We start from the raw sequence: 121896 nt of genomic DNA, 5'->3' as shown, positions 1-121896 counted from the left end.
AATTGTTATTATACTGTGAATATTGTATTTTTATTACCTACTCATCTCAGCTCAACCATCCTATAGGCATACCTGTGTATTTGAAACCTGTGTATTTATGTATTACCTGTGTATTGTGTATTCACCTTTACCTGTGTATTTGTGTATTTAAATATGTATCAAATCGTATAATATATGTATTTAAATATATCTACATAAAAATAGTTTTCACAGCGTCAGTCGAGAAGCAACAACTAAAACCGATAGGCCGTTTTACACGTACCGATTTCTAACCGACACGACACGACAGTATGTATGTATTGGCGTATCGACAACCAGCCAATCCGAGATCTTTCTGTCGTGTCGTGTCGGCGAGAAATTGTTTAGTTGAGTGTGAAAACTGGCATTAGCAAGTTCAGAAACATTTTTTCCTAAACACTAGGGACTGGTAATATAGTTTGAAAAATTCTAGATGCCATATATATATATATATATATATATATATATAATATATATATATATATATATATATATATATATATATATATATATATTAAAAAAATATTAATCGTATTTATAAAATAGACTGAGTTGTTGAACAACATTAATTAAATGGAAGACTTGTTAGAAATATAGGCGTATTCAATGATAAAACAAAATTTACTTCTTCAGTCTCGTAACATTCGTAAATTTTAGTTACTGAAAATTACTCTGGACTATAAAGAATGTTTTTTTAAGTACAATTATTTCTGCTCTATGTGCCGGTTAAATTTTAACCGTGATTAATACCACGAGAACAAGTGGAGTTCATTTCAGAGAAGCCGTCTTATCAAAAAGGTCTTCTCTGATTGGTTCTCGTGAAATTAATCACGGTTAAAATTTACCCGGCTTTTGTGCGACCGGGCCTTAGTCTTTCAGAGGACGATTTACACAACGTTTATAATTTACACTTTTATAATAATGATAATTGCACTGGGAATAATAGTACCTACATTTATTGTCTGTTCAACGATTCAGTTTTTTTAAATAAATTTTTCGTAACTTTCATAAATTTACAGTAATTTTACACAAGAAAACAATTGTAAGGTCACTGCAAGAATCCATTGACTTTATGCAGATAGAGTTGAAAGTTCAGGTTTTTAAAAGAAAATGTTAACAGCTTTTTTACTGTTGAACATTTATAGTAGAAACAAGAAGTGAAAGTAGTATCTTTAACACTTCAGTTTTGATGAGCAAATTACAAAGTTCAGTTTTTTAAAATAGAATTTTTACAAGCTTCATACTGTATTACACATTTACAGTAGAAACAAGAAGTGATAGTAGTATCTTCAACACTCATCCAGGCTGAGAAGAACTCAGATCAGTTCAAGAGCAATTTCTGTAAAAATATTCAATAAACTTCCGTTTTCTGTTAGAGAAATTTCTGTTGCTCAGTTTAAACTTGAAATGAAAACACTTTTGACAGAGAATCCGCTTTACTCATTGACTGAATTCCTAAACATGAGTAATGTATCCATTAGTAGCTACTTTTGATTAAATTTGAATATATTTAGAATAAATTTTATATAACTGAACTGTAATATAAACTTTCATGAGTTGAATATTTAAATTGCCTATTATGTCAGTATTATTGAATATACTTTGTGGTCTGTTAGATGTATTACTATTGTAATAATTTTATGTGACGTTTCCGATTGTATAGATATTATACTTAAAGGAATAAGAATCTATTCTATTCTAAGACTCCAGTTTTGATGAGCAAATGACAAAGTTCAGTTTTTTAAAACAGAATTTTTACAAGCTTCATTATTACACATATACAGTAGAAACTCTATTACAAGAAGTCATAGTCGTATCTGCAACAATCCAGTTTTGATAAAACTAATAACAAAGTTCAGTTTTTTGAAACATAATTTTTACAAGCTTCATTATTACACATAGGCTATACAGTAGAAACTCTATTACAAGAAGTCATAGTCATATCTGCAACAATCCAGTTTTGATAAAACTAATAACAAAGTTCAGTTTTTTAAAACAGAATTTTTACAAGCTTCATTATTACACATATACAGTAGAAACTCTATTACAAGAAGTCATAGTCGTATCTGCAACAATCCAGTTTTCATAAAACTAATAACAAAATTCAGTTTTTTAAAATAAAAATTTTGCAAGCGCCATAGTATTACATACACATTTACAGTATGGAAAGAAGTCATAGTAGTATCTGCAACAATCGATTTTCGATTGAGCTAATTACAAAAACACTACTGCAGAATTGAAAGCTGCACATTAGATCAAATAATGTAAATTGATGTAATCACTAAACATGTTTGCCTAGAACTCCGCTTTTGGTAACACTGTAGGGAGATCAAATAATGATGTAATGACTAAACATGTTTGCCCAAAACTCCGCTCTTGGTAATACTGTAGGGACACACGTTGGTTGTGGGTAAGTCAGGTGCGAAAATGACTCTGAAATATCTGTTTGGGGGAACCCTTGTGATCTGGAGGCGTGTGGTCACTAGGTTTGACCATGCTAGACCCAAAGCAGGAACTAAACGGTTGTTCATGGTTGAATTCACCTGAAACAACACAAACATTGAATTAATATTAGGCTACTCTATTTTGTGGAAGTGGAAGATGAATTGAAAATCGATTTAATAAGTTTAATTCATTCAGGTAATTAAAAAAACAATTATTGTAGAGTTCACCTGAAATATACACAGAGTCTAAATGAATATTTCATTCTTATTGACCGAGCGAAGTGAGGTCTAAGATTCAAGTCGACGGTTTGGCATTTCTCTTAATGTTTATATGTTGCGCATTTACGGCGAAACGCGGTAATAGATTTTGATTCCACTTTCCACATCATTTCCTTGTTTCTTCCCACTTCCTCTTCCTCTCTCGATATTCTATCAGTTTTATTTCTCTCTCTTACATTATTTTTCATTAATGTTTATATGTTGCGCATTTACGGCGAAACGCGGTAATAGATTTTGATTCCACTTTCCACATCATTTCCTTGTTTCTTCCCACTTCCTCTTCCTCTCTCGATATTCTATCAGTTTTATTTCTCTCTCTTACATTATTTTCCTCTTTCTGCAAACTGGATTTTAGAAAAATGAACTTCAATAAAATCATCCTACTTGTTCAATAAAGCCTGACCTCTAGACTGTGTATTCCAAATTAAGGTTTAAAGCAGTTTTGGGCGAATGCCTGTTGTTTTTGCCTGCATTGTATTTATTGTCTATGAATAAATGAAATGAAATGAGTGTCACTTCTGAATTTTAACTAGTAGTTCTGTAAACAGTAGACCTCACGCAGTATTCTCATCCACAAGTACCTGATTGAAACTATTATTGACCGAGCGAAGTGAGGTAAGATTTAAGATTCAAGTCGACGGTTTGGCATTTCTCTTAATGTTTAAATGTTTATATGTTTTTATGTTGCGCATTTACGGCGAAACGCGGTAATAGATTTTCATAAAATTTGACAGGTATGTTCCTTTTTAAATTGCGCGTCGACGTATATACAAGGTTTTTGGAAATTTTGCATTTCAAGGAAAATATAAAAGGAAAAAGGAGCCTCCTTCATACGCCAATATTACCGTAAAAATCAGACTATAGAATTATTCATCATAAATCAGCTGTCTAGTGGACTATAATACTACCCGTTCAAAAACATCGAACATCTTGAAAATGTATCTTTCCATTAACGTTACTAGACAGTTGACTATAATAGGCTACTACCCGTTCAAAAACATCGAACATCTTGAAAATGTATCTTTCCATCAACGTTGTAGACAGTTGCAGCCAGACCTGATAACAACGCTCACACTCACATACCGGGACGACACGTCACGGTACGATCGATATAGGACAGAAAGCTCTATGTTTATTTAGGATTTTTCTAGACATTTTTAATTGATAAATTATTTATTAATTTTTGAGAAAACATAACAACAGGTCAATGTAATGTTCATTCAGGTGATTAAAAAACAAGTAGACGGTTCACCTGGAAAACACACAGTCTAAATGAATATTTCATTCTTATTTCATTTATTCATAGACAATAGATATGTATGATATTATTGTATGATAGTTTTAATTTTATTAGAGAATAACTGAAGAAACTCTTCTGAGTGGCGAGAATTGGCAGTGTATTGGTGCATATTCTATACTATTAAACGAGCAATTTCTGTTTATATGTTTTTATGTTTATCGTACGGTATCTGTATGTGACCGGATCTCGAAAACGGCTCTAACGATTCTCACGAAATTTGGAACAAAGTAGGTTTATGATATGAAAATTCGATTGCACTAGGTCTCAACCCTGGGATAACTCGCTGAAGGACATTAAAAGGATAAATACGTCCTTGGAAAAACAGCTGGAAATTTTGTCGTCTGTCGATACCGTAATGGAAGAGAGTGAACGAGTGCATGTGTGTGGGATCATCCAGCTGATCTCAGGAGAAGACAAATTCAGCAAGAAAAACTTAGCTTATTTCTCTTTTTTCTAGAAAACATGTTTACTTCAGAAAGTCCAAAATAGTAACTAGATGCTGTTAGTGTAGAATAGTAGATAGTATATTAACAAATATTGTAGCAAACATAGTATATCATTCTGAATCGAATTCATAGTATATCTATTGTAATATTATGATGTGTTTGTTTTTTGAAGTGTGAATAAATTGTTATTTTAATGAGTGATAGTAGCTTAACCTAGATTTTGATTTGGACTGTAGTATAAATTTGAAAAGGGACAGTTTTGGCATAAGCCTGTTGTGCCTCCTCGTATAACTGTAAAAATAATATTGTACGACTGAGAAAATGAATGAATAAATATAAACTATAAATTCAATCTTTCGTTACAAATTTTCCATGCTTTTACACTCTAGAGCAAAACTCGGTCCCCCGATATTTGCTCTGATGCATGGAGATATAAACACTATCTTACAGCTCAATTCAACCAATACGGTAATAGAAATATCGCACTATGAACACTATAGGACTGTGTAGTATATGTGTATGGAACATTGTAAATAATAATAAACATTCTCAACTCACCTGATGGTCATGACAAAGGGTTAAATGCTTACAGGGATTGGAGTTTCTAATTTGTATGTATATTTTTCTTGATTGATAAAAAAAGCTATTTTATTCTATTCTATAATAACTGACGAAGAGACACTCTTTAAAAGTGGAATTCATCATTGGAACACTAATTATTACTTTCCTTGTTCTATTACATAGATAAGGAGAGAGTATTGCTTTCCGAAAAAAATTAAGGTATCCCAATTTCTATACGTTTCAAGGTCCCCTGAGTCCAAAAAAGTGGTTTTTGGGTATTGGTATGTATGTGTCTGTGTGTGTGTGTGTGTGTGTGTGTGCGTGTTTGTGTGTGTGTACACACAATATCTCATCTCCCAATTAACGGAATGACTTGAAATTGGAACTTAAGGTTCTTATGATATAAGGATACGAAAAGGAACAATTTCGAGCAATTCAAGATGGCGACTAAAATGACGAAAATGTTGTCAAAAACCGGGGTTTTCGCGATTTTCTCGAAAACAGCTCCAACGATTTTTATCAAATTCATACCTGTATTTTGATAAGAACTGATAAGCTCTATCAACTGCCACAAGTCCCATATCTGTAAAAAGTTCAGGAGCTCCACCCTATCTATGCAAAGTTTGATTTTAGATTCCCAATTATCAGGCTTCAGGTACAATTTAAACAAAAAAAATTAAGTGGAGAAGATTGTGCATGAAAATCTCTACAATTAATGTTCAGTAACATTTCCACCTAAAATTGAAAATAAGCTCGAAAATTTGAAAATGTGATTATTCAATTGCAAACTGTTGGCAACTGTTGATTCTATTAAATCATTCACTATGAATAGATTGATTGATTGATTGATTGAGTACTTTATTTATGTAGATTACAATATACTGGCTTATACACTACTTATATACAATAGCTTACAATACAGCAAAATTATAGATGAATTTACATAATATAGACTAAGAAAATAATTTTGAACTGTTTATGATATGAAAAAGTAATTGTAATATAATAACTATAGATATTATATTATTACACATATACAGTAGAAACTCTATTACAAGAAGTCATAGTCGTATCTGCAACAATCCAGTTTTGATAAAACTAATAACAAAGTTCAGTTTTTTGAAACATAATTTTTACAAGCTTCATTATTACACATAGGCTATACAGTAGAAACTCTATTACAAGAAGTCATAGTCATATCTGCAACAATCCAGTTTTGATAAAACTAATAACAAAGTTCAGTTTTTTAAAACAGAATTTTTACAAGCTTCATTATTACACATATACAGTAGAAACTCTATTACAAGAAGTCATAGTCGTATCTGCAACAATCCAGTTTCATAAAACTAATAACAAAATTCAGTTTTTTAAAAGAAAAATTTGCAAGCGCCATAGTATTACATACACATTTACAGTATGGAAAGAAGTCATAGTAGTATCTGCAACAATCGATTTTCGATTGAGCTAATTACAAAAACACTACTGCAGAATTGAAAGCTGCACATTAGATCAAATAATGTAAATTGATGTAATCACTAAACATGTTTGCCTAGAACTCCGCTTTTGGTAACACTGTAGGGAGATCAAATAATGTAAATCGATGTAATGACTAAACATGTTTGCCCAAAACTCCGCTCTTGGTAATACTGTAGGGACACACGTTAGTTGTGGGTAAGTCAGGTGCAAAAATGACTCTGAAATATCTGTTTGGGGGAACCCTTGTGATCTGGAGGCGTGTGGTCACTAGGTTTGACCATGCTAGACCCAAAGCAGGAACTAAACGGTTGTTCATGGTTGAATTCACCTGAAACAACACAAACATTGAATTAATATTAGGCTACTCTATTTTGTGGAAGTGGAAGATGAATTGAAAATCGATTTAATAAGTTTAATTCATTCAGGTAATTAAAAAAACAATTATTGTAGAGTTCACCTGAAATATACACAGAGTCTAAATGAATATTTCATTCTTATTGACAGAGCGAAGTGAGGTCTAAGATTCAAGTCGACGGTTTGGCATTTCTCTTAATGTTTATATGTTGCGCATTTACGGCGAAACGCGGAAATAGATTTTGATTCCACTTTCCACATCATTTCCTTTTTTCTTCCCACTTCCTCTTCCTCTCTCGATATTCTATCAGTTTTATTTCTCTCTCTTACATTATTTTTCCTCTTTCTGCAAACTGGATTTTAGAAAACTGAACTTCAATAAAATCATCCTACTTGTTCAATAAAGCCTGACCTCTAGACTGTGTATTCCAAATTAAGGTTTAAAGCAGTTTTGGGCGAATGCCTGTTGTTTTTGCCTGCATTGTATTTATTGTCTATGAATAAATGAAATGAAATGAGTGTCACTTCTGAATTTTAACTAGTAGTTCTGTAAACAGTAGACCTCACGCAGTATTCTCATCCACTAGTACCTGATTGAAAATATTATTGACCGAGCGAAGTGAGGTAAGATTTAAGTTTCAAGTCGACGGTTTGGCATTTCTCTTAATGTTTAAATGTTTATATGTTTTTATGTTGCGCATTTACGGGAAAATATAAAAGGAAAAAGGAGCCTCCTTCATACGCCAATATTACCGTAAAAATCAGACTATAGAATTATTCATCACAAATCAGCTGTCTAGTGGACTATAATACTACCCGTTCAAAAACATCGAACATCTTGAAAATGTATCTTTCCATTAACGTTACTAGACAGTTGACTATAATAGGCTACTACCCGTTCAAAAACATCGAGCATCTTGAAAATTGTACAGCGCTCACACACACATTCCGGGACGACACGTCACGGTACGATCGATTTAGGACAGAAAGCTCTATGTTTATTTAGGATTTTTTCTAAACATTTTTTAATTGATAAATTATTTATTAATTTTTGAGAAAACATAACAACAGGTCAATGTAATGTTCATTCAGGTGATTAAAAAACAAGTATACGGTTCACCTGGAATACACAAAGAGTCTAAATGAATATTCTTATTTCATTTACTAGCCGTCAGGCTCGCTTTGCTCGCCATATCCTTTATTCGCCATTTCCGACCCCCGACTGGTTCGTCCAAGAATAAGATCAGCAGGCTCGCTTCGCTCGCCTGCATTTTTCATTTGAGCATTTTTATCATATGTTAGAACAATCCAGTCGGGGGTCCAGACTAAACGTCTGGCTAAACGGATATGGCGAGCGGAGCGAGCCTGACGGCTAGTAATATAATATTCCCAGGATTGAAGTAGCAGTGCCCAATCAATTTTTCCGCGATAAATGCATTTAAATCTTCAACTTGGTGCCAACCTAACAAAGTCAACTCAACTTAATGCCAACCTGACAAAATTATTAATTTAGTTGCCAGTTAACAACTGTTTCGAAGAGGTACTCTATCTAGATTATAGTTCTATAGTAACATAATGATATGGAAATTTGAATTATAATTAAGAGATTGGGAGAAGAAGAATATACATGCTAAAAGACGAACTTTAAACCCTTAAAAACAATCCTTAGAGTTAAAATATTGCCAAATAATTTCTTAGTGCGCCTCTAAAGGGCCAACTGAATATACCTACCAAATTTGAACGTTTTTGGTCCGGTAGATTTTTAGTTATGCGAGTGAGTGAGTGAGTGAGTGAGTGAGTCAGTCAGTGAGTGAATGCCATTTCGCTTTTAAATATATAGATTCATAGACAATAGATATGTATGTAAATATTGTATGATAGTTTTAATTTTATCAGAGAATAACTGAAGAAACTCTTCTGAATGGCGAGAATTGGCAGTGTATTGGTGCATATCCTATACTATTAAACGAGCAATTTCTGTTTATATGTTTTTATGTTTATCGTATCTGTATGTGACCGGATCTCGAAAACGGCTCTAACGATTCTCACGAAATTTGGAACAAAGTAGGTTTATGATATGAAAATTCGATTGCACTAGGTCTTAACCCTGGGAAAACTCGCTGAAGGACATTAAAAGGATAAATACGTCCTTGGAAAAACAGCTGGAAATTTTGTCGTCTGTCGTTACCGTAATGGAAGAGAGTGAACGAGTGCATGTGTGTGGGATCATCCAGCTGATCTCAGGAGAAGACAAATTCAGCAAGAGAACCTTAGCTTATTTCTCTTTTTTCTAGAAGACATGTTTACTTCAGAAAGTCCAAAATAGTAACTAGATGCTGTTAGTGTATAATAGTAGATAGAATATTAACAAATATTGTGGCAAACATAGTATATCATTCTGAATCGAATTCGGTAGATTTTTAGTTCTGCGAGTGAGTCAGTCAGTCAGTCAGTCAGTCAGTCAGTCAGTCAGTGAGTGAGTGAGTGCCATTTCACTTTTATACAGATAATTGGAAAACTCAATTTTGAAATTAATTTTATTAGAGAATAACTAAAGGAAAGACTGGAGGATTTGAGGTGAAATTAACAATTGGAACAATCATTTTCTAAAGTATACTTTCATAGCTGAAAAAAGTCCAACCTGGTTGATGCAGAGAATTGCAATGTCATGCTTCCGTGCCAATTTATGCAACTGGTAACCGATGGAACGTATGTGCTGGGCTCTGGTTTTCATGTCTCCTGCCTGGGAGTATTCGCCTCGGAAAACAGCTGTTATCGAGTCTATCACTACTAAGCGGATGGGGTTCTTTCCTTCTTCTTTCTGCGACATTACAACTCGAGGCAGAGTTATTTCGACACAACTCTTCAAACCATCCTGTAGAAATTTTAATTTGAGAAGCAATAAAACATTACCGACCGAGAAAGTTTAGAAGAAGTAATTGTTAAGTTAGGGTTATCGCTTGGTTAAGGGTTGTTAAGAGGCATATTACTCTATTCACAAATTTTAGCAGCGCTAAATGATGCGTTTTAAATGTATTTTCGTGTTCTTTTCAAGTTTCCGTCACTTATCCCCTATCTGCTTGTCAAATGTTTATAAAATGTTATTATAAATTGAATTGAAGGCTTCAGAAACAATGATGTTGTAATGCACCGCAAATCAAATAATTTTTTTTGACATCATACAATTATTACATTCAGGGCCGTTTGCACAGTCAAAGCTTGAACTAAATTTAATCAGCTGTTGGCTTAAACACAAAATGAATCATATTATAACAAACGAGACTTGATACGGATTTAATCCAGTTAAAAATGAAATTTAGTTTAAACTGTCACTGTGCAAACGGCCCTTAATGATACAATTTTTCAGATTATAAAACTTATTGAAACAAAAACTTATAACAACAAACTTATGAAAAAAACTTACAAAACTTATAAAAACAAAATTACACACAATCAAGCCATGTTTACACTGTTGTAAACAGCATGTTTTTCACAAATAATAGTTTTCTCCAAAAAATTTGTCATTTTTTTTTAGAAAACATGTTAAATTTTGCTGTGCATTTTGCGGAATTGGCAACAAATTGCCGAAATTTGTTGAAATATCAGTTGACAACTCTAGTGTATACGTGGCTAGTATAACAATAATTTCTAGGTTTGCTAGAATAACACATTTTTTCATTGTTCATTGTTGACGTATTTTAGAAGAAAACAGATATCAAAAAAATCCAACAATCTGTTCTAGAAGAAAATCAATAATCTGTTTTAGAAGAAAATATAAATTAGAAAATTTTCAACAAATTAATAGCAAAATCAAAACGTTCTCTTAGAAGAAAACGTGATCAAACTCAAAAATCAAACTCTCGACAAATCTTTCATCACAAAGCTAACTCTTGACAAAACTCTCGACAAATTTATACCAAAAGAGTAGCTTTCATCAGAAAGTCAACTCTCGACAAATCAAACTCTCGACAAATTTATACCAAAAGAGTATAAAGTAATACTTTCATCAGTGTGAAATGTTTTCTCTTATGGTGAAATGCTACATAACAGCTACTTACCACATCCGATATATGTTGTATGAGAATATTTTTTCCAAGATCGTCAAGCTTTCCCTTTCGTCTGGCAACTGAGGGAAATGTTTCAAAAAGTTGATGCAACCTTGTTGATGGAAATTTCTCCTCTGTACAGATGTACACAGCACCTGCAATAAATGATAAATTAAGTGATTAGTGAGTAAATGAGGAAAATAAGATTCTAAATTTCACAACCAGAATTAATCAATCAATACTGAAAGATACAAAAAACATACCTTACCATGACGAGCCGATTGAGTTTTACTCACTTCTGAATTGAGTGAAGAAAATTTTACTGTACTGCCAATTTTCTTCTGAGGGTAATGCCCCATATGAACTCTAGGCTAATACGCGTGGGCATTTTTATTCTTTGTTTTCTTTGATGGTTTTTTCAATAGAATTAAATTATCTTTATTTCCAGGGAAAAGATTTCAACATAATACTACACAATGTATTCTACAGTTATATAGGGTCATATAACATTATGATGTTTGGTGTTGAAATGTCTACATACAGACGTTTGATTTTTCTTATCCGTCTGTCTGCATAAGTATGTCAGTTGTTGGTGTGAGAGTTTGTCTTTATCATTCTACACTTGCGCTATTTTCTGGAAATAATTAAATTATGATAATCTTGTTCAAGATTCCACTGTGATCTGTAGACTAACTGGAAGCGATTGAACAGGAAAAGTTACCTCCGTTTAATCCGCCTTCATCTTTTGGTAGCTGTACAGTGATGGTCAGCTGCAGCCCAAACTGCGTTTTACCAGATCCGCTCTCTCCCGACAGTTCTGTGATTCCCCTTTTTGAAATGCCTCCTTGGAGAACTGCATCTAGATGTGGACAGCCTGTTGTCAGTCTTTCCCATTTTTCACCTTCGGAAAGTGACGAACTCGCTGCAATAAAAACATAATTAATACTAAATAAAAAATAAGTAGTCTATTACAGTAGTGATAGTATCAAGTAGTATATACAATTATGTGGGTAAGAAAGGTTCAACAACAGTATCTACAGAATATCATAAAAAGTAAAAATACCACAATTATTGACCGAGCGAAGTGAGGTCTAAGATTCAAGTCGATGGTTTGGCATTTCTCTTAATGTTTAAATGTTTATATGTTGCGCATTTACGGCGAAACGCGGTAATAGATTTTCATGAAATTTGACAAGTATGTTCCTTTTTAAATTGCGCGTCGACGTATATATAAGGTTTTTGAAAATTTTGCATTTCAAGGATAATATAAAAGGAAAAAGGAGCCTCCTTCATACGCCAATATTAGAGTAAAAATCAGACTATAGATATTCATCATAAATCAGCTGTTTAGTGGACTATAATACTACCCGTTCAAAAACATCGAACATCTTGAAAATGTATCTTTCCATCAACGTTAGTAGACAGTTGACTATAATACTACCCGTTCAAAAACATCGAACATCTTGAAAATGTATCTTTCCATCAACGTTGTAAACAGTTTCAGCCATACCTGATAACAGCGCTCACACTCACATTCCGGGAAGACACGTCACGGTACGATAGGACAAAAAGCTCTAAGTTTATTTGGGATTTTTTCTAGACATTTTAAATTGATGAACTATTTATTAATTTTTGAGAAAACATAACAACAGGTCAATGTAACTTACTGAGCGCGAGGTCTACTGTTCACAGAACTACTGGTTTAAATGTTTGATAGCCACATTAAGGAGTACACAACATATTATTTTCATATTTAGTTCATTCTTATAGAGCTTTAATAATCCAAATTCAAAAAATCTAGTAGGAGAAAACACATTGTGTTTTATTACATTATAGAAAAATTCTAGAACATTCTCTTTAATACATTCTGAGAGAAGGTAACAAATGAAGAGGTGTTTCAAAAAGTTGGAGGGAGAGGTTGTCTTTAGAAAGAAATAAAAAAGGGGAGGAGCACAACTACTTGGTCATAATCTTCGACATTAGGGACTAGCAAAAGAATAATCGAGGGGTTAACTGAGGGAAAAAATGCGTGAGGAAGGCAAAGATTGGAGTAGATAGAAAAATTGAAGAAGGATGTGAGATGTGCCAACTAAAGTGGCCTCAAAAAGATGGCGGATGACAGAGAGGCATGGAGAGCTGCTGCCAACCAGCCCAACAAATGTTAAACGTTTTTAATTACACATACAACTATTCAGATGACAGAAACAATGACCACTTTTATTAAAAATTCAAATCATCACACTATATTAAGCCTTGTTACAAAACAGCTTTCTGATGACTCTCTTGAAGGCGGCTTCATCCAACTGCTTCACACCAGGAGGCAGCCTGTTAAAAAATTTCATGGCAGAATCATATAACTGGTCTGCGATCGGTGGAGGCGTCTCCTGAGGGAATCCAACAGCATAATTCCACTTGTCAGATTATTGATTATTGACTATAGTCTGATTGATCCTATCTTCAAAGTAGATTATATATGTAGTGATATCAGAGTATGGAGGAATTCCTTTTCCTTTCATATTATCCTTGAAATGCAAAATTTCAGAAAACCTTGTGTATACATCGACGCGCAGTTGAAAAATGAATATTCCTGCCTAATCTCATCGAATTCTATCAAAGAGTTTGGCCGTAATCGCGTTACATACAGACATACAAAAGAAAATCCGAGTTAAAACATAGACCTTACTACGTTCGTCAATGATCGTCAGTAAACCAAGATGAGCAAAGATGTGATTGCAGTGGGCAAGATGGTCGCTGCCTGTTTTGATTCTCACAGCCATCTTTGCCGAGTGACCCCACAGGAACAATCCATAAGTTATGTGGCAATGGAAGAGCGCGTGATACATCATCAAAAGACACCTCTCAGTCACCAGGCCCCTCCTCTTGAGCAGCAGGAAGCAAATGCGGGAGAGTCGGCTGGTTACCTGCTAAATATGACTGTTCCAGCTAAGTTTGCAGTCCAAGACAAACCCCAGCAGCTCTACTAGATCCTGAGGGTCACGTAAACCCTCAAAGTGTTGTCAGACTCTGACAATGACAATGATCAATTTTTAGAGATTTTATAACAAATATATATTCAAGATAGACAAACTAACAAACATATTCAAGACTAACAAACCTTTATAACTAAAATTACTAATTAAATTTTCTATACATGTTTTAGAAAAGAATAATTATGATCACCCCGACACATATTATTATAGTGGGTTATTATAATTAGAACTAAGTTTAGTATTAGCAATTTTGTATGTATAATATAATAATTATGTATATGTTTTGTCAATAAACTCCTCTGGTTGCAATTCATTGGCAATCAGAGAAATTATCATTATTATTATTATTATATTATTGATGTTTAAAATTTGAAATTGATTCTAACCGAAATAGAGTACCCACCTGTAACAAGCCCAGATTGAATTGATTCCGATGCCAAACTCCTTATCTTCTCTAGATCGTCCAGAAAAATGTTTCCCAGTTTGAGAAAGAAACTGTCAGATAATGACAGAATTTTTATGCAATCTGTCACTTGAGCTGTAAAAACACGAAAATTATAACTTGTTCATTTTATCGATAGTATCCATAGTCATAGAGAAACAATAGCTTAAGTAGATATCCCATGGTATAGAACGTTTATGTCGCAACTTTTACTGTTATCTCAAGCCGATTACTGTCGATTATTACTGTTTTGTTGGGGTGAGCGTGTATGAACGGCACAATATGAGAGACTACGAGCGTCACTCAGCTTCACGGGAAAGAAATACGTGGACTATCGGCTTGATATATAACAGTAAAAGTTGCGACATAAACGTCCTATACCATGGGATATCTACTTACGCTATTGTTTCTCTATGCCATAGTTTTATAAACAATACTGATACAGATTATAATGTAACATAGAATAATTGGTTTCTGTGTAAAGAGGGAGACACTCTAGTCTCTACACTCATTGAAACAACGATGAACATGTTTCCGTTGTTACACCATTATCAAGTCCGAGAGATATTACTATTAACATGAAGAGGAGAAACCGATTTCTCCTTCCACAGTTTGTAGTATGGACAGAGTAGTGGGGAGGAGTAAGCATGCTGCGCACAATTGGGTGCTGACACAAGAGTAGGGAGAATGCTGCGGGAGTAATTAGAGTAGGCAAGTGAATCGGGCCTCTCTCTCCTCGATAGATGAGGATAAATTATCTCTCGGATTATAGTAATTGAATTTTAATGAAATACTGAATAGATATCTTGAATTGGGATAAGATCTCTCCTCTATGAGAAGTTTACTTCTATTCGCTGTTATAATTTGAATTTATATAAAATAGAACTATAGTACCCTTTAAAATTGATAAAATAATAAAACAATAATACAAATTGTAACGTAACAAGAAAGTAGCTCTGAATTCATACATTTTAAAAAATATGGAGCTACCAAGAGTTGTAAAAGTTACTTCACAATTTGTATTATTGTTTTATTAATTTTAAAGGGTACTATAATTCTATTTTATAAATACGAGAAAGTAACCCAGAATTCATACATTTTAAAAATTTGCATTTTATTTGTCTGGCTACATTTTGTTTGTAGCTTTATCGAATTTGCCACCACCCTTTTCATTTTTGATAACTGCATAGTTACCTTTTCAATGTGAGGTTCTAAGCTGTATGATATTTAGTAATTTTTGGGCGACTCTGTATACACTCCAGGTTGAGCAGGGTCTCCTGCTGAGAGGTCTTAAATACAGTGTACCACCTCATTATCTTACACTTAGTTATTTTGGCTTTTTTCAGAACGTGATCTTGTATGGCCTCCCCCTCTGGGGTGGAGCCACAGATGTCGTCCGAGTCCTTCGTCTCCAGAAGAGGGACTTGAGGATTATTTGTGGGGCTAGTGGATTAGCCCTCTGACGCCTGTTCATTATTAAAGAGAGGATGCTCACCGTCTTCTCCCTCTATGTTCTTCATACTCTTTGCAGAACACATGCAAACGTGGGGTTGCTCGTGACCTGACGGCTTCCACCCATATGAGACTAGAGGTAGACTCAGGCTGGATGCACCTTACCAGAGGCTGAGCAGAACCCGGACTGGTCTGTCCCATGTCTATAACAGGCTGCCTCTGTTGGATCACCCTCTGTAATCGCTCCATGAGTTCTATACAATGGAGAGCAGTGTGGTGAGTGCTTATTTTCTTATTAGATTTCTGCCTTGACGTGTCCCAGTGGGCTTTACTTTGGTGATCCTTTTATGGACCTAATTTATTAAATACTAAATACACCCAGATATCAGAAGTTTATTTGTTGAATGATTAAAGGTAGTGAAAATAAATAAATAAATTCTTATGACTTTTATGTTGACAAGGAGTCCTTTACAAGTAGGTCCCACTTGGTCTTAGTTTTATGTTTTGAGCCGTCATTGGGCCCTACGGCAGTCTATACTTCAGCTGGAACAACAGTTTAACGAGCCCATGCGATAAGACAATATACAGTTAATAACTTACCCTTTAAAAGAGCATCAGCAATTCTTGTTTCTAATCGTTGTAAATAAATTTCAGGCATGACAGGTCCTGTAAAAAATAGGTATAGATTATAAAACAAATATTTTTCAGATAAATAAGTATAATGCAATAATATAATGCAAAAGAATAATTTACAGAAAAAAATACAATTTCTGTTTTTTTTCTGAATTCAAATAAAACCGGCACTTTAGTCAAACAGGGATGCCGGTTTATAAAACCAAAAATAATTTTGTTAAATACATTTTATCACAAACAAAAGTAAGCAATAACTAATTCTATATCCAATTTTTACTCAAATCTTGAAATATTTTTAGCCGAGAAATAAAAAGATGATAATTAAAAAGCTAAATTTTTATTTAAATAAAACCTTTGTATTCAAGCAAAATAACCTCCAAAATTGAAGGTTCACGGGAGGATTACTGATTAAGGACTTTAAATTAAAAACCAATAAAAATGTTGTGAGTATCTTTATTACTGTAGCTGGTTTTATTTTATGAATCATTTACAATTTAACATACCAATTTTCTACAAAATCATTATCTACAAAATCAGATTGTTTACAAACATTGTTTTTTAAGTTTATCAGCGTATTTTATACGAAAGAAACTGTATGATAGGAATATTATGTACTGTCTACTCGAAGTATAACAAATTCTGAATGAATAATTCTTTAAAATAGTAATATGTTCTACAATTTATCAATTTAAAAAATTTAAAATACTCACAGCTCACAGGCTCATTTTGTAGGTTAGATTGCAATAAAATCAAAACAACCTGATTGATCAGCTGATTATTGTTTGGGATTTTGACATTTGGCTGTCTGCTGTTCACTGTACGGGTTATGTCAGGTATTTTCCGGCCTATTATTTTGTAATTTTGAGTTCATTTACTCATTCACTTTCTCTTTTTCATCTACAAAAACATTCCTTAAGATTATTACTATAGACTGCTGACTACACTTGCGGATACAGTATTAGTCATAAGTTTCAAGTGACAGCTTATTGGAAAGTTATTCTCCAGGAATTAGTTCAAGGTTTTCCAGACTACCGGAGCGTTGCTTTGTTGTCTAATGTTCTCTATACTGTACCATTTGAATCAACTGTACAGTTATTACTCAGAAGGTACGGTCAATTGCCAAGGTATTGTAAAGTTAATCAATTTTTTCATTCATAACTTTGTTTTTGGAGAATAGCTTGATATTTGTCTTTGAATATTGTCATTTGCAAGTGTTTTCCTTGTGTGACCAATTGCATTGAAAGTGGCTTAATTTTGTGTATCTGCAGGTTTTTTACTCATTTTAAAGTTTTTTAATCAGCTCCTCCCTGTACTTTGTCTTGACATAGTGGGATTCTATATGGAATGCTTTTATTATTCTAGTCAATCACTATAATGTAGTAGGTACGGTAGCCTACCTTACTACGGTACTCTTTTTCTGGATTTTCTCATACAGGTACAAATTTATTCACGCGCATTTAGAGTCAATCTTGTAAATTTTATTTCATTTTCGTTGACAACCCTTTTTTGGAATTACTATGTGGTGGCAAAGTCATAAGTTATTTGACAATTCTTTGTATACGGTGTACAGTATTAAGACTAGGTACCCTATTAATAAATTAATATACAATATGAATGCTAGTTGAAAGCCTAACGCAAGACTATATTGATTAAGCTAGCATCAAAGAAACAGAATATCATAATAAATTAGGGCAGAGACACAAGAGGCGTTTTTCAGACGATTCGGCACGGTACAATAGAACAGGAAGCTCTCCGATTGGCTCTTTCTCGATTCGTCAACCCAATCAGCCAATCGGAGAATTTCCTGTTCTATCAAACTGTGCCGACTCAAAAATTGTCTGAAAAAAGAATCGTTTGTCTCTGCCCTTATTGTTGAAAATATGTTTTCCTACATGTTATATGAGAAACTAATAGAAGAATTCCATGAGAAATATGAATTTTAACTCTCATAACTTATGCTACACTAATGAATGACACTCATCAGACACTACATTATTAAATAAAAACCATCTCTAGAATAATGATGATACTTTATCAATTAGTCAATTATATGGCCAAGCCACATAAAGAGTTTTTTCCGGCGTTTTTGCACTGGCGACAAACGAGTTGGCAAGAAGTTCTCCGATTTGGTGATTATTAACCGATTCCTGAACGCCAAACCAATCACTTGATAGTCAGCCAATCAGAGAGCTTTCATCAACTACCCTTTGTACTCAGTGAGAGATGATGAAACCAGTGGATTTGTGGAACAGTTTGATGTTCTGTTTTTGGCTTTTGTCTGTTTGTACCGCAGTTACAGTCGCAGTTATTATCCGATTCGGATTGAATTTGGTATACAAGTTCTTTGAAACAAGACGCAGAAACGTATGTGTAACGATTTTCGATAAGACCTCGAGTTTTTTTGTAATTTAAAAAACCGCAGACCAACCTCCATCCAGATAGGAATAAGCTGCTAGATGCACTTGAGAGCTATGGTTTGCCAAAGAAGCTTATAATGCTGACAAAAATGACATTTATGAGAAGTCAAGCTAGGGTTCTAGTGGCAGGAAAGTTAAGCCGAAGTCTTGACATTGTCAAGGGCGTCAGACAGGGAGATGCCCTGTCAGCTGTTCTCTTCAACTTGGCTTTGAACAAGGTCATGCGGGAGATGGACCCAAGAGGCACAATAATATATAAATCAAAGCAAATTCATGCCTATGCTGACGATATCTTGTTGGTGACCCGGAATCTGGCTACACTTAAGGACACGTTTTTAAAGATAGAGCAGGAAGGAAAGCCACTAGGACTTAAGGTGAACGAATCTAAGACTAAGTATATGCTAATGTCAAGTGCGCAGGCCCGAAGAAGAAGAAATGAACCAGTTGGGATAGGACAGTTCTTGTTTAAAAATGTGAGCAGTTACGTTTACCTAGGCACAGAGCTGAATGTAGAAAATAAAATGTCTGAAGAAATAAACAAACGAATAATCAGTGGTAATAGAGCATATTTTGCAAATGTTAAAATAATTAAGTCCAAGCTGATAACACGTGACACTAAAATAAAACTCTATAAAACAGTAATCAGGCCAGTAGTTACATATGGCAGCGAAGCATGGACATTCACTGTAGCCGATATATCCGCACTTAGAGTCTTTGAAAGGAACATCATCCGAAGAATTTTTGGACCAGTTCGGCAAGATGAAACTTGGAGAATAAGAAGCAACAGAGAGATAAACAATATCCTCCAAAACCAGGACATAGTTCGTTTCATCAAATCACAAAGAATCAGCTGGCTGGGACACGTCTGGAGAATGGAGCAGAACAGACTCCAGAGACAACTGCTTGAGGGTGAAATTTTCCAAGTAAGAAGAAGAGGGAGACCCAGGAGAAGGTGGCTGCAGGATGTCGAAGGAGATCTGAATAGAATGGGGATTCGTGGATGGAGAAGGATGGCGAATGACCGGAACGAGTGGGGGCGAGTGACGGAGGAAGCCAAGGCCCACCCAGGGCTGTAGTGCTAAGAAACAACAACAACAACCTCCATCCAGAAAGTTACTTTTTCGTATCTAGCGCGAGCCGCGCCTGACATATAGCGAGAACGTCTGTGCCGCTCCAAATCAAACTGTATTTCACTTTTTGTGTAGTTGAGAAGTTGATATTGTGGTAATTATTCATATTGAATGAAAAAGACTAAGAAATTGTCAAAAACCACTGATTTATTGATAATTAGAAAGATTAGTTTATCAGAGATTGACAATGGTGTAATAACCGAAACCGGTCTTTCTAATTATCAATAAATCTGTGGTTTTTTGACAATTTCTTAGTCTTTTTCATTCAAACTGTATTTATTAATTGAAGAAAACTTCTCACTTGATTGCACCATTTCTTCCCTTTTCAACACGAATTTTCCCTGTTTCATAGATGAATATAGTTTCTAGACCTGTGGAGCCGGCCGGAGGTATCACAGCTTAGTTAATTTTGTTTTCCTTTTAGTATGAGATCGGAAACCGACTTGTGAGCATTAACATTCTGCATAGGCATAACAGCCATAACATTGAATCCACTTTTCATGAAATACATCATTAGCAACCTCCTGTCATTGTCACCTACAAACTCATATTATTTAGAATCATTTTCCGTCTCACTATCGTCTGTGAGACGATTCATCGTCTAAATTGCCTACTGCATATTCCATTTTTCTGTCAGTTGACCGATTTCTTATAATTAATTATCAGAAAATTTGTAATATTGTAAATATGAGGACGATATAAAGGTACATCCTTGAGAGACATTTATAAGTCCGGTGTCCCTGGAAACAATTTCTCTAGCACTTTCAATGGAGAAAATAATAGATGACATAGATAAATCTTCACAATATACTGTACTTTCTCAATGGCCCTTCTACTAGTTTAAAAGTTGTAGGCTATTCATGAGCGAGTTCGTTCGCAAAACTACTATTTTAGAATTGCAGTCCATCGACAGAGCCACATGAAACGACCTATCTGCAGCCATCTCAAGCTATTAGTGTTTTCATTATTTTTAACTTTGACGAAGTCTTTCTGGCGACTGCCGATCATGGACTGAATATACTGAATTTGCCCTGCCGACTCACTCGCCGTCAGTGTAAAAACGCCTGAAAACCCGTTACAACATCATCTGAAAAAACAACAACAGGAAAGAACTAAATAAAATTTGGTTGTACATTTCTTGGAGATCATCACCTCAAATATGCATGTATGTGGAATTGTATGTATCAGGCCGTCAAAATCAATAGGCATGATGCTATGTATTATAATGTTTGTTTTATAGTTTTCATGTAATGTTTGTATATTCATGTAAGATCATCGCACTGTAGGGAAACAAATATGTTCTATGTATCCAGGTGGTGGTCAGTAAAGCGTCTTTGTAGTAGAAAATCGATTTCACTTCAATTATTCAGAAGGATGGCTGAATCCAAGACTGGAGGACAAGGTAAGTCTATCATCACTATAAATCACAATATTTAACCACATTCTTATCAATAGAAGTTAAAATTCTAAAAATACCTATTTAATTACAACTTGAAAATATTTTTTCCCAATTAAAATTATTAATCCAGTTTGTTGGACCACATGTAATCGAATAGTGTTGCACAAAGTCATGATTTCCTAATTTATTACTTTGCTAAGATAATGAAATAAAAACGCACATAAAAACATTTTCATAATTGTTCACATTTTATAAATGAAATAGAAACATATATCGTCAAATTCTACAGTTTTACCTTTATAACTAAATCTGTATCCTTTACCCATAATATGGGATCGATGGCGTCAAAACATATAATACACAAACAAATATACATACGGCTTGTTTAGAAAGACAGCATTTCTGATAAATCATCACTCATATATTCACCGACACTGTAGTATGCCTTGCTTTTCAAGTGCTTGGATACAACTCTTTCGAACGCTTTTAAATCCTTTTTTTTCACTTTTTGTGTCGTTGAGAAGTTGATATTGTGGTAATTATTCATATTGAATGAAAAAGACTAAGAAATTGTCAAAAACCACTGATTTATTGATAATTAATTAGAAAGACCGGTTTCGGTTATTACACCATTGTCAATCTCTGATAAACTAAAACTAAATACAAGAGCAGCAGAATTTATACTAGTAGGCGAGTACTGAGACTATTGGTCGAGGGCATGAACGCCTGCCATTGGCCTAGCTAGACAGTCTCCTCCCCCTCAACGGTGTGACAAAATGGCGGCTTAAGCAACAGAATCGCCATGATAATAAAATTTACTTTTAGTACAAAATAAGAACCAAGAAAACAAGTGTGAAAGTTAATAAAACAAATATGTAAATGGAAAAACTATTGACTAATGTATGCTTACAATTTTATGATAAAACTAAATTTGTAGTGTTGTATTGGTTGAAATGAATCTGGTCATTTAAACTATACTGGGAATTTTCCTTAATTACTCTTGTTATTTCTAAAGCCTCTAGAATATTCAAAGATCTGCCTTTGTTATTAACATGCAGAAACTCCTTAACTGTGAACTTGTGATTATTTGTTATCAAATCTTCTGCAAAGTTAGATTCCACATTTTGAATCCTTTTGTTTACAAATCCAATTGTTTTACTCCTGTAGGCAGCCTATTGAAGTATCGCAATGCCGATATTTATTTTATTTGGTACAGGACAAAAAAAAAATGTTTGATGATCACAAAACCATGTTCCTATACCAAATAAAACTGTAGAATTTGACTATATATGTGTGTTTTTATTTCATTATGGAACGGTTCTACAACATCGATAGTGACCCAGTCAAATTGCTAAGATAAGGTTGATTTTGAAGTAGTTCTTCAGTAATGGGGTTTATCATATCAAAAGGTAAGATACATGGTTTTATTCAATTCACTGTTTTGAGGTAGCTCTGCTTTGTGTATTTGTCTTGAAGTGTCTTAGTAGTCGAGACTTGAATTTCCTTCAAATGTATGTGACCTTCTAATATTCAATACTCGGCACTTTCTCCATGTTTTACTGTACTGGAGATTGCACATTCTTCATATTTTTCCAATTGTTGATTTGCATATGAAATGCTCGCTGCACTCACATATTCCTGAAACTACTTTTGATGTAGTAGCCTCTTCACAAGCTTAGTGTTTTCTGATTGATCGAAGTTTCACATAAAAAATAAAATTAATATTATTTTATAAAATTAATATTAATATTATCATTATACACTTCTTCTTTATTCTTGGCCTTTCCTCCTTCCGTTCCTTTATTTTTAGTATCCTCTTTATTATTAAGTACTAGTTTTTATTCTGTATTTTTTTCAAGAAATTTGTTTTGGATCATTTCTGTTAAATATTTTCGAAAAACATTTATACTGCAACTCACATCTGCGCACAGGGTTTCTTTGCAGGTGTAGATTCTTATATATATATTTTTTTTTTGTCTTGAAAGTGTTGTTTATTTTTTTGAGAATCAATAAATTTGAATTGAATTTGAATTGACACTGTGTCCCACGAAGAGGTTTACACGTTTAATTTTATATTACGTGCCCATCAATGCACTAAACGTTTTCAAAATTTACACAGTTTACAAAGTAGGTTCTAAAAATATTCTGGGAAAATTTCAGCTCCCTAATTTTCGTAGGAACAAAATGGCGGCATATTGAAAATTTTACCTTTTCGCTTCCTGGAAAAACTACTGCCGCCATTTTGTTTCTACGAAGGTTAGGGAGCTGAAATTTTCCCAGAATATTTTTAGAACCTACTTTGTAAACTGGGTAAAATTTGAAAAAGTTTGGTGCATGAATGGGCACGTAATATGCAATTAAACGTATAAACCTCTTCCATGGACACCGTCTCTAAGAAAATTATGTGGATCACTAACTCACTAATTGTGAATAACTCACTTATACATTTTTGCAATTTAATGAGCTTCAAAAATCCTAAAACCACTAGAATAAAAATTTGTATAACTCTGAAATGTGAATAAGTTATGTAGTTACCTTATTTCTACTACATACTATATTGATGTCAAATCAAATTTGTCTTATTTATTAATTATTCTTTATTGATTTATTATCACAAATTACTGCAATGTATTGCCAGGTCTTGTATACTAACTCTAAATTCTTCATTAAAACAAATGAAAACTCTTAGGAAATGATTATTACTATTCCACGATTTTTAAATTAAAAATGAAGGTAATTATACTCCCAGTTTTTCTGTCACATATTAATAGGTTGTTGAATTATGAGAGAGATTCCAAGATTCCTACCTTTGAACATCAGAAGAAGCTAATATTTTATCATTCATAAAGCTTTATTATGTTCTAGTCTATGTCCTATATAAATCAATATGAACCACCTACTTTCCAGTCATCAGTATTGATTCTTAATTTATATTTCATTGTCATCTATTTCCTTTATACAACACGGAACTCTTTTCTGCTTCCACTCCACCTTTTGTAACTGGATTTCTGAATTTGAATGCGGATAATCTATCTTCATACGCGACCACTCAATGATGATATCGATTTAAAAATCTTTGGCTGTCGATTAAACAGATTTACATCATCATAGGATGAAAATCCTGCATGTAACGAGAATCACTTTCAGTTTCTTTTAATATATTCAATTTAATGAGGAATGATAATGTATTACTGTAATTTAATGTCAAAGTACTCGATTTACCAATTGCATATACAATCAACTACATATTTATTCAATTTTAGTTGTCAGTCTGATTCTCGTCTTTATACATTTCACAGGTCCTAAAGAAAATGTCATCGAAGAGGTCGTATGTCAGAGCTCTGATATCAGAGAAAATGAGTAAGTAATATACTTTTAACTCTTTTTAACTTTGAAGTCCTCATTAAATTTCGTATTTTCTTATTTAACTTTTACAGGGTCATTGTTCATTTAATTGACCGAGCGAAGTGAGCTCCAAGATTCAAGTCGACGGTTTGGCATTTCTCATAATGTTTAAATGTTTGTATGTTTATATGTAAACGCGGTAATAGATTTCCATGAAATTTGACAGGTATGTTCCTTTTTAAATTGCGCGTCGACGTATATACAAGGTTTTTGGAAATTTTGAATTTCAAGGATAATATAGAAGAAAAAAGGAGCCTCCTTCATACGCCAATATTAGAGTAAAAATCAGACTATAGAATAATTCATCATAAATCAGCTGTCGAGTGGATTAAAAAACGCATGCCATGACGCATGCAATTCAATATCTCAATGTAACTTGGTAAAAAATCAGCACCTGTGTAGACTATAAATTGCATGCCTCATTGAATGCAATTTTTATGCACTATTAAATAGGATGCAAAGGACTTATAACAGCTTGTCTGGGCGCCTAGATGTCTTCTGATTTTCTCGCTCTAAATTCCGGAAAGCGTTATATGATAATTAAATCTTGTGTAAGCATGATCTGATCAAATAAAAAGTTGGTGTATCAGTTGGTGCTTTTTTGAACCATACAAATTGCCAGAATATAATAAAAGGAAGCATATTTGGGGAAACCCGTTGTCTCCATTGTGAATAGATAAATGAACTATATTGATTGCGTGCAATAACTAAAATAACATAGCATTGTCTCTCGAACTTTCTCTGCTTTGAACTCAGGCTGTCCTCTTGAAGGAGATTAGCTTTTGATGTTAGCATTTTTGATACACCAACCCCAACAGCCATTAGCCGTTTTCACACCGATATCTCGCCGACACGACATACAGACAGGATTTACAGTATACGAGAATAGTATAAGAGGAGGCTGCGGTTTATAACTGCGCGAGGTCTACTGTTTACAGAACTACTAGTAATATTTTATTGTCCTTCTTCATGCTAATGACGATGTCAATGTATTTGTTCAACATTTTCATAACAATTAAAAATGATTTATTATAATGAATATGACGTGCCATATACTGCAGGATCGCTGCTTCCTTGTTGCGTTTCCAGATGACTAATAATAATAATAATAATAATAATAATAAAAAGGTGGCAAGAATCATAAATCAGAGTTTAGCATGGCTGCACAATCTGTTGCCAAGCTCAGTGCCATATTACCAATATACACCTAGTGCAGTTTTGAAGAATGCTACTCACAAGCTGTACTGGGATCGGTCAATTCTCTCAGACAAAATAATAGCTCATAATAGACCGGGCATCATACTATTAGATAAGCAAAAACAGTTCACCTTCGTCATAGACATCGGCATTCCCAATATACACAATTTAAAATAGTACAGTGAAGAGAAATTTGTCAAATACCTGCCTTTGGCAGATGAGATAGAGCAGCTGTGGAGGAAGGAAAATGTTACAATTGTGGCATTATTGAAGTCAGAAACAGGGTGGTACCTAAGGATTTGGGTGATAGTTTGAAAAAGTTAGGATTGTCAGCATGGGTGTTGAATCTAATGCAAAAAGCAATCATACTGTGCACAACATCAATTGTTAGAAGCTTTTTAATATTCCATAATAGAAGTGAAGGTGTAATTTTGCTTAGTAGCAAATGCCACCTTCTTACCCAGTAGAATAGGCTGCATAATAGTAGTCGTTAGGTCATGTCAGAGGCCCTGAAATTGATCAGGTGCGACCTGAAAACTCTGACATCAGACCTGAGCCTGCCAGGTCACTCGATAGTATTATTATACTCGATATTATTTATTCTTGATGTACATTGAATGTTTTGCATTTGTCAATTAAAATGAAAATATTTTAAAATAGGATCATAGAGAAATAATAGCATAAGTAGATATCCCATGGTATGGGGTGTTTATGTCGTAACTTTTACTGTTATCTCAAGCCGATAGTCCACTTAGTTCTTTCCCATAAAGCTATGTGACGCTGGCAGTCTCTCATATTGTGCCGTTCATACACTCTCACCCCAACAAAACAGTTAAAATCGACAGTGATCGGCTTGAAATAACAGTAAAAGTTGCGACATAAAAGCCCTATACCATGGGATATCTACTTACGCTATTATTTCTCTATGATAGGATATAATCTCGTTAAACTTTCAAATAAGGAAAGAACAAAAGAAAGAATAGCAATAAAATGATTTAACTAATCTTCTGTTGTTTTTTTATCAGGATGAAAGTATTCGAATTCGGCAAAGAGGGCGACCAGATTCTGCTAGTAAAACAGGAGGGCCGCCTCTACGCCCTAGGCAACAAATGCACCCACTACGGCGCGCCCCTAGTGAACGGCGCCCTGGGCAAGGGACGTGTCCGTTGCCCGTGGCACGGCGCCTGTTTCAGCCTGGAGACGGGGGACATCGAGGACTTTCCGGGTCTCGACTGTTTGCCCAAGTTTGGAGTCGAAGTGGTGCCTGGGGGCGGAGTCAAGGTCACCGCCAACAAACAGCTGTTGAAGAGCAACAAGCGGGCGCGCACCGTATGTGCGGCGCGTGCGCCCAAAGGCTTCACGGCGGAGTCGGTGTTTGTGATTATCGGCGCCGGCGCGGCGGGGAATAATTGCGCCGAGACACTGCGTCAGCTGGGGTTCCCTGGGCGTGTGGTGATGGTGTCCAAGGAGAACTACTATCCCTATGATCGCATCAAACTTAGCAAGGTTAGTTCTCTATACTATTAAAATCAATCAATCATTTCCATATCAATACAAATATCGGGGGACCGAGCTTTGATCTGGAGTACAAAAGCATACAAATTTTATAACGAAAGAAGAAATTATAATATATTAATAGTGTATAGAATGATATACCATGTTTGCTACAATATTTGTTAATTTATCATTCACTATTCTACACTAATAGCATCTAGTTACTATTTTGGACTTTTTAGAGTCCAAATTCAACCCAAAATTCACAACTATATGATGAAGTTTTTACTTGAGATTACTTCTAATTCTACTATCGAAAATAGAAATGTTATTCATACACTATGAACACTGAAAATAGTCTTTGCTTATACTATGTTTATGTACTATGTCTCATCATTTTATATTGTCTCATCATTGCTCATACAATGTAAAGTTGTTCTGGCAATAAAGAATCTTGAATAAACAAAATACTACACATGCAAAGGCCAACCAACAGTTGTGTGCATCTGCTAAAAAAAGCAGTGTTGAAGAATTGAAAGGCGAATTTAACTATTTGATGAATTTTGGAAACACTGAAAATATGTTTCTATTTTGAATGATTATTATTTTTGATTAATTATAATTAATTTCACCTTTCAAACCCTCAAGAGTGTTAAATCTTGATTACTTTTATCATTGCAAAGTCGGATTCACTTCGCTGCGAAAGACATCGGGCTATATGAATAAAGTTGAGCATTTGCTTATACTTCTAAAATATGGAGCATTTGCTTCATTTTCTATGAATAAACGTGAGCAAAACCTTTTGCTCATGCTCATCAAAAAAATAGTTTGAGCATTTGCTCAAAATTGTATGAATAAACTAGAGCATTTGCTCAACTTTTGAAGCAAATGCTTCAAAAAAGGTGAGTCTAGTCTTGAGCAGCTTATCACCTTTTGCTCATAGTAAAATGGCTCAACTAATCTGTATGAGGAAGAGGAAACTATACCAGCTACGATCACAACCAATAGTTGAGAACTTTAAAACTCTTATTAGATTCAACCATGATATATATCAAGATATATCAGATATATCAGATATATATCTGTTATAAAGATAGCCATCACAAAGTAGGAGATAGGCATTTAAGAATATGAGAGTGTGGACGATTATAAGAAGGCTATTGATATTATAAGAATATGCTGAAGATTATTATAGAGATGACATTTTTTCATGCTATTATTTCAAAATTCTAAACTCAACTAACCTAAAACTCTATTCATAAATAGAAAACAGAGCAGACGACGCAAACACAAGTGGTGCCCCCTACTTGCATATTTAGTGCTTCCGTGAGCTATAAAAACAAAACAAGGCTACAACAGCGAATCAGCTGCTAAAATACGTGAGCATTTGCTCCAGAGCTCAGGAGCATAAGGTAAGAGTATAAGGTAAAGCTTATTCATATAAAAATGAGTAAATGCTTTTGCTTCTACCTTTTGCTCATGAGCAAAACCTTATGCTCCATGCTCTTGCTCATGAGCATTTGCTCTGGTTTTATTCATATGGGCCATCAACTTTTTCAATCCGATTTCAGGCATTCAACGTGGACATCAAGCAGATCCAGCTGCGACCCAAGGAGTTCTACAAGGAGAAAGACATCGAAGTGCTCAAAGACAAGTACGCCGTCAAGGTGATGTCCGATGATCACGTGGTCATACTGAACGACACCTCCAAACTCAACTACAGCAAACTGTTCATTGCTACTGGCGCCAGGTGACGTATTAAATCATTGAACTATCATTTAACTCCAAACGTTAAACTGTCTGTCCCGGCTGAAGTATGACAGTTGTGAGGCTTATTGACGGCTTGAATTATACAGAGTGAGTCATATGTATGGGAACCCTTCAATAAATTGGAGACTGCTGTAGATTGTTCATTGCTGCTGGCACCAGGTGACGTATTGAATCATTGAACTGTCATTATTCATTGATTATTGAACTGTCATCTAACTTAATTAAATTACTTAGGGTCCTTTACTTTGCCTATGTTCAATCGGTGCTGCAATATGGGTTAGTGGTATGGGGAGGAGCGTATGATGTTTTCATGAATAAAATTTTTACATTTCAAAAAATGATAATAAAAGCAGTTCTTAATAAGCCAAGGGCTTTTTCTAGTAGTGAAACATTTGCCGAATTTAAAGTGATGACAGTGCGTCAAATTTATATAAAGAAACTTCTCTACTATGCATAGATGAGGAAGGATGAATTTACAGTGAATAATAACGTTTCTATGTATAACCTGAGAGTTACATCTCATAACATTTATAATATTAACTATTCAGATTTGACAATAGTGCGAAGACAATTGGGGTATCTTAGCTCAAAAATAATAAATATCATGCCAAATGCATTGTCAGAATCTCTTTCTAATAGGGGTAGACAGAGGATGGAACAGATAAATAAGTGGGTGATACAAAAATTTTTCTTCGACATCAGTCAAAAATTATAATTACTAGTAATTTGTTGTTGAACTTCAATTTTTTTGTAGCTTTGATTATTAGTAAATAAATTTTTATATTGTCTAAACAGCTGATACTCTTACTCAGCGGTCAGGGTTTTGCCCTTGCTGGGTGGTGCCATGTAATTTTAATTTATTTGTAAAATATCATAATATTATAATCTAGAATATTTCTTTTGTAAGTTTTTATTTTGTATTTTGTTTTTATGGGCAATAATTTTTTATAATATTTTGTTTTAATGGGCCAAACGTTAAACTGTCTGTCCCGGCTGAAGTATGACAGTTGTGAGGCTCATTGACGACTTGAATCAGTTATTCAGGCGACGTGGGACCTTCCCGCAAGGGACTCCCCGCCAACAAAAGTCAAACGAATTTACTTTAATTCAAGCCGCCAATATGCCTCATAACAATCATAATATTGTTATAGTGAGGTCCACGTTATAATGGCAGTGTACGATTGACAATACTGTTGCTGTCCTTTTCTATCATACAACAAAACAGATAGCGCTATCTCTCTCTAGCTTTGCAATGTTGTCTGTTTGCCAGAATATTTTATTTTTACTTTTGACAGTGACTGTACAAAACTACGGTAAACAAACATTTCTCAGTCGCTATTTTTTGTTCATTCTATCAAAATACTTGAGTACACAAGTCTTATAATTAATTTAAAATGTATTTTTGAAACAATAAAATAATGTTTAGACATTACCATATGAGAAACACAAATTAAAATACCTTAAATTTAATGACATTTTAAAAGTTGATAACTAACCATCCTAGACTTCATCAACAATTCTATAGGTTAGACCTACTCGTACCGGTATAAAATAATATTGAAATGTTATTTCAGAATTATTTCCATTGAAATTACTTACTTTAAATAGGATTTCTATTTTTATATTATTTTAAAAATAAATTGGAATAGAATACCTACCAAATATCTTAATTTCTGTTGTTTTAAAATTCAGATTGTGCATCACAACTTTTTAAATTAGCCGCCATTCCAGGTTTGTATTAAAATAAAAATCTGATCTCAGTTATGAAAGCAAATTATGAAAAATATATTTTCTTGATTAATTTGATTATTTTATCAAGGAAATGATAATTATTAAATTACTAGATCAAATTTAATGGGATGAATTGAGTAACAGCTGTGTACACTCAGTGAGAAAATGGAGAGACTTGGCAACGTTTTTCTCCTATCTTTCTTCACTGCCATTATAACGTGGACCTCACTATAGATTCTATTCAGTTACTGTCAGTATTGGTTGAATGGCAATTATTGATTATTTATTTATATATTATATTATTTTATATATTATTTTATATATTATTTTATATATTATTTATATTATGGCAATTATTTATGAAAAGAATGATGAAGTAGGTATGTTTGAAGTAGATCTCACAACATTAAAAGCAATATGAAGTTTGAATTAAAAATACTTTGGAAGTGGAAACACTTACTTTTTAGTTTCAGAATACTGTACTTTTCATTCACCAAATTTTTATTTTTTATTTATTTATTCTTTGATATAATTACAAATCATATGAATATGATCGGGATAGAACAACAGGCATAGCCCAAAACTATTCTGTTCCCAAATTTTGATAAATAATGAAATGTCCGAAAAAATAGGTTATGTTCTTACTGAGGAAATTTAAAGTTCAAAGTTCTGTCCAAGAATATATATTAGCTACAAATTTTGAATTTAGAATGATTAAAATACCAAATTATAGTAAAATTTTTCACTTAATATCACCGCACTTTGAATAAATTAAGTTATTTCAGAAAAATTTGAAGCCAAAAATATACACACAACTTTCAACTAGGCACAGCTCATGATGTGATTACTATGATGACTATTTTGTTATTTTATTTACAGAGGACGAGTTATAAAAATGCCGGGAAGTAATTTGAATAATATTTTCACAATAAGAAACATCGATGATGCGAAAACAATAGCATCTATATTACGCTCTAATCTGCATATTGTTGTCTGCGGATCGTCTTTCATCGGTGAGATTTATTTATTTATCTCTTTACTTATTCACTAACCTGTTTGTTACTTTCCTTGCCCTATTACCATAGGTAAGGAAAGTATTGCTTTCCGAAAAAATTAAGGCACACCAATTTCCAAATTTCTATACGTTTCAAGGTCCCCTGAGTCCTAAAAAGTGGTTTTCGGGTATTGGTCTGTATGTGTGAGTGTGTGTGTGTATGAGTGTATGTGCGTCTGTGTACACGATATCTCATTTCCCAATTAACGGAATGACTTGAAATTTGGAACTTAAGGTCCTTACACTGTAAGAAACCGACACGAACAATTTCGATCAAATGCGATTCAAGATGGCGGCTAAAATGGCTTTTCGCGATTTTCTCGAAAACGTCTTCAACGATTTTGATCAAATTCATACCTAGAAAAGTCATTGACAAGCTCTATCAACTGCCACAAGTCTCATATCTGTAAAAATTTCAGGAGCACTGCACCATCTATGCAAAGTTTGATTGTAAATTCTCAATTATCAGGCTTCAGATACAATTTAAACAAAAAAATTCAAGTGGAAAAGATTGAGCATAAAAATCTCTACAATTGATGTTCAGTAGCATTTTCACCTGAAATTGAAAATTAGATTAGAAAGCTCGAAATTAGATAAAATAAGATTATTCAATTGCAAACTGTTGATTCTATTAAATCATTCACTATGATAGATAGCAGACTTCATGTGTCTGCAGCGCTCTTGTCCTGTCACCAGCTGGCTCAGATCTTAGAAAAGTAGACTTGAGATGCGCGGGAACACTAGCGTCAGTTGATCAATTTTCATAACGGCAAGGAAAGTTGTGTGAGTGCACCACACCAGATTTTTTGGTTATAAGTTTAATAATGAATTAGTAAGACTTAGCTCATCAAGTTCTCATTTCATAAAATTTTCAGTACGTCATGTTTTCAGTTTGTCAAGTTTTCAATTCGTCAAGTTTAGATAATAGTATAATTCGCTACGCTCGCTCACTTGTGTCTTAAGGCTAGGGCCACACGAGCGCACAAAATGCGTCCGTTGCAACTTACTTTTGACGGCCGTCGCCAATGACACCACACGAGCGTTGAGTGTGGTGCTTCAACGTCAGTTGGCTTTACGCAATGGAACCAGACGAAGCAATAACTTTTGCATGTCTCGACGTGCGTTGTAGCATTTCTGCGCAGTTCAAAAATCACCGTCCGTTACGACTTCCGTTACTTGGTACGCACGTACCTCGTATGTTGCCACCAATTCACTTCAATGTATTTCTACAATGGATGTCAAAGAGTAAGTTGCAACGGACGCACTTTGTGCGCTCATGTGGCCCTAGCCTCACTCGTGCTTTCAAAACCCTTATTGAACGAGCGTTAGCGAGTTTCACTTTTGACTTACTAGGGGTATTCACAATGTTGTTTTAGCCAGCTAAAGTGCTATTTGATAAGTCTGGATTGTGAGCGCCACATTTATTCATTTCATTTTTTTTTAAACATCTTTATTGCCCATAAAAACAAAATACAAAATAAAAACTTACAAAAGAAATATTCTAGATTATAATATTATGCTATTTTACAAATAAAACAATGCAAATGACACTAATGCAATAACATTATAGGAGATGAAATAATAAGGTAGTCCTTGTGCTATTTTTATTCCAAATTTATAGGTGACAAAGTCCAAAATAAGGTTAGAATTTCACTTGTACAATTTTTATAAAATTTTAATCCAAAATAAACATGAAAACTATAAATTTTGAATTTAGATGACTTGAATTGATAAATTGATTTAAAACCAACTGTTATAAGCTAACTGCAATAGCACTCCAAGCGGATAATTTGTGTAACTCAAAGTTTATAACCTCACTTTTGCTACCAAATATGACCAAAACAAATATGGCTGCCGTTTTAACAGAGTTGCTATAGTGAGGTCCACGTTATAATGGCAGTAGATGAAGATAGGATAGATGAAGAATAGCGATGCCGATTCTATGCATTAATTAATTATATTTCCACACTGTCAAAAACATAATTGGCATCGTTGTGGACCTAGAAATGAATGATAGACACCGGCTATGTCGAATGATAGACAAGGATAGTAAAACCAAAGTTGATAAAATACTGTCATTATAACGTGGACCTCACTATAGAGTTAGCGGACTCAAACATGCGATATCTGCTATTCGTCTGCTAATTTTTTTCTAACGTACTACTATAGCATTGAGTTAACACAGACTTACTATTAAAATTTCTGGTAAGAAACTATCCCCAATATTCACACAAAATTTGCCCAAAATTTCATGCCGTTCTGTCAAGTAGTTTTCAAGTCTATAGGGAACAAACAAACACACAAAGACAGACATTCATTTTTATATACAGATTATCCCACGAAAGGTGTGACAGCCGAAAACCATAGATTCTACATGAAATTTGCAACAAAAAATGTTCAGTAAAATTTTCTTATATCGACCTTAGTGTTCGAGATATATCGATTATTTGATATTTCAATTTCAATTTCAATTTCAATTTCAATTTATTAAAAACACACAAAACAAGACAAAACAAAATTACAAAGATTTACGAAACAAATAAAACACAATAAAATGTTACAAATATAAAAAACCATGGGCTTAGTGTTTGGGTGTGTTGGAGAAGAGAAAAAAAGAGAGGAAGATACCTAGCCAACTATGGTTTCCCATGTAATAGGCAGGCAAAGAAGAGAAGAGAAGTAATGAGGAAAAAAGGAAGGGAGAAATGGGGGGAAGGAAGAAAACAGAGGAATAGGTACTTAAAATAAAGGTAAGCGAGTCCACTGAAAAATGAAAAAAACTAATGAAAAAAAAAAATGCTGGAGCAGAAATCTCGAGTCATATATCTAAATGGAAGAAGAAATTACTGTATGTCCAGTTTTTTATATCCAGTTTAATTTTTCCGCTGATCTTATTGTCCATGAGAAAGTGATTTGGAATGAGGTTTATTATTTTAGTACCTATGTAAATTAATTGCCTCCTTATACATTCAATATTAGTGTTATAGGTTACATATTTGTTAGCAGTGGCCCTTAGATTATAATAATTAAGAGTAGAGTTTATTGTGAGAGGAAAATCGGATCTATATTTTATTAAGTACTCAATTACGGTTTTTATGTATAATTGACGTATAGTCATGACCTCAAAATCACTAAAAACCATATCCGTTGGATAGAGCCTGGGTTTGTTTAATATAGTTTTAATTATCAGTTTTTGTGCTACAAATAATTCAGCAATATGACAGTTGAAACAGCCTCCCCAAACAACTATGCCATACTGCAGAATTGACTTGACTAGAGCATGATACATCATTTTCAGGTGGTTCTTATTAAGAATTCTGTTAACTTGGTAAAATTTAAAGGATAAATATCTAATTTTTCTACATATGTATTTAATATGAACATCCCATTTAAGGTTTTCATCAATTATAATTCCCAAATACTTAGTATTATTGACTTTTTTAATGGTGGGACAATCACAATTACCCAAGTTTAAATTGCACTGAGAATGGAGTCTCAAATCTTGATTCTCGTTAGGCTGCCCTACTCTATTTGCAGAGAAAGTAATGTAATTAGTTTTTTCAATATTTAAACTTAAGGTATTCTTATCTAACCACTTCTTAATTAAAAGCATATTATTTTCAGCTATAGTATGAACTTCATTCCATGAATTTCCGTGAAAAATAGCTGCAGTATCATCTGCAAAGGATATCACAGTTGAGTTTAGAAGTCTTAAATTTAAAAAGTCATTTACATAGAGTATGAAAAGGATGGGAGAAAGTACAGTACCTTGAGGAAGACCATAAGAAGTTAAGTTAGTTACACTAGATTGATCATTTATGGTTAGGGACTGGGTTCTATTACTCAGATAGCTTTTGAACAATTTAAGCGAGACTCCTCTGAAACCATAGGACTCCAGTTTATTGAACAAAGTATTATGAGGTATTGTATCAAAAGCTTTGCGTATATCCAGGAAGACCGCAATAGTTTTCTTATTGGAGTTATTTTATCAGATAAAGTATTGATGAATTTTATTAGAGCGTCAGATGTACTTTTACTATTTTGGAAACCGAATTGGTTCTTGTTGATTATTTTGTTAAGATTCAAGAAAGAAACAACTCTTGACTTTATTAGTTTCTCCATTATTTTAGCAAGGTTGCTGATAAGACTAATCGGTCTATAATACAGGGATTAGTCGGGTCACCTTGTTTGAATAGAGGTTTTATTTTGGCTGATTTGAGGTGCTCGGGAAAATATCCCTCCTCAAAGCATCTATTAAAAATGAAAGCGAGAGGTTGAGATATAAAATTGGCTATTTTCTTCAGCGTAATATTACCTAGACCATCAATACCAGGACTGCAGTTGTTCTTTAGATTTTTAATAGTTGCCTCAACTTCAACTGGGCACGTTGGTCTCATAAAAAACGTATTATCGATCTGTATTGCAGGAAATCGATCACCAGTATTATCAGGGATATTGATAGTTTGAGCTTGTAATTTACCCACATTTGTGAAATAATTGTTGAGGGAGTGAGCATCAAGTTCAGTACTCTTTTCCTTGATACTGGCCTCACCTATAACTCGTTTATGCACTTCCACAACTTCATGCTGTTGTTATTACAATTTTCAATTTTCCCTTTATAGTAGACTTCCTTTGCATGATTTATGATCTTATTCAAACCATTACGATAAGCCTTATATTCATTCTTTAAGATATTGTTATTAGGATCTCTTCTGAGTCTAGAATGCATTTTGTCCCGCGTGATTATTGATCTTATGATGCCTTCAGATATCCAGGGCTTCAGGGGACGAAGTCTGTTAGGTATCACTTTTACCTTCTTGCATTGATTGATGAGACTGGTCAAACGATCGACAAATTTATCCATAATAGTGTCAATGCTTCCATTCACGGTATAGATTTCTCCCCAATCCTCATTCCTTATGCGTTCCAATAGTGCATGATAGTTGGTTCTAGTTAATGTGTTTATCAATACGTTTCTATTATCCTTATTGATAGGGACCTTCACCAAGTTCAGTACAACCGCGTAGTGGTCAGTTATGGTTGTCCTAAATATAACTCCTTTAGTGGACATAGAATGGTTGCCTGAATTTTTATAAAAAATGTGGTCAATGCAAGAATTGTTGTGGTTGTTACTCGGGTATCACCATTTATGTAAGACTTATAGCCATTACTATTGAAAATATGCAGATAATCTTGAACAGGAACACTAGTTGAATGTGTATTTATATTCATGTCTCCCGCCACACATACATTTATTCCATTAGGAATTTTACTGATTTCATTACTCAGACTATTAAGAAAATTATCAATATTTTGATTACTTGGTGATCTATAAACCCCAATCACCTTCACAATAAAATCATCAATTCTTAAGTCAGCACTAACTACATTAGCATCAGAGATATCGAGTGAAACTTCATTGAATCCTATGCAATCTTTTATGTACATGCATAATCCATCATTTATTCTGTTTAGTGTACTTATTTATTGCCGTATATCCAGGAATGTTGAAAATGAACGGCATATCTGCAGTCAACCAGGTCTCAGTTAATATATAATGTGAATATCAGTTTTCAATTCATTGAGGCAGCAAATAAACTGATCGAAATTAGCATTCAAACTACGTATATTCATAGACATAATATTGAAACACTCAGCATCTTTATTTCTGTCCTCGTGAAAGTGATAGTTCAAATAATCGTCGATTACATCTGTTTCATTTTCTGTTTCTAAAATATTAAGAACCCTTCAGTGTCACTCATAAATTATATCATCAGGTCCACTTCTCTTTTCCTTGTTCCATTCAACAAGCCCCTCACTATCTATGAATTTAAGTTTTTTAATTAGTTTGTCCACAGCATCATCTACCAGACTGGTTGTTAAATACCTGAAAGTTTCAGTGTGTCTAGACAAGGCAACAATCGCATGGGGCATGCTGTTATAGATTTCATTCTCCTTGTACTTAATTCTGATTAGAATAACATTTTTATGAGTTAGCCCTTGTGCTTCGTGGATTGTGTGAAGTGCAACATCCTCTCTCCACTTTATAGTATCACCCACCATAAGTTTTTCTTCTTGGGTGAATGTTAATATCAAAGTGTCGGGTTGTATCAGATGGTATTCCCATTTCTGTAAGTAGGCAGAATTGAGGTAGCTCTTTCATTAAGTGTCGTAATATTTTCATAGACAGTGGAAAGGACAAAACAAACATCGATAGGACATCTACGAGTTACCGTTTGTTTTGTAAAAGGTTCGCAGAATTCTGAAATTTTATGCCATCTTGTGGCATAATTACTTCTCTCAATGTAGGGTATTTGGTTTGCGTCACCAACTACAATTATTTCTGAGGCCTTACTCAAGTTAGCAATAAAACCGATGTAACCCGCATGCATAAGTAGAGCTTCATCAATAAAAACTCTATTGTATGTTTTATTCTGATTATGATTTATTATATATGAGCCAACTGTCCTGTAATCAAGCTTAAGACGATTACAATGTTTTCGACCATACCTTTCAATGACAGTTTCACGGATTGCTTTAATACCTGCCCGTGTTTGAGTGAGTACTAGATCCTTGCCAGGCTCATGATGCGAGACTATAAAGTAAGATTTACCACAGCCGGGAACACCGTCATACCATTTTATTTTGGAAGTTTACACTCATGAAGAGTTATTCTATTTATAGTTTTTATTAATTCGCTATTCAGCATAAGTGTAGTATTACGTGTGACTAAAACATATCGTTCTTTAGTAGAGAATTTTAAAGTATCCTCTTGAAATTCTACGTAACTTCCACCCTGCTCCAAGCAATATCCCATTCGGTATTTAGAGTTTGTTTTGAATAGGAATCTTTTCAAATTATTATCATAGATGTTCATATTGTTATTCAGGACGCTTATTAGTTCATCACCTGATATTGACATGTTTCTTGCGTGACCCTAAGAAGAATATTTTTATATATTTTAGCATTTTCGTTATCAGTGTTTTGAAGTAGGGTCCGTAATTCAATCATAGAGTTTATGAAAGCTTCACGTTTATTATTACCTTCAAAGAATCCCACAGGGTACTCAACTCCCGGACTATCAGACAGCTTAGGTATATTAAGAAAATTAATTTCACAATAACCTCGATAATAAAAAATAAACTTCAAATCTCTAGCTCCTATGACAGTACTCAAGAGTTCAGTGGCAGGAATATCAAAATAAGTTTCACCCAGATTGTTAAAAGAATCAATTCCTATAATCAAAGGGTAATTGAATTTACTCCAATCATTTATTCTATTCAAAAGATCAATAAGTACCCCATTTTCACCATCATTTAATATGAAAATATATTTGAAACGTCAATAACTAGAAAACTATTAGTCAAAATCGAATTCCAAGGTCATGGTTGGAAAGAGGAAGAAATTTCCAATGAGATTCATATAATTTGTTCTTTTGTTTGACGTTTTCAAACTTTTTATGAGTTTTCAAATTGTATGAAATTTGGCTTTGAATTCGACGAATGTACATTTTTCTACAACTGCGCGTAAAAAAAGAATTTACATACTCAATTCTCATCGTAAAACAGCTTATTTCTGAGGAGAATCTACTTTATCGCTCGCTAACCATCCGCGCATGCGCAGTAGATTTTCTTTACGCTCGCTTATCATTCGCGCATGCGCAGAAGAGTTTCTTTACGCTCGCTGATCAGATGATGGTAAGCTGTTGGAAAAATGACCATATTATTCGGGACTGAAGCTTTTCAATTGTCTACCTGAAAGAATACGGTTATGTGGTAGTCATAGGCTTTTCTTGTCTTCAATTACTAATTTACTTGTGGAAGCGTGTCCCTATACAATGGAGGAATGTTGTGGTGCCTTCATACTTTGAGTTTATACAGATGCATACACTTTGCATAGAAAAATATTCATGACATGTTACATGCCACTTGAGCTCTGCTCAGATTTGTGGCTTCACGTAACAAATGACAATAATAATAATAATAATAATAATAATAATAATAATAATATAATAATAAGCAGCTCGACAAAAAGTCAGATCTTAACCTAAAAAGTCGGTAATTGTAACTCCGCCGATATAAGTAATTTAACAGGTTTGGGCAGTTGTAGAAAAAATTTGTATGTAATTCGCGCGTAATGCTTCTTTATCGCTCTTGCAAAATTATCACGCTCCGCTTCGCGTCGCGTGATAACTGTTTTGCGCGAGCCATAAAGTCGCGCATTACGCTCTTGATACATAAATAGCTATTCTCAACTTCGAACGCTCATAAAAGTTCAAAAACGTCAAACAAATATATGAATCTTATTGGAAATTCCTTCCTCTTTCCAACCATGTCCTTGGAATTCGATTTTGACTGATAGTTTTCTAGTTATTGACGTTTTTCAAAAATATCGAATAATCGATATATCTCGAACACTAAGGTCGATATAAGAAAATTTTACTGAACATTTTTTGTTACAAATTCAATGTAGAATCTATGATCTTCGGCTGTTACACCTTTCGTGGGACACTCTGCATATAGATTAATCTTATTTTGCATGATAATTATGTATCTTCAATATATGAATTATGAATTTTTTTGTGTAGGTATGGAAACCGCCGCCTTCTGTGTGTCAAAAGTGAAATCGGTGACAGTGGTCGGCACATCGGCGGTGCCTTTCGAGAACATTCTCGGTCGGGCGGTCGGCGAACGCATCACGGCCCTCTTCAAGGAGAAGGGCGTCCATTTTGTGATGAAGACGTCGGTGAAGGCGTACAACGGAGATTCCGACAACAATGTGGCGTCGGTTACGCTGGCCAACGACCAGGAGTTGAAGGCCGATCTGTGTGTACTGGGAATCGGGTCAGAGTTCAACACCGAGTTCCTGAAAGGCGGCGAGGTGCTCATGAATATGGACGGATCTGTACCGGTCGATAAGGTAATATACCTCTCATTTTCAACAATTTCTGTGTGTTTTTATAGAATAGTACTGGGATTATTGCTCTTATTAATGCCCTAACTACTTGATATCAGTTCGAATGCGATTTAATAGCTGGTGGTTTAAATTTGGAATGTTACCAAACCGTGCACTGGAACCGTATTCAACCGATCCGTTCGGCCGTTGGATCGGACGAATCTGCTGGCCGTTAATTCGGCCGAATATGGTCGTCCATTGGAACCGTTCACGTCAGTCTAGTTCAGTAGTTGGCTGAACCATTGAATATTGAATTAACTACTATCATTGCCACCAAAATTTTTCATAAACAATGATTATATTGAGATTTTGAAAATTGAATAAACAAATATCTACCAAATTAGTTCTACATTACAATAATCTTACCTTCCGATCTTATTTGTTCAGCAATCTTTGTCCACAGATTCCTTTGAACGATGATGATATCTTTTGTCTCGCATATCCCACAATGGAACATGCTCTTGAACCAAACTTATCAACTTTTCATTGTCCACAGTTACAACTTTATAAAACAGAACAACTTCAAAAAACAAAAACAAACAAGACTGTGAAACAATTTTAGGTTAGGAACAGTTTGTTGTCTCAGCTCGACTAGTTAGTTCGGCCGGACAGAGCCGGAAAATCCCATTCAATTAGGATCGAAAAATTGATGAGCCGTGCACGGCCGTATGAACCTATTGCAATGGACGAGCATCTATTCCTTTCTTTGTTGGGGGATCGTTCGGACGAGTTCGGTAGTTTTCGGCCGATGCTAGTTCGGACGAAAACGGTTCTAGTGGACGGCCAACCTAAGGGTATGATCTCATTGGATGCAAGTTCACCCAAATAATTTGGTGGCGCATACATGACCACGCGTGGAGATAGAAACAAAATGTGGAATGACCCATAGAAGCACGTCGTGACTTGTCTCTCGCAACATGCTTCTATGGCACTTTCCTCCACGTTTCTATCTCCACGCGTGGTATTGTATGCGCCACCAAATTATTTGGGTGAACTTGCATCCAATCAGATCATACCCTTATGCTGAGTTTCATTCCGAGTTGAAACCACTGGTAACCAGCAGCGTGGTGGTTTAAACCACTACGAGCTAAACTTAGGGCCGTTTGCACAGTGTAAGTTTAAGCTAAAGCTTAAACCAAATCTGGATTTTGTTTTGTTTAAACTAAAATTCCGTTTGCACAGTATCAGTTAATAATAATAATAATATCGAGTGACCTGGCTGGCTCAGGTCTGGTGTCAGAGTTTTCAGGTCGCAGCTGATCAATTTCAGGGCCTCTGACATGACCTAACGACTGCTTTTTAGGCAGCCGGGACCGACGGCTTAACGTGTCCATCCGAAACACGGGAGTGGCCCGAGATAAATATCTTGCCCGGGTATCAGTTTAAACTCTGTATTGAGTTTAAACTCTTGGAAAGTTTAAACCTTCAAAGCAGGAAGTTTAAACCAAATAATTTGGATTAACTTGACATCTGTAAAGATGGGGAAACAGCTCTGATAGTAAATTATTTTTCAACGGTTGTTTTTAATGCTTCTGTAGACGATAATAATTATTATTTAGGTTATTAGTGAATAATTATTTGAATGTAAATATAATTATAACGGAAGAATTGATAGAAGTTTTTATTGCGATTGATAAAGATGACTGTGAAGAAATTATGAAACTGAGAAAAATTAAGCAAAAAAGGAATCATATAAATTTCTGGGATGATTTTTTTAAACGGTTTTGCTTGAGTAAAGCAACTGCCAATTCAGTATCTGATAAAATTCAGTACTTGATAGAAAATAAGACAACTTTTAACAGTAGTATTTGATTAGAAAACATGTTCTTAAAACACATAACAGAGATATTTTGCTTTCGAAAGATTTCTAATAAACAAGCAACAAGGAAGACCCTAGTAGATTTAAGCGTGACAAAATAACTTTCTTACATTCTAAAATATATTTTTTGGTGCCAACTAAATATAAATTGTATATAATAGTAATATAGCATTCCATAATTTTATGAAGAACTTCTTGATCGCTTTTCACTTTTATTACCGTACAGCTTCCAGCACTGTGGATTTGGTACGAGGAAATAGCTACATAACCTCAATCTACTGATGGTTTTTAAACAAATTTCCTGTAAAAATCAGCCTTCCTGATATTATAAACAATGACATTCTATTAACGCTAAACTAGTTTAACTTAAACTGGATTAGTAAATGCTGTGAGAAAACCGATTCAAGTTTAAACTTTCAGATTAACTTAAACTAGTTTTAACGCTAAACTAGTTTAACTTAAACTGGATTAGTAAATGCTGTGAGAAAACCGATTCAAGTTTAAACTTTCAGATTAACTTAAACTCGATTAACTTAATCAAGTTTAGCAATATATACTGTGCAAATGGCCCCTAATAGCACAAACGTACATGCAATGTGATCATATCCTTAGTATAATGTTGTGTTACATTCAGAGTTTAAACCACCATCATACTTTCATGTAATCTTAGATGATCGTTAAACTTGGACTGCACATGATATGGCACTTAGGTTCGTATTCTTAAATCGCAGTTTCATCAAATTTCATGTTCAAACCATCAAATGGTCCAATTTAATTGTAATATGGTTTGTATAAATACAATTTATAACATAGTTTTATAATACTAATTTGAAAAGATAACACGATACAGTTAGGTGAAAAACACTTGAAAACTTACATTATTTTCAGAAATTTTCGGTGGCTGAGCCACCTGTGTCTACGGTCTAGTTGTATTTATAACATAGTGGTGCACCAAAAAATTATTCAGCCGATGGTTATTGAGATATTAGAACAATTTCTGGGATCTACAGCATATTCCATGACTAGTACCATAGAGAAACGATAGCATAAGTAGATATCCCATGGTATAGGGCGTTCATGTCGCAACTTTTACTGTTATCCCAAGCCGATAGTTCACGTAGTTCTTTCCCATGCAGCTGTGTGACGCTGGTAGTCTCTCAAATTGTGCCGTTCATACACTCTCACCCCAACAAAACAGTAAAAATTGACAATAATCGACAGTAATCGGCTTGAGATAACAGTAAAAGTTGCGACATAGATTCCCTATACCATGGGATATCTACTTAAGCTATTGTTTCTCTATGCTAGTACTGAATTGTGTACCCCTGACGACCAATCGATTGCATGTAAATCGACCAATGAAAATAGTATTTTTCGCAGTTTTGATCATAAAATATTGTACTTTTTTCGATTTTTTATCATTAAAGGATATTATTATCGAAGAAATATATAATAAAGATCGTGTTTCCTCGCTTGACATTTTCATTTTTTTGACTCATGACTTTTTAATTCTATTGTTCGCAGTTCCTAGAGACAAATGTGAAAGGCATTTTCGCCGGTGGCGATATAGCGTTCGCGCCTGTGATGGTGAGCAACGACAAACAAATGAGCATAGGGCATTGGCAGCTGGCTCATTACCATGGATACATTGCGGCGCACAATATGCTTGGAACCCCCATGCCACTGAAATCTGTTCCTTTCTTCTGGACTGTTCTGTTTGGACTTAGTTTTCGGTATGCCGGTGAGTAGATTGGATTATTATCAATCAAGTCAGGAATAAGTTAACTTCCAAATCCTCTTCCAAACTTTAAGTGTATTTGTATACTTGATGAATAAAGACAAGTACAAAAGTATTCAAAAGGATTCAATGGCGAGATTGAATCCGAACGTACGGTAGTAGTGTTACCAGATACAAGACGATGTGAAAGAAGAAATAAATTCTTCAATGAGTAGCATTGCAAAAATCCAAAATTGCAAGCTAGATGCGAGATCCAAAACATAAGATGAATTTGGATTGAACACTGAATGAATGAAGAGGTCTCAACACTGAAGAAAAAGTTCATGTACATTGCAAGGTTGTGATGCACATGAAAACTTGGAATGGAGATAAATCAAAAACTAATGAATCAATTTTGAATCGGTGAACGGCGAGATGTACAGCGCAGATTGATTTGTCAAAATGTGACCATACTTCATAGAAATACTTGAAGTTTTGAAGAAACATTTGGGACTTCGAAAAGTTAATGCACACGAGACAGGAAAAGCCGGAAGAACGAAGTAACGTTTTGGCTCGGAAACAAAGAAGCAAAAAAAAGGAAATGACTATGTGACTCAAAATACTGTCAACACATAACTGACGATAACACTAATATAATGAGAGACAATCTATTTGTAAAATATAATTGAAAATGATTACAATAAGTGAATATAGATTATTTATCTATAAGAATATCTAAAAGACAAAATTGAGACAAAAACGAAACTACAAGCAGCCATGAATTCTCAACTGCAATACAAAAGGCAGTGAGTTGCAGACACTAAAACAAAATGACAGCTGATAGAGATCAACATCGTCAATTAACCTAAAAACAAAATAAATAAGTAACCTAAAAAGTGGAAAACGGTAAGTGAGATTTAACAATAGATTGTATTATCATTATTATTGAATGAAAATCCCAAATAAATGCTGCAAATCACCCCGAAGACCTCTGCTACTGCAGACATTGACAACAGGGCTAACAGCTAGATGGAAATTCGATGAGAACTACTATCCAAAAATTAGTTGCCAGCCCGGGAATCGAACCCGGTACCTCCCAATTGCTAGTCAGGAATGCTTGCCCTTACACCAAACTGACAATCTCTGGATAGCTGTTAGCCCTGTTGTCAATGTCTGCAGTAGCAGAGGTCTTCGGGGTGATTTACAGCATTTATTTGGGATTTTCGTTCAATAATAATTATATATTAATTAGCATTTGAATAAATGCATTCTCTATTTAATTCCATCTGATTGTATTATCATTAAAGGATATTATTATCATGTAAGAAATATATAATAAAGATCGTGTTTCCTCGCTTGACGTTTTAATTTTTTTGACTCATGACTTTTTAATTCTATTGTTTGCAGTTCCTAGAGACAAATGTGAAAGGCATTTTCGCCGGTGGCGATATAGCGTTCGCGCCTGTGATGGTGAGCAACGACAAACAAATGAGCATAGGGCATTGGCAGCTGGCTCATTACCATGGATACATTGCGGCGCACAATATGCTTGGAACCCCCATGCCACTGAAATCTGTTCCTTTCTTCTGGACTGTTCTGTTTGGACTTAGTTTTCGGTATGCCGGTGAGTAGATTGAATTATTATCAATCAAGTCAGGAATAAGTTAACTTCCAAATCCTCTTCCAAACTTTAAGTGTATTTGTATACTTGATGAATAAAGACAAGTACAAAAGTATTCAAAAGGATTCAATGGCGAGATTGAATCCGAACGTACGGTAGTAGTGTTACCAGATACAAGACGATGTGAAAGAAGAAATAAATTCTTCAATGAGTAGCATTGCAAAAATCCAAAATTGCAAGCTAGATGCGAGATCCAAAACATAAGATGAATTTGGATTGAACACTGAATGAATGAAGAGGTCTCAACACTGAAGAAAAAGTTCATGTACATTGCAAGGTTGTGATGCACATGAAAACTTGGAATGGAGATAAATCAAAAACTAATGAATCAATTTTGAATCGGTGAACGGCGAGATGTACAGCGCAGATTGATTTGTCAAAATGTGACCATACTTCATAGAAATACTTGAAGTTTTGAAGAAACATTTGGGACTTCGAAAAGTTAATGCACACGAGACAGGAAAAGCCGGAAGAACGAAGTAACGTTTTGGCTCGGAAACAAAGAAGCAAAAAAAAGGAAATGACTATGTGACTCAAAATACTGTCAACACATAACTGACGATAACACTAATATAATGAGAGACAATCTATTTGTAAAATATAATTGAAAATGATTACAATAAGTGAATATAGATTATTTATCTATAAGAATATCTAAAAGACAAAATTGAGACAAAAACGAAACTACAAGCAGCCATGAATTCTCAACTGCAATACAAAAGGCAGTGAGTTGCAGACACTAAAACAAAATGACAGCTGATAGAGATCAACATCGTCAATTAACCTAAAAACAAAATAAATAAGTAACCTAAAAAGTGGAAAACGGTAAGTGAGATTTAACAATAGATTGTATTATCATTATTATTGAATGAAAATCCCAAATAAATGCTGCAAATCACCCCGAAGACCTCTGCTACTGCAGACATTGACAACAGGGCTAACAGCTAGATGGAAATTCGATGAGAACTACTATCCAAAAATTAGTTGCCAGCCCGGGAATCGAACCCGGTACCTCCCAATTGCTAGTCAGGAATGCTTGCCCTTACACCAAACTGACAATCTCTGGATAGCTGTTAGCCCTGTTGTCAATGTCTGCAGTAGCAGAGGTCTTCGGGGTGATTTACAGCATTTATTTGGGATTTTCGTTCAATAATAATTATATATTAATTAGCATTTGAATAAATGCATTCTCTATTTAATTCCATCTGATTGTATTATCATTCACATATTATTCAAAATTCAAGTCAGAAGTAGGTTTACTTTCAAAACTTTCTAAAATTACATGAGTGCTGCAACATCTACTTGGCATGCTAATTATGTTTTCAGTTCAAGGCGTGTGCATGAAACTGCTTTGATTCACTTTAAAAATGACTTGGCGAGAACATCTTGGGATGCAGTATTTCAGAACCCAGGTGACTCTGGTTTACTTGGGAACTTCTTCAAATTCTTTCAGGAGAAATTTGATAAATTTTTTCCAGAAATTCTCAAGACATACAGCTCTCGGCGACCACAGAAGAGACAGGGCCGTATGAAGAGTCATCAGGAGTGGTATAATGATGATCTTGCTGCGATCAAGGAAGTTATGTTGGCTCTAAAGAATAGGTGTGAAGGTGGTGATGATGGTGACAGGAGGAGATATAGACGTGCTAAATCCATCTACAAGAAGCAAGTTGAGTTGGCTAGGAAGGTAGCAACAGCAGCCAAAATTGACAATGCTCCAAACCGCTGTAAGGCAGCCTGGGATGTTATAAATTCTCATCGTTCCTTGCCAGTGAGAAAATTGGAGTTTGCGAGTCCGGATGCATTCAATGATTTCTTCATTGAATCAGTGAATAGCATTGTAGGTGAACTGCCCACTGCTGCTGCAGACCCTGCTGAACTACTGGCTGCACGAGTTCCAGCGGTGCATGCACGCCTCTCTTTCTTCCGCCCCATCACTTCATTGGCCCTGAGGAAGATTGTCAAATCATTCAAGCCATCGAAAAGTCCTGATGTGTATGGAATGTCTGCATTCATGCTTCGTGAGGTGATTGAGGAAATTGTTGATCCACTTGCTGTGGCAGTTAATGATTGCCTGAGGACTGCCATCTTTCCAAACTTCTTGAAAACATCTAGAACCACTCCGGTTTACAAGAAGGGTGACCACCAGAGCCTAAACAGCTACAGGCCTATATCCATCACTCCAATCTTTGGTAAGGTGGTTGAAGCAGTCATCAAGCCCCAACTTGAGGACTTCTTTGAGAGGAATAACCTTTTTTCAAACATGCAATTCGGTTTTCGCAGAGGGAGGTCTACTTTTGATGCGGTAAATCGGGTTGCTGAACGGATTGGTTCAGCATTTGAGGATGGTGAATCCCTAGCACTGACTCTTTGTGACCTAAGCAGAGCATTTGACTGCGTTGACCATGGAATTTTGTCTGATAAGCTCCATTACTATGGGATTGTGGACTCAGCTTTGTCTCTATTGAATTCCTACCTGACTGGGAGGGCACAAGTGGTGTCTCTTGGAGGAGCTTCTTCCAGCCCACTTCCTGTGAATTTTGGAGTGCCACAGGGTTCAATACTGGGACTAATCCTGTTTATCATAATAATAAATGACTTGGACAACAACGGCTCGACTCTGCTATTTGCTGATGATACGTCCTTATTGTCATCTGGAGTGGACCTACAGCATGTGCTAGAACTGTCAGCAGAACATCTCCAATCTTCAACCTCATGGTTCCAGGCAAATCGCTTTCAGTTGAATGAGAACAAAACACAAAACATAATCTGCAGTTTGTCTCGCAGCCTGCCAGCTGAACAGGACCCTGTAAAGCTGTTAGGGTTTGTCTTGGACTCAAAACTGAACTGGGCTAGCCACATCCAACAAGTGACCAGGCTGTCGCGAATTTGTTTCTTGTTGCTGAAGCTGAGGGGACATGTGACAGAGGCATATCTGGTAATGACTTACCATGCACTTTTCCACTGCCATATCTCCTATGGTCTGCTCATGTGGGGTCATTCAGCAAGGTTGGTGGAAGTACTTAAGCTGCAGAAACGGGCTGCACGGATTATAACTGCTAGTGAACATCGAGCACACTGCAAGCCCCTTTTTGTAAGACTGGGTATTATGACAGTTGTCAGCCACTTCCTTCTTCTCTGCCTGCTGCATGTCAAGAAGAATCAGCATGGTTTGTTGACTCGGAATGATGTGCACCATCACAACACTAGGCATCGAGAGCTGCTTGACATCCCGAGGGTACGTCTTCAGAGGTCGCAGGTGTGTTATGGGAGTGCAGCATTACGCTACTTCAATAGACTGCCTGCAGGAGTGAAGCAGTTGGATTTGCGTGATTTTGAGAGAGTGGTGACCGGATTTATGAGAGTCAGAGCTTACTATGAAGTGCGTGAATACATGAGTGATGATCTGACTCAAATTTTAACTACTTAGTCACTTTCTGCCATCTTGATCTTGACTTGAGTATGAAAGTGTTGTTTTTATTGTGTAATGACGCCATCGATCCCACAGATGTGGGTAATGGATGAAGAAGGAGGTATATAAGGTATATAAGGTATAATTATAAAGCCCGGGCCACACTTATCATGTATCGTTCCGATCCGATAATGTATGACAACCACAATGTGGTCCACGTTTTAAAGGCAGTATTTGATTGACATGGGTATTGCCATTCTTGTCTATCATTCGTCAAAGTAATTAGTGCTATCCTTTCCTAGCTCCGCAACATTGCCATAGCGTTTTTTTACAATGTAGAAATATAATTGATTATCAATATATTCAATCTCGATCATGAAAATTTTTCAATAATTGAAAAAGTTATTTTTTGGCTAATAAAATATAATTGATTATTTCAAACAAGAATGAACCGTTGATATTACATGAGATATACCAGTATCAGCTATCCTCTATAGCAATGGTCGCCAAACAGTCGATCGCAAGCTACCGGTAGCTCATGGGGTAGTTTTTGGTAGCTCACAGAATTGCTTGGGTTGTCAACCATGCATTGAGAAACATGGCTACAGAATTTTGCATTTCTCACAGATAAATAACTGAGAAGTTGAATGATTTAAATTTGCAGTTTCAAGTCCTTTGTCCTTATAATCATATAAGGACATCGGTGGAATGATTTGAACTGTAAAATCGTTTTCCAAGGAGCTTGAGATGTGGGAAAAGAATGTCGTCCAGTTTGAATATAAACACTTTTCAATTGAAGAAAATCAATGACGAGAAAAATCCTTCACAGCACCTCAGCAATAACCAAGAATACGTTACAATTCAGACTTGAGACAACAGTTTGATCAACGATTTCAAGATTTTAAAAGCATATCGAATATGGTACAATTCTTTAACTCTCCTTTTGTAGAGATCGATGCAGAAGATTTTGCAGTTTGTGTTGTAAAACATTTTGGTGGAGATCAGGCTTCAGTTGGAATGGAATTTGTGGATTTTTAAAATGATCTTGTCTCTCAGATCACTTTCAACAACTGGAAATATTTGGCCTCTAGTCCCCAAAGAAAAATATTCAATTATTATTCAAGTTGCATTGAGGTTGAAATCTATTGAAAGCTATGCTCAGCTCTACCTACTTGTGTGAATCATCTTTTTCAAGTACCTATGAAATTCATAAAAAATCGATATAGGAATATTTTTTGGACAACTGCATCAGAGTGGCGGCTTCAAGAAAATACTTGATGGCCAAAAAGAGTTCCACTGCTCTCATTGAAATGTACATTTCAACTTTTGTTATACTTTTTGCTATGAGATAAGTAGATTTCAACACTAGAAATGTATCTTTATAGGCGATGAAAGATACTTTCTTTATTCTAATATTGCTTGGTAGCTCACTAGAAGATTTATAAATTCTATTCTAGCTCACAGGCTCATCAGTTTGGCGACCACTGCTCTATAGAATCGGCAACGTTGTTCTCCTGTATTTCTCCACTGCCATTATAACGTGAACTTCACTGTAGTTTTGGGATAACTCTATTATTGTTTATTATTAATTGTAATTGTATATATTAATTATAATTGTATATTATAAACTCTATTATTGTATAATATACTGTTATTTGATTGCCAGTAATAGTATTTAAATTAATCGGAAATCTGAGAGTTGACTTTATTATCTTTTTTCGCAGGTGTTGGCGGCAAATTCGACGACGTTGTTATCGTTGGCGATGTCGCCAACCTGAAGTTTGTCGCTTATTACTGCGAAGGCGACAATGTGAACGCCGTGCTAACAGTCGGCTCCGATCCGGTCGCGGCCAAGTTTGCCGAACGACTCACCAACGGCAAAAAGTTGAAGAAATCTCAAGTCACCGGGAAGAAGATCGAGTGGGTCGATGAGCGTCTCTACTAGCAAGTATACGGTTGTCAAAGGTTGGTATTATTGACCGAACGTAGTGAGGTCTATGTTTTAAATCGGATTTGCTTTTGTCTGTCTGCATGTAACGCGATTACGGCCAAATGCGTTGATAGAATCAGATGAGATTTGGCAGGAATATTCCTTTTTCAACTGCGCGTCGATGTATACTCAAGGTTTTTTGAAATTTTTCATTTTAAGGATAATATGAAAAGAAAAGGAATTCCTCCATACTCTGATATCACTACATATATCATCTACTTTGAAGATAGGATCAATCAGACTATAGAATTATTCATAATCAATCAGCTGATAAGTGGATTATTCATTGCATGCATTACTCAGATGTGTCTGGCCGTGTCTATTTCTATCTTAGACCAGATATAGAATTAGAATATAATTAGATATAGAATTCTATATGTGGTCTAAGATTTATATTAGGTAGGGTTTCAATATTTTTTATGATGCGTGCCCATCAGTATCAATATTCTCACATTTGAAAAACAAATTTAATAGGTGATTGGAAATAAAATAAAAAAATGATTAAATGGACTAAATAATGCTAAAGAAATTATAATATTCTTGATTGAAAAAAATTAATTTTAAAATAGTTGAGAAATATTTTTATTAGATGGAAAGATTATCACGGAACTGGATGAATGATCAGATTCATTTCAACCAATACAACACTACGAATTTAGTTTTATCATAAAATTGTAAGCATACATTAGTCAATAGTTTTTCCATTTACATATCTGTTTTATTATCTTTCACACTTGTTTTCTTGGTTCTTATTTTGTACTGAAAGTAAATTTTATTATCATGGCGATTCTGTTGCTTAAGCCGCCATTTTGTCACACCGTTGAGTGGGAGAAGACTGTCTGGCTAGGCCAATGGCAGGCGTTCATGCCCTCGACCAATAGCAGTACTCGCCTAATAGTATAAATTCTGCTGCTCTTGTATTTAGTTTTAGTTTATCAGAGATTGACAATGGTGTAATAACCGAAACCGGTCTTTCTAATTATCAATAAATCAGTGGTTTTTTGACAATTTCTTAGTCTTTTTCATTCAATTCAGTATAATATACTGCTAATTGATTGTCAGTAGTAGTATTTAAATTAATCGGAAATGTGAGAGTTGACATTATTATCTTTTTTTGCAGGTGTTGGCGGCAAATTCGACGACGTTGTTATCGTGGGCGATGTCGCCAACCTGAAGTTTGTCGCTTATTACTGCGAAGGCGACAATGTGAACGCCGTGCTAACAGTCGGCTCCGATCCGGTCGCGGCCAAGTTTGCCGAACGACTCACCAACGGCAAAAAGTTGAAGAAATCTCAAGTCACCGGGAAGAAGATTGAGTGGGTCGATGAACGTCTCTACTAGCAAGTATACGGTTGTCAAAGGTTGGTATTATTGACCGAACGTAGTGAGGTCTATGTTTTAACTCGGATTGTCTGTCTGTATGTAACGCGATTACGGCCAAATGCGTTGATAGAATTAGATGAGATTTGGCAGGAATATTCTTTTTTCAACTGCGCGTCGATGTATACACAAGGTTTTTTGATTTTTTCATTTTAAGGATAATATGAAAAGAAAAGGAATTCTCCATACTCGGATATCACTACATATATCATCTACTTTGAAGATAGGATCAATCAGACTATAGAATTATTCATAATCAATCAGCTGACAAGTGGATTAATCATTGCATGCATTACTCAGATGTCTGGCCGTGTCTATTTCTATCTTAGACCAGATATAGAATTAGAATATAATTAGATACTATAGAATTCTATATCTGGTCTAAGATTTATATAAGGTAGGGTTTCAATATTTTTATGATGCGTGCCCATCAGTATCAATATTCTCACATTTGAAAAACAAATTTAATAGGTGATTGGAAATAAAATAAAAAAATGATTAAATGAACTAAATAATGCTAAATAAATTATAATATCCGTGATTGAAAAAAATTAATTTTAAAATAGTTGAGAAATATTTTTATCAGATGGAAAGATTATCACGGAACTGGATAAATTATCATATGTGATACAAATTCAAACGTGAACTGAGTTTATTAACACATTATGTGAGTTTTTGATATTGGAGAGACAGTTTTTAAGAGTAAAGATTCAACTGTGAATTATATGATTCAACTGAATCAACTAGAACTGGTGACATCAGATACTTGTGGATGAGAAAACTGCGTGAGGTTTACTGTTCACAGAACTACTAGAAAATTTGGTATGATTTCATGAAGATGTTGGTATGTAGGTTTTTGATTAAGTTTGTGAACCTATCTGTAGGTGTATTCATATGTCATTATTATCCTTCCCATCACTCACGTACAAGTACGGAATTCATCTCCAATTTTAATAGAGGATAAAAATAAATCGGAAAAAAGATGAGAGTACTATAGGGTTCATGTTAGAGTAGTTGTATTCACACTGAAAATAAATTTTACTTATTAAATATACATTTGAAAAATAATAATAGACATATTGTTTGACTGACTCAGTGACAAACTGTATCAAAAATGAGGACAAACAATGTTTGCTATCATAGTGACAACTGTTTATCCAATCACATAGGTTAATCAAATTTTCCCAGAGTGTTTAATCGAAAATGTTTGTCATTTCTCAATCATTACTGTTTTTGTGAAAATCTCTCCCAGGATTCTATGACTGAATGCATATTTTAATGATCTTTGATGTATTTTATGATACTAACGTAATTGGATAACAATAATTTTATTTTTTTCCTCTGTATAGGGCTACTTGTAATATAAATATAAAGAAAATAAAAATCTCAATACCCTTTTTTGAAATATTTTATCACAACATATTTCGGACATTTATGCCATTTTCCAGTGATATTGTGCAATATCACTCCACTTGAAAATGGCATAAATGTCCGAAACATGTTGTGATAAAATATTTCAAAAAAGGGGTATTGAGATTCTTATTTTCTTTATAAATAAAATTTCATATAATTATATATAAATTTCTTCATAATTCATTATGATTGAATCTGATTCAACTTTTGTTGTTTCTTTTTCAGATAATCCTGAGATCTACCTACATACCAACTGCCTGAACGGTTCTAAAGTATTAAACTCACTGCTTTATATGGGTTCACGAACATAGTTCACTATAGTAATGTAACATAGGTCATTGTTTCCAGTTATTACTTTTTTCCCCCATATTTCATAATCATGAATGGGAGTTGTGATGAAATAGTTGACCCACTACTACTATAGTGGTGCGACTTGCGGTTTTGTAGATTGTCTCTAGAAATGGGTCAAATACAGTAAGTTCAATGAATTTATTAGTCAAATAATTGTCTCAATAAATATGTTATTAATCAATGAACGACCTCATCATAATTATATTGAATTATTGCTAACATAAAGTTCTATTACTTTCCGATGAACTGTGCCTATGTTAAGCTGCGTACACATATTCGCGCTTCCAACCCGCACCGAGCACGCTCCTCCCTCGTACCGCCCTCGTACCGCCCTTGTACCACCATCGAACCACAGTCGCTCCTCCCCCGCACCCATCATGAACGTTACGGAAGATGTTAGATCTTCTCGCGTTCCCCGGTCGAACCACTGTTGCTCCCCGGTCGATCATCAATCGCTCTGCTGGAGTGACGTTCGGTTGCGGAGCAGAGCGAAAGTCTGTACGCACCTTAAGCTATCACCAATACAATCTGTACCAATAAAGAATATTGTAGAAGTATGATAATTTAAAAGGTTATCTCTAAATATTAGATTATAAATAATCAACATGGTTTTGTAGATTGTCTCTAGAAATGGGTCAAATACAGTAAGTTCAATGAATTTATTAGTCAAATAATTGGAAATTTACTTAATAGTATGAGTATATAATTCGATGTATTTAGTTATGAAGGTCTGTTCAGAAGTACTTACCTATTGCATTTTCTTACTTTGCTAATATTTATGATTATTATTAAAGGAAAATCCAAATTAAATGCCGTAAATCACCCCGAAGACTTCTGCTACTGCAAATTTTGATCTGTAAAATTATTTATATTGTTATATTTGAATATACAATCAGTGTTCTCAATCATTATCAACTATTTCTTTAAGACAGGCCATGGTAGAGACAGATCAGGCTAAATCATTACCAAAGTAGTTTTCAACGTAACCTTGGCATTTATATGAGGATCAAATGTGATTACCATTTTTTGTGCATTTTAATTTCATTTTCATAATTGGCATGATGTAATTGAGTGATACAGCATTACACACATGCATAATATTATTCAAATTCGTTTGTTTTCACCTCATGCAATGTGAGATAACTAATGTATTGATATCGTATTTGTGCTATTGTTATCATATTACTGTTGAGAATAAAATAGTGTATCTGGCATATAGATTATATCAAATAGAAGATATGATGCTTAGATATAACTGAGAATTCACATCAAAAGTGTGCTACACTGTGTACCAATGTATCATAATATATGTATCACTGAATTTAGGTAGGCTCATTTTATGAGTGGTTATGGGGTTGAAAAAACGTGCACAGCACTCTAACTTGTTAAAATATCATCTAAATTATTTTTAAGTGACTTTTAATGGATCTAGAAGCTGATGACTTAAATTCATAATAAGAAAGCCACTATATATTTTAATCCATTGATTTGAAAAATCTGTTGGATTGAAGCTTTTTATCAATTACCTAGTTATGTATTTGTTTTTACTACTTATTTTATATTTTATGCAATTATATTGTTAATTATTATGTAATCTTTATGGATATTTTACAGTATTATATTTTTATTTACATATATCTTGTTTGATATATCTTCTTCATAATGATTATAATATCCTTTTCATGTTCAGTTACCGTATCTTGAGGAACTAAGAGTTTGGAAGAGTTTCAATCAAATAAGAATAGCTTAGCAAATAATCCAATCTCTAATCAAATAGAAATAACAGGAACAAAAGATTCATGTCACATAATTTTGACAACTGAAGCTCCCTTGGTCCGGTTGCAGAATTCCTATGAAATTTTAATCTTGATTAAATGGTACAAGAACCAATCGGACAAGGTTGTTCCGAAAAAAGTATTCTCTGATTGGTTCTCGTGGCATTTAATCACGATTAAAATTAAACAGGTTTTTGTGCAAGCAGGACTTAATTTCCTTATTGATGTTATTCTATCCTATATAATATGCAATACACAATACTGGCGCTCAGATTTGTGCTAACATTTAAATAGTAGATAAAAATTCATAAAATTATGTATTCTACCAATAGATGTAAAAGATGATAGGCTACAGTATCATATTTGACAGAATAACTTACCTTCTACCGTTGAGTAAAGTTAGCATAAGGTTATGCTATCTTTTCTCTATCCTCTATAATGCCTCTACTTAGACAGTCGGCTTAAACTCATCAAATTTAAATATATTGTCAACGCAATTTAAAAACTTATTTCTCTATGCATAATGCTGAAGTAACTTTGTCAAGGAATAAAATTGATGCATATAGGACGGGTCTATCTGATAGTACAATTGTCATATATGATTAGAAATTTCCATCTATGATTATCATCAAATCATCATAAACTATGATAATAGTATTATTGCCCAATTCGATAACTCGTCTACTCCCAAATTTGAATTTCGCGCGTGTATAATATGACATCTAGTTTGATGGAAAAGAGAAACGGAAAATGGAACCAATCATATGACGCGTTTGTGTTTTGTTGCAATTTACTTAACCATAGAAGTGGAATTTGGAATGTTTACCTGCTAAGCTGAACTTGGAATGCTGACAACATGGCCAGCTTGATTTGTTCTGTAATTTCAAATTGAAGATATTAATATTTTATAATGAAAAATTGTTCAAATCTATGATTGATGAGTCTATTCAGATTAAAAAAAACATTTATTAGTAGATTAACTACTTATTCTTCTCTATTTTGAAATTTTTCAAACACTATTATCAAGTTGGCTTAACCGGCAAATTCAAATTCAAGTTATCAACCGGCAAATTCAAATACTGTATGCTAACCATGAACTAAAGAAAACTAAATGATATAGGCTACCAACTATGGCAACTATAATAATATTGAAAATAATATAGAAAAGGGATATTTGCTTGTTTCAGCTTTGAATCTTAGTAGAATAACCAACATCATAAATGTGTCCAGGCTACTTGATGAATCCATCGAATTATCATAGACTACCCGTACCGGTAATGAGATTTGTGCGTTGGCGGTCAACAAAGAATATAAGCAATTTTATTGAAAACATGAAGAATAGAGGATTTTACTTTAGTAAACATATCTGATAATCTTGTTAGTAATTCGTACCGTAGGCTTATAAATTATTAGCATACGAGTAGGCCTACTGAAGATCTACTATAGAGTAGATGGCTTGGCTGTATGAACAAGTTTAATGTTGCCGGTTATTTATCAACACTACAAGGGCCAGACCATATTAAGCGTTTTTGGAGTCGGCGAAGCAGGAAACTCTTGGATTGGTAAAAGAAATGCTTAATATTGTTCTCGTAATAAATTGAATATAATCTGGCCCTAACGTAGAAGAATGAGAACTTTCTTGAAATAGACTGAATACAATTTTTGAAGCTTCAATTAGAAACTCTATTTAGTTCAACAAAAACGTTATTTTGTCTGAGAGCTTGTTGATGGATATATTTATTTATTGAATGTCCAATGGTATATCTCAAGAAGAAAAACCATCACTGTCCTTCAACTTCCCATGAATGTTGAGAGATCTAAATTTCTTATTGAAAATACCTAATATATAGATATAGGCCTACGGTATTGTATTGTAATTCATATTTGAATCCAAGATCCTGGTGACTTGTTTAAAATAATCAATCATACTTTATTCGTCAAGAAGAATAGTTTAATGATGATTCGAATAATGTATTTTCATAATTGATATTAATGCCTGAATATAGAAATCAAGTAATAGTTGGCCTACCATTAACTTTCATAGGTATTCTTATTTTGTAAAATCTTTATTCATCAATAGACTAATAATTATTATTTGTTACCGTACTGAGTCATAGCCACCTCTAATACATGTATAAGAGGTGGCTATGACTGAGTTCATAGATATAATAGCCTTTCTATTCTCCTGTGACAGCTAACCATCAATTTAATATAATAATAATATGTTAACTTATTGGAATTAATGTAATATATCATTATGGAATTGAAGATTATATATTGCATATGAATGAAGAAAAAATAAATTTGAGATTTTGCAAAAAATAAAATTAGAAATACAGGCGTAGGCATACCCAAAGTGACTAAAAATAACGACATTGCCTATTCTGTCGAAAATGCTTATTTTTTAAAATGATTTCAAAGTATTATAGCTATTATTTGTTTCAGATTAGAATTATTATAGCAAGCCTTGTGTCACACCTGACAATTAAAACAATGCTTTTATAGCTTCTATCAAAACAGTGACACTCAATTTTTCATTACCGTACCTACCTTTTTTTATTCCATTACAAATTTATTTTTTGGTACCTGCGCATTTGTCTCAGTAGCCCGAATGAATTGTTGACATGTTCAAACTTTTGAAGCTAGTGGAATTCTACTAGCCAGCTATATACTGTTGATAGTTGTTACTATTTCGCTCGCAGCCAATGGAATAGCCAGGTGCGACATAGGGTAATTAAAAATGAAGAGTATACTCAAGTACAACAATATAATTTTATGGATAAGGATAAATGCTGAAGCTGCTGCATTTAAACCAAAGTTGTCAACAAAAAAATTTGTCCACAAATAGTTTTCTACATAAAGTTACTGTTCTTTTGTAGAGCAACAAAAAAGAGAACTTGTTGCCAAAGAATTGGTCTAATAGCGATTGTATAGTTTGCGAGGACTTGTAGAGGTAGAAGACTTTGTTCACAACTTTTTCAGTGTTTCTCATATTGGTTGGGAAACTAAACTTTTTGTTTAAAACAAGGATTTCCAGAAACTGCCTAAATTTGTTGAGAACTCAGTTAGTAGACAACTCTGGTGTGAATGTGGCCTAACTTTAACATTGAAATAAGTAAACTCTTCATTTGTAGAGCTTTAATCAAATAAAATTGAACATGACTTTCTACTAGTAACGGATCAACAACATTTGATTTTTATGAATGAATCAATGACAACGAAAACATATGGTTTATCATATCATTCTACCCGGCTAGATTTTCGTGTTATCTTAGGGGCAAGATGACGGAGCGACACAGTGGACTCTTGTCCATCAGGGCGACGAATGTGAGCATACTCTGGGTTTGCCTCAATCAATTCAACTTCTTCTACTGATGAATCTTGCTTTGAATTTCGGTTCATTTTCTTCAGCCAAACTGGTCCTGGGCTCATTAGCTGAAGTTGAATTGATTGAGGCAAACCCAGAGTATGCTCACATTCGTCACCCTGATGGACAAGAGTCCACTGTGTCGCTCCGTCATCTTGCCCCTAAGATAACACGAAAATCTAGCCGGGTAGAATGATATGATAAACCATATGTTTTCGTTGTCATTGATTCATTCATAAAAATCAAATGTTGTTGATCCGTTACTAGTAGAAAGTCATGTTCAATTTTATTTGATTAAATTGAAATAAGTAAACTCTTCATTTGTAGAGCTTTAATCAAATAAAATTGAACATGACTTTCTACTAGTAACGGATCAACAACATTTGATTTTTATGAATGAATCAATGACAACGAAAACATATGGTTTATCATATCAAACAGCAAATTAAACAACTTAATTATTGAGTAATTCTAGTTTATTGCAGAAAAGCTACATAACCGACATGAATTTTGCATTTAGTAATGAGGCATCTGATCATAACTAGTTTATTGAAAACCAAATGAATAATAGAAAAAATTATAACAGCTTATTTCGATTCAGTAAAGAATGACCATCATGCTACCATGCCTCTTTATGCATAGCTAACCATGATATTAGTTTTTTGCAATAATATTTACATCAAAGAACATTGAAAATTCACATCTTTGACAACCTCGGCAATATATTGATTTCTTGTGTATTATACAATTAGTAAAATATTGAAAAATTATACTATGAGGGAAGCTTTTTAATTAATGTGATATCAAAATTAACTAGATGATATAATATAGTGCAGTCAAGGAAAGGTTATAGAGGGAGAAGTTTGGAAGACAATTTTTGACCTCGCAGTTCTGTTTAGGGTAATAAGGGGGTAAACATATCAAAATTCCCCCCCCCCAACCCCTTGTGCTAAGTAAGGGGGTGGGGGTGGTTCAAAGGTAACATTTTTTGGTTTCTCACATATAACTCGAAAACTAAGTATCTGATGTGTTTGGTATGAGGGACTTCAAGTGGACTGTATACTAAGTTGAATGAAATGTCTGTTAAATAATAAATATAATTTAAAAGATGGCTGATGTTGTTCATCAATACCTTAACCCAAACTCACCATAAAACTTATAAGAGTATAACTACTAAATACCTGGTAGCAAGGTAGACGCCAAGAAATTGTAAGACAATGTAACAATAACAAATGATTGCATTTATTATAAGTGGCACTTTACAAATGGCCTTAAAAGTTATGATGACTGCACTAAGTAGGAAAAAGGACGTTTAATGAAAATCAAAAATAACAAATAGTAAATTTGAATAAGCAGTAAAAAAGGAATTGTCAATTGATTCAAGTTGGTTACAACAATACAAAGTATTCATATAATAGTTGTGTGATGTAACAAATGATCAAAAATGATAGTGCAATGTAGCAACATTTTCAATATTGCAACTAGTGTCAACTCAGTGGTTCCAAACCTTCAACAGAGGGGATAAAGATGTGAACTTTTGCTATGTTAATCTACTAACTAGTCAAAATTAAGCTGCAACGTCAAAAATTGTGTCACAGACACCAGCTTCAAATTTCATTGCCAAATGAACAATTGTTGCAGCATTGGAAATTTCATCCCCTACATTAAAGTTGCTATAAACAATGAAACATAAACTTTGAATAGTGAAATAATACACTATTTTAAAGAGAATTTAATGCTCTACAAACCTACGATAAGCATTGATTTTTACGATGCATTGTTGGAGAGTTATAAGCCCTGAAAGAGCAAAAAATTGCATAAAATCCTGTTATTTCGACAATTGCACACCTTCAAGAGCGAATATCTCGATAACTGTTGGAAATATCACAATTCCACTGATCAAAAAGTGTAGAGAATTTATCAAACTTAATTTTTTAATAGTTAGTTATGTCGGTTGAACGCATTGTTCTCAAGATATGAGCGCGGAAGCAAAAAGCTGAAAAATTCAACTTTCGAACCACCCTCATCCCCTCTCACTCAACACTAAAGCTATTGCAACAGTTGTAGGGAAGTGCGTAAAAGTGATAAATTATACATAAAATTGAATAGAATTTATTGCTCTATGAGATCATAATCTGCATTGATTTTTCCTATCAATTTTTAAAAGAGTAGAAATAGAGAAAAATTGGAGGCGAACGTGTTTTTTTCAAAAATGTCACACATTTAAGAGCGGATATCTCGAAAACAAGAACAGTTGTGAGATGAATATTGTAGGAAATTATATAAGCTTTACCTTTGTATTTAACAGTTATGTCCGTAAGATATAGTTTATAGGTATAGTTTTCGAGTTATATGCGAGAAACCAAAAAATGGTACCTTTGAACCACCCCACCCCCTTAGCACAAGGGGTAGGGGTGTGGATTTTTTATATTTTTACCTCCTTAATACCCAAAACAAAATTGCGGGGTCAAATATAGTCTTCCGAACTTTTCTCTCTATACCCTCTTTTGAGCATTCATTGCCTGGACTAATATAATAATAAAGTTATGATGTTGGATGCTTGGTTCCTATTGTTAGATGCAGAATGGAAACTGGGTAACACACACGATGGCTTTTGATGTTCACGCTTTCTATCCGTCCATCTATATACACTGTGTAATATGTTTTGGTATCTGAAAGAGAAAAAAACAAACGAATTATTGATTGATCGAATGATAAAAAATAAGTTGATGAAATTTAAAAATAATTTTAAAATTTTCAAGTTCTAGTGATAGGTAGGAGTGGTAGAATAAATATTTTGTAATATACTTCTACTTACAGTTCACTAAGCATTAGACCCAATTCACACCAAAGTGGCGTAGAGGATTCTCACACCTCTATAATTATAGAAATATGGTCCAATGGAAACAGAATGGACTTGGTGCTACATCTCTTCTGTTTGTATTGGACTATATTATAGGCGTTTTGCGCTAAGACTGATTTGCTTGAACAAAGTGAGGTAGAAACATGGTGTAGTGGGTAGACGGGGAGATTTCCAGTGCTATTTTTGGGGGTAGTAATGTAAGTCGGGAATATTCCCATTGGGAAGGAACTTATGATTGGGTAATATTTCTCTGCCCAAGAAACCATGGGAATAAATTGCATTAAAATAATTTATATTTAACCTATCAATTTCAATCACATTTGACAATCATAATCAATAAATCATCCATTCAAAAAAACAGTGTAAATAGCTCACAAATTACATCAATTTTTATATAATTTGGTTAGACTTTACTTTGAGTGAACCATTGATCACCTATATCGATGAATTAAGTTGGGTTACTTAGATAGTATTAATTAAATACTATCGATTTTACTGATTCAATTAAAGTAAAGCGTCCCCTTCTTTATTCTTTATCATAATAAGTATATCATCAAAATGATAAGGAGAGGAAAAATAAGGTAACCCTGTGCTGTTCCTCTCCCAAATTTAGATAAAGTTAAACATAATCCGAAATATGTCAAGTCTTGTAGTTCTTCACTTCACAAAATTTTCAGCCCTTAAATATTTTCAAATTTAGATGCTTTAAAACCAAGCCTTCGTAGAAAGAATATTACACATTTATATCACTGGTGACGCCCTTTAGCATATTTAGATTAAGTCTAGTTTTAAATTAGTTTTAAGTCTCGCGGTAGTTGTAGTGGCGAGGCCGGCAGCTGCTGCGCCCTAGCGGATAATTTAGTATTTAGATTATTCTATCGCATAATCGCCAGTCGCCACTCGCCAGCTCGTGTCGGACGGTGAAAAACAGGATTGTGGCTGTTTTTTTTCGATTGTTGCCGTTGAAATTAAATTTTACACGTTCGTCGTTGTGTTAAAATTATTATCGATATATTAACTGTCCCAAGTTGGGGAAAAGTACAGTTTTTCCTTGTTATTTGTGAATATAATTATATATATTGAAATATTCAACTAGTGCGATCGGACTTAGAATTGTACAGCAGTGTAAAGTAATAGTCAATATAGTAAAGTTATCTTCCAAGCAATTTTCGGACTGATCAGTAATTGAATTGATGCCAGAATTAACATACATCGGATAGGGGTAGCAGATGTACAAGAGAAGCCAACACCTTTTCCCGACTCCGTCTTGTCCTGCCACAAACCTAATTCCAATTCCTGGAGTAAGTTGGTATTTAGTATTTGAAGAAAACTACTTGCTGGTGAGTAACCAAATAAGTCACTTCTGGTATAAATTTAATGCTGAATATAATACTTACTACATTCAATCTATTAATTATTGCTCTCTTTATTCTAGCATATTATCATTCAATATTTTGCTCTTTTAAATTTATCGACAGTCCTCTGCTCTCGTTTGTAATTTGGGCTATCCAATCACAAAAAATGAAATATTCATATACTAATGAAATTTTGAAGGAGCAAACATTCTAGTATGTTCTTTATTATTTTATTTTTGGGTGAAAATTATTGTGAGCTTCTTTGCAAAGTAATAGATGATTTATCATAATTAAATTTCTTGAGCGATACAAGACGAAGTAAACCCAAAATTCAACTTCTTGAGCAATTCAAGACGAAGTAAACCCAATATTTTGTTGACTAAGCTTACTTGACTGTTAGGAATATGAGTATAACAGATTTAATTTACAAGACATAAAATGAAAGTAGCATCATAATGGTGGTACCGTATACAATAATCAAGGATGTGCATCACGCTTTTTGATTCTTTTTACTGGTAAATTATCAAAGTATTACGAATTGTATACTATCAATTTATTTAGATTTGACTAATATCAAGAAAACACTTTTATCATTTATACTTTTTGATATATTGGGCGCTTTGAAAGCGCCAAAAGTTCAAATCTTGGGGCAGATCCATTACATAAATGATAGCAAATAAATTCATACATTTTGAGGATGGATCTTCCCCAATATTTGAACTTTATGCGCTTTTAAAGCGCCTAATATATCAAAATGAAAAATGATGAAAATATTTTTTCCTTGGAAATACCATCTATTTAAGTATCTTGATAGAATTCAAATCAAAGTACCTTCGAGATGGAACCAATAATAAGTTTCCAAAAGCGTGGCGCGGAGCCTTAAATGATTAGAAAATGAATGCTTATTCCTCCTCACACTCATCAAGAAGTGATAAATAAACGAATTCGAATTACTGAATTCTTTGAACTTAATATTATAGTTTCAAAGTTATTTATTCTAATCATTTAAATATAACTTGTTTATAGCTGTTTATATGATTATCACTAAGTTTAATTAAAAAGGCGTTGTTTACGTTTCTTATACAAAATAATCATAAACTCCCGGGCATTTATGAATTTTGGGAATCAACTACCTGGAAATAAATGTTTCTAATCTTGAATTTCAGGGAATTTTGCATCATAAGTTGAGAGATGTTTGATTTGAAATTTAGTTCTTAGTCAATTACCAACTCAATTTAAAATCATACACCCTCTTAAACATAATCATTGACAAAACAATTTATAGGTTTAATGGTCGAGTTAGATTTAATAAGTGGTGTCCAAGATACAATTGTTCATTAGATTTAATAAATGGCCTAGAAACTGGGCATAAGAGTAATATAATCTGACAGTTTCAAATTGGCAGGCAAGTGAAACAAGTTTGAATGTTCTTGTTTGGGAATGAGACTCGTTTAATGGATTCTAGATATTTTCAAATAATAATTGTTCATCTCTAAGACCAATGATCAAAACTAGTAACGCATTACTCACCGTCGAAGGACGTTGTGTCTTCATGAACAGGCCTCTCTACACTGACATGGGGGTAGATTACAGACTGCATGTTTTCTAAAAAATAAGAAAGTGTTGGATATGAATGGGAAGAAAAAAACTAAAATTGTAAAAAAGTTAAGAGTTTAAGCTAGGGACTTGCTCCATTCAGGATGGATTAGGAACTTATGCCACAAACCTCCTGCAATCATTATTTTTTTTCATGAGGAATAAAACATAATTAGTTATTTTAAACAAGAATGAACAGTTAATATTACATCAGATATCCTTTATAGAAGACAGTGGACAGAGAATCTGTCCACTCTGGTAACTCTGTTCTTCCATCTCTCTCCACTGTTATCATAACGGTAATAAAAGCATATTATATTATAATATATTAATATTTGTAAAGTGTCTATAATATGTAGACAAGTATGCACAATAGAAGTGCATTAAAAACTTGTGAGTCTATAAAGATCTAGATAGATAACAATCATTTTTACAGACGCCATTTAGTAAAAATTCTAACACAAAATAAATGTTTAATGTCAAATGCATTATACGAATATTTACATGCAATTTAAAATGCATTATAAGAATACATGTAATTTGCAGGGCTACTGCATATTTTCCAGTAGCAATGTTTGTTGGTTTTACAAAAAGTTAGGCTACTGGTTAAGGGAATGAATAATTATTGATAATCCTGAAAAGCTAACCATATCATAACATAATAAAAAGGCAAAAAATTCATTATTTATTGAATAATAAATTGGACCTGTTTATTTTTGAAAGTTTGATTTTTAATCAAATTTGTTTGTCTTACCTGGAACCTGGTACAGTAAAGAATAACATCACTCTTCATCATTATTTTATGTTATCATACAGCTATATAGTCTAGCTCAAATCGATTTTGAAAAATAATTTTATTTTGAAACTATGGCTTTTGTAGCTGAAGTATTCATGTAACTTGAAAACTAATAATTATTAATTATAAGTAAACACAACCATTATTTTCCGCTAAAATAACATAACCTACAAAGAATAAAATCATGTCTCGTATCTCTCGTAGTTGACAAAACGCCCACTGGAGCGCTGTCAGCATTCCAAGTTCACTGTGAAGGTCGGCCGCCATCTTGGTAAACATTCCAAATTTCACTTCTATCGTTAAGACGACTCGTTTTGTTGTGACGTTGCTTACGGAACTACAAGGCTAGAACACTCAGGTGATCAGCTGTTCAAAAGCGTACACTTCAACCCGTGTTTACATTGAAAACCCTATGTTAAATGGAATTTTTCGTGAATAAACGTTAATAATTCAACTGATATCACTTTTTTGAAATAATGACTTGTTATTTTATTTTTCCAATTCAAATTTTAACCTACATCATAAATTCCAAGGGTAGTAATCATTGAATTATATTAATATTTTTAGTTATTGGTTAACGAATTTTGTAGGTTACATGTTTCAAGATAGCTTATTCAAATTCAAACTTACTTCTTTTACAAAAGTATTAAGTTTAGCCGAGTCATGGTTTATAAATAAGATTTATCATGTTATTGATCAACAATAAATTATAAAAACATTGTTGATAATCTAAATTAGTTTCTTTTAAACGAATTTAAGTACGATGTATTTACGGGTGCGCTCAACTCTATTCTGGAGTTTAAGACTAAATTCATTATTTTTTCAAAACTTTCAAGTAAAAAAGTGTTGATTTTGAATCGTGTAGGATAAATATTACATATATTATATTATCAAAGCTTTTTTAGACTTAATATGATTCATAGCTGGCGTACATTTAATAGAGAATGAGTTATAGAGAATGAATTTAATAGAGAATGAATTATAAAATAGCGAACCCTGGTAGGTCTACAAAATTAACTGTATAGTTTACACCGTAATTTTTTTATTGACATTATGACATTTACAATCATGAATAATATTTCAATTGAACTACTGTATATACCTATACTTTCTTCAAAGTTTAGAATCATTAAAACTGCTAGTAGTGTTTTGAATTACGGTATGGTTTCCTCTGATCCCACAACCGTGGCTAATTAATAAAGCAGAAGTTATTAAAGATCGTGCTGTAATTCGAATAGCAGAGCTTCAAAACTGAATGAAGTATAAACATATCAGTTTTTGACATTATATTTTATATTAATATGTATTAGGTAGAAGTAAAATGACACGCATTCTTTTACCCATTAATCTATTTACTAATAGATAAGTAAGAAAATCGTATTTCAGTTGATTCGTTGTTGATTATCCATATTTTTTACCAATATTATTACAAAGTATATTGTATTTTGATAACTTTAAACTGAAAAAACACATTCTTTTGGTGTAACGACGACCGTTTAGTGCTGGTGTGTTGTACATTCTCAAGCCGAACAGAAACTCGAAACGGTACCTAGTCGCCACACCAAAAGAATATGAGTGTTTTTTCACTTTAAAGTTATCAAAATGAAATATAGTTAATGTTCAACCTTCTAGAGGCGCACTAAGACACCACCTCCGTAAACACGGAGGTTTAGTGACTGAGACCGTAATTGGAAAAAAATTCAAAGATGGCCAATATGGTATGCGCTTTTTCAAGAATTGACAGAAAAATGTTGAATACAAGTTCAGTTATAGGGTCTAGAAATTCAAAATAGCTAAACCTTATTGACTTCTATATCGCCCAGAATAGGCGATTTTTTTTGCTCTTACCAGCGTTTTCTTAGCTTTTAGAGAATTCTTACGTTTGGTACAAAATTTCAGGTAATTTGAGGTGTATTAGTTATGTAGGCTATTGCAGGGCCTAGAAGGTGTGCTAGATATTGGCGTTTCCCGTGTTTATCTGTGTTTCATCAGCATTTTCAAAACCTAATGAGCAGAAAATGTTCAAATTTTATACAATTTTTTAGCATAATATGAAATAACAGTTCAAGGAATGAAATGACAAATTTATAGCAACACTGAATTGGATTATTAATTGCGCTATAGGGCCTAATGATACCCCTGCCATTTAGCTGATAATCTTAACTCAGCTGGGGGACTCTAGCCTTTGCATGTTAGAAGAGACCATCATGAATATTAATATAATTTGTGCAAGAGCGCGCTTAATTATGCATAACCAAGCGTGCAGACAAGAAACGTACAATATCTGAAAAGAGCAAAAGGAACACTAGCTCACACTGAAAGCGTGCTTGGTTGCGTTCAGTGTAAACAACGTGTTTCAATAGCACTTTTCAAATTTTGTTTTCTGGGTCATGCATGATTCTACGTAAATTTGCACATATCCATTCAATGTGATCATACAATTATTCTCATGTATCAGGATATTATTCATATTATTACTACTGTTATGACCAAGAATAAATCTTTCAAGTAGTATCCTACCAGAGCGTCAATAGACATGTGATTGGTTCATTAGCGCTATTGAAGAATATGCATAGATTTTTCATGATATGACATGGTCTTACATATGATATAAATATAAAAACTCTGATATCTCACTCTGCAATAAATTATTATTTACACTGTATCGATCAGCCATAACCCATAAAGAACACTTTACTTACTTACCGGTACAGTACTTACTTCCGATGAGTAAGATGTACTGTATTCCTCACGGTCCTGGATCGGGGAATCGTCAAATTTTCAAATTGTGTCAAACTCACTTTGTTAAGAGTAGAAACAGATTAGATAAAAATGATTCATGTAAGTTACTGGATCAGGCTGAATATTGAAATCCTTTACTGAGTAAGCTAGCAGTATTATCATTGATCACATATATTTGTTTATAATAATATTGTTAGAGATACCGTAATGTATGTTCTGTTTTAATACTAAAGATAACCTACACTGCAAAATTTTTCTATTTCAAGCCATTTTTGTTATGATTTGATAAGAATTCTTATTCCAATAGTGACTTATATAATAAAATGAGTGATAGCCTACCAATTTACCTTTTCAAAAAAATTATGTTTAATCTAAAAATTCCTTAAATCTAATAAAGCTATAAATATTAGCATACTACAAAAGCCCTCTCGTAGAAATTGAGCAATACTGTAATCAAAATTGAAAAAAACAATAGGTAGGCCTAATTCAAAGCTCAAGCAACTCAACTTTACACTATATTACTATATTTTTTACAATAATTGAAATACGTGTTTGAATTTGAAAAAGCTAATTTAAAACATGGGTAACCTACAAATTGGTTAACCAATAACTAAGAATATTAAGAGAACTCAATGATTACTACCTTGAAATTCATGATGAGAGATAAAAATTGTATTGGTAAAATAAAATAGCAACCCTTTATTCGAAAAAGTAGTTATCAGTTGAATTATTAACGTTTATTCATGAAAAATTCCATTCGACATAGGGATTTCAATGTAAACACGGGTTGAAGTGTACGCTTTTGAACAGCTGATCGGCTGTATGTACTGGCCATGAGTTGAGTAGGCCATGGTTGTGATTCTGATTTTGTGAAGCAGACGAGCATGCATGTAAATCAGCTGTCGTTAATTATTCTATTTTAATTGATTGAAAATTGGTAATTTTCTAGAAGTTTTATTTTGAATACGATGTGTTTAGCTATTATAACCTGTAGAAAAAATGAAAACGTAAAATTTACTTGTTTATAGTTATTTCTAACCCAAAAATGTACACTGAGTTTGGAGAGCTTGTTGAAAACTAACCTTTTAGGTGCCAATCTTTGATATTATTTTTAAAAAATGGCTAATGACAGGGAAGTTTTACGTGAAATTTGGGAGGGAAAGCTTCCTGTTTCCTTCCAATTAAATTCTGAAGAAGTAATTGATCTACAATCACCTGAACCGTACTACCTGATGGTGCCTCGTTTGAGTTATTTTCCTATAGTTACTGATAAGGTAAGTAATCTGTCTTTTACTCAGTATACATTTGAATAATCTGGCCCCACTATACTTTTACTTATTTATATCAACATTACAAAAATGTATATTCAATGTTAAAAGTTTCAAGCTTATTTTATGTTTATTCTTTATTCTTTATAAAATAACGGCTAGGCTACATTTTTTACTGAGCAGATTTTTGTGATGGTATGGTTCTTGAGAATAAATAACATTGAAAATTTGAATCAAAAGTACAAAACATGGCAAATTTTAATAGGTAGGTACCAGTAAACTTATAATCCAAAAAAATGTGAACGTCAAATTAGCTACTTATACTAAAAACTTCCTCCAGTAGCCCTAATATAAATTTACAAAATGTGTCTATAATATTATTTTCTTTAACCTGTTTTTCATAAAATTGTGCAATAGGTATTGTTTTTCTGTGTAAGTGATTGTCATAATTTTGTTCAAGCACAAGCACAGCCTTTAGCTTTCTCCACCGTATTGAAAGATGACATTTTTAAAAATAAGCTCTAATATTAAATCATCTTTTTTTATTCTATCCGGCTCTACAGCCCTGGGTGGACTTTGGCCTTCTCAACATAGCGCCTCCATTCGTCTCTATCCTGTGCACTCTCTTTCTCGTTCCAAGCAGTCTTGATAGTACCCTCTCATCACTCATTCTTGCTAAGTGTCCAAGCCATTCAATCCTTCTGGCTTTTATGAATCGTACCATATTTCCTGCTCCAATGGCCTGGTTTATCTTACTATTAAATCTGGCTCTCCACACTCCTCCGTCAATTTTTGGTTCCCAGATTCTTCTGTATATTTTTCTATGAAGGGTCTAATATTAATATTATACAAATTTTAGTCTGTGTTATAAACAGCTCACAGTTGATGTTGAAAAAGGGCGCACTTTAATACTGGTATATGACCTGCGGTATCCAGTATTGAGACTTATATACATCGATAGAGGAGGTGCTTTTTATGACTAAACAGGGTTGGGTAGAAGCCTCCGCGCTCCGGCAGCAAGGCGGGCTTCACCCGCCCAATTGTATTTTACGACTGTATGGGTGAGGGTGGGTTAGGCTCAACTCACACTTACGCGACTCAGGTCGATAAGAGACTCGACTCTAGTCGAGAGCATGTATTTCCAAATGGTGACACTCAGACCAGTCGATTCTAGTCTCCGCGACTGTCATCATTTGAAAACACATGCTCTCGACTAGAGTCGAGTCTCTTCTCGACCTGAGTCGCGTAAGTGTGAGTTGAGCCTTAGGGGTGTTTCGGGTAGGTCAGGTGGGGTAGGTTATTTTAGGTAGGTAAGGTATCTTAGGTAGTATTGAGACCTATATACATCAATAGAGGAAGTGCCTAAAATCTAAATACTTTTTTCTTCATCCTTTACCCACACTTCTGGGATCAATGTCGTCATAATACAAAGGACAGATTAAGACAAATCAGGAAAGGACAGCTCAAGCTCATGTCGATCCTTGTGGCACTCCATAATCACCTCTTTGGACTGATTCCACACCATTCACCGATGTCACTTGCATTCTATTGGAGAAGGTATCCTTCATGGTTTTCAGGGACCATGACTCCACGTCTCCCATACCTCTTCTTCTTACCCATTTGTATGTCATGCGGGACAGTCGAACGCTTTGGTAAAATCCCACAAATCAACATGTAGATATGGTCTGTTATCGACTCTCCAAGGTCATCTACCAGATGCGGAAGTTGAAAAACATTGTACCTAAGAGTTATCTGTCATATCATGCATTTTTCCACAGTAAAGTCAATTATGGAATAGTACTCTGGGGTCACAAACAGTTGTGAGAGGATTCTCCTTCTTCAAAAAAAGTAGTGCGCATCATGACGACATCTCCACCCCTGGAACAATGCCGGCCACTTATTGTAAGATTGGGAATTCTTACTGTCCTCAGCCAATACTTATTCAGCACCTTGACACTCCTGAAGGGTCAGATTCATACGTTGCAAGCAAGAAGCCAATTCCATGATCACAACACCAGGAGACGAAATGACATCAACTTACCCTACTCAAGACTGACTCAATCACACAGCAGTTATCCCATTTGCACACTGAAGATATTCAAATTCACTGGAGATCAAAAGTTTTATCCACCTATTTGGCATGTCATCTTGATAAAGTGTAATTGGTGTGGACTTTTGTGTTTTTCGAGTTTTCAAATTTTCAATGACGAAATCTCTAGCTGGTCATGGTATTATGAAGAATTGAATTTAATTGAACGGAGATCGACTGCCTGCCCTCCACCGCTCCAAGTACCGACTCCATTAGATAACGCACTGCTCATTTGGTTGATCTCCCCTAACGGAACCCATACTGATGATGTTGGAAGATGGAATTACTCTCAATATACCTTGACAGCTGATGAACATACATCACTGATTCCAAATATCGGAATTATTGAGACTGGCCTGAAATTTGCTAACTCGTCAGGATCACCTTTTTTGAAGGGTGGAATTGTCCTTGATGTCTTCAGCTCCTTGGGGGATCAGATTACACAGTGGTACAGCTAAAACTTCAATTATTGTCTTCATCAGTCATCACCACTGTTTCCATAAATGTTAGGACTTGTTGAATTCTTATATCCCTTGACTAGTTTTATCAGGCCCACTGGTTAAATCCTCTCCCACTTCACAAAACTGCAATTCTGACAGGAGCATGATTCAGGTGAACCGGTGAAAGCATCAACTATTCCAGTCACCGAGTGAATAAAAAATTGTTGGAAACATCAGGACTTGCAACTCCTGTCACAACAACTTTCTTGTTTTTGGAGCTGTAGCTGATCCCTTCCTTATTAAAATAATTTCAACAATATTAGGGTTTGAAAAAATATTACATTGGTATTGTAAATATAACATAAAATATCGGGGTACCGAGCTTCGCTTGTTATTTTTATTTATTGATAAACAGAACACAATTCTCTAAAATGATCGTGTTTATGTTTTACAGCTGGCTATACGTCTGCTCATAAATTTCGGGGATGTGATATTTTGATTTTCCACAGAATCACTCGCTCACTTTTTACTATCCACAGACGACGAAAGTCTCAGCTGTTCCAGCCGAGGATGAATTATCCTTTTAATGTCGTTCAGCGAGTTTTCCCAAGGATGAGACCTAGCTAGTGCAATCGAATTTTTATATCATAAACCTACTATGTTCAAAATTTCATGAAAATCATTAGAGAAGTTTTCGAGATCTGTTGAACATAAATAACCAGATATTTAGTATTTAGTATTTATTTAAATAGGTCCATAAAAGGGATCACTAAAGTGAAGCCCACTGGGACACGTCAAAAAAGTAAAAGAAAAACAACTGCCCGGAGGCAGAAATCAAATAAGTATAAACAAGTATAAATAAAAGTATAAACATATATACAGAAATTGCTCGCTTAATATAATAAGATATAAACTTCCCAATGCTAAATCAATTAAGTTACTCAACAATATTAGGGTTTGAAAAAATATTCAATTTATCATGTTAATATAAATATAAACTTCCCAATGCTAAATCAATCAAGTTGCTAATTATTATTTAACAACAACTATTTACTTATGCATCACTGTTTTTGATCATTCACTGTACAGTGTTCTATCTCATTGCTATTAAAAACTATTATTTATTTAGGTTACTATTATTAACTATCTTAGTTTTGTAGTCTCGTAAATAGGCCTATAATATAAACTTCTCAATGCTAAATCAATTAAGTTACTCAACAATATTAGGGTTTGAAAAAATATTCAATTTATCATGTTAATATAAATATAAACTTCCCAATGATAAATCAGTTAAGATTCTCAACAATATTAGGGTTTGAAAAAATATTCAATTTATCATGTTAATATAAATATAAACTTCCCAATGATAAATCAGTTAAGATTCTCAACAATATTAGGGTTTGAAAAAATATTCAATTTATCATGTTAATATAAATATGAACTTCTCAATGCTAAATCAATCAAGTTGCTAATTATTATTTAACAACAACTATTTACTTATGCATCACTGTTTTTGATCATTCACTGTACAGTGTTCTATCTCATTGCTATTAAAAACTATTATTTATTTAGGTTACTATTATTAACTATCTTAGTTTTGTAGTCTCGTAAATAGGCCTATAATATAAACTTCTCAATGCTAAATCAATTAAGTTACTCAACAATATTAGGGTTTGAAAAAATATTCAATTTATCATGTTAATATAAATATAAACTTCCCAATGATAAATCAGTTAAGATTCTCAACAATATTAGGGTTTGAAAAAATATTCAATTTATCATGTTAATATAAATATGAACTTCTCAATGCTAAATCAATTAAGTTACTCAACAATATTAGGGTTTGAAAAAATATTCAATTTATCATGTTAATATAAATATGAACTTCTCAATGCTAAATCAACAAGTTGCTAATTAGCCTATTACTAACAACAATTATTTACTTATGCATCACTGTTTTTGATCATTCACTGTACAGTGTTCTATCTCATTGCTATTAAAAACTATTATTTATTTAGGTTACTATTATTAACTATCTTAGTTTTGTAGTCTCGTAAATAGGCCTATAATATAAACTTCTCAATGCTAAATCAATCAAGTTGCTAATTATTATTTAACAACAACTATTTACTTATGCATCACTGTTTTTGATCATTCACTGTACAGTGTTCTATCTCATTGCTATTAAAAACTATTATTTATTTAGGTTACTATTATTAACTATCTTAGTTTTGTAGTCTCGTAAATAGGCCTATAATATAAACTTCTCAATGCTAAATCAACAAGTTGCTAATTAGCCTATTACTAACAACAATTATTTACTTATGCATCACTGTTCAGTGTTTTATCTCATTTCTACCAAAAACCATTATTTATTTAGACATCCTTATCACCATTTTTGATGATACAGCGTACAATTTTTATCTCGAAATTTTTCGTCCTATTTTTGTAGTCTGCAATATAAAAACTGAATAATATTGTTAATGCCCATGCAATGCCTCTTCTTTGTTGGTTTCAAGTTCAACTCTGATTAATCAAAGATAAGTTTGAAGAGACAACTCATCAATTATTATTTTCTTTCCAAGTGTAGCCATATATTCCCTACGTTTCAATAATACATTCTTTTCCAAATTATACTTGTGGAAACTTCTTTATCTATGTTTGCTTTAACATCAAATTTCGTATTAGTGATTACCAGTTTATGATATTGATTATATTATTATACTTGACTAAGTAGTTTGTCTTCTATTTAATTGTTAATAATAACTCAATAACTCATCAGTTGCTTTCTCATTATCAATACTTTGTATGATACTCTTCAATGGTTTTTTTATAACGAACTGCTTGTTAATAATCACTTTTGAACAACTAAATTACGACATATAGCAGTCAGGTATTCATAAATGAAAGCTATTAGCTTCTACTCACATTAGTGGAGCGCTTTCGGACACTAGGCCCTTCATCAACACTAAGTGTTGAGCAGTGTTGATTAAGGGCCTAGTGTCCGAAAGCACTCCACTAATGTGAGTAGAAGCTAATAGCTTTCATTTATGAATACCTGACTGCTATATGTAGTAATTTAGTTGTTCAAAAGTGACTTTGTATGAATTGTTTTTATAATTCGAATGAATAAACCATGTTTTAATTTCATGTATATTTCAGGTTAGAAAGCATTTTTCTCGCTATATTCATCAAGATAAGCAAGACTCGGAAATGTGGCTGGATTATAATGGCTTAGCATTAAAATGGTGAGTGTTTATCATGGCCAACTATAATATAATTCAATCAATAAATTTATTTATTTATTTATTCAATCATTCAGAATTACACAACTTACAGAAAAGTACCACAGGCTAAATCGCCCAAAACGGTTCCAAAATTAATAAAAATTGTTGACCAGTCTCAAGCTGGATGGATTTCGTCAATAAAAAAACTAATACATTTAAAACTCAAAGTTCATCAAGAAATGAACTTTAATATCACTTGAAGAACTACATGACTTGATCTATTTCGGACTATTTGTTATCTAAATTTGGGAGAGGAATAGCACAAGGTTACCTTATTTTTCCTCTCCCTATCATTTTGATGATGTACTTATTGTATAAATGAATAAAGAATGAATGAATAAAGTTGATCAAGATGGCACAAGAAGATGTGAGGATCAAAATAACTCGAAGAAACTGGCCATCCCACCATCACAGAATAGGTACAGAATGGAAACTGTTAATAAAACGCCTATCTAACCAATGCTTTTTACATGGCGCAAATACTAGACACGTCACGTGACCTTGGGAAGTTCCAATCCTGGTCTTCTGATTGGCTCGTGGCAGTGAATGAGATCAATTGATCTGGATCATTAGAGTGATCCGAACCTACCATCAATACTTTTACAATGCGGCGCTTCCTAACAAGATGGCGGATTTTTGCGACAGGGTACTACCCAAGTTTCCATACTGTGCTACCATCACCAATACCATACAATAGCAGGTTATCAAGTTTCTCGCGTAACAACCTCTTAAAACCACTCAACTGGAGGCTGCGGACATTTAGAGGAAGTCTATTGTAAATTTTAAAGGTTTTTATGGAGTAGCTGCTATGAAAACGTGACAGTTTGGAGTATGACTGGTTGATTTATTATTATTATTAGCGTATGGCTTTGAATGGTGGGGAGACCCAAGGGTAGTTCCACCTCGCCGTATATAGTCCAAAGTTCCCTGATGGGAAACCGGACACTAAGGTTATAGTCAGCACAATACTTCAAATTTACACTTTTCACTTCGGAATAAAGTTCATAAGAATAAAGTGCGCCTTCTGGTTTTGTGCTGTTGCATTTATAACACCACCTGATAATATTTGAAATCAACCACCTTGAAATTACCATACTTGAAATAATAAGGCTACCTAAAAGGTACGTTTAGACTTGTACCCAAGTGTAAAGTATTTGCTTCCTAAAAGCTACGTTCAGTGCCGGTTGCACAACTGCCGGTTAAATTTTAACCGTGATTAATTTTTACAGAATTAATCAGTTAACAAACCATGGCATCATAAGGAATATCTACTTAGCATATGCACATGTTCTATTCAGATATTGTTTGGAGGTGTGGGGTGGCGCATATGATACTCATTTAAAGAAAGTTTTCATTTTGCAGAAATTTTTAGTCAAAGCAGCCTTGGGCAAACCAAGGATCGATCCTAGTAGGGACGTTTTCCAAGAAATGAATGTTCTCACCATAAGACAGCAATATATAAAAAACTTAATCCTTTCTATTAATAAAACTAAACATTTACCAACAATCCGTGCTCTCAATTACAACACTCGTCCATCGATTACAATGAAATTCATGGTCAGATTCTCCAGACTTTCAGTAAGTAGAAGACAGTATGAACACAACTGCAATATGCTGATTAATATGATTCCCTTAAACTTATTCACCCATAAAATAAACAAAACACTTACAAAAGATATTGATAAATGGGTAAAAACTAGAATATTTTTCAAAATAGACTTTAAATCATAAAATTACACATAATAGATTGATTTGGTGAATACCTAAAATAAAATTGTGATTTTGTGAATTTCAACAAAGTTCTTTTTTTGTGTTTCAATCAAGAAGAAAAAGTAAGAAAAAAATCTTTCAATGATTTGAACTGAACTCATTGCTAGCGATCAGACACGTGTCTCTGCTAGCAATTACTGCCGGTAAAATGAGTACAACTGGGATTTCAGTGATGTTATATGTAATTTATTTTTATTATTCCTAGAATAGAGTATATTCTGAATTTCTGTATGATGTACCCAATTATTATGTGAATTTGTAATTGTAAAAATCTTGTATATATGGCAAATAAATTGAATTGAATTGAATTAATTCCACGAGAACCAATCAGAGTTGAGGTTGAGTGGTAGAGAGGACTTAAAAGTCCTAACTCCGCCTAATAAAGAATTTTTTCATTTCATTTTTTTCATTTCAGAGAAGCCGTCTTTTCAAAAACGCCTTGTCTGATTGGTTCTCGTGAAAATAATCACGGTTAAAATTTAACCGGCTGTTGTGCAACCGGGCTTTAGACTTCTACCCAAGTGTGAAGGATTTGTATGATATAAAAGTATGATTAGACAAAACATGTTCTTATCAATTTAAAATGATTGAGCCCAAAAATTGGTTCACACATTATTGTGTATTATTATGACGAGATTCCTCATACTTGTCAGATTTTGTTTAATAAGTTTGAAAGCCATCAGTTCAAAAGACAAACGCACTCAACAACAGACGGACTTATGCAAACAAACAGGGAAAATTTCTCCCCAGGTGTTCTCATGTTGCAACGTAAACAATCGTCCGTCTGTCTGCATATGTCAGTATGCTTGCTGCCGTGTGTGTTTGTCTTAAAAGCTAGCAGCTGAGGGATGAAATGAAATGAAATGAAAAAATTCTTTATTAGGCGGAGTTAGGATGGAAATGTTAGGACAACGAATATAACTATTATTAAGCTAGATTCGCATACTGTAGTGACAGTAAAAATATAATTATTACTAGCCGTCAGGCTCGCTTCGCTTGCCATATCCGTCTAGCCAGGGGGCTCCGCCCCCTGGACCCCCGACTGGATCGTCCAAGGATGAGATCAGCAGGCTCGCTTCGCTCGCCTGCATTTTTCATTTGAGTATTTTTATCATATGTTAGGACGATCCAGTCGGGGGTCCAGACTAAACGTCTGGCTAAACGGATATAGCGAGCGAAGCGAGCCTGGCGGCTAGTAATATAATATTCCCAGGAATAGCTCTGATTGAAGTAGCAGTGCCCAATCAATTTTTCCGCGATAAATGCATTTCAATCTTCAACTTGGTGCCAACCTAACAAAGTCAACTCAACTTAATGCCAACCTGACAAAATTATTAATTTAGTTACCAGTTAACAACTGTTTCGAAGAGGTATTCTCTCTAGATTATAGTTCCATATTAACATATGGTATGGCCTTATTTCAATTATAATTAAGAGAATAAGGAGAATATACATGCTAAAAGACGAACGTTAAACCCTTACAAACCACCCTTAGAGTTAAAATATTGATAAAAGATTTCTTAGTGCGCCTCTAAAGGGCCAACTGAACACACCTACCTAATTTGAACGTTTTTGGTCCGGTAGATTTTTAGTTCTGCGAGTGAGTGAGTCAGTCAGTCAGTCAATCAGTGATTGAGTGCCATTTCGCTTTTATATATTAATTATTATAAGTTCTGATAGTATTATTCATACTCACTCGGCAGGGCTGGGTAGGAATAGTCCAGTTATATCGAGTAATTATACTAGTAGCTCTGTGAACAGTAGACCTCGCGCTCAGTAAGTTACATTGACCTTTTGTTATGTTTTCTCAAAATATATAAATAAATAAAATTAATAAATAATTTATAAATTTAAAATGTATAGAAAAAATCCTAAATAAACGTAGAGCTTTCTGTCCTATCGTACCGTGACGTGTCGTCCCGGAATGTGAGTGTGAGCGCTGTTATCAGGTCTGGCTGCCGTCAATACGCCAATCCAATCAACCCATCAGAGAATATTCTGTGTTGACGTGTTGGCGAAAAATCGGTGTGTTGAAATTAACAAAATAAACTACCATAATGCTGATTTCCTACAAACTTCATTTCTCACTTTTCATGATTTTAGAAATCAATTTCTTTTCAATAATATTTGTTGCAATTTTAATCATCAGATTAAAAAAGAAAAATGTAAAAAGAAAATGTTTTCTATCAATAACTCCAAACTCGAATCATGGCCTCAGCTTAATATGGAAAGACAAAGTTAGTAGACAAATGTCTACTAACGTTGATGGAAAGATACACTTTTAAGACGTTCGATGTTTTTGAACGGATAGTATTATCATAGAGAAGCAATAGCGTAAGTAGATATCCCATGGAATAGGGCGTTTATGTCGCAACTTTTACTGTTATCCCAAGCCGATTACTGTCGATTATTGTTGAAACATAAAGAGAAATGCAAAACCGTCGACTTCAATCTTAGACCTCACTTTGCTCGGTCAATAACTCGTGGGGATTATATTTTCACTGTCACCATAGTGTGCGAATCCAGCTTTACTCTAAAGGAGCGATATACGTGCCTCCAACACGCTCCGCACTCGCTCTGCAATCGCTCCACGCATACTCCGCACTCGCTCCGCGATCGCTCCGATCATGAACGTTACGGGAGATGTTAGCTCTTCTCGCGTTCCACTCTTGCTCCCCGGTCGATCATCAATCGATCTGCTCGAGTGACGTTCGATTGCGGAGTGGTGCGAAAGTCTGTACGCAGCTTCACAGACACCTAATATGCCATTATCTAATTATAGGTTTCATTTATTTACAGGCATTATCCTATAGGTCTACTGTACGATTTGAACAAGGCTGACATTGAACTACCATGGGCAGTCACTGTACATTTCGAGAAGTTCCCTGAGTCAGAGATACTACATTGTCCCAATAGGTGAGTAATTCTTACCTGCTTATCTACAGTATCTACCTATCCAGCTAGATGATTTTAAAATAATCTTGAAAACTATTCTATGGCACTTGGCTATCTGTAGGAAATTAGATCATTTTAGATAACTCCCGTGTTATTGGATGTGCACGTTAAACTGTCGGTCCCGGCTGAAGTATGACAGTCGCAATACCCATAACAGTATGCCAGTCCCAGGACCTTCCCGCAATGGACTCCCCACCAACAAAAGCCATACGAATTCACTTTTACTTTCTAGATCATTTTTAAACGTTGATTCACAGAGTAAAGTGAATTGACAGTTGAACTATTGCATGAAATGCAATCTATCCAGCTGAAACTAGACCTAGTATCACAGATTTGTTAGCTCGTTTAAAATAATCAATTATATTTTATTTTTCAATAATTTTATAATTAAGATGATATATTTTGTTAATTAATTATTAATTCTACATTGAATCTGGAAACGATTGGAATTGGACGATCTGGCAACAGAGCAAAGCGAGAAAGAGATAGTGCTATCCGCTTTGTGGAATGATAGACAAGGATAGCAATACCATTGCTAATCAAACACTGCCATTATAACGTGGACCTCACTATAGACTAGTAGTTCTGTGAACAGTAGACCTCGCGCAGTTATAACGACGTCCCAAACCATAAGCACATCCACACTGATACACTAACTATTTATTTGATCAGATCATGCTTACACAAGATTTAATTATCATATAACGCTTTCCGGAATTTAGCGCGAGAAAACCAGAAGATATCTAGACGCCCAGACGAGCTGTTATAAGTTCTTTGCATCCTATTCAATAGTGCATAAAAATTGCATTCAATGAGGCATGCAACTTGTAGTCTACACAGCTGTTTTGCGCCCAGACGAGCTGTTATAAGTTCTTTGCATCCTATTCAATAGTGCATAAAAATTGCATTCAATGAGGCATGCAATTTATAGTCTACACAGCTGTTAATTTTTTACCAAGTTACATTTTTGAATTGCGTGCGTCATGGCATACAATTTATAGTCAACTCGACAGCTGATTTATGATGGATAATATCATAGCCACCTCTAATACAGAGGTGGCTATGATAATATTCTATAGTCTTATTTTTACTCTAATATTGACGTATGAAGGAGGCTCCTTTTTCCTTTTATATTATCCTTGAAATGCAAAATTTCCAAAAACCTTGTATATACGTCGAAGCGCAATTTAAAAAGGAACATACCAGTCAAATTTCATGAAAATCTATTAACCACATTTCGCCGTAAATGCGCAACATATAAACATTAAGAGAAATGCCAAACCGTCGACTTGAATCTTAGACCTCACTTCGCTTGGTCAATAAGATTGAGTCAGCGTCAGAAATATTGAAAGTGTTGCTTATTTTTACAGAGAAGTGGTTCAAATGCACTTGAATGCAGTTTAAAGTTAATATCACTGTTGAATAATGTTCAGAAATATTGAAATTGTTGCGTATTTTTGCAGGGAAGTGGTTGAGACGTACTTCATGTCCTGTTTGAAAGAAGCAGATGTGCTGAAGCACAGGAGCCTCGTAGTTTCTAGTATGCAGCGCAAGGATCATAATCAACTTTGGCTTGGACTGCAAAACGGTATTTTCCATTTTTCTACTATTTGATTCAATTCAACACTATTTTTCTAACTTTGAATTGGGGTTTGGGATTCAACGGAGTGTCGTAATGCATGTAACGTATCGTTTTTACTTTCCTTGCCCTATTACCATAGGTAAGGAAAGTATTGCTTTCCAAAAAAATTTAAGGTACCCCAATTTCATGTTTTCTATATGTTTTAAGGTCCCCTGAGTCCAAAAACATGATTTTTGGGTGTTGGTCTCTCTCGCTGTGTGTGTGTGTGTGTGTGTGTGTGTGTGTGTGTATGAGTGCATGTGCGTCTGTATACACGATATCTCATCTCCCAATTAACGGAATGACTTGAAATTTGGAACTTAAGGTCCTTACACTATAAGGATCCGACACGAGCAATTTCGATCAAATACAATTCAAGATGGCGTCTAAAATGGCGAAAATGTTGTCATAAACAGGGGTTTTCGAGATTTTCTCGAAAACGGCTCCAACGATTTTGATCAAATTCATACCTGAAAAATTCATTGATAAGCTCTATCAACTGCCACAAGTCCCATATCTGTAAAAATTTCATGGGGGCGGAGCCCATCTATGCAAAGTTTGATTTTAGATTCTCAATTATCAGGCTTCAGATACAATTTAAACAAAAAATTTCGAGTGGAAAAGATTGAGCATGAGAATCTCTACAATTAATGTTCAGTAACATTTTCACCTAAAATTGAAAATAAGCTCGAAATTCGAGAAAATGTGATTATCCAATTGCAAACTGTTGGCAACTGTTGACTCTATTAAATGATTCACTATGAAGAGATAGCAGACCTCGTGTGTCTCCAACGTTATTGTCCTGTCACCAGCTGGCTCAAATCTTTGAATGAGATGCGCGGGAACACGAGCGTCAGGTGATCAATTTTCATAACGGCAAGGAAAGTTGTGTGAGTGCGCCACACCAGATTTTTCTAACTTTGAATTGAGGTTTGGGATTCAACGGAGTGTCGTAATGCATGTAACGTATCGGTTTTTTTAGTGCGTATCTCTGAAAGGCTTAAAGTAAGGCTTAAAGCTGGGGTTTCGTTTGTGCGTAAATGCCGTCGACGACCACGACAGTGAGAGAATCTCAGATTGGGTAGATTTCAATTTGTCTACATAACCTAAAAAGATTATGTTCAATTATGTTTTAATGGGGCAGGTTGAGCTTATATCACTTGAGCTTGAATCATTTTCTGGGGAAACTCAACTCAAGTAATAGACATCTTTCGAATCCAGAAGTGGGCAATAAGAGTGATGGTTGGAGAGACAATACGATCAAGCTGTAGACCACACTTCAAACAGATGAGAATTCTCCCTCTTCCCAGTTTGTATATTCTAGAGGCTTTATGTTTTATTGATCAAAATAAGGACAAATTTAAAACTGGTGCACGTTTCCACAGTTACGGAACTAGACATCGTGAAGATTTAAGAGATGATACCCACAGAACAACTTTATATGAGAGAGGAGTTAAAAGTGCTGGGATTCGACTCTATAACAAATTACCTGCCAGCCTTAAAGCAACGACAGGCCGTAAATTCAGGGCCTTGATGAAAAATGAATTACTGAATATATGTGCATATTCAATTGAAGAATTCTTTACCTATTATGAGGTACAAAATAATTAGTTTGTAATGTTTTATGTAAGTTAAATGATTTTTTTTTTATTCTTCTGAATAATATTGATTGACAAATCCGAATACCCCTTCTATAGGTGGTCAGTGGATGATTAATGATAATAATAATAATAATAATAATAATAATAATAATAATAATAATATTATTCGCAGTAATCAAGCCAACAATGTTGTATGCCAGCGAGACCCTAACACTTAGCAGAAAAACAGATACTGAAAATTTGAAAAAAGAAGAAAGGAAGATAATTAGAAAAATACTTGGACCAAGAAAGACCGAAGATGGTTATAGACTACAGAAAACAGCCAAAGTTGAAGAATACTCTAACATAGAAGCAGACATCAGGAAAAGGCGCCTTAAATTTTATGGTCACATAATGAGGCTTCCAGATCACAGACTTACAAAAAGAATAGTAACATATGTAGCAACCCTTAGTAATGGAGGTGCATGGATGAAAAACGTCAAGAAGGACTTAATACTTGCTAACATTAACAATGATGAAATATACAACAGGAACAGTTTCAGAGAAAAGGTTGAAAAATGGGAAGTTAAACCAGAGATGACTGTGCCAAGAGTGGGAACAAAATGGAGTGAAGCAAGGAAAGCGGAGTTCTCACTGAAAATGAAAAACTGGTGGATTGATAAAAAGAACAAGAAAAACAAAAAATGAACCAAATTTTGCTCAGCGTCTTCCATCTGGGAGCTTGACGGCTAATAATAATAATAATAATAATAATAATAATAATAATATACTTTTTATACTTTTGAATGGCAATATGTTGATATTATCAGAAATGTTTAATTCTTTAATAATAAAGACAAATAATGAAAAGTTATTAGACCAGCTGTTTTAGCACACTTGAAATTTGGACAATATGAATGTCAACAATGCTTGTCGTCGTCGACTGCGGAAATTTACGCACAAATGAAAATGCACCTTAAGCTGGATTCCCAAATATCAGTATCAGTGAACATGACCGGCACAGTGAAATTATAATTTCTGTGAGTTTTTATGGGACTATTCATACTCGTCTGGCCTGGCTGAGTGGGAATGGTTCCATTAGAATTCATAGGAATAATATTCTCACTGTATTGAACACGTTCACTGATACTGATATGTCGGAATACCGCTTGAACCATTGACTCAAGATAACAACAAAGAAATAACTCTAGTAAGGTAATAGAGAAGTCGTACAGAACGAAATGAAAAATCAGAGCTATATTAGAGTACGCGCATAGTGAAGAGGTAGAGGGAAGAGGTCGAAGCGAGATAGAAGTACCTCACTGTAACACAAATATATTTCATGTTATGGGGCGCCCGCAGGGTGAAGAGATTGAGGTAGAGGTACACCTCTTTCATAACACGGAATGGATGATTCCCTCTCCTCTTCTCTCCTCACTATGTCAATCAATCAATCAATCTCCTCACTAATCAATCAATCAATCACTATGCGCGCACCCTTAGGGTCATTTCACATTTAGGTGGGCCGTCCACTAGAACCGTTCTCGTCCGAACTAGCATCGGCCGAAAACTACCGAACTCGTCCAAACGATCCCCCAACAAAGAAAGGAATAGATTTCAACAGTCCATTGCAACAGGTTCATACGGCCGGCTCCGGCCGATCAATTTTTCGATCCGAATTGAATGGGATTTTCCGGCTCTATCCGACCGAACTAACTAGTCGAGCTGAGACAACAACTAATGTTCCTAACCTAAAATTGTTCAACAGTCTTGTTTGTTTTTTGAAGTTGTTCTGGGTCATAGTTTTACAAGCATTGTACTATTTCAATGACTGCTGAAAATTCAACACATTATAATCTATAATTGTGTCATAGCGTTCATCATCAAATAACCTCCAAAGTCATCAAACAATATCATTTTAAGTTTTCAAAATAAAATACTTCTACTTTTGTTGATATTTAGTTGATAAATAAATTTTCAATTATGATTTTTTTATTGTGATATGAATAAATGAATAAATATCTGTGTATTTAAACAGTTATTTTAATGTGTTAGGGAAATTATGAGTTAATCTATTTTCTTTCTAACAACAAAAAACTAAGAGAAAAGAAACTGAATTCAAGTGGAAAAATGTAGAAAATTCTATTGATGTGGAATTAGAAAGTAGAAATAATTGTGTTATAATATATTGATACAGTGATTGTGGAATGTAATAAATAATTGATAATTAGTAGGCACTTTCAAGTAGTAGCATAATCTCATCGGAATTCATTCGATGTATGAAATCTTACAGACTTTGTAAGTAAACACACAAAGAAGAATCATTTTCACCACTAACTATCTTGCCACTTCAATTTCTGGCAACCAGCCAACTACTGAACTGGACTGACGAAAACGGTTCCAATGGACGACCGTATTCGGCCGAGTTGACGGCCGGCAGATTCGACCGATCCAACGGCCGAACGGATCGGTCGAATACGGTTCCAGTGGACGGTTACCCTTAGTCAAGCTTCGCTGAAATACGTCCTATGTCCCAATTTTAAATCCAAGCCACGAATTTGTCTCGTTCATATTCGTAGCTTGAATTTAACATTTGAGATAGGACGTATTTCAGCGTAGCGTAGTTAAGTGTGAAGAGACCATATAACTTGTTTCATCATTATTTTGTGTAACAGCTACAACTATGAAATGTTTAATGTGGTTTGTGCGACTTTTTATCACTTTACAGATTAAGGGCCGAATTCACCAAAAAGAAAACTTGGGTTGAGCGCCAGTTGATTCTAAATAAACAAAAAAATCTGGTGTGGTGCACTCACACAACTTTCCTTGCCGTTATGAAAATTGATCAACTGACGCTAGTGTTCCCGCGCATCTCAAGTCCACTTTTCTATGAGCCAGATGGTGATAGGACAATAACGATGGAGACACACGAAGTCTACTATCTCTTCATAGTGAATCATTCAATAGAATCAACAGTTGCCAACAGTTTGCAATATTGGATAATCACATTTTCTCGAATTTCGAGCTTATTTTCAATTTTAGGTGAAAATGTTACTGAACATCAATTGTAGAGATTCTCATGCTCAATCTTTTCCACTCGGAATTTTTTGTTTAAATTGTATCTGAAGCCTGATAATTGAGAATCTAAAATCAAACTTTGCATTGATGGGGCGGAGCTCCTGAAATTTTTACAGATATGGGATTAGTGGCAGTTGATAGAGCTTATCGATGACTATTTCAGGTATAACTTTAATCAAAATCGTTGGAGCCATATCGCGAAAATCGCGAAAAACACTTTTTTTGACAACATTTTAGCCGCCATCTTGAATCGCATTTGATCGAAATTGTTCGTGTCGGATCCTTATAGTGTAAGGACCTTAAGTTCCAAATTTCAAGTCATTCCGTTAATTGGGAGATGAGATATCGTGTACACAGACGCACATACACTCATATACACACACACACACACTCACACACACATACAGACCAATACCCAAAAACCACTTTTTTGGACTCAGGGGACCTTGAAACGTATAGAAATTTAGAAATTGGGGTACCTTAATTTTTTTCGGTAAGCAATACTTTCCGTACCTATGGTAATAGGGCATGGAAAGTAAAAACATATTACAAAGCCAATTTAAAAATCATCTGACTAAAGCTGCGTTCACGCCTAAGTTAATAACAAAATGTTAATAACTTAATCCTTATAGATTCTATCAGATTGGACATATTTTATTGGACATTTTCTCAATAACTTTGGTGTAAACCCAGCTTAAGAACCAACTGTCGCTTAAACCTAGTTTTCTTTTTTGGTGAATTTGGGCCTAAGGTGTTTGAGGATAGGGAAAGGCTATTAATAATAATAAATCTCTAGTTAGGATCAATAAATATATTATTTACATGTATATAAAAATATATAGTTTGTCAGGTATATTTCAAAGTTAATTATATACAGTAAAACTTTCCTTGGAAAGTTGATAAAAGTTAGAAGATGGTGAGGTTCAGGTTCATTAACTTTTCCTTCTCAAATAAAAAGTCTGTGCTAAATATTTATTTATAACGAAATATCTGTCTTAATTTCAAGTAAATAATGGTAAAAACTTGCACTCTCAATGTGGGAAGCGCTTTCGGAAATAACATCCATCCATAGTTGTTATAGATTGCTTTTACTATCATTTTTATTCACTGAAAATTAAAACTGATATGTCGTTCAAAATGATTCATTAACTAACAGCTCGTAGTGGAAAGTGGATTTGAAGCTAAATATTTATTTTCAAAACTGACAAATATTTATTTTTGTCTGGTTTAGTTGTAGTAATTGAGCCTTATCACACCGAGATGACTAGCACTTGAAATTGGAATCATTAAATGTAAAATGATAATTCCTTTACAAGGAATTCAAACTATTTCTGAATTGAATTATGGTATAATCGAACAAAATTTCAAATTAAATGCTGTCAACAACAGCGAAGACTTCTGCTGCGGTACTGCAAATATCTGGAATCGAATTTCCTCCTAGCTGTTCACTCAGTTGTCAATATTTATAATAGTTGAAGTCTTCGGGGTGATTGACAGCATTTAATTTGGAATTTAGTTATATAATTATTTAATATTCGTTAGCATTTGGACAAATGCAATTTCTCATTTATTGCCATCTGTTAAATTAAATTATCAATTTATTTATTCCATAGAAAGGCTCACAGACAAACTCCAGTACGAGCCTTAATGACATATTTGATAGTATAACATTGCAATTAACTTACAAAATAGAGACCAAAAGAAAATAATATCGCACTTCATTAAATATTCACGATTCAGTATAACTAATAAGATTAGAAGAGAACGATATGGATCTCTTTCCTGTATAGGGCTACTTGTAATATAAATATAAAGAAAATAATTAAAAATCTCAGTACCCTTTTTTAAAAATATTTTATCACGACATGTTTCGGTCAATTATGCCATTTTCAAGTGATCTGAATTAAATAAATAAATACTAATGGAAGATTCTTATTTTGATCATATGTTCTAGTTCATAAAAACATATGAATTCACTAACATATGATCAAAATAAGAATCTTCCATTAGTATTTATTTATTTAATTCAGATCACTTGAAAATGGCATAATTGACCGAAACATGTCGTGATAAAATATTTTTAAAAAAGGGTACTGAGATTTTTAATTATTTTCTTTATATTTAACGATATGGATTTATACCGGGTCCGGCATAAAAACCTGACGATTTTTGAGAGCTGATAACTAAAGTGAGTTTCGTACAATTAATAAATGTAATATATCAAATTGAAGATCAAATTTTGCAATTTACAGTGAATCACATAGATTACTCGCAACCTTTTTTTCAATTTGGAGATTATGTCATCCAAATTATTTCCGTTACTTTTCACGCTCTCACCTAATTCTAAAATATGCCATTGATCGCTCAATCATCACTTGTGGAATTTCTTCAATTTCTCGTTGAATGACTTCCTTTAGTTGTGTGGATTATTGGCTGCCCTATAACGGTAATTTTGTTTATTCACAAATCCCGAAAAATGAAAATGTGCCTCGGCACTTGAAAGAATAACAGCATCCTGGTGAACATTTTCGAGAATGATCTCGCAAGCGGCTTTGCAATGTGCACAATTATTACTTTCCTTGTCCTATTACCATAGGTAAGGAAAGTATTGCTTTCCGAAAAAAATTAAGGTACCCCAATTTCTATATTTCTATACGTTTCAAGGTCCCCTGAGTCCAAAAAACTGGTTTTTGGGTATTGGTCTGTATGTGTGTGTGTGTGTGTGTGTGTGGTGTGTGTGTGTGTGTGTGTGTGTATGAGTGTATGTGCGTCTGTGTACACGATATCTCATCTCCCAATTAACGGAATGACTTGAAATTTGGAACTTAAGGTCCTTTCACTATAAGGATCCGACACGAACAATTTCGATCAAATGCAATCCAAGATGGCGGCGAAAATGTTGTCAAAAACAGGGTTTTTCGTGATTTTCTCGGAAACGGCTCCAACGATTTTGATCAAATTCACTCCTAAAATAGTCATCGATAAGCCCTATCAATTGCCACAAGTCCCATATCTGTAAAAATTTTAGGAGCTCCGCCCCATCAATGCAGATAGATTCCCAATTATCAGGCTTCAGATACAATTGAAACAAAAAAATCAAGTGGAGAAGATTGAGCATGAAAATCTCTACAATTAATGTTCAGTAACATTTTCACCTAAAATTGAAAATAAGCTTTAAATTCGAGAAAATGTGATTATTCAATTGCAAATTATTGTTGATTCTATTGAATCATTCACTATGAAGAGATAGCAGACCTCATGTGTGTCTCCAGCGTTATTGCCCTGTCACCAGCTGGCTCAAATATTTGAATAGTAGATTTGAGATGCGCGGGAACACTAGCGTCAGTGATCAATTTTCATAACGGCAAGGAAAGTTGTGTGAGTGCGCCACACCAGATTTTTTGCATTAGGTTGTTGCACTAACATTATCTTATACGGAATGAATTATCTTAACATTATCTTATATGGAATGAAGATGGAATTTCAGGTCGGAATGAAGATTTGACGAATGGATGGAATTTCAGGTCGGAATGAAGATTTCGTCGTACACTTCGATCAGAAATGGCTAGCGCAACATCATGTTTCGCTGCTCAACGTTCATGGAGTACAGCCTAACAGCTACTCTTACCGCGTTAATGTTTTCAGGCGTTCTGAGAGTCCGTTTTCGTCCTGTTGGGTTTTAAAGCAGACGACGTGTTCCTAAAATTCTTTACCCACAACAAGATCGTATTCCTACTGGGAACAGGCGCGTGTTGATTTAAATTATTCAAATGCCTGCGAAATAAACGCTGTGTTAAAATAATTGAGTCATTATTTTTAAAATAAGCTTCAATCACAAACGCTCGATGTTCACTTGACCACGACATACTGGCTACTGAAATGGCAAGAATAGACATGTCGATGTACAACATTCCCACCTTTTCAATAATAATGGTGCCAACATAACAATTACTACAAAATCGTCAGATTAATATGCCGGTCCCTGTATTTAAATGATAGATTCCCATAAGAATCATATCTAATGAAATAGCAAAGTTGTAATTGTATGGTAAAGATTCATGTGATATTTCTGTTGTTGGAGGAACATCGTTTAGATTTTTCTGTTAGTATATCATCCACAGTATTCAACATTATTTTCTTGAACTTTCGCAGTTCATGATCGTCCATCTGCATGAGATCTGGTAGCATGCTGAGAAGGAACATCCTGGAAGCTTCTCTCCTTGTCTGTACATTGTCTAGTTCTTCCTTTACCACCGATGAAGCCGTCATATCAAAATTCAAATACTCGTTCAAATCCGGGTCTGAATTGTTGTCGATTCGACGCTTCCTTTTTGCTGAATGTTTTGCGGATTTTGGTTGTGGTAAGGAAGGCGATGACGGCTGTATGTCGGTGGGGATCTCTGATAGAATTTCGTCAGGTTCGGCGTCAGCGTAGATGAACACTTCTTCCTCTTCTAGATCCTGGACCGGCTCGTAGGTTTTCCTGAGGAAAGGAACTATGAACTGCAGTCTTTCCGACAAATAGTAGGACCTCTTTGTTTTGTTGGCTAAGTGTCGGCAGAACGCTGTTCTCAAGTTCTTCCATCGGTCTTTGCATTCTGATACTGAAATAGGATTGAAAAGTTGGTTAGAATCTTTATCAAGTTACTGAACATTTTTGGTTTGTATATTTTGGTTTGTATAGGACTAAAAAAATAAACTGAAATTATAGCAGTTTGAATAGCCGCATAGAATAAATTGTGAATGGATGAACTGGAGAAAAATGAGTGGTGTTCTTTGTGATAGGAGAGTGAATTGTCAAATGAAGGGAAAAGTGTATAGATCAGTTGTGAGGCCAGCTATGCTGTATGGAACAGAAACATGGCCCATTTCAAAGAAACAGGAACGAAAGATGGAAGTGACTGAGATGAGAATGTTAAGATGGATGTGTGGGGTTACAAGATGAGATAAAATAAGAAATGAATTGATCAGAGGCACTGTAAAAGTTGGACCACTGGGAAAGAAAATGCAGGAGACAAGGATGAGGTGGTTTGCAGCGACGGGAGGAGGATTATGTTGGACTTTTGAGAGTGCAGGATTTGGTTTTGGATGGTGTGAGAGGACGAGGTAGACTTAGGATGAGGTGGGGAGATAGAATAGCGGCTGACTTGCGGGAGAGTGGTTGGAGGAAAGAGGAAGCACTGGATAGGGCTTTGTGGAGAGGCAGACTAAGAGAAAGGAATGCCGACCCCATTCAAATGGGATAAGGTACAGCCAAAGAAGAAGAAGATAGCAGTTTAAATAGCTGAACAACAGATTTTAGCACAAATTAAATACCGGTAATGTATCAATTAAAATTAATTGAGTCTAAGGTATGATCACATTGGATGCACGGCTGTTTTAATGCACGCTTGGTCACGCATGACCAAGCGCGCAAATGAGATAAAAATCTGGAAAGAGCCATAGGAACACTCACCGATTAGTCAAGACAAGACTAGTCACGTTTAGTCACAATACTTTACATAGTTGCTTATGGAGTCATGTCTAATTGCAATGACTAATCACTAATGACTAGTCACGTTTAGTCACAATACTTTACATAGTTGCTTATGGAGTCATGTCTAATTGCAATGACTAGTCACGTTTAGTCACAATACTTTACATAGTTGCTTATGGAGTCATGTCTAATTGCAATGACTAATCAGTGTGTGCGTCATAAGCAGCAATGTGAAGTATTGTGACTAAACGTGACTAGTCTCGTCTTGACTGATCGGTGTGTGACCAGCCTGAACGCGTGCACTTGCTGGTGGAGTTCAGTAGGAGCAGCTACAGGCAACGTGTTTCAATGGTTCTTTCCATATTTTGTTTCTCGGCTCACGAGAAACAAGCAGAGATGTGCAGGATGTGCACCTGCACATCCAATGTGATCATACCCTAATGAACTACAATTCCCATAAAAAATTCGTTGAGCCTCCAGTCGACTAAATATCATCATTGTCAGATTGTGTAAGATAATGAATATATCGGCCAACCGGTTACAGATGGAATTAGATAGAGAATGCATTTATTCAAATGCTAATTAATATATAATTATTATTTAACGAAAATACCAAATAAATGCTGTTATTTGATACATTTGATACATTTGATACATTTAGTTACAGATGGAATTAAATAGAGAATGCATTTATTCAAATGCTAATTAATATATAATTATTATTTATTTAATTATTATTTGAATAAATGCATTCTCTATTTAATTCCATCTGTAACTGGTTGGCCGCTATGATTTCGTATAAATGAGCGCTGCTATCCAGAGATTGTCAGTTTGGTGTAAGGGTAAGCATTCCTGACTAGCAATTGGGATGTACCGGGTTCGATTCCCGGGCTGGCAACTAATTTTTGGATAGTAGTTCTCGTCGAATTTCCATCTAGCTGTTAACCCTGTTGTCAATGTCTGTAGTAGCAGAGGTCTTCGGGGTGATTTACAACACTTATTTGGTATTTTCGTTAAATAATAATTAATGAATATATCATATTTCTTATTTAGCTACATATCTATGTAGACCCCCGATATTCTAGTTTTTTTCAAAATGTTTAGGGGTTGAAGGAAATTTTTTGAAAAAAATTCAATTTAAATAATACATTTTTTTAATAAATTCTTAGTAAATTATGTTTCCAGGTTTATGTCCATTCAAAGATCGTGGCCCGGTTGCACAAAAGACTTAAATTTTAATCATGATTAAATGCTACGAGAACCAATCAGAGGAGGTTTCAATAATGACAAAATCCCAAGTAGCCCTACATCAACTTAAATGGTCTTCTCTTGAATGAAATTTCTCTCAATATTTTGGAATATTCAGTACAGTACCAATTTTCTTTCTACTAGTTTTTGCGATACATAATTATTAACCAGTTTAAATGTATTTTTTACCAACAAACAATTAATTTTGCCAGTGCTAAATAAATTAGGCTAAAAAACATGGAATTTTTTATAAATGCTAATAACGTCTTTGTATCATAGGATAACGATAAGTAACCAGTGAAAGCGAGAACGTTGTTAAAAAATATGCCAATTTTAAATTATTTTTCAATGTCAAAAGTTGTGAATTAGATGAGAATGAAGTTTAAATCGTTCAAGCAAAACGTTCGTTCAAGACTTGCATCAAGGCAAATCACTGTTCCTTGAGACACTTTGGAACAATCCTCCAATAACTTTTGAAAAGCTTATCAGTAACTCAAGTTGCTGTACAGGATTGATAACGTAAGACAACCTAACCTCACTTATTAGACTCACCTGTTAAATTAACTTTCTTTCCGATATCTTCCCACACTTTATCTTTCTCACGTAAGTTATTATATTCAGGATCAATGTTATTAAATAGAATTGGATACTTTTTAATCTCCTCTACAAACGTAATGTTGGTCAGTTGGTCAACCATTTTTGAGAATCTAGCAACAGAAATCACTTTGCAACCCGATAACAATATTGATTTGCAACTTGCAATCTGTGTCATAGCAGACAAGTCTAGAAAGCGACTCAACCTCGAAGCTGATTTTCAACATCCAACATCTCTTATCAGCTGTTGCTGTTCTCATTTCCGAACTAGGGAACAGTTGCCACGCATGGAAAGCTTCACGGAAGCCCCTTCTATTTGGCCTCTCAAAGTGAAGATACGATTTTCCGTCGACAAATTGTTTAAACGTCGATGTGATTGACATAAGGTCCACGTTATAATGACAGTATTTGATCAACTTTGGTTTTTCTATCCTTGTCTATCATTCGACAAAGCCGGTGGTACTATCCTTTTCCAGGTCCACAACGATGCCAAGTATGTTTTTGACAGTGTAGAAATATAATTAATTAATGCAGAGAATCGGCATCGCTATTCTTTTATCTTTATCCACTGCCATTATAACGTGGACCGCACTATAGTATTGTTCATAGGAATGCAATCAATGAATTAACAAGATAATTATGTAGTATGAAGTCAGTATTTTCCAATATCCTTCAATTTTACTTTCTATATCAAGCTGCCAGTAATAAATCAATATAAACATGTTTGTGATGACAGGGGATAGCTTGTTAATTTGATCAATAAAGCAATGTTTTTTTTAAATGTATCGACTTTTATTTTACGTTAAGCTGCGTTCACACCAAAGTTATTAACAAAATGTTTATTTTTTCGTCCTTATAGATTTTATTAGATGAAACGGAGCTTGACTAACACATATGCGCATCATGTGTATGATAAGTTATGTTCAATCTAATAGAATCTATAAGGACGGAAAAATAAACATTTTGTTAATAACTTTGGTGTAAACGTAGCTTTAGAATAATCATTCATAAAATGACCCCAAATTTCAGAATCCAGTTTTGAAATAAAACAAAACAACACAAATAGCAATACTGTAATGAAATATCTGTTTGATTGAATTGATAAATACCGTTTTTTTTATAAATTCATAACCAGTTGTCAAGTTTATATACCCACGGTTCAAATATGTGGCCAAGTTGAACAAAAGCCTGTTAAATTTTAATCATGATTAAATGCCACTAGAACCAATCAGAGTCATCAGAAGAGGCTTCTCTAATTAGCTCTTGAGACATTTAATGAAGTGGAGAAAACATAACCTATTTTCTGGACTATTTTAATGAATCAAAATTCGGGGGAGGAACCGTTTTGGGCTGTGCCTGTTGATCCTCCACCAAATTATTAAAAAAAAAATAATTGTATACCATTGAATCAACAAAGAATTGAAGCTCAACAGGTTGTTATTATTTGTAGATTATAATTTTCCATATTCCCAGTTGATTGTGACTAGGATTTTTGTTCACTTAATTGTGATTTGTTTTTGTTTTGCAGATAAATTTGACCAGTTCTGGGCGGTAAACCGTAAGTTGATGGAGATGGGTCCGAGTAGCGAAGAGTCTTTCAAATACATTCCATTTAGGTGTTATCATGGCGAGAGGCCAGTTCGACAGAAGCTTGTGAAACCTGTTACTGAGGATGGCAAGCGGAAAACACTTCAAAACTTTCTCGAAGAAGTTTATCCAACGGAACACGAAAAAGGTAAGTACATTATACAAAAGACGTTTATAAAAATGCGTTTTTTTTTGTCCAATAACAATATTGCATGAGACGTTGTAATTTCTAAGGGTGGTGACTAATGACAGGACAAGTGTGTTGAACATGTGTGTACACACATGGTCGCCATGCATGTTGTGTCATCGCGAGAGGTTTCCAACAAAAACAACTGTTCGACAGCAGCTTCCAAAGAAAAATAGATAAACAAACACATTAACTACTAGTAGTTCTGTGAACAGTAGACCTCACGCAGTATTCTCATCCACAAGTGCCTGATGTCACTTGTTTTAAATGTTAACAAACTCAGTTCAAGTTTGAATTTGTATTCCATATGATATAATTCATCCAGTTCCGTGATAATCTTTCTATCTGATGAAAATTAATTTTTACAATAAAAATATTATAATTTCTCCAGCATTGTTTAGTTCATTTGTTTATTTTTAATAAGTTGACAAACACACATCTTCATCATGTGTATGATAATTAAATTTATGTTCAATCTAATATAATCTATAAGGATTCAGTGATTTAACATTTTGTTAATAACTTGGTCTAATCGCAGCTTTAAGGTCTTTGGTTTCAATATTTGTTTTGCAGTCATGGTATTATTATGCGTGCCCATTAGTATCAATATTCTCACATTCGAGAAATCTAATTTAATAAGTAGATTTATTCTAATTTAATAAATCTAATTTAATTAGATTTCTAGAATGTGAGAATATTGATACTAATGGGCACGAATGGATACTAATCTAATTAAATTAGATTTATTAAATTAGAATAAATCTACTTATTAAATTAGATTTCTCGAATGTGAGAATATTGATACTAATGGGCACGCATAATAATACCATGACTGCAAAACAAAATATTGAAACCAAAGACCTTAAAGCTGCGATTAGACCAAAGTTATTAACAAAATGTTAATCACTGAATCCTTATAGATTATATTAGATTGAACATAACTTATCATACACATGATGAAGATGTGTGTTTGTCAACTTCCGTTCAATCTAATAGAATCTATAAGGATTGAGTTATTAATATTTTGTTAATAACTTTGGTGTAAACCCAGCTTAAAGATGCATACCTCTTCAAGGTATTTGATTGAAACTATAGACCTTATACAAATACAGTAATAGACTGGCTTCTCCACACATCTGTGTAATCACTTGTCAGCTGATTCATGATGAATAATTCTATAGTCTGATTTTTACTCTAATATTGGCGTATGAAGGAGGCTCCTTTTTCCTTTTATATCCTTGAGATGCAAAATTTCCAAAAACCTTTTATATACGTCGACACGCAATTTAAAAAGGAACATACCTGTCAAATATCATGAAAATCTATCACCGCGTTTCGCCGTAAATGCGCAACATATAAACATTAGAGAAATGCCAAACCGTCGACTTGAATCTTAGACCTCACTTCGCTCGGTCAACTAGGAAATTACAAATTATAATGATACAAAACTAATTTAATCACTAATAGAGCAGTGAAGAAAAAATGAACAACAAAAATCTTCTTCTCTTAGTACCGTCTCCATTGCGGAGGTTGGCAATCATCATGACAATGTTTACGTTGTTCACCGCCGCTCTAAATAGGTCATTGGTTGTGCAATTAAATGCTTCCCTCAGGTTTCTCAACCAAGACATTAACAAGACCTCTCAACAAAAATCAAAGATACAAAAACCTAGCCTCAAAAAATGTTGTTGGAAGTCTTTCGCTGTGATGACTCAACAATGTATGACGACATTTGTGTACACATATGTTTAACATACTTTTCCTATCGTTAGTGGCCACCCCAACATTACAGTCCCGGGTCCTGTAGCTTTGCCTATTGGCGGAGAGCAACTAGACCGCAATACTACCCGTTCAAAAACATCGAACAACTGTAGGGAGCTTCCTCCATCTACGGATCTAGGCACTCGTGAGCGTATGTTTTTTGAAAAGTAGGAATATCACCTTGCCAATATGCAGTTTCAAAGTCACGGAGGCAAAGCTACGGGACGCGTACTATACATGAAAAAGGTGGATACCTGAAATAATTTACATATCTCAATAACCATTGGCCATTAACCATTTGTTAGTCGCATCAATATGATCGAAAATATTTTGGTTTGCAGATGGAATTAAATAGAGAATGCATTTATTCAAATGCTAATTAATATATAATTATTATTCAACGAAAATCCTAAATAAATGCTGTAAATCACCCCGATTAAATAATAATTATATATTAATTAGCATTTGAATAAATACATTCTCTATTTAATTCCATCTGTAACCTGGTTGGCCGCTATGGCTTCGTATAAAATGAGCGCTGCTATCCAGAGATTGTCAGTTTGGTGTAAGGGTAAGCATTCCTGACTGGCAATTGGGAGGTACCGGGTTCGATTCCCGGGCTGGCAACTAATTTTTGGATAGTAGGTCTCATCGAATTTCCATCTAGCTGTTAACCCTGTTGTCAAATGTCTGCAGTAGCAGAAGTATTCGGGGTGATTTACAGCATTTATTTAGGATTTTCGTTAAATAATAATTATGTTTTAGTTTGTATATTTCTGGACTCGGAATTTTATTCAAAGTGAAGCAACATAACTTACCTTTTAGACATTGGGCTTACTACTATCAAAATTCGGAAAGGGAACAGTACAGGCTAGGCCTGTTGGTCCTTTTCTAATCATGTATTTGATTTGTGCATTGGTTAATGTATAAATTAATAAATGAAAATGGTCAAATCTTATGTGAAATTAAATTTGGAGTCCAATGCAACCGGCCCCAAGTTCATATTTTCAATGGTTACTGAGATATTTCAAAAAAAATGTGCACATTTCATGAAATATTTCAGAAATATATACGGAAGATCTTGATAATAATAGGCCTACATGTTATTTGTCCAAGATCAATTATATGATTGCATTGAGACATTGGCATTTCTATCGTGCTGAATAAACTGGGTGGAACAATCTATTTATCCAATACAGCTTATCATATAATAAACAGATTCTTATTGTCTTGAATGGTAGACAAGGATAGCAACATCAATATCAATCAAATACTGCCATTATATCGTAGACCACATTAAAGCTCTATAAGTAGAACAATTATCATAATGAAGTGGAAATGACCATACTGTTACGGGTTTCTACACTAATAAAATCGTCTCAAGTGTTTTATTAGTGTAGAAACCCGTAACAATATCTTCAGGCCTATATACACAATCTCGGTTTCAACGGAAATAAATCAGCTGTTAGTTTAAACCCGGAATTAACCACATTATAATGAATACGAACTTACCGTCATGTAATCGTAGATTAGCGCTAAACCACAGAGAAAATATAGCATAAGAAAATATCTCAAGGTATCGGGCATTTATGTTCCAAATTTCACTGTCAACTCAAGCCGTTAGTCCTAGTAGTTCTTCTTCGTGAAGCTATGTGACGCTGGTAGTCTCTCATACTGTGCCGTTCTTACTCTCAACCGGCCAAAACAGTAATAATAGACAGTAGTCGACAGTAACCGGTTTGAGTTAACAAGAAATCGGCTTGAAATTTGGAACATAAACGACCTATAACATGGTATATCTTCTTATGCTATATTTTCTCTATGGTTGAATGTAGATAGTGTATATGGTCCTTATTGTTTCTCAATCACTCCATATTATAAGATACTAGCCGTCAGGCTCGCTTTGCTCGCCATATCCGTCTAGCTGGACCCTCGACTGGATCGTCCAAAAATGAGATCAGTGGGCTCGCTTCGCTCGCCAAAAACGCTGGTAAAAACACCTGTTACTATATCGGCGTATCTTTGAAGAACAAAATTCTTCCACCTCAGCTAAACCTGTGCACTGAATTTTTTAAAATATATTTCCATCAATTATTGAAAAAGGTGAAAAAACGCAGAAAAGCTGAGAAAACCGTTGGAAAAACGCTGATTTTGGGCGTATCTTTGATGAAATATTCATCAGTCACCTCATCACAAAATTTTTAGACCCTAGCTAAACCTCTTTACCAAATTTGAACATTTTCTGTTTATTATTTGATAAAAGAACTGAGAAAACGCAAAAAACTGCTAATTTTGGTCGTATCTTTGACGTTATTGCAAATTCCTTCTAACACAACATTATTACACCCTAGCTGAGCTTCTGTACTAAATTTGAACATTTTCTGTTCATTTGTTCTCGATAAATCTGAGAAAAAGCTAAAAAACGCAGACTTTTGGCGTATCTTTGCAAATTTTTCCAAATCTTAGTGCGCCTCTAAAGGGCCAACTGAACATACCTACCAAATTTGAACGTTTTTGGTCCGGTAGATTTTTTGTTCTGCGAGTGAGTGAGTGAGTCAGTCAGTCAGCGATTGCCATTTCGCTTTTATTTTATATAGATATGATCATTATTGTTTTTCAATAAATATACATCTTGCAAAAATTGAAATCGATATTTTTTGTTTCAGTGAAAGTAGTAATCCACGGCGTAGAACCTCCGAGAGAGACACCCCTGCAGTGGATGAGCGAACACCTCAGTTATCCCGACAATTTTTTACATTTGTGCATTTTTATCGACGAAGCCACTGCGACGTGATACGCTTGACTCATTTTGTAACAAAAATGGACAGAAATGCCAAGATGTTGTGAAGCACACAAAATTGGTTATATTACCACAATAATATTTTGAATTATTGATCGTCTGTGTGAAATTGACTGGGTGCATCATTGCATTTTATATTACTCAAACCGCTTTGATCTCACCTATCATTCAACTGTACATCACTCGATTAGCATTTCATTGTATGTTTTTATTCTAAATGATAATAGTGACCGTTTTTTATTATAAATTATATTATTAGTCAAAGAATATCTATTGAACCGAGAGTAAACTATAGTGTATTTCATGGCTGAATACCTCTGGTTAACATGTAATTACCAGCAAGCCAGAGGTATTCACCCATGAAAGCTACTCAAGTTAAATTTATCTAGCTTTTATATAATTTTAATTACAGTTAAAACTGAGATCCTTTTAAGAGTGTAACTCAAAATTACCTATGGCTCATGTAATATTAAATAACTCGAAAAATGAAACTATGTTCACTTCAAGTTTATTGGCTCATTTGCTATAAGTTTTATATATAATAAAATAAATAGAAAATATAGAAATAAATCACTTTCTATATAAGCTTGTGGTTTATTTGGTTTCGCGTCAACCCATTATTACCTCAGAGTGTGCTAGTCTTACAAAATATAATCAGCCGTATAATAATAATTTTTATTACAAGATAAATTGTAATTGAATTGAATACAAAATGACGAAATCTTGTTGAAATACAGGGCATTGAATAAGGGTTTTTATACGAGTATGTTTCTAAAGTCGTGGTGAATAACTTTCATAGAGCTGGAATATGAAGAGGAATCTCTCGATTCTCAACTGTAGAAACCTTTACCGATGTTCACTGTTAAAATATTAACGAGGTTTCTGGAAAGGTCAAGTAGTTTGTTGAATCCTTAGGGAACGCACAATCATGAATCATACATTCAGTTTTATTTATATTTGAAGAGGTTTCTAATCTTTCAGATCATAATATCTTGGATGAAAGTGATATTGATTATTATAACTCAATTTCTGATCATTGTTTGCCCTGAATGTTGTTCATAGAAAATTGGGAGATTAAATTCCGATTAGAAACAATCTGATAGTCAATGTAGAGAAATAACTCTATTTTTATCAACAGTTAAACTTTGAAATCAGTACAATAAACATTTCTTTTTAAACTAAATTTATATTGGTTTTATGCTATTGTTTTGATTGACAGCCATCACAATTTTTTTAAACTTTATGTATTACTTTAAGAAAAACAAACAAAATAAATGGACAAACTTTATCCAACTTTATCTTAATAGACAAACTTTATCTATTTCTTTCAAACGTTATGTTAATAAAAGGTAAAACTTTGTAAACATAAACTATGTACAACTCAATTTTTGAGTCATGGCTTGTTTTGTTGATAAATAATTGCATTTTTAGTGAAGCATTCTGCTGTGTATAATAAAGGACGAATATAATAATTTTATTCTATTAACATTTATTCCTCTATCTGCAATAAACAACTCCACTAACTGATAGTCTTATTTAAACACTGTATTAATGATTTATACATAATGTATAAGTTAGCTAGTGAAGAATAAATACTATGAAGAATGTATCATTTTTTGACTCTGGTATTATTAATATTGTATCGAAGGTTCATCAACGTATTTTTTATGGATAATTGAGCTGATATTTCTCTAGAATTTCAAATTACATATATTATGAAGAAAAAATTCTACTGTTTATGATATAAAACTCATATTATTAATGTCATAGCTTATACAAAGAAATATATAATGTTCATGAATCATATGCTGATAATAAAACATAATGGCAGCTGTGCCTGTTGTATTTTGATAAAATTTGTATTTGAACGCTTCTTTGAGGTAAAATAATTGGATATTATATGGACTAGAATACTCAGAAGTTAAGAAAACTTTTCGAAATCTAGCTAATCATTAATAGGGTATCATTTTGGCGATGTATTTTTTTATTAAAATCTTTTCGAATTAGATGTTTGTATTTCAATCAATTTGTGTAAATTGTTCATCATTTTATTTATTTATACAATATGTTGGAGCAGTAATTGCTCTGTTTACTTATATAATTGTTGGAGCAGTTGTTACAATATAATTTTACTTTTGTTAAACGCTTTATATTTCAGTAGATTGTTTTCGTATTTGCTGAAATAATTCAAGCTCTTATTGGTATCAGAAAGTATAAATACGGTACCTGGTGTCTTAAAAACAGTAAATATATCTATATATCTTTTATTCTATTTCTTATATCTGTGGTGAAATGCTGAAATTCAACAATGAATTGTACTCCAACCTCTCTCAGACTAAATATTGTTGATTAGTTCCTTGACAACCAGTTTAATTTGTAAATTAGAGTACGCCAGTAGACCTATATTCTTTCTATCTTAACTTTAATAAATAATCAACTACTGAATATAAAGTATCCAGTATGTACTACACAGACAATAGGTCAATAGTTAGTACTAAATAAAAGAGTTTACAAGGATAAAGATGAAAATAGATCTGAGAACCAGAAGATGACAGTACAACATGGTGAGATGGTCGTTACTCCTATATTAACACAAGTTCTAATACTTTTTCTTAAAATTCTGTATAATAGGCCTATTCTACAATAAGGAAAAGATATACTATTTAATAATACGAACGTTCCTGTTTAATTTTTGTAATAATACTGTAGTGGTATTTTAACACCATACCAGTAAAAACTTGTAAGTAGATACTGAATAATTTTAATTTCAGATAATTTATCAATCCAACGTTGAAGGTAAACTTAAATCAGTGAGTTTATTGTCGATTAAATTAGGGTTTATTTAGAAAATAATTCAATTTGATTTGAGTACCATACCGGTAGTAATTCTGTAAAATGATTTTTAGCCCCTTGCAAAAACCGTCATAAATTTAGTTAATTGATTTGTCTGTGATTATTTTAACTTCATTTAACGTATATATTTATACATCTTTATTGCAATACTCACGAAAACATTCAATTCACTGATTTGAATACCATACCGGTAGTAATTCTGTAAAATGATTTATAATAGCCCCTTGCAAAAACCGTCATTAATTTAGTCAATTAATTTGTCTGTAACTATTTTAACTTCATTTAACGTATATATTTATACATCTTTATTGAAATACTCACGAAAACCTGTAAAGTTCTTTCATATTTTATGTTCTTTGCGCTTTTTTTTGAGAGAATGATCAGAATCAACACACGTTCCTCTTTGCTGTACATTTGAATTTCCCTCGCTATGTGACAAGTGAGTCAAGTTTGAGTCTGATTGATAACGCTTTACAATTTAATAATTGATTGAGAGTATAAATTAGATAGAATCCGTTGGTTTATTAATAGAAATATAATTTGGAAAATGTTTTTCAATAATTTGTTTCTGAATGGTTATTATTTAACAGTATTTTGGTAAGTCAGTGCTCATGACCTGTCAAACGATTGTACGGGATTCAAGTTCACGTCTGGTTCTGGAGACTAGACTGGTTCTCAGTTCTCATCTCAGTCGCCATCTTATCTCCGTTATGTACTGATGGCAGTGTTAGCTCTTGTGTCAATATTTCCAGTGTAAAGTTTACTCAACAGTTATTGTTTTACATGTTTGTGCGGTAGATCAAATGTTTTAATTGTAAAGTAGTCGGGAAATATACAAGTGCAAAAATGGCGGGGCAAACTATGACAGATAGACTTTTGGCAGCTCGACACAGTATCGCCGGGCAAGGATTAGCCAAATCAGTTTGTAAAGCAACGACAGAAGAATTGATAGGACCAAAAAAGAAACATTTAGATTGTGAGTACCCTATTTACATATTTACAGTATTTACTTATTGCTACAGTTACTCTCATAATCATTGTTCATTCACATACTGATCGTTCCCATTACACAAAGTCTTATCTTTGTCATGAATCAGGTAAATCACGTGAATAAACCAGCCCTTTAAAGCTGGTTTGACTGATAATCCATTATTGTTTATGATGTTTTAATTGCCGAATTAAATTCTTGATATTCTAACCAAACTTTTATTTGACTTTTCCAAGATGAAACGAGTAGGACAAGAGATCAATGTATGGAGACCAGTCGTGTCAAGTTTCATCATGATCTAAAATCAACGTGAATTATCATGAAACTACCACATAGGCTACCTGTAAAAAACTACTGCAGTTACAAGTATACGTTTTATATATTTTAAGCTCCCACTAAACGATAAGGATCAACTTTAAATGACTGGTTATGTTAGACACGTTTGCAATTTTTGTGTACGGTACTAACAAAATTAATCTTGAAATCAATTATCCAATACTGCATTAATGTACAAAAATACTTGACCACTGTTCGTACTTTTGGTATATTTTTCGTACATTCGTGTTATCTACTCAATTGACTTGAAAGTTGATACTCTGATAAGATTCTAACCTACCTAGGTCGAACCCCTTATATTCTTATTTCTATTGTAATTGATCAACCATGCCAATCCAATTCATTTGAAATATCTGTATAGCGCCTATTTATCCATTTATTAATGAATAATTTAATTTAACTCAAGTAGCATTTCCTTCTAAAATAAAATTCAATTTCTCTCTTGTGATATTATAGCATCCAAGTTAGACACATTTTCTTTTCAATTTTAAGCATTCCAAAGCTTGATTTTAGACTGCAGCGGTTCAGATAATAGGACATTTGCTATAATTCATAATATAAAACTCAAGTTGATACACTTAATCAGGGGTGCCCTCCCCTAGCTCATGGACGCACCCCCTCAGGCTGCTACCCCCCCCTTTTATTGGAAACCCCAAAAATGGTATCGACATTTTTTGGGACCTTTCCCAAGATTTAATTTTTGATTTAATGAAAGCATTAGTGAAAGTAAAACTTCACCTTCAGAGGATATTCAATCTAATTAAATTGAAGACTGAATAGGTTTATTTGAATACTAATATTTGATTATTTTAGATTTGAGTTACTAACTTATATTCTTTTTTTCTCCTCTAACCTTCGATAGATAAGGCCATGTTGCACTAATCTCTCATAGCCTTGACACATTTTTATAATATGATCCAGGTTTGAATGTAGAATGCACGATTCTGAGGAAAAATCTCTGCTACTGCATGATAGTTTGTGATCCAAGAAGTGAGTGATTTAGAAAAAAACTCCGTTTAAATAATTTCTCAATTGAGTTATTTTCAACATTAGGACTAATTGTTTTCTAGTCTCTTAAAAACCCTTGCTTATTCAAGTTATTTTAAGATCATTTTACCAAAGTCAAAAGAACACTAGGCTATATTAATTACATTATTATTATTATTATTATTATTATTATTATTATTATTATTATTATTATTATTATTATTATTATTATTATTCTATCTTCTCTGGTTTTAATTGATAGCTTATGTTCAATTTGTGTGATGAATTATTGAAATATTGGCTACATAACATTCAGTAGGCCTAATTATTTCTGATCTATAGATTCTTATTCTAAAATTTGCTGTCAAATGAATCTGAATACAATTATTGTTTATTTGCTTGACATATACTACATTTACTACTATTATTGCAACAAATATTCAGCAAGTTCGGCTATTAGATTATTGAACGAGCATAGTGAACTCCTACTTATGACTGGAGGTTCGAGTAGTTGTCGGCTTGTTTGTATGTTCGACGATAGCTTCGATAGTGTTTCGAATGCTTCCACCAATCAGTTTCAAATTAATTAAAACATATTCTTTGACCCATTATACATTTTTTAGAATAATATTGACTAATTTGTTTATCCTTTGTGGCGAGAAAGGATACATCATCAATGAATATCACTGTAATTGTTAAGCTGCGTACACATATTCGCGCTTCCAACCAGCACCGAGCATGCTCCTCCCTCGTACCACCATCGAACCACAGTCGCACCGCCCACGCACCCATCATGAACGTTATGGAAGATGTTAGATCTTCTTGCGTTCCCCGGTCGAACCACTGTTGCTCCCTGGTCGATCATCAATCGCTCTGCTGGAGTGACGTTCGGTTGCGGAGCAGAGCGAAAGTCTGTACGCACCTTAATACAGTATCATGTATGTTATCTTTAGATAAAATCTATAATCACGAGAGGAAAAATTATGAAAGTCATAGTGCCGGTTGCACAAAAGCCGGTTAAATTTTAATCCTGATTAAATACCACGAGATCCATTCAGAGAATCCTTCTTCTCTGAGATCCATTAAGAGAATCCTTCTTCTCAGAAGAATTTTCTCTGATTGGTTCAATTGGAATTTATTCATGTTTATGGAAATCTATCCAGTGTAAAGACTGGTCAAGGATTGAATGAAAATTGAATTGAATTGAATTAAAATTTATAGTGCAACCGGGCCTATCTATTGTAAATCGATTCCAACCAAATATTTCATTAGCAGCACAGATGACAGAATATCCTATACTGTTAAACGAGCAATTTCTGTTTATATGTTTGGATGTTTATATATATTTGTATTTCACCGGATCTCGAAAACGGCTCTAACGATTCTCACAAAATTCAGATCTTAGTAGGTTTATAATATAAAAATTCGATTGCACTAGGTCTCATCCCTGGAAAAACTTGCTGAAGGACATTAAAAGGATAATTATTATTCATCCTTGGAAAAACAGCTGATAATAAATTATTTCAACGTCTGTTGATGGAAGTGAGTGAGCGAGTTCATGTGTGTGGGACTGTGTCAAAATTATGACTCAGCTGTTGAACTTTTGTAATCATTCAGTTACTTAGTGCCGGTTGCATAAAAGCCGGGTTATTTTCAATCCTGATTAATTCCAGTAGATCCATCTTTTTGAAATTGTCTTCTCTGATTTGGTTTACGTGAATTTAATCAGGATTAAAATTTAACCGGCTTTTGTGCTACGGGGCTTTTGTGAGGGAAATTTTCACATTCCTCTGGGAATTAATCTCAATTTACTGTGATTAGATAGAAGATTTCTGTATGAACTATGAATGTCATTATAATTTCTTCTCTCGTAATAAATATTTTATTCTTTTGTACTCCAGAGCAAAGCTCGGTCCTCGATATTTAACTCATATTAACGGCATTTTGTGCGAGCTCTTCAGCCCGGGGACTCACTAGTGTAGCTCTTTTCAAAAATTAAATCTTGATTAACCAATAATATATTCATTAAAGTAACCTTGAATCGTTTTTACCTTTTAATTAGTGAATTATTGGAGCTTGAGAGTGAATCAATAATGTAATTAATTACCCATTACAGCGCGCTTATAAGTGGGGCTTCGTGGTATGCCTATTATTAATTAACAATAACCTAATTTTCGCCGTTGATCGAAATTCGCTCCCTGATTTCATTAATCTGAAGCACTGAGCATATTAATTTATGCGCATGAATAATTCTCTCATCACAGGAAAAATTGAATAATGTTAAACGGAAGATATTGTTTTGTTTTTGTTATTTGATTTGTAATAAAGTTCTGATACCGATCCAATTAATGATTCCCATAATTTATGAACAATTTATTATCTTTTGAATTATTTTTATTTCATTATCATCCGTAGGAGAAGGCTTTCTATCATCCGTCCTAAATCTGTGTAATTGATGTGAATAGTTGAGGTATGAATGAATAATTGGACACTTTTTTACATTGTGTATTGAATTAATGAGATTATGGCAATATTGACAATGAAATCTACGATGACACTCAATCACTTGTACAGTGACATAATAATGTACTTATTACTTTCCTTGCCCTATTACCATAGGTAAGGAAAGTATTGCTTTCCGAAAAAAATTAAGGTACCCCAATTTCTAAATTTCTATACGTTTCAAGGTCCCCTGAGTCCAAAACAGTGGTTTTTGGGTATTGGTCTGTATGTGTGTGTGGGTGTGTGTGTGTGTGTGTGTGTGTGTGTGTGTGTGTGTGTGTGTGTGTATATGACTGTATGTGCGTCTGTGTACACGATATCTCATCTCTCAATTAACGGAATGACTTGAAATTTGGAACTTGAGGTCCTTACACTATAAGGATCCGACACGAACAATTTCGATAAAATGCAATTCAAGATGGCGGCTAAAATGGCGAAAATGTTGTCAAAAACAGGTTTTTTTCGATTTACTTGAAAACGGCTCCAACGATTTCGATCAAATTTATATCTTAAATGGTCATTGATAAGCTCTATCAACTGCCACAAGTCCCATATCTGTAAAAAATTCAGGAGTTCCGCCTCATCTTTGCAAAGTTTGATTTTAGATTCCCAATTATCTGGCTTCAGATACAATTTAAACAAAAAATTTCGAGTGGAAAATAATGAGCATGAAAATCTCATCTAAACAATTAATGTTCAGTGACATTTTCACCTAAAATTGAAAATAAGCTCGAAATTCAATTGCAAACTGTTGATTCTATTAGATAGCAGACCTCGTGTGTCTCCAGCGTTATTGCCCTGGCACCAGCTGGCTCAGATATTTGAATAGTAGACTTGAGATGCGCGTGAACACTAGCGTCAGGTGATCAATTTTCATAACGGCAAGGAAAGTTGTGTGAGTGCGCCATATCAGATTTTTTGTGATTGTATTAGTGATTAGATTACAGTGCTATATCACTTGTAAAGTATTTCTTGTAATATTCTAAAGTTGCGTTTACATCAAAGTTATTAACAAAATGTTAATAACAAAATCCTTATCGATTCTATTAGATTGAACGGAACTTGTCAACACAAATGATCATCATATGTATGATAAGTTATATTCAATCTAATAGAATCTATAAGGATCAAGTTATTAACATTTTGTTGACATCTTTGGTGTAAACGCAGCTCAAGTTGTGTGATCTCGAAAACACAACAATTTGTATAGGAATTTGCTTTTTGTATGACAATATTTTTTAATGTAGGTAAAATCGGTACCATAGATGAAGGATAAGTAAGATAAATACTATATTATTCTTGTCTCTGTCGGTACCTAGCTATTGCAAAGTTTTTCAGTTATCGTATATGATATTTTGACACCTTGTAAGACCGGGCTCCAGTTTTGATTACTGATTATCTTATTTTTGGTTGCTTTTCACCATGAATTCATTTTATGTATGAACCTATATTTATGTGTGATGCTTTTCCAAAAGCATGTGTCTATGCTTTCCTAGGCCACTTGGAAAGTCAGCCATCATTAATGAAATTAGGTGGTAATTGAAAAAAAACAATGTTATTTTTTATGAAATTTGTAGAAGACCTTATGTAGAGCAACTTATATGTTAGTACCCAATGAAGAGGAATTGACTATAGTCAATGTTCTCTATTTTATTTTCATCAATCACTTATGATTGATCAATTCCCATTTCTCTGACATTACTAATTGATTTACTGAATCTTGGATATTAGTCACTCTATTTTTCTTTAAACAGACCGAACCTTTCATTAGACGAAAACCTACTATGCCAAGAATAAAACAAGTGTTGAGAATTTGGTTTCAATTTTTTTATAGATTACCAAATATCTAGGTACGTTACCGGAATGTGCAAAATTGCTAACTTCTCATGCTATTATGACTGAATTTATTCTATGAAACATCCCTCATTGACTATATTATCATATTCAACCATCATTATTAAACGAAGACTGTGTTGTCAAATTCAACCATAAATATTGTGAAACCAATCATTTATCCAATAATCCAATCAATAATTTTATAATTTATCCAATCTACCATATGAGCTTGCTTTAGAAGGTCGCAATCCATTTGTACAAAATCACTTATCATTAAAATGATATTGGATGAGGAAAAACAGGCGAACCCTTTGATATTCCTTCAATTTCGCACAATCTGGCAACGCGGATATTAGGTCATTCAACCATATGGTTCGCTTGAGGTCACAATTTGCGCTGGGCGCTAGTTACAGATTCCCATGGTTCGCTTGAGGTCACAATTTCGCACAACCTGGCAACGTGGTGGATATTTGGCTATCTAGATGCTATAGCCCAAGTCTCAATTTGTTTTAAGCAGTGCATCACTGATTATATAAAGCCGTGTTCACACTGAACTAATGTTCGACAAACATGTTTGTTGAAACAGTTTGGGCAAATTTTATTATGTTAGACAAACAATGTTTGCCCGTGACCAGTGTTTACGGGTCACCAAACAAAATATTTGTAAGTGGGAAGAACAGGTTTTATGTTTTACAGCTGTCAACACTGAAAGTGTTTGGAAAAACAGTAATTTTTTGTTTGACAAACAATGATTGTCAAAAGTTTTTAAAATGTTTGTCCCTGAGCTCCTCAACAAACATGTTTGCCGAACATGTATGTCGAACATTTGTTCAGTGTGGACACGGCTTCAGTGAGGAGTACAGGTTTTTATGTTTTACAGCAAACACTAAAAATGTTTGGAAGAACAGTACTTTTTTGACAAGCAATGTTTGTCCAAACTGATTGTCCTGAGTACCTCAACAAACATGTTTGCCGAACATGAATGTCGAACATTTCACAGTGTGAACAGTAATCACATTCTACCAATTAGGGCCGTTTGCAAAGTCAAAGCTTAAACTGAATTTAATCAGCTGGTGGCTTGAACCATAGAGAAACAATAGCGTAAGTAGATATCCCATGGTATAGGGCGTTTATGTAGCAACATTTACTGTTATCTCAAGCCGATTACTGACGATTATTGGCGATTTTTACTGTTTTGACCGGGTAAAAGTGTATGAACGGCACAATATACAAGGATGCAGGTTTGATGCCTAGTGAGATCGGACTCCCAAGAGAGACTACCAGCGTCATAAAGCTTCACGGGAAAGAACTATGTGGACTATCAGCTTAGGATAACAGTAAAAGTTATTGTTTCTTTTTTAAAGTTATTGTTTATGCTATTGTTTCTCTATGCTTGAACTCAAAATGAACCACATTTCAACGAACGAGACTTGATATGTAGACTATTTAATTCAGTTAAAAATTGAATTTAGTTTAAAATGTCACTGCAAACGGCATTTAGAAGCGTATTTATTGACAGAACGAGTATTCATTTATGGTGGTTTCCCTAGGCTAGGCAATTGGCAAGCAACGTCGACTGTGACTGCTTTTCCACTTATTGTTGCGATGATGGGGGGTGAGGTGGAAATTCATGACGTCACGGCTTGGCCGCGTGGTTTAGATGGCCGTGGGGGTGGCGAGAAGGGGTTCAGTAAGAGGACCCCCGATCGATGCCCCAGAAATATAACGTGCCTCCATTTCTCCTAAACCTCTCTTGTAATGTCGGGTGAGGGGGTGTTAGTAGTAGGGGTGGCTCTCCCCCCCCAGACCACTAATCCGGCCCCGAGGAATATCTACCCCGTTGGACTCTTGTCCTCGTCTTATTTTATTCGTCGTTATCTTCGGATGTCAGATCTTTCTCAAAATGAAAAGAGATACCGCATTTCTTTCATAATATACTTGTCTCAATTCGATTTTCCCAAGGTGGTAATTGAAAAAAAACAATGTTATTTTTTATGAAATTTGTAGAAGACCTTATGTAGAGCAACTTATATGTTAGTACCCAATGAAGAGGAATTGACTATAGTCAATGTTCTCTATTTTATTTTCATCAATCACTTATGATTGATCAATTCCCATTTCTCTGACATTACTAATTGATTTACTGAATCTTGGATATTAGTCACTCTATTTTTCTTTAAACAGACCGAACCTTTCATTAGACGAAAACCTACTATGCCAAGAATAAAACAAGTGTTGAGAATTTGGTTTCAATTTTTTTATAGATTACCAAATATCTAGGTACGTTACCGGAATGTGCAAAATTGCTAACTTCTCATGCTATTATGACTGAATTTATTCTATGAAACATCCCTCATTGACTATATTATCATATTCAACCATCATTATTAAACGAAGACTGTGTTGTCAAATTCAACCATAAATATTGTGAAACCAATCATTTATCCAATAATCCAATCAATAATTTTATAATTTATCCAATCTACCATATGAGCTTGCTTTAGAAGGTCGCAATCCATTTGTACAAAATCACTTATCATTAAAATGATATTGGATGAGGAAAAACAGGCGAACCCTTTGATATTCCTTCAATTTCGCACAATCTGGCAACGCGGATATTAGGTCATTCAACCATATGGTTCGCTTGAGGTCACAATTTGCGCTGGGCGCTAGTTACAGATTCCCATGGTTCGCTTGAGGTCACAATTTCGCACAACCTGGCAACGTGGTGGATATTTGGCTATCTAGATGCTATAGCCCAAGTCTCAATTTGTTTTAAGCAGTGCATCACTGATTATATAAAGCCGTGTTCACACTGAACTAATGTTCGACAAACATGTTTGTTGAAACAGTTTGGGCAAATTTTATTATGTTAGACAAACAATGTTTGCCCGTGACCAGTGTTTACGGGTCACCAAACAAAATATTTGTAAGTGGGAAGAACAGGTTTTATGTTTTACAGCTGTCAACACTGAAAGTGTTTGGAAAAACAGTAATTTTTTGTTTGACAAACAATGATTGTCAAAAGTTTTTAAAATGTTTGTCCCTGAGCTCCTCAACAAACATGTTTGCCGAACATGTATGTCGAACATTTGTTCAGTGTGGACACGGCTTCAGTGAGGAGTACAGGTTTTTATGTTTTACAGCAAACACTAAAAATGTTTGGAAGAACAGTACTTTTTTGACAAGCAATGTTTGTCCAAACTGATTGTCCTGAGTACCTCAACAAACATGTTTGCCGAACATGAATGTCGAACATTTCACAGTGTGAACAGTAATCACATTCTACCAATTAGGGCCGTTTGCAAAGTCAAAGCTTAAACTGAATTTAATCAGCTGGTGGCTTGAACCATAGAGAAACAATAGCGTAAGTAGATATCCCATGGTATAGGGCGTTTATGTAGCAACATTTACTGTTATCTCAAGCCGATTACTGACGATTATTGGCGATTTTTACTGTTTTGACCGGGTAAAAGTGTATGAACGGCACAATATACAAGGATGCAGGTTTGATGCCTAGTGAGATCGGACTCCCAAGAGAGACTACCAGCGTCATAAAGCTTCACGGGAAAGAACTATGTGGACTATCAGCTTAGGATAACAGTAAAAGTTATTGTTTCTTTTTTAAAGTTATTGTTTATGCTATTGTTTCTCTATGCTTGAACTCAAAATGAACCACATTTCAACGAACGAGACTTGATATGTAGACTATTTAATTCAGTTAAAAATTGAATTTAGTTTAAAATGTCACTGCAAACGGCATTTAGAAGCGTATTTATTGACAGAACGAGTATTCATTTATGGTGGTTTCCCTAGGCTAGGCAATTGGCAAGCAACGTCGACTGTGACTGCTTTTCCACTTATTGTTGCGATGATGGGGGGTGAGGTGGAAATTCATGACGTCACGGCTTGGCCGCGTGGTTTAGATGGCCGTGGGGGTGGCGAGAAGGGGTTCAGTAAGAGGACCCCCGATCGATGCCCCAGAAATATAACGTGCCTCCATTTCTCCTAAACCTCTCTTGTAATGTCGGGTGAGGGGGTGTTAGTAGTAGGGGTGGCTCTCCCCCCCCAGACCACTAATCCGGCCCCGAGGAATATCTACCCCGTTGGACTCTTGTCCTCGTCTTATTTTATTCGTCGTTATCTTCGGATGTCAGATCTTTCTCAAAATGAAAAGAGATACCGCATTTCTTTCATAATATACTTGTCTCAATTCGATTTTCCCAAGGTAGAAAGTGAAGATTTTGATGTTCGAGTAGAAGGTAGCTTGCTAATGAGAAACTCAGATGGCATGAAATTTCAATTAAAACTTTGGAATAGGTAGATGTGTAGCAAGGTGTAGCAGGTTTCTGTCTGATGAAATTCAGACTGCGTTCACTGTGGATAAGTTCACGACAAATCTGTGTTACGTTAATATTCTCTAGTCAAAATAGAAACCATTCAAAGAAGGATAAAAATATCAAATAAATAGATTAAATGCAAGAGACGTACGATGTTGAATGGAGATGAGTACGATAAGTTTTGTGGTTTTATATTGTTCATTTTTTTGACAAATGAAATTTGTTGAAACTTTGAACCAAAGTATGAATAATTCACTACGGATAATTGTTATAAGATCTAAATGCCACAAGATGCACTTTATTTGAGATATAATTCATTCATTACAGTCATTAATTCAGTCATAATAATTTTCACCGTACTTCTTTTTTATTGTTACTTCTCATCCTCCGCTTATTCCTTAGTGATCAGAAGTTTATTCCCAATAACTTTTTTATAGTCAATAGTGACTGCTTCTTGAAGTTTACAATTTTAGTATTGTACTTGATGTTAACACTCAATTATTGTTAGGAACGAGCTAAAATTTATTTGATAACTGTGAATAGTAAAACATTTTACAAAAGAAAAATAGTGCAATGGCTATTCAACATTGGCAGGGATGCTTCGGAGGCCCTTGTCAATGCACCCTACACCTAGGTTTCGTCTTAGATATTCGTCTACAAATATTCCCATTTTTCATTTTGTTATAAGCCATTAGTTTTTCCGTGTTACGTTATTTTTTCTTTTTTTCTCTCGTTTTTGGTAGAGAGTTAGTGGGGAGGATATTTTTAATATTCTTTCCGAAGAATGGACATTGATATGTCCAAAGCTCCGCCAATGTATGTAGATGCATAACAATATAATTATTATCTATAGTTATTATATTACAAATTGCTTTTTCATATCATATACAGTTCAATAATTATTTTCTTAGTCTATATTATGTAAATTCATCTATAATTTTGCTGTATTGTAAGCCATTGCAGTCTATATAAGTGTATAAGCCAGAATATATTGTAATCTACATAAATAAAGTACTCAATCAATCAATCAATCTTCTTGCTTGTGTTTAGTTTCTTGTTTTTGATGCAGCGCTCTGTTAACTCTTTCGACCTTATAGCACCAACCTATATCAGTAATAGATTTAACCTATTTTATTTTCTACATTTGAAGTTATTGTTTAATTAAAGTTTATTTTTTGTTTAAAAAAAGTACAATTTAAAAGTTTTTCAAGATATAATTTTGATTATCCTTTATTTCTTAAGGCTTTTCTAGATAGGAATTCTTTCCCCACACACGGATTTATAGTCTAAGTGGGGAAATATATTTCCTTGATTTGTTTTTTTATAACTATTATTGTTATTAGTTATTTTGTATAACTGATATGTATATGATTTTTTGTGGAAATACAAAATTGAATTGAAAAAAAACAAAGTTACTCAGCCTCTTCTGTTATAATCATGTGTTAGTTTAAATACAACTATCGGGCTATAAATAATTTATTACGTAATAGTTAATTCAACTTTATGAACATTTGAAATGAAAATACTGTCTAGACTATATCATCTACACATATTATAGAACAGTTTTATATATTTTTTTCAAGTTGATTGATGGATATTGAGGTCAATCTGTTATGAAATTCAAATATTCTTTAATTGGCGGAGGAGTTTTAGGACTTCTACCACTCAACCTCGCATAATCAACCATTCAACCGGTATGACTATGTTGTGGAGAATAATTGATCAAAGAACATATGCTGTATGTTGATTCCACGGATACTAGAATACTAGTATTTATTTAAATACTAGTATTTATAGAATATATGTATTCTAGTATGCGTGGTTGATCCCATGCTGAAATAAATCTTGATTAAGAAATGTATTCACATTCTAGCTGATTAAAAAATGTATTCACATTCTAGCTGATTAAGAAATGTATTCACATTCTAGCTCATTAAAAAATGTATTCACATTCTAGCTGATTAAGAAATGTATTCACATTCTAGCTGATTAAGAAAGATTAAGAAATGTATTCACATTCTAGCTGATTAAGAAATGTATTCACATTCTAGCTGATTAAGAAATGTATTCACATTCTAGCTGATTAAAAAATGTATTCACATTCTAGCTGATTAAAAAATATATTCACATTCTAGCTGATTAAGAAATGTATTCACATTCTAGCTGATTAAAAAATGTATTCACCTTCTAGCTGTTACGTTGTTAGATTAGGTCTATGATCGTTTCACAAGCTCCAGCTTGTTCTTTGGAGAAGAAGTTCCTATTATTTAATTCTTTACATTAATTTATGTAATTATTGCAGAGTATATTTATAGTTTATTGATTTATTTTGTAATTTATGAGGAATGAATAAATGAAATAATTGATGGTCCGTTTGTTCTTGAGAGTTAGAGGATGCACCTTTTTGGAACAATAGTCCAGTGCACAGGTAGCGCTGCCCCATCTCCTTTCTTTTACCCAAATCGACGATAATCCATAGTAATCGACTTGAGATAACAGTAAAAGTTGCGACATAAACGCCCTATACCATGGGATATCTACTTATGCTATTGTTTCTCTATTGTAATACTGTCAGTTAAGTGTAAATATCACTCAAGCTGTGGGTGTTTATAGACTGGTCAGCATTGGTTAGAATGGGTAGCATTGTAGTTATTATATACAAAACTGTCAGTTGAAAGTGAATTTCACTAAATATGTGGGCGAAGTTATACTGGTCAGCATTGGTTAAAATGGGTAGCAATGTAGTTTTCCTACATTTACGTTGAAAAGTGGCCATTGCTGCACTGATTACAGAACGCAAAGAATCACTTTTCCGCTCTAGTGCGGGAAAAATTTTTCTGCACTCCAGATTTGCAACATGGCAACGCAAAATACTTAGTAGGTTATATGGAGCAACAGTGCAGCAAAATCAAAATGAAGTTGGTAACAGTGACTGGGCTGCTATAGTGAGCAGAGGTGCAACGAAGCACAACGCGCTAATTATTATTCATTATATATTATAACCAAGGACAACGAGGACTTCAGGATTTTAGGATTAAGGTTTTTATCAATAATAAAATTACACAGAAAAACATTTGATGCATTTCAGGCAATTTTACCCATAATTACCCACTTTTCATATTCAATGGTAACTGTAGGAAAAACTTATACGTGCGCAAAGTTCTCCTGCTGCACTCAAGAAACCATTCCGCCCTCGCCTTTCTTTCGGTGCAGCAAACTGTCACTTTGCGCACTAGTTGCACAAATAACTATATTTATATACAACACTGTCAGTTGTAAGTGAATTTAACTAGAGTTGTGGGCGACAACTTAGTTCAAGTGACAAGTAAATCAAGTCAGAGCCAGTTGACAGGCAAGAGGCAACACAACTTGTGTGATTGAATAGCTTCCGTTCCCTGTGGGACCGTTTTGTGATCCATGAGAAGTACTGAGAACAACAACACTCAGACAAGAAAGTACTGTACTGTATCTCCAGTTGCATCATTGTGGGAAACAATTTGTTTTAATGAGAATCAATTGCAATCGTTTTTATTTATATTTTCTGATTGGGTTTTCTTTCATCTCTTAATTTTTTTGGTAGAGAGTTAGTGGGGAGGATATTTTTAATATTCTTTCCGAAGAATGGACATTGATATGTCCAAAGCTCCGCCAATTTATGTAGATGCATAACAATATAATTATTATCTATAGTTATTATATTACAAATTGCTTTTTCATATCATATACAGTTCAATAATTATTTTCTTAGTCTATATTATGTAAATTCATCTATAATTTTGCTGTATTGTAAGCTATTGTATATAAGTGTATAAGCCAGTTTATATTGTAATCTACATAAATAAAGTACTCAATCAATCAATCAATCTTCAATCCCCTTCTTATTGCGGCATATTATTTTTCTTCTTCATCATCTTCCTTAATCTTCTCCTTCTTCGACAAGTTTCTTCTCATTCTTCTCTCTTATTATTCTTCTCATTTCTTCATCATCATCTTCTTCTTCGAAAAGTTTCTTCTCCTTGTTCTTTCTTACTATTCTTCTCATTTCATCATCATCATCTTCTTCTTCCTCATCGTCTTTTTCTTCTCCACTTCTTTTTCTTCTTCATCGTCTTTTTCTTCTCCAACTTCTTCTTCTTCTTCATCGTCCTCAGTCTTCTTCTTCAAGTTTCTTCTCCTTCTTCTTTCTTACTAATTAATCAATCAATCAATCTCTCTCTCTCTCTCTTGTATATTATCTTGTATAGTTATTCCAAATTGATTTTTTTATATCATTGTACAGTTCAATAATTATTTTCTTAGTTTATGTTATGTCCTATCCTGGAAGGACAGTGTTTTTATTCGATTCAGGATTTTTTCAGTTGTTTAGGTCACAATGATTTTTCGTAGAACTTTGAGAGTATATATGTAACAATCTGTTTTATCAATGCACAATTCAAGTTAAATAATTTAAATGATTGACAAGTCCATATACCTCTTAGAGAGGAGGTCAGTGGCTGCTGTATTATCTATCTATCTCACTCCATAGAAGAGATGACAAGACAGAGGATCGGCAACGTTGTTCTCCTAACTTTCTCCACTGCCATTATAACGTGGACCTCACTATACAGTGCATAGGCGTGGGGTGGTTGATGTCGATTTGAAACTTCATCAAAATAATAAGTTGAGATGAAATTCCATCAAAATTATAAGACAAATTATTTGATTGTAGGAAAAAGTCGAAGCAACGAAAATAGACGTTGAATTCTTCAGTGAGACTTATAATTTGAACTGCCAGCATTTTGTTTGAATAGGTAGCTTTGGTGGTATTAATGAGGAAATCTGATAGTTTAAATTGAATCTCACTTCTGTGCAAAGGCAGTGGGTGGTTGATGTTGAAATGTACTGTCATGAAAATAAATCTTCTTATTGGATTGTTGGGAAAAGTCAAAGCAACGAAAACAGACTGATTTTCTTCAGTACGATTTATTTTGAACTGCCAACATTTTGTTTGAATGGGGGGTAGCGTTGGTGGTAATTGTAACGAATGCTAATGGTTTAAAGTGAATCTCAGTATGGTGGGTAGTTCCAGACATTGCTCGCTCTCTCTCTTTACAGAGTACAGAATATCGGGGACCGAGCTTCGCTCTGGAGTACAAAAGTATAACAAATTTATTACGAAAGAAGAAATTATAATAACATTCATACAGAAATGTTCTATCTGATCACAGTAAAATGAGATTAATTCCCAGAGGAATGCAAAATTTCCCTCACAAAGACCCAGTCGCACAAAAGCCGGTTAAATTTGAATCCTGATTAACTTCACGTGAACCAAATCAGAGAAGACCATTTCAAAATGATGGATCTACTGGAATTAATCAGTATTGAAAATAACCCGTTTTTTTTGCAACCGGCACTAAGTACCTAATTGAATGATTACAAAAGTTCAACAGTGGAGTCATAATTTTTACACAGTCCCATACACATGAACTCGCTCACTCACTTCCATCACCAACAGACGACGAAATAATTATTATCAGCTGTTTTTCCAAGGATGAATAATAATTATCCGTTTAATGTCCTTCAGCAAGTTTTACCAGGGATGAGACCTAGTGCAATCGAATCCTTATATTATAAACCTACTATGTTCTGAATTTCGTGAGAATCGTTAGAGCCGTTTTCGAGATCCGGTGAAATACAAACATAAACATCCAAACATCTAAACATATAAACAGAAGTTGCTCGTTTAATAGTATAGGTATATCGGGGCACCGAGCTTCGCTCGTTATTTATTTATTGACTTTTGATAAACCGAACACAATTCTTTAAAATGATTGGGGAAGTACTAACAGGCACAGCCCAAAACTTTTTTCCCGAATTTTGATTTATACACTATAAATAGTCCAGAAAGTAGGTTATGTTCCATACACTTGAATTCAGGTTCAATTTTCTGTTCAAACATTCGAAAACAAAAAAATGATAATTTAGATTATATACAAACTAAATTGAATAACAATAACACTCACTAATCACTTGAAATTGTCAAATAATGATCAACTTTGAAAATTATTATATCCTCCAGTTTAGGATTATCATGTCATGTCAACAAATCAGATTATGTTGATCAAATCGATTAAAAATTGTCTAGCTAGATAAAATTTCTCACTGATTGATTATGATTACACAGCTGGAAATAATTCTGTCTCTCTCCCACACAGGCACACGCATCTTGTGTTATCGAGAGACGACGAAATTTCATCTGTTTTCCAAAGATGAATTATCCTTTTAATGTCGTTCAGTGAGTTTTCCAAAGAATGAGACCTAGTGCAATCGATACATATCTTAACCTACTATGTTCCAAATTTCGAGAAAAACGATAGAGCAGTTTTCGAGATCCGTAAAGCATAAATAACCAGATATAGAAATAGCCAGATATAAAAATAACCAGATATAAAAATAGCCAGATATGAAAATAACCATAATATAAAAATAGCCAGTTATGAAAATAACCATATATAAAAATAACCAGCTATATACAGAAATTACTCGTTTAATAGTATAGGATTACAGTAGTACCTTAACTTTCGCATATTTCATCATTTTTCTAGCTTAAAATTATTGTATAACTCCTCAGTTTAATATGATTCACCATGTTATTTTACTGCTACTGGTATTTATTTATAACACTAGAATGTAAGTTGAATTTTGTTTTGTTAAACACATGAATAAAGGAATCTGAATCTCTTTCTTTCTCAATAATTGCAGAGTTGAAGTTCTGCAGAAGTCTGTTAAGGGAACTGCAATAGTGCTCTTACCATAATCATCCATCAATTTTTTCCTTCAATGAAAATAAAAAAAATCTTCAATGCTTGAGCGATCCTTTTTCGGCTGGAAAAGAGTCTGGATGTATTGATCCTTTATGTGGCCAACTTTGAACTTAGGTTTTTGTTGAGTGATTCAAGTTTATCATAACTGAAGAATAGAGGCTGACTATTGATTCTAAGTGGCCATATTTGAACTTCTTCGTTGAGTAATTTAAGTTTATCATAATAGACGAAGAGAGGCCGACTATTGATTCTAAGTGGGC

The 121896-nt window shown here is 34.1% G+C and overlaps 5 protein-coding genes and 1 long non-coding RNA gene across 23 annotated transcripts in view; 3 read left to right on the top strand and 3 right to left on the bottom strand.

Annotated features, from left to right (window-relative positions):
• Positions 1 to 707: 707 nt before the first annotated feature.
• On the bottom strand, positions 708 to 17288 carry LOC111056454 (DNA repair protein XRCC3-like). The gene is made up of 8 exons (XM_039433281.1): positions 17152 to 17288; positions 16409 to 16474; positions 14318 to 14452; positions 11646 to 11846; positions 10937 to 11079; positions 9520 to 9753; positions 6557 to 6852; positions 708 to 2346 (listed from the first exon to the last, which is right to left on the bottom strand). The coding sequence occupies exons 2-7, from the start codon at positions 16464 to 16466 to the stop codon at positions 6658 to 6660; spliced, it is 966 nt and encodes a 321-aa protein (XP_039289215.1). The 5' UTR covers positions 16467 to 16474; positions 17152 to 17288; the 3' UTR covers positions 708 to 2346; positions 6557 to 6657.
• LOC111056455 (apoptosis-inducing factor 3) lies at positions 16833 to 54829 on the top strand. 7 transcript variants are annotated; one of them, XM_039433273.1, is made up of 10 exons: positions 16833 to 16884; positions 21302 to 21390; positions 24687 to 24747; positions 27015 to 27495; positions 29055 to 29233; positions 31864 to 31997; positions 40626 to 40957; positions 44337 to 44553; positions 51347 to 51587; positions 54631 to 54829. In XM_039433273.1, the coding sequence occupies exons 1-9, from the start codon at positions 16880 to 16882 to the stop codon at positions 51565 to 51567; spliced, it is 1719 nt and encodes a 572-aa protein (XP_039289207.1). In that variant the 5' UTR covers positions 16833 to 16879; the 3' UTR covers positions 51568 to 51587; positions 54631 to 54829. The 7 variants fall into 7 exon arrangements, with proteins under 7 accessions (XP_039289207.1, XP_039289209.1, XP_039289210.1 ...); XM_039433277.1 differs by lacking the exons at positions 16833 to 16884; positions 51347 to 51587 and adding exons at positions 17256 to 17547; positions 52733 to 52973; XM_039433279.1 differs by lacking the exon at positions 16833 to 16884 and adding an exon at positions 17322 to 17547.
• A 5527-nt stretch (positions 54830 to 60356) lies between these two features.
• Positions 60357 to 66696, bottom strand: LOC120352490. Its single transcript, XR_005571870.1, has 3 exons — positions 66467 to 66696; positions 65647 to 65721; positions 60357 to 62570 (listed from the first exon to the last, which is right to left on the bottom strand). It is a non-coding gene; the product is annotated as an uncharacterized LOC120352490 (long non-coding RNA).
• Positions 66697 to 70106: 3410 nt separating this feature from the next.
• LOC111056452 (autophagy protein 5) lies at positions 70107 to 102997 on the top strand. Its single transcript, XM_039433268.1, has 6 exons — positions 70107 to 70524; positions 76210 to 76295; positions 80904 to 81020; positions 82523 to 82647; positions 96185 to 96391; positions 100858 to 102997. Exons 1-6 carry the CDS (start codon positions 70369 to 70371, stop codon positions 100983 to 100985), a joined length of 819 nt encoding a protein of 272 aa, XP_039289202.1. The 5' UTR covers positions 70107 to 70368; the 3' UTR covers positions 100986 to 102997.
• On the bottom strand, positions 90746 to 94895 carry LOC111056451. Its single transcript, XM_022343813.2, has 2 exons — positions 94615 to 94895; positions 90746 to 91942 (listed from the first exon to the last, which is right to left on the bottom strand). Exons 1-2 carry the CDS (start codon positions 94832 to 94834, stop codon positions 91395 to 91397), a joined length of 768 nt encoding a protein of 255 aa, XP_022199505.2. The 5' UTR covers positions 94835 to 94895; the 3' UTR covers positions 90746 to 91394.
• A 1480-nt stretch (positions 102998 to 104477) lies between the features above and the next one.
• Positions 104478 to 121896, top strand: part of LOC111053692 (phosphatidylinositol-binding clathrin assembly protein LAP) — a 220037-nt gene continuing 202618 nt past the window's right edge. For 7 of the 12 annotated variants that reach the window (XM_039433267.1, XM_039433266.1, XM_039433263.1 and 4 more), the window contains exon 1: positions 104545 to 104820. In XM_039433267.1, coding sequence (XP_039289201.1) covers positions 104691 to 104820 — 130 coding nt within the window. In that variant the 5' untranslated portion in view covers positions 104545 to 104690. Of the gene's footprint in view, positions 104821 to 121896 lie in introns of all 12 variants that reach the window. The other 5 variants (XM_039433265.1, XM_039433262.1, XM_039433258.1 and 2 more) reach the window with 3 other exon arrangements.

Source organism: Nilaparvata lugens, chromosome 7, assembly GCF_014356525.2.
Source record: "Nilaparvata lugens isolate BPH chromosome 7, ASM1435652v1, whole genome shotgun sequence".
NCBI classification, from domain to species: Eukaryota; Metazoa; Arthropoda; class Insecta; order Hemiptera; family Delphacidae; genus Nilaparvata; species Nilaparvata lugens.
The sequence above is the reverse complement of the archived record's forward strand: the minus strand, read 5'-3'. Positions and strand labels throughout refer to the sequence as shown.

Excerpts from the sequence above, each read along its gene's own strand:
- LOC111056454 (XM_039433281.1), bottom strand. The coding sequence starts at position 16,466 with ATGCCTGAAATTTATTTACAACGATTAGAAACAAGAATTGCTGATGCT. Across the intron at positions 14,453-16,408 it reads TGCTGATGCTCTTTTAAAGG|CTCAAGTGACAGATTGCATA; the intron begins GTAAGTTATTAA and ends GTGTTTTTACAG. Across the intron at positions 6,853-9,519 it reads CAATTCTCTGCATCAACCAG|GTGAATTCAACCATGAACAA; the intron begins GTTGGACTTTTT and ends GTGTTGTTTCAG.
- LOC111056455 (XM_039433273.1), top strand. Across the intron at positions 27,496-29,054 it reads ATCGCATCAAACTTAGCAAG|GCATTCAACGTGGACATCAA; the intron begins GTTAGTTCTCTA and ends ATCCGATTTCAG. Across the intron at positions 44,554-51,346 it reads ACTTAGTTTTCGGTATGCCG|GTGTTGGCGGCAAATTCGAC; the intron begins GTGAGTAGATTG and ends CTTTTTTCGCAG.
- LOC111056452 (XM_039433268.1), top strand. The coding sequence starts at position 70,369 with ATGGCTAATGACAGGGAAGTTTTACGTGAAATTTGGGAGGGAAAGCTT. Across the intron at positions 70,525-76,209 it reads TTCCTATAGTTACTGATAAG|GTTAGAAAGCATTTTTCTCG; the intron begins GTAAGTAATCTG and ends TGTATATTTCAG. Across the intron at positions 76,296-80,903 it reads AATGGCTTAGCATTAAAATG|GCATTATCCTATAGGTCTAC; the intron begins GTGAGTGTTTAT and ends ATTTATTTACAG.
- LOC111056451 (XM_022343813.2), bottom strand. The coding sequence starts at position 94,834 with ATGACACAGATTGCAAGTTGCAAATCAATATTGTTATCGGGTTGCAAA. Across the intron at positions 91,943-94,614 it reads AAAGAAAGTTAATTTAACAG|TATCAGAATGCAAAGACCGA; the intron begins GTGAGTCTAATA and ends ATCCTATTTCAG.